Source organism: Mytilus trossulus, chromosome 11 (genome assembly GCF_036588685.1).
Source record: "Mytilus trossulus isolate FHL-02 chromosome 11, PNRI_Mtr1.1.1.hap1, whole genome shotgun sequence".
Taxonomy (NCBI): Eukaryota; Metazoa; Mollusca; class Bivalvia; order Mytilida; family Mytilidae; genus Mytilus; species Mytilus trossulus.
This window is the reverse complement of record NC_086383.1, coordinates 41,321,735-41,439,510: the sequence shown is the minus strand read 5'-3', so window position 1 is coordinate 41,439,510 and position 117,776 is coordinate 41,321,735. Positions and strand designations below refer to the sequence as shown.

The 117,776-nt window shown below is 31.2% G+C and overlaps 3 protein-coding genes across 4 annotated transcripts; 1 reads left to right on the top strand and 2 right to left on the bottom strand.

Moving 5' to 3' along the window:
* Positions 1-11,774: 11,774 nt before the first annotated feature.
* Positions 11,775-53,346, bottom strand: LOC134690365 (uncharacterized). The gene is made up of 15 exons (XM_063550335.1): positions 53,259-53,346; positions 52,325-52,402; positions 47,403-47,504; positions 40,834-40,935; positions 38,802-38,970; positions 35,634-35,764; positions 33,007-33,278; positions 28,664-28,785; positions 27,243-27,412; positions 26,720-26,891; positions 24,884-24,997; positions 21,631-21,871; positions 19,415-19,610; positions 15,245-15,384; positions 11,775-12,839 (listed from the first exon to the last, which is right to left on the bottom strand). The coding sequence occupies exons 2-15, from the start codon at positions 52,359-52,361 to the stop codon at positions 12,504-12,506; spliced, it is 2,304 nt and encodes a 767-aa protein (XP_063406405.1). The 5' UTR covers positions 52,362-52,402; positions 53,259-53,346; the 3' UTR covers positions 11,775-12,503.
* Positions 53,347-57,737: 4,391 nt separating this feature from the next.
* Positions 57,738-91,698, top strand: LOC134691118 (uncharacterized). Its single transcript, XM_063551383.1, has 9 exons — positions 57,738-57,874; positions 68,156-68,417; positions 68,969-69,132; positions 70,009-70,139; positions 71,042-71,144; positions 73,368-73,463; positions 75,573-75,704; positions 84,424-84,643; positions 87,592-91,698. The coding sequence occupies exons 2-9, from the start codon at positions 68,219-68,221 to the stop codon at positions 88,062-88,064; spliced, it is 1,518 nt and encodes a 505-aa protein (XP_063407453.1). The 5' UTR covers positions 57,738-57,874; positions 68,156-68,218; the 3' UTR covers positions 88,065-91,698.
* A 10,093-nt stretch (positions 91,699-101,791) lies between these two features.
* Positions 101,792-114,790, bottom strand: LOC134690364 (meiosis-specific nuclear structural protein 1-like). 2 transcript variants are annotated; one of them, XM_063550333.1, is made up of 6 exons: positions 114,710-114,790; positions 108,064-108,127; positions 107,479-107,553; positions 104,690-104,803; positions 104,199-104,267; positions 101,792-102,641 (listed from the first exon to the last, which is right to left on the bottom strand). In XM_063550333.1, the coding sequence occupies exons 2-6, from the start codon at positions 108,068-108,070 to the stop codon at positions 102,253-102,255; spliced, it is 654 nt and encodes a 217-aa protein (XP_063406403.1). In that variant the 5' UTR covers positions 108,071-108,127; positions 114,710-114,790; the 3' UTR covers positions 101,792-102,252. The 2 variants fall into 2 exon arrangements, with proteins under 2 accessions (XP_063406403.1, XP_063406404.1); XM_063550334.1 differs by having other exon boundaries at positions 104,223-104,267.
* Between the last annotated feature and the right edge of the window lie 2,986 nt (positions 114,791-117,776).

Below are 117,776 nucleotides of genomic sequence, written 5' to 3'. Positions count from 1 at the left end.
TAAGTTTTTGTGTTTTGGTCTGTTTTTCTCATACTTTATGCAATAGGTCTACTATATTTCTTGTATGGAATGATTGTAAGGTGTACATGTCTAGCGGGCAGATGTCATCTGACCTTGACCTCATTTTCATGGTTCAGTTGTCAAAGTTAAGTTTTTAAGTTTTGGTCTTTTTATCTAATATTGTATGCCAAAGGTCAACTATATTTGGTGCATGGAAATATATTATGATCTATATGTCAGTGCCGCAGGTTTTATTTGACCTTGACCTGGCATGGTTCATCTGACCTTGACCTCATTTTCATGGTTCATTGGTCTTTGTTCAGCTATCTTGGTTATTGTTAAGTTTATGTGACAGTTCTAATAAAGCTTAATACTCAGGACTAACAACATAATATCAATGATTAGTAAAGAAGGCGAGACTGTTCAGTGTTTGCACTCTTGTAATAAATAGGTATAGGAATAAGGGAATACCTGAGATGCAATTATACACAAATTAAGAATGGTTGTTGTATCAGAAAACTATATTATTTAACAAGAAAATAGATATGTTATAGGAAAAATTTATATGAAAAACCAAACTTTTGAAAATTTTGTAGTAGACAAATTGATCTTTCTGCTTTGAAATGAATCGTTCAGAACTAATTTGTTTTTAATATTGATGTAAGAAATCGTTTTAAAATCAGAATTTGATAGATTCTTTAATAAAAAGTCATGGAATTATCATTTTCATTTAATACATTCATTGCAAATGGTAGCTTGTTTGGATCAAACCAACCTTACACAATGCTAAAAACGAAAGCTTACTTTGGAAGTATATTCGTGGCTATATTAGCAGGGTTGATTTTTTTCTTTCTTCGGTACTTCAATTTACTCAATTTTCTTAGTAATATATACATGTATTAACCTGCTCATTAATAATGATGCAATGATTACAAAGAGTGATGCATTTAAATGTATGCAGCCTACTTCATTAACAGCTGCTTACTTTGAAACTTAAATAAAAATACGATTAAACAAATGTTTGCATTAAAACTTGTATCTACGTTGGCCATTCTTTTTTAAGAAACAAAGCAATCCCAAATCTTTCAATTTGTCTTTTTAGTGGCCTTCTTTTACTTCAAGGGTCCTCATGCTTAAGAGATAGAGTTCATTGATGGTTATGGTTAGGCTAGAAGATGTTTTAGGTTAAGGTTAGGTTTAATGGTTAGAGCTAATGTTAGGTTTAGGTATGGGTAAGGGTAAGGTTTGGGGTTAAGGATAGTTTAGTATAGCTCTATATGGGTTGGGACCCCTAAAGTAAAAGAAGGCCTTTTTGTTTTGAAATGTGAAATACTTGTAACAAGGTATTAAATAAAACTGGAAATCAACATCAAGTTTAGAAAACCTCCATTTCTTCTTACCCCTTAATTTCTTGGTGTTAGTTCAATAATTTTTCAATTTGATGAAATTACCTTTTTTTTCGGTTTAGTTGATTTTTTCATATTCAACCTAATAATTATAATTTAAAGACATATTGTGCATTAAAACTTACCTTAAGAAATAAATTGCAAAAATTTGATAGTATGACTAAATCTTTTCATGATCTGTAAACATGAAAACTTAGAAACTAAGCTTACTCCATGCATGCATGGACGAAGGTAACTAACGTTAACTTAGTCCATGCATGCATGGACTAACACAACAGACTTAGTCCATGCATGCATGCACTAAGGCAACTAACCCTAACTTAGTCCATGCTTGCATGGACTAACACAACAGACTTAGTCCATGCATGCATGGACGAAGGCAACTAAGGCTAACTTAGTCCATGCTTGCATGGACGAAGGCAATTTTAAAGTTAAAAAATTTATATATGCAAAATATTGCAAAGAAATCTAATTTTTCAAAAATAAAAATAAAAATTAAATATTTAAATTTTTTTTTCTCTTTAAAATTTAATAAAACCTAAAAAAAAATTAAAAAAATTAAAAATTTACAAAATCATTTTTTCCAAAATTCTGAAAAAAAGTTTAATTAATTTCCATGTTTTTTTCCAAAATTAAACAAAAAGAAGAAAAAAATGGTTAATTATCACTGTGTATCATCACCACCAGATATAGGTACCCTTGGATATAGGTATAAATGCCACATGAGAATATTCACGTCTGCCAAAAGATTAGAATGTGTTCACATTTCATTTCAATGGTATAAACTCTTCACTGAACAGATCAGTTGGAGGTGAAAATTTTCTAAACATAACCTGGACAGTAGCTGCAATTAGTTCCTGAAAGTTCCTAATCATTTAGTAGTGGTAAGTGTTATTTAAGTTTATTGTTATTATATCTGTAATAAACATGTTTTGTTGCACTAAGATTTTTGCCTTTGTCTCAATAGCAGTTAACTTTTTGTATATATTGTACATGTACATGCAAGTCCTCAAAACATCAACCCAAAAATGTAAGATCTGTAAATTTGCTTTCGCAATTTTTTTGTTCTTCCCATGCCGGGATTCTAACCCATGCTACTGAGATATTGTGACACCAAATCTGTACAATTTTTAAACACCAGAGAAGAGCAGATGATTTAAACACTTTTGTGTAATCCAGCATTATATAAGATGTTTTTGTGTCTAATGTTATAGTGCAGTTTGAGCACTCAAAAACATGTTCATTATGTCGACTGGTTGTGTTTGGTTGCTGTCTGCCATATTAAATGGATTTCCTTTTTTTTTGTTTTTTGCTTTAATTTGTCTATTAGCTTTCTCTTTTGAAATTAAAAGAAAACAGTTCACAAATTAGGTGTGCTGGGCTTATTTTAATTAACCTTCATCATAAGGCTAGTAACCTGTAACACCAAAAGTGTCAACTGTCAAGGGAGGGTTTGCATCAAGTAAATATGTTCTTCAAATACCATATGTACTCGACTCAGTCAGAAGCCTATATAAGTCTAATGTTTGTCCCTTTTTACTGTATTTTATACTTGATTTTTGTTCATTGTTTTGTTCAATAAACCTTTTTTTTTTTATTCCAGTCTGATTGTCAAAGGATGCACTGTGATATTTACTTAAGGCTCAATGTATACTTCTATCTTAAGTTATACAATAGCAGTACTCAATCAATATATTTTTGGTTCTATATCTTTTTTTTTACAAAAATAAAAATGTGTTTTTTCAACAATTCATGCAAACATAGGCATGTTTGCATGAATTATAGCTAAAAAATAGCACAATGACCAAATACTCATCATTTTATGTGTGACAAAAGCATAGTAAATCTTCATACTGTATCTGGTCCAAAAATCTTCATTTTGGCAAAGTATCTGAGGAAATATATCATGATGATTCATCTTATGTCTTGGATAGAGAGTTGTCTCCTTAGCAACCAAACCACATTTTCTTATGTTTATAACTATTGTACAAATCACATGTAAACAAGTATTTTGCATCATATCATCTTGTAAAATTCATGAATAATTTTCACCAACATACAACTTTGGTTATGAAGACTTATAAGTCAGATCTCAACTTTTCCCATGAAGATTTTGTATAAGTAAATTAAGGCATATATAAGAAACAACTTTTATTGAAAAATTACAATAATAACAAAGATGTCTCTAATAGTGGCTATGGGTAAAATATTTTTTACAATTTCTATGAATAACGAGATTGGTTTGATCAACAAAACTTGCAATGAACTTCAATCCTAAAAAGAATAATTTTAATGTGTCATTTTAAAATTCCATTCATATTCAAGATTGAAATTGTGAAAATATTTCAAACCTGTAAATTGATTTTAATTATTTATATCAGGTCCATAATTTAGCTGTACTGTTTCAAGTTTCGAAGAAAAGCTAACCAGATGCTCCGCAGGGCGTAGCTTTATACGACCGCAGAGGTTGAACCCAGAACAGTTGGGGCAAGTATGGACACAACATTCAAGCTGGATTCCGCTCTAAATTTGGATTGTGATTAAATAGTTGACACAGCATAGGTTTCTGACACAGAATGAATGTATTAAAATGAACTTAAAATTTTTGTTTTCTCTTAGAGCAATTCACTATGCTGTTGAATATTAATCCTCTCAAAAAAATGTTTGACGAAATTTTCTTTTTATTTATGAAATTTCAAATGAGAAAAATTGAACCCAATTTTTTAATCACATCCCCCTTTCCCTTATTTCAAAACTAATTTCAATTAAAATATTCTAATGGAGTTTGCAACAATTACTACTCATTTAAATACATCATAAAATATTAAGATGTAAAAAAACTGCTTGTTATCACTGAATGGTAAAGATAATTTAAATTTATCAGTTGGTAGTAAAAAGTGAATATACATTGTATATTGTATATAACAAAGATTTAAGTTGATTCTGGACAAAGAAAGATAACTCCAATTAAAAAAAATTCTTGCAGATATTTCTTGCTTACTTTACTGGACAAAGAAAGATAACTCTTAATTAAAAAATAAATTGCTATTTCACAATATTGTGAAATTAGATATTTCTTGCCATTGCACAATACTGTGCAATTGAAAAGACTTGCTATTGCACAATACTTAATATAATAATTTTAGATCCTGATTTGGACCAACTTGAAAACTGGGCCCATAATCAAAAATCTAAGTACATGTTTAGATTCAGCATATCAAAGAGGCCCAAGAATTTGATTTTTGTTAAAATCAAACTTAGTTTAATTTTGGACCCTTTGCACTTTAATTTAGACCAATTTTAAAACTGGACCAAAAATTAAGAATCTACATACACAGTTAGATTTGGCATATCAAAGAACCCCAATTATTCAATTTTTGATGAAATCAAACAATGTTTAATTTTGGACCTCGATTTGGGCCAACTTGAAAACAGGGCCAATAATCAAAAATCTAAGTACATTTTTAGATTCAGCTTATCAAAGAACCCCAAGGTTTCAATTTTTGTTAAAATCAAACTAAGTTTAATTTTGGACCCTTTGGACCTTAATGTAGACCAATTTGAAAACAGGACCAAAAATTAAGAATCTACATACACAGTTAGATTCGGCATATTAAAGAACCCCAATTATCTAATTTTGATGAAATCAAAACAAAGTTTAATTTTGGACCCTTTGGGCCCCTTTTTCCTTAACTGTTGGGACCAAAACTCCCAAAATCAATACCAACCTTCCTTTTATAGTCATAAACCTTGTGTTTAAATTTCATAGATTTCTATTTACTTATACTAACGCTATGGTGCGAAAACCAAGAAAAATGCTTATTTGGGTCCCTTTTTGGCCCCTAATTCCTAAACTGTTGGGACCGAAACTCCCAAAATCAATACCAACCTTCCTTTTGTGGTCATAAACATTGTGTTTAAATTTCATTGATTTCTATTTACTTTAACTAAAGTTATTGTGCGAAAACCAAGAATAATGCTTATTTGGACCCTTTTTTGGCCCCTAATTCCTAAACTGTTGAAACCAAAACTCCCAAAATCAATCCCAACCTTTCTTTTGTGGTCATAAACCTTGTGTCAAAATTTCATAGATTTCTATTAACTTAAACTAAAGTTATAGTGCGAAAACCAAGAAAATGCTTATTTGGGCCCTTTTTGGCCCCTAATTCCTAAAATATTGGGACCAAAACTCCCAAAATCAATACCAGCCTTCCTTTTATGGTCATAAACCTTGTGTTAAAATTTCATAGATTTCTATTCACTTTTACTAAAGTTAGAGTGCGAAAACTAAAAGTATTCGGACGACGACGACGACGACGACGACGCCAACGTGATAGCAATATACGACGAAAATTTTTTTCAAAATTTGCGGTCGTATAAAAAGGGCAGTTTAATGTAACTTGGAAAATCAGTTAATTCAAATCAAGATTTAATGAAATTGAAGAATTTGTCAACTACATGAATATTGAAAGACATTTTGTTGACATTTCTATGTTTGGTACTAATAAAAGATGACCTTTATATTTAAAACTGTTATATTTTTGTATCTGTTTGTGGAGAAAACATTGCAAATTTTTAGTACTCCTAATAACCCATGTAATGTGTAGTTTAAAAGTGCTCTCCATACTTTTGACATTTTTCAGAATAGATACAAAAAATACATCAGTCCTTCCTTATAGATTATGATTCAAATTTTAACTCCATTTGTAAATATTGATAATAAAAATACATGGTAGTGTCAAGACTCCCACCACAACATTATGTCCAAGTTGGTAAACATTAAAAATTAAACAATTATAAGACAAATCTACTTTTGTTTCTAATTGTTTTGGTTATAACAGTGTTCAACCATTTTAACTTTTGGTTTTAGTGATCTACTTAATATGATTGACAACTATATAACAAAAATGTCCACTGCATTTCACAATAAGGTAATTTTTTATGTAAACTTGATGGCTTATTATGTAGTACATTTATTATTTTTTTGTGCATTCAATTAACATACAACTGATACTTCAACATAACATACATGAACCCTGTGTTTTTTCAATATAAAAAAAAAACCAGGAAATTGATTATAATCATAGGAATGTGATATGCTTCTTGTTATATTGATGAAAAAAATAGAGAATGTGTCCGTGGAACTAAGATGATGCCTCCACTTGCAAATGATGTAATAAAGGGTCATAACTCAAAAAATAATGTCACCCAAATTTATTCTTGATCTGAGCTTTCTGGTAATAAGCATTGTGTAAACTTTTCATAACATTTAGTAGAGACATAGGTTCCAAAACTGAAACCATTTATAAAAGGCATTACCTCTAGAATGGTAAAAATTATAACAAAATTTTAACTTGATCTGTGTTGTATTATAATAAGCATTGTCAACATAACTTTTGGCTGAAGCAAACTAAAGTTAGAGAGAAAGGAAACAAAAAAATCAAGAATATTTCCATTTGTAAATAAATTTCGACCGCCAAACTTTACACTTGATCTGTGTTTAGTGAAAATAAACATTGTGTATTAGTTCCATAACATTTGTTTGTGACAAACTAAGGATAGAGAACTATTGATTTATACTAAAGTTTGTATCCAGAAGTCATTCATCTTTAGAAGATAATGTGATACCAATATTTGATCTAATTTTTTTTATTTTTTGCTGTTGTACAAAAACTACAAAAGTTACTTAATACAAGAAGTAATTGCAACAGGATGCTGTTACGATGTCTTCCAAACAAAGCTCCCATATCTCGCCATTTATATGGTCCCATATTTATTTCATTTGAATTTTTGTCCCATACAAGAATATATATGACTTAGGTGTGGGGATCTCCACCATTTACAAGTATTCAAACAGGAGGGGATGGTGGTGGCCCCAGGTACCTTATCTACATTTGATTTGTTTTATTGTCCAATACAAGAAAAAATATGGTTTAGGGGTGGTGATGTTGACTGTTTACAAGTTTTAAAACAAGAGGGGGTGGGATGACACCCTCGGGACTTTTCTTTTATTTCATTTCTTTTATTGTCCCCAACAAAAATATATATGGTTAAAGGGTGGGGATCTGGACCGTTTACAAAATAATAGCACATTCTCAAATTGAACGGGGTAGGGGTGACCCCCAGGAACTTCCCTTTAATTTCATTTGATTTGTTTTATTGTCCCCTACAAGAATATATATGGTTTATGGGTGGGGATGTTGAATGTTTACAACTTTTCAAACAAGAGGGGGTGGGGTGACCTCCTAGGAACTTCCCTTTAATTTCATCTGATTTTTTTTATTGTCCCATTTAAAAATGTATATGGTTTATGGGTTAGGATCTGGACCGTTTAAAAGATAAAAGCATATTCTGAAATTGAATTTCCTTTAATCATTCTGAAGACTGCATGTATCTATCACTTACAGTTTTCAAGTTAAATTCATTTAAAAATTTTCGAAAATAAAATTCCATAGGGTTCTATAGTAAACCCCTCCCTCCTTTCTACCCCCAAAAATACGCCTTAATAGACCTCAATGGATAAACAATGGTTAAACGAAAGATTGTTGGCACACCTAGACATATTAGTCTACCACTCTATGAAACCCTAAGTAAATCCGACAAGCAGTTTTGGAGAAACGCTGCAGAGAAGTTTATTTTAAAAGTGGCAGAAAAAGAAGAAGAGGAAGAACTAGATTTGTAATATCAGCAATAACGGATGGCACCCCTGTCCCCCTATTGCCAGGCGAGGGGCAGCCATTTTGAAATTTCCAAAGTCAAAGAGTGCATCTGCACATGCAAATAATCCTAAGGGTAAAGTTTTATTAAGTTTGGAGCATTTTGAAATGTTGGACATTTTTGCTGTTTCCATGGTAACGACAGCCATTTTGGAAATTTCAACTTCAAAATAATAATAATGATAAATAAATACAATATTTATAGAGGGCATTATATAATAACACAAATTACTCTAAGCGCTTCACATTAAAAAAATATATAAAAAATCTATACAACTCTGCACATATATCAGACACATTTTTTTTAGCTAGATACACTTGTAATGATTGTGGCTAAGTTTAATGAAAACTTAGTGCTGAGGAACTTTGTAATTATAAAGGGTGTCTGAAGTTACTAGAATATTATATTAAAAAAACTAGAGGCTCTCAAGAGCCTGTGTCGCTCACCTTGGTCTATTTGCATATTAAACAATGGACACAGATAAATTCTTAACAAAATAGTGTTTTGGTAATGGTGAGGAGTATGTAGATTTACTGATCATTGTTGTTGCTACAATTATCTCTACCTATAATGAACTTGGTCCAGTAATCACAGTGGAAAATATTTTCTAAAAATTTACAAAAATTTATGAAAAATGTTAAAAATTTACTATAAAGGGCAAAATTTCCTTAAGGGGTCAATTGACAATTTTGGTTAGTTGACTTATTTGTAGATCTTATTCTTCTGAACATTAATGCTTTTAACAGTTAATCTCTAATATTCAAAATAAAAAAAAAAAACCAGCAAAATTAACTTAAAATTAACAATTCAGGGGCAGTAACCCAACAATGGGATGTCTGATTAATCTGAAAATTTCAGGGCAGATAGATCTTGACCTGATAAATAATATTATTCCATCTCAGATTTGCTCTAAATGCTTTGGTTTTTGAGTTATAAGCCAAAAACTGCATTTTACCCCCTATGTTCTATTTTTAAACATGGTGGCAATCTTGGTTGGTTGCCTGGGTCACCGGACACATTTTATAAACTAGATACCCCAATGATGATTGTGGCCAAGTTTGGTTTAATTTGGCCCAGTAGTTTTTTAGAAGAGAAGATTTTGGTAAAAGTTAACGACGACAGACGCTGGACGCAAAGTGATGAGAAAAGCTCACTTTGCCTTTTAGGCCAGGTGAGCTAAAAACGATTTGTTTTGTTATATATAATTTGTAGTAAAAATAAAATCTTATATCAAAGCAAACTCATATTAATAGCCTGTATAATATCATACTACACTGTGTTTCTATCTTAAAACACTAACAGAAAAATTTAATGATTGTTTTGAAATTAACCCAAATATCACAGAACTTGTAATTGGTATATTACTTAAAATTGAATAGCAATATATCCTCAGGAAATCAAGCGTTTATTTTAATAGTAAGATACTACATCTTTATCCATAATGTTGTTCATGAATATAACAAAATCAATGCCTTCAATGCTTTTTTGTGTGTTTTTGGCTATTGTTGTCATTTTTGAGCAAACAGGAATAAAACACTTATAATTTGAAAATCTTCTTATTTTAACTTGGTTTTAACTCATTTCTTAAGTTTTACATAAATTTTCACTATTTGCAGTTAAGTAATTTTGACTGTGTTGACATGATGTATCATTTAACTACACCTGGGTACAAAAGAAAGAAAAAAAAACAGCAACACAGGAATTTGTCCATAGTATATGGACTCACAACTGAGATTATCAGTTTATGTGTTCAGTGAACCATGAAATTGGATCAAAATTCTAATTGGCATTAAAATTAATAAATAGATCAAACCATAGTCTAGGGATAATGTGAATTAGTTTCAAGTTGATTGGTCATTTCAACTTCATCCAAAAACTACTTTAACCACAAATTTTAACCTGAAGAGGGACAACTGACAAAAGAATGGTTGAACAAAAAACCAGACAAACAAACTGTAAAACATAATGTCCTCTACTATCAATGTGAGGGGGGATCCAATACTTAATCGATAGGGGTGACTCTAGAGTCTGGCTGTTACCCAAAGCTTAATAATTGATATTTTTAAAAATGTGTTCCTTTTCATAAATTGTTTTAGTCAAATGTTACCTTTTTTTCATAATTTTTGGGCTTCATTTGATGTGTAATGTAACAGTATAGAAAACTAAAATGTCAAAAGAGAGAAAAATGGTATATTGGTTGATTAAAAAACACAGATAATAACACCAAGAAAGATGAGACAAAGAGTTATTAATTTCTGATAGTTTACCTGACCTATTCACTTGTTTTTAAACTTGAAAAAATTGCTTTTTGCAGCTTTGTCTTATCACCTTGTATACAGGAAGTGCCCCCTCCCTGGAGACTATTGTAAGTGGTGCATAAAAGGAACCTTTGTGAGCATTCTGATAAACCAAAAGTAGTCAACAGAGAACTTCTGTTGAGTATTGTGTGATTTCAGAGAAGTTGCATTGACAAACAGTTGCACCCGTACGAAATTATAAGGCGTATTACGCCTGGAAATAAGGCGTAAACCAGGCGTAAGTGGTAGTTACGTGTCTAGATCCAAGCGTAAGGGAGCAGGAAACGTAAATTTGTAGTCCTTACGGGCGTAGAAAAAAGCAGTAAACCTGGCGTAAATTGAAATAAGTAAGGCGTAAGTTTTCTTACGGGCGTAAATTGAAATAAGCAAGGCGTAAATTTTCTTACGGGCGTAAATAAAAATACCCATAATGCTTTGTATAAAGGATCATGGGATTTTTTTTTCAAAATTTGGCTCATTGCTTTTAGTTTGCAAGAGTTGGACACATGGCAGCTTCATAAATTCAGGGATAATTTGCTTGTTTTGTTCTTTTTGGAAGAATCTGAAATTGGAAATACTGAATCAAATAGATTAATGAAAGTTGTGAAATAAAAGGAATGTAGTAATACATGGTAGATAATAATAATGTGAGTATAACTAAGTTATAAAGTATTATGTTCTATCAAAATTTTTGAAATCCCAAAGCCTTAAATATCCTTGGACAATTACATTAAAACCTTTTACTTTAAGTTAAATTGCAGTATTATCATTTATATTTTAGTTCTAAAGACAATTATTTTCAAAAACAACTTAGTTAAAATGCTACTTTTATTTCAAGAAAAAATAATTGTCATAATTCTTATTCAAACTTATTTGAGCCATTGTCTGCATAAAATGTATTTATTTCTATATTAGCTTCTTCAATGGTTAATATTTCAAGTTTTTTGTCAAACAATAAGAAATAAAAGCAACAGTACAGAAGTTTGTATCAAATACACAAAAGTACACAGCTAGGTTAATACACAGAACTAAAATAAGTGTAGTATTATGTAAGGATATTACGCCTGGTTTATTTATTGCCAGGCGTACTCATTTGCATATTACGCCTATTTTTTTTTGAACCAGGCGTACTCATTTAAATATTACGCCTAATTTTACGCTTGGTTTACGCCTGAGTTACGCCTAATTTACGCCAGGTTGACGCCTGGTTGACGCCTGGACATGCATTTTGTAAACACTGCAATGCCGCCAGGATAAAGTGTGATTTTTACGCCTGGTTTCCGTGTCATATACGGGCGTCACAGTTCGTACAGGCAGTAGTATATTACTTAAAACCAATTATCACCCTTGGATAACATGACAATGAAAAAATGCATTGAGTTTAAAAAACAAAAATACTAAATCTATAAGTATCTACCAACAAATAAAATGATGTTGTATTTTTTCAATATCAATCATAAATTTTCAAGCATTTAAATATAAAAACTTATTAAGTCATAAAAAGTTAATTTGTTACATTTTTTTTAGCATATTTCATAATACAATTTCCATTCTTATGGGTTTTTTTTCAGTTTTTGAATACATTTCATTTGTCAAATACAAAAATATCAATAAAACAATTTCCCTAATTTAACACTTTTGGAAAACCATCATTACATTCAAATAAATTCTAGGTCAAATTTTAAAATTGAGAATGGAAATGGGGAATGTGTCAAAGAGACAACAACCCGACCAAATAAAAAAACAACAGCAGAAGGTTACCAACAGGTCTTCAATGTAGCGAGAAATTCCCGCACCTGAAGGCGTCCTTCAGCTGGCCCCTAAACAAATATATACTGGTTCAGTGATAATGAACGCCATACTAATTTCCAAATTGTACACAAGAAACTAAAATTAAAATAATACAAGACTAACAAAGGCCAGAGGCTCCTGACATATTTGATATCAATATTTATGCTAAACCAATTTTTTTGGGGAAAAAATATTCATTGTTAATGGCCAAAAAGAGTCATTAGTATATCTCTTCCTTTCATTCAATTCTTAAAATAAAATATACATGATCTTTGACAACACAGAATTTCATTTAATTAAAATCATATCCATCAATAAAGTCTTTTACATGCTTTGGTAAAAAACAAGATGCAGTTAACTGGAAACCAGACAGCTTTACATCTGTTTTTGAAACTAGTTCAGTCCATGGTTGTCTTTCACCTTTCTGACCCTTGACTGGAATTGTACAAGGATTCCAAATTGTGGTTTTTGAACCTTTGTACCACTGCACCTTTAATTTGTCCCCAACAAATTCCACAACTTTACCAATTTGTGGCCACTTGCCAGCATATGTTGGTACATCAAAAACGCCAAAATCATCTACTTTCAGTGGGCTATTAGCTGTCTTTGTTTTCTTTCCAAGTATAATCTGCAAAAAGTTTTATTTTGATAAATTAAAGAACCTTTTGTAAACAAGAGGCCATATTATAATACATGTTCCTCCCATATATAGTGCAAATTAAACTGTCTGAGTGACCATGAGCAAGCCTTTATTAGCAAACATATGTTTTGTTTTCTCTTTTTTAAATGATATCAATATTTTCTTAAACAAATTTATGTTTTATTGTTAGATTTTTGAGCTTTTTATATTGTTGAATCTGATCATTATTGAAGGAGTGCAGTGAACAATAGTTGCTAGCATCTGTCAATTATTCTCTGGTGGGGAAATCTCATTGGCAATCATACCACATCAAGCTAGAAATTAGTTTTACTAAAAAATAAAAATAAAACAACAGAGTTGTGGTATGTCCCCCATGGTGCACATATTTTATCTATCCAAGGTTGAAGGACAATATTCTTGATAAAAACACTTTTTTGGTAGCCCTGTCATAGCACTTTTCATAAATCTAATTTTTCTAAGAGGCATAACTCTTGAAAAAAGGATGGGATTGTCCACTGGTCTAATATGACGTGCTTCTTTCACATACATAATATTGAATTCTTCAGAATAATGAATTTTATCAAATCAGCATGCACTTAATATATTTCCTAAACTTTCAAACTCTTAAATGGTGAATATGATAGTACTAATCACTAATCACAGTGCCAGCCATTTACTTCTTTACAAAAAAAAAAAGGGAGGTTCATGGAATTGCCTACACAAATGCTTTTACACTTATACTTACCTTAATTGTCCTATTCAGAATTGTAATAATTAATGCGAGCTATACTTTATTGTAGTTTTAAAATGGGTAGGCATTATATTTGTGTTATTTTAGCCCTCACTATGGCTCAGGCAATAATAATCATGAGTATAATGCCTAACCCTGTTAAAACTACAATAAAAGTATAGCTTGCATCAATCATTTCTTAATTATAGAACTTTTCCAACATATTCCTGATATCTACCTATAGTATAAGTTTTGTGAAAATCTGGGAAGATTTGTACAAGTTAGGGCACTACAGAGGCCAATATACTTAAATTCAATATTTCCAAGGGCATAACTCTTTAAAAGAAAGTTGGTCATCCACCCTCATAGAATTTGTCACAGATAGAACTGATGTTAAATTTTAGAATAAGTTTTTAAAAAATCTGACAAGAATGGTACCTTAAAGTATTTTGTCAACAGAAATTTATTGAGTAATAATTCTGAAAATGCATCAAACAGTATATCTAACTTATATATATATAAACCCTGAAACCAAATTTCAGAAATCCTTGTATAGTAGCTATTTCTATAGAAAAATGTGATGTAAGTTTTCAACATGGCTACCCTGTGTAAAACAAGAAGTAATTGTAACAGGATGCTGTTATGAAGTCTCACAAACAAAGCTCTGATAACTCCCCATTCATGTGGTCCCATGTTCATTTGATTTGATTTTTTGTCCCATACAAGAATATATATGGCTTACAAGTAGGGATCTCCACCATTTACAAGCAGGAGGGGGTGGTGGTGACCCCCAGGGACTTTACCTATATTTCATTTGATTTGTTTTATTGTCCCCTACAAGATAACATATGGTTTAGGAGTGGGGATCTGGACTGTTTACAAGATAATAGTACATTCTCAAATTGAACGGGGTGGGGGTGACCCCCAGGAACTTCCATCTAATTTCATGTGATTTGTTTTATTGTCCCATACAAGAATATATATGGTTTAGGGGTGGGGATCTGGACCATTTTCAAACGAGAAGGGTTGGGGTGACCCCCTAGGGACTTCCCTTTTATTGCAATTGATTTGTTTTATTGTCCCCTACAAGAATATATATGGTTTAGGGGTGGGGATCTGGACGGTTTACAAGTTTTCAACCTAGAGGGGGTGGGGTGACCCCCTAGGGACTTCCATTTTATTTCATTTAATTTGTTTTATTGTCCCCTACAAGAATATATTTGGTTTAGGGGTGGGGATCTGGACCGTTTACAAGTTGCCAACCTAGAGGGGGTGGGGTGACCCCCTAGGTCAATCTGACAAGCGGTTTTGGAGAAACGCTGCGGACAAGTTCTTTTTTTAAAGCGGCGGAAGAAGAAGAAGAAGAAGAATAATAATAAAAATAATAAGAACTGAGCAAAACCAATAAGTCTCCAAACTTTGTTTGGGAGACTTAATAATACCAGTGTTTGGAAAACAGGAAATTGTTAAGTGATAAATCTGAAAACACATCACACAGTATAGCTGACTTATATAAACCCTGAAACCAAATTTTGGAAATTCTTGTTAAGCAGTTCCTGAGAAAAAAACAAAGAAAATATACATGGGACTGACAGAGGTTAAACAGTTTACCACAACTTTTTAAAAGTTGGAGTATAATAATAATTACAAAACAAATACATACTGGTGCATATACTTCCTCTTCTTCCAGGAAATCAAAGACTTCCGTATTTGGTGTGTCAAGATTAACTGGTAATGTTGCATTGGTATTCTGCTTAGCTTCAATAATTTCATAAAGTCTGAATGGCAAATCTCCTGCTGTTTCTGAAATTATTTTTTAAATGTTATTAACTATTTGTCAGTATTAATTAATCTTTTTTTTTACCAAAAGGCAGTTTATGCTTCACAGAGCAGTGAATTGCTATGACATCATTTTGCTTAAACATGAAGCTAATGGCCATCATAAATTTCCAATGAATTGGAAAGTATTTACTCTTTATTTTAGATAAGTGGTAATGAAATCATATATTTCCTTTGCTTTATTAAAAAAGAAGATGTGGTACAATTGCCAATGAGACAAGAATTAACAAGTCTAGGTCACCATAAGGCTTTCCACAATGAGCAAAGCACATACCATATTATTCAGCTATAAATTATGCCTCAAATTGACAATGTAAAACAATTTAAAAAAAAAAAAAAAATGTGACGACAACCACTAAACTGACAGCTCCTGAATTGGGACAGGCATGACATACATAATGTGGCTGGGTTAAACATGTTAGCCAGACTTTTAGGTTTCCTGCGCATGCAATGATTTTTTTTTGTCAAGGGTCAAAATTCGAAGCTTTTGGACAAAGAATATATGAAGAACAGAAAATCACAACAATGTCACCAGTGTAGTAGATTCTACTTTTTTTAATATTTGTAAAACATAACCTATTATTTTAACACTATATAATTACATAAGATGTATGTTTCATTTTAATACTTTATTTTGATTGGTTAACTGCACATCACGTGTTATTCCGTAAGCAATTGCATCACTCAATAAAACTTTTCATTCATGATAGCACGTGGTCCCACAATAAAGTGCACAAGTGAATAAAATACAAAATTTATAAAATTCGTGTTTTCATGATCATAGCTAAAAAATGTAATTATAAGTATAAAGGTGGTATGGGTGTCTTTCGCCATCTTGGATTGTAAAAAACAGAGAATCTAAGGTCCATATTTTCTATTAAGTTAGCAAAATTTGATGCAGGAAGAATGCAGATATTTATGTGAATTTTCATTTAAAAGAACCAATTTATAAGAATGTAACTTAGAAATATTAATATTTTTACAAGTGTATATTATTTTTGGTTATTTTTGAATACTTTCAAGTTTACATTTTAAGGGGAGGTAACTCTAAAACAGTGCATTTTCTGAAGGACTCTACATGAAATTTTTCTATTTTGTCTTTAAGCCTGAAAAAACGCACGGTGACCCTATCTTTTCTTTTGATATTCTCAAAGCATTGTCTGATTATAGTTATCAAAAGTACCAGGATTATAATTTTATACGCCAGACGCGCGTTTCGTCTACATAAGACTCATCAGTGACGCTCAGATCGAAATAGTTAAAAAGCCAAATGAATACAAAGTTGAAGAGCATTGAGGATCCAAAATTCCAAAAAGTTGTGCCAAATACGGCTAAGGTAATCCACTCCTGGGGTAAGAAAATCCTTAGTTTTTCGAAAAATTCAAAGTTTTGTAAACAGAAAATTTATAAAAATGACCATATAATTGATGTTCATGTCAACACCGAAGTGCTGACTACTGGGCTGGTGATACCCTCGGGGACGAAACGTCCACCAGCAGTGGCATCGACCTAGTGGTGTAAATAGTTATCAAAAGTACCAGGATTATAATTTTATACGCCAGACGCGCGTTTCGTCTACATAAGACTCATCAGTGACGCTCAGATCGAAATAGTTAAAAAGCCAAATGAATACAAAGTTGAAGAGCATTGAGGATCCAAAATTCCAAAAAGTTGTGCCAAATACGGCTAAGGTAATCCACTCCTGGGGTAAGAAAATCCTTAGTTTTTCGAAAAATTCAAAGTTTTGTAAACAGAAAATTTATAAAAATGACCATATAATTGATGTTCATGTCAACACCGAAGTGCTGACTACTGGGCTGGTGATACCCTCGGGGACGAAACGTCCACCAGCAGTGGCATCGACCCAGTGGTGTAAATAGTTATCAAAAGTACCAGGATTATAATTTTATACGCCAGACGCGCGTTTCGTCTACATAAGACTCATCAGTGACGCTCAGATCGAAATAGTTAAAAAGCCAAATGAATACAAAGTTGAAGAGCATTGAGGATCCAAAATTCCAAAAAGTTGTGCCAAATACGGCTAAGGTAATCCACTCCTGGGGTAAGAAAATCCTTAGTTTTTCGAAAAATTCAAAGTTTTGTAAACAGAAAATTTATAAAAATGACCATATAATTGATGTTCATGTCAACACCGAAGTGCTGACTACTGGGCTGGTGATACCCTCGGGGACGAAACGTCCACCAGCAGTGGCATCGACCCAGTGGTGTAAATAGTTATCAAAAGTACCAGAATTATAATTTTATACGCCAGACGCGCGTTTCGTCTACATAAGACTCATCAGTGACGCTCAGATCGAAATAGTTAAAAAGCCAAATGAATACAAAGTTGAAGAGCATTGAGGATCCAAAATTCCAAAAAGTTGTGCCAAATACGGCTAAGGTAATCCACTCCTGGGGTAAGCTGAAAGCTATCTTTTCCTAATTTATTTTACAATTCTATCATTTCGTTTAGTTTCTAATCACAAAATATTGGTTTTTCCTGTATAATCCATACAAAATTTGTCATTTTGTCACAACCTGTAGCTTGAGAAAATGCGCGGTGACCTATCATTTTTATAATATTTTTGAACATGTATCAATAGATACTACATTCTGACAAAGTATGAACAAATTCTATCATTTTTATTTTAGGCTCCCATACCACCTTAAAAGCTTCTTTTTGTAACTTTATAGTATTTTTGAACATGTATCAAGAGATACTACTTTTTTACAAAGTATGAACAAATTATTTTAGACTCCCATACCACTATAACAAGGTAGATAAGCTGTTGCATAAAATGAATTCATTTGGTCACTGTGTCTATAAAATTGTGTATCACAAGGACTGTTACATGTTCAGTTATAATCTAATATAAGACATTATCATATACTTAGACTAAATAACATATAAATTTTACCATATGATAATAGCATTAAATTGGACGTAAATTTCATATTTTTCGAATTGGTGCTTAGCGGGCTGATATGAAAAGTTTATCACATGCTTCGATTGTTATCACATGCCTTTCCGTAACGTTATCACATGGCATTCCGGTGATACTCGGCCAATTTCGGAAAATACCAATGGTACATTTTCAGTTAAAAACATTACAAAGTAGTAAATAAAACAATTATAATGGAAATTATATCGTTTAAAATAATAAAAATAATTAAAAAAAAACAAACAAATTATTAAATAAATGTTTTCAATTTTTTGTGAAACATAATTTAGAACCCTAATTTTTGGTGGGGTTCGTGTTGTTTATTCTTTAGTTTTCTATGTTGTGTCATGTGTACTATTGTTTTTCTGTTTGTCTTTTTCATTTTTAGCCATGGCGTTGTCAGTTTGTTTTAGATTTACGAGTTTGACTGTCCCTTTGGTATCTTTCGTCCCTCTTTTAGAAAGTTTCTTTAAAGAAAATTAATTTTTCCAAACAATGTTCACAATTATGTATATTGTTGAATAATTTTTTGTCAATTCGTTTATATGTAACTGTTGTGGTTTTTTTCTCTCTCTGTTGAGGCATATGATAGAAAAATTTCATATTTAATGTATCAAATTTTGGGTCCAACGTCCGTGAACGTTTTTACCGTAACTTTAAACTTCAGGAACCACGTAAACATGGTAAAAGGATCAATACATTAATCTGTTATTTTTCTTTACTGTTGAAGCATATGATAAAAAGATCATAACATGTCATTTTTCATATCGCATGTATTATCAGCCCTTGGTCAATATCAGCCCTCGAGCCATGCGGCTCTTGGGCTGATATTAAACCTAGGGCTGATACTACATGCGATATGAAAAATGCCATGTAATAATCTGATAGTATTATATGGTCAACTACAGAATTTGTTAATAATAACTTAGTGAAAACAAAATTGATAAGTAAACAGACTACTCTTTTTAATAATCACTCATTAATCATGTCAAAAGATACAGATCTCATGAAAAGGTAAAAAGGATTATCATTAAAATCAAGATTACACATACCAGTACTGTTTGCAGATAGGAAAAGTTGCCTCCACCAAACTATGTCTTCACTTTTAAAATATTTAAAAGCCTTTTCAATGTCATTTTCTAGTTTAACTAGGTCAACTTTTTCAAAGTTAGGCTCTATAATATTTGGCTGTCCAGATGGTCTTGATTTTAGAAGGTATTTTTCTGTACCTTCACAATGGTCCCAATTCTGAAGATACAATGTTATAAAGCATTAAAGGCACTGTGATATAATGCTTTGATTATTTTCTGCTAGTATAAAACATATCTTTATCACAATTATTAGAAATAATAATACTGTCCAATACATATACATGTACCATGAATTCCCATTTAAATCGAAGGCAAATTCCCAGCAAAATCGATGTTTTGTTAAGGCAATCAACAAATTTATTCTGATAAAAATATAAAATGGAAGAGGCACAATGGAATTTAAATATGGTAAAAGATCATGACAAAGTTTCATTAACAGCAAAAAATAGGGTAGTTACAAGGATTAGTATAGATATCTGTTTGTTGTTTATATTGCATTGTGTTGTTCTGAAGCTTTCAGTTTTTGTACTAAATAATAAAATTCTAAGATTAGCCGTCGTAGCATTTAATTTTTTACCAATGTTAGTCTTCACGCTGAGTTGCAACCCAGGTAGGTAAAAATCATATCTACAGGCCAACAGAATCTAACTAAACATTTTCAAAAATTGAGCTCTGGGCCTGTAGATTTTGCACTTCATTGTGAAGACTGATGTTATGAGGAGGTTTATGCACCAGTAAAAGAAAGGGGGAGGGGGGGGGGGTTCAAACTGTAAACTCCTATTCAAATGCATTGCTCATTCACAAACTAGAGGCTCTAAAGTGTTGCTCACCTTGGTCAATGTGCATTTTGAACAATGGACACAGATAAATTCATGACATAATTGTGTTTCTTTGATGGTGATGTGTTTGTAGATCTTACTTTACTTAACATTCTTGCTGCTTACAATAATCTCTATCTATAATGATCTTGGCACAGTAGTTTGAGTGTTAAATGTGAGTGCAAATCTACAAATTTTATGAGAAAATTGTTAAAATTGACTATGAAGGGCAATTATTATTTCTTAGGGGTCAATTGACCATTTTGGTCATGTTGACTTATTTTTAGGTTTTACTTTGCTGTACATTATTGCTGTTTACAGTTTATCTCTATCTATAATAATATTCAAGATAATAACAAAAAACAGCAAAATTCAGGGGCAGCAACCTGAACATTCTTGCTGCTTACAATTATCTCTTTCTATAATAAACTTGGCCCAGTAGTTTTGGTGGAAAATGTTAGTAAAAATTTACAAATTTTATGAAAATTGTTAAAAATTGAGTATAAAGGACAATAACTCCTTTAGGGTCAATTGACCATTTTGGTCATGTTGACCAATTTTAAGGTCTTACTTTGCTGTACATTATTGCTGTTTACAGTTTATCTCTATATATAATAATATTCAAATTAATAAAAAAATAAACGGCAAGATTTCCTTAAAATTATCAATTCAGGGGCAGCAACCTAACAACGTGTTGTCTGAACAATCTGAAAATTTCAGGGCAGATAGATTTTGACCTGATAAACAATAAAATCACAGTCAGATTTGCTCTAAATGGTTTGGTTTTTAAGTTATAAGAGGAAAGCTGTGTTTTATCCCTATGTTCTATTTTTAGCTGTGATGGCCATCTTGGTTGGTTGGCGGGTCACGCCACACATTTTTTAAACTAAATACTCCAATGATGATTGTGACCAAGTTTGGTTTAATTTGGCCCAGTAATTTCAGAGGAGAAGATTTTTGTAAAAGCTACTGACGACAGATGACGCCGGACTCCAAGTGATGAGAAAAGCTGGTGAGCTAAAAAGGAAAGGGGTTTTTCAACCCCAGCCCCCTGGATTCGCCACTGTTCTCCATATGTGATAGGTACAAGGAGCAATGATATTGAGTTGATGCTAATGTTTTGTTAATACTATAATCAAATGCAAAGCTCTATATAAAAAAAAAACATCTTGCAAAGATTACCAATTGGTTATTTTATTTAGATTTTGCCTATGATGTTGTTGATGTTTTCTTTTGACAACAGGTGCACACTAAAACTCGAGCATCAACATAATTTCTCACTTTATTATGTTGAGAAAGGTAATTAGTACGACTAGAAAGTTTTCCTAGTTTTATATACAGGAACTTGATCATCTTTACCTTATCATTGGCATATGCCTTTGTAAACAGCATTGCTCTTCCATTTTCATCAGATTCAAATTTGAAGGCATGTGGTTTTGAATGTCCAGAAATAGACGAAATGTGAGGAGCAATCCACTCAGTAACATTAAATACATCTTCAGTGATTATACCAGTCGGTGATGGTGTGGTACACTTTTCAAAACCCTTGATGAGTGATGGCAATGTCAGTGCAGAGTGGTCTGTAAGCCAATGTGAAAACCTACAATTGAAGTAGTTAGATTTACATCAATTTTATAAATAATTTAAATTTATTAATTACTCTGTAAAAATATCAAATCTACTGTCTTTAAATCATTTTTACACAAGAGGCTGTCACAACGACAGCAAACCGGATTTATTAACACTTATTTGTGTCCTGGCAATATCACAAGAACCTGTACTGATGAATGGTGAAAGTGAAAATTGTCAATATCAAATTTGACCTTCATTTTGTCATCAGTATCAACATATTAAAGTTTGAAAAGCTTAGATTGAATGGTTCATGAGTAAATGCAACAACGTGAATGGAAACGCCATTTTACGATCATAAAAGAACCATAACTCCTGAACGGTAAAAGTCAAAATTGTCATTATTGAACTTGACCTCTATTTTATCATCAGTAACAACATGTAAAAATTTCAAAAGCTATGGTTGAATGGTTCATTAGAAAATGCACAGACACGACTGGAAACACCATTTTTCAATCTTTCACGAACCATAACTCCTGAACGGTAAAAGTCAAAATCATCATTATTGAACTTGACCTCTATTTTATCATCAGTAACAACATAATAAAATTTTGGAAGCTTTGGTAGAACAGATTATGCGTAAATGCACAGACACAACTGGAAACTCCATTTTTCAATCTTTCAAGAACCACAACTCCTGAACGGTAAAAGTCAAAATCGCCATTATTGAACTTGACCTTCGTTTAGTTGTCAGAAACAACATATTAAAATTTTAAAGGTTTGGTTGAATGATTCATGAGTTGTTGCACTGACAACATTTGATTGCCGCCCGCCCGCCATACATCCCCAAATCAATAAACGACATTTTTGTCATATAAATCCGGTTAAAAATCATTAATTTATCATTAGGCACTATCATAATAATATGCTTTGAAAAATATCTGTCATGGAATAATTTTATAAAGCATGTCTTCTACACAGTCTTCTTAAATATCCTCATGATCATGATAAACAGCTGTTAACCATAAAGTTCTACATTATCCGGGACAGACAGAAAGACAGTAATGCACAGACCCGAATACATAATGCCCCTATAATATAGGTAGGGCATGAAAACATTTTATATCAATTGAGCTAATTAATACATTGGCATGTTATATATAAGACTCTGGTAATACAAAAATTACTCATAATCACATTGACACCAGGGTGTTTACTAGTTTGTTTAATAACAAGTTAATAAGGCGACAAAGGATTAAATAAAGGTTCAATAATTCTGTTGTCAGACATGTGTTTTTCTTACTCTATCTTTGTAACATTAAATACTGTAAGTTCAGATATTATTGCGTGCATTTATTATTGCGATTTTGTCATTTTAGACTTAAATGCGATTTTAATTTTTACGATTTTGAGAAAAATCCTGTTTAATTCATATAAAATATTTCAAAATGCGAGTTTTAATTATTGCGGTTACAACTGTATCGCATTTATCGCAATAATAAAAACCTCGCAATAATTTCTGAATTTACAGTAGTGGTTTTTACCCTAATATCAGAAAAAAATATATATTAGGTTGATTATTTTTTACTTACCCTTATTCAGCTTAACATATTTTTGCCATATAAAATTGAGAATGGAAATGTGGAATTTGTTAAAGAGACAATGACATGACAAAAGAGCAGAAAACAGCTAAGGTCCATCTACTTAAGTCTTAAACACAGCAAGATATATCTGCACCCAAAGACTGACTACTAATAAAAAAATGTTTACCAGTTCAATTAGACGTAATTCTCAACTCGAAATATTTAAAAGAAACTAAAATTAAAATTCATATAAGACTAACATAGGCTAGAGACTCCTGACTTGTAAAAAGCGCAAAAAAAAACAGGGTTGAACATGTTTTTTTTTTTAGATTTCAACATTTTCCCTCAACCTCTAATCAATATAGAAAAAAAAAAAAATACACAGCAAAAAACCAAGTTTTTAAGAAGTCTGAGTCCAATGTCAAAATAGGTAACAAAAGAAACTTACACAAAATGACATTGATATATAAATTAATAAAGGACTATTAGCAGTAATGAACATGCCAACTCCAGACCTCAATTAAACTGATTGAAATATTATGTCTTCATCATACGAATATTGAGCACAATCCATGCCATGAGGGGTTTGGTATCATACCATCATAAAATAAATGAGAAGAGCATACCTGGTATAATTATTCACCCCTATCATATTAACTACTTGTTTAGAATAAATGTGTTTATTTCTGTTGCAAAAGTCCTATAAGTGAATCAGTACTAGAACCAAAATGTGTCTTAGGTGACCTTACAATATTATCATAGCTATATCCCTTCTTAAAAGGTATATTTAAAGGTTTTGTTAGATTTCTTAGGTGAATCTTGACATTTTTGTGCTTTGTTTAGAATATTACCATAATAGATTGGATGAGAAATATCTAAAAGTATAACTGTCTGCATAAATAAACATGATGTTTTTGACTAGTTTGTAATATCTTATACCCTGTTGTTATAATCTTTCCGTAAGTCACTGTCACCTAGACCTTTATTATATTTTGTGCATTTTTCCTTTGATCTTTATTTTATGATAATTTTTCATATCATGATACTTGCTCGAGATGGAAAATAATTGCTAGAAACTAAGGAAGGACGTGGAGTTGTTTATGAAATTGACAAAATTGTCTTAGGTAGAATAGGGATAAACAGATTATCCTTGGTCATCTCAACTTGATTGCTTTTCTTGCTTTCGGCGTCCCGTCTCAATCCAAAAAACAAATCTTGTTGAGATGATCAATGATAATCTAATAATAAACTGAGTTTCCACATTTTCTTGCCTTAAACAGAGAATAAACTTGTATATTTTTCCATAAGATTCATGATTAAAATTGATGACTGTGAGTCACAGTTTTAGGGTACCGAATGACTCAATGTAAAAGTTGCTTAACTATGCTGAAAAGAGATTTGATCCATGGTAAACATACAATATATACAAATGCTTCAGCAATCAACATGCTGGTTAATACCTTGAAAAAACTTGATCAATATCTTCATGTGTGTGGCCAACTGGTAAAAATGAAACCTTTATTTTTTTGAAGACTTTTAGCTCCACCAACAATCCCAGAAAGGCAAACAGATACCTGCAATTAAAATTTTGTGTTGTCAATATAGACAATAGATGCAAACTGAGGGCAAAGCCTCAATTTATTTATATACGTGAATGAAAATTTGAAGAGCAATCTATCTTTGCTAATAAGGTTCAAATTAACTCTTGAAAACAAGATTTAGTTACTAATCCTACAGTAAAAGTGAGAAAAAACAATTGTGTGAAAATGACCAATGATCATCTGGTTATTGTAATTTTCCAATGATGCTGTTGAGGTTTACATTATCAATATGGCATGGTGTTGTTTTTAACAATCATTTCCACCAACTCTTCTCAAGTGTTCAGATTAAAGCGCTATTTTATATTCTTTGAATGCAAATATGGTAAAAGAACAAAAAAGGCTTCTATTCCGTATTGACCTTCAAAGTGACAAATTTATTCTCACCAATTTAAATGATGTGAAATTTTAATGCTTTATTCTTGTCAATTCATAAAATAAAGGTTTCATGAGGATGTTCATATAAAAAACACAACTTTCTTGTGATCATTACAAAAAAATTATCAACTTTAATCTTGTTCTGACAAAATTCATAGATAAACAAGATCTAATAATCTATCTTGTGTCAAACAATACTTCCTTGCTTTTGACAGTTTAAAAATCATAAATATCGCACAAGATCAGCAAGTCTTAAATGGCCTACCATTTTAAGATTAGAAAGTTTTTAACCCTTTAAGTACAGAAATATTTGCAACATTTGATGCAATAGCAAATCTTCTTATCTTTCTAAAATTGTGGTATAGGAGAATAAACTTATCAGAGGCTTCAAAGAGCCTGTGTCACTCACATATATCTAATGTGGTTTGTTAATCTTGTAAAATACAGTTCAAATCAAAATACATAGTACTAGATAATGATTGAGACCAAGTTCAGTTAATTTCCAAACAGTAGCAAAATTTTAAGCAAGTCATTCCATATAAGTCTCAAAATAATAACCCCTTATCATTATTCAAAATTAGTTTTAAAGTTGTGAGACCAAAAGAAACCTGTATGAACAATTGATTATGCAAAATTTGTTACCTCCAATTTAATGAGAAATGACTAAGCTCCCAAGTCTGGAATACTGGTATGGTCAAAAGATCTTCAAATGATACCAAAATAGCAGGTACACAACTTCAATATATATACAAACTTCCTGTAATTATCTTTTTAAGGGTTTTAAGTTAAAAACTGTAGGAGCAGTTCATTACACAAACTATGTTCTCCTTTTCCTAACCTGACCACTCAACATCACCAGACTATTGACCAGATTTTGACTTCCTAAAACCCAGAACAAATAAAAATAATGATTCTTTCAGAGGTGCTTTCCCTTAAATGATACTTTAAACTCAAATTGAAATTGACAATAAAAGTAAAACTTAAGGTGGAACCTAACACTACAGGGAGATAACTCTGTAATATCAGCTAAATGTTTTAATTATGTTGTGTTTTTAGGGGGTTATTTAGTTTCTCAATGATCAAAATTAGTGTTTGTCAAACTGCTATGTAACCAGTGTAATTTTTCTGACAATTTGGTTGGTTCAAATTTTTTGAAATTTTGATATTTTTGTTAATAGGTCAAAGTAAATACTTTGTCAAAATTTTATGAAAATTTAAAGAGCCAAATTAATTTTAGTGAAAATGTTGGGTACCACCTTAAAAATCATATATTTAAATATATTGTGTTAGATGTACATGAACAAAACAAATAGATCTTACCGATTCTTATTCTCTCTACCACAATTATCCATTTGCATATACAGTGTGGCTGGTAACTTTTCTTTTAACATCCACAATATATTTATCAAAACGTGAATAGTAAGGGCACTTCCATGTTGGTACTGCATGTAATCAAAAAAACCATATATCCCAACACCATGCACAATTGCTCCTAAAATGTACATACATAACTATTTTAAACAAGATGATGCAAGAAAAGATACATAATTAATATTTTCCACCAACCAACATTACACATTTTTCCACATAAGAGCCAGGGGGTCTGTAAATCAAGGAAAAATAAGTTAAAATTCTGTTTTAAATTTTGATTGGCTATATAAAATAGTGATTTGACACATCATAAAAATAACTTTTCCAATATTTAGTCTTTCAATGATAAGTTTTTGGACATTGACCAACTGTCTTATGTTCATGATTTTTATTTACATTCTTTAAAAACATTTAATTCAATGTCAACTGTATGGTTTTACTTTAATTTTGACTTTATGAATGTATATCATACCTGCCAAATGAACACGCAATTTCCAAAGACAGCTAACCATTGAACTGACATACATGTAGTGCGGTATTTCTGTCTTGCTTTGGTCCATCCCATCAATGATGATGCTCAGGTATTTGTCTGGATGCTTCTTTGCCTTTTGGATATGTTTATAATATTTTTGTCGTTCCAAGCTTTAAAAAAATATTTGTTATAACATTTATACTCAATAAGTCATTCTAAAAACATTATACATGTATTATGGTATAGGAATAAAAGTTCAAATATTTTTTATAATTACTTGTAACTTCTATGTCTTATAGGAACCTATGTTTCAATACTGTATTTGATATTTTTTCATGATAGATCTAATTTATATTATAACAATATAGACCCTAAGCTTAAGAGTGGGTGTATAACAAATAGAAAATTGTGTTAATGTTGATCTATAATCATTATACAACATATGACTACTCTTCTCAATCTCGAAATGTTTTAGTGTTTCATTTAACCCAAATTAAGAATGTACACCTCTGAGAGGCAAAATTTTCTTCAAAAAAAGTAAAACTTTTTGTCTTAACCTGACTTTTGGGTTTATATGTCTAAAGAATAGATTGCGAGGAAAAAATCATTATGATGATGCATTTTTTTTTATTGCGTAAAGGCCCTTTAAAAGTACGCAATTTTAATGATTTTCACAATTTCCATCAATTTACCCATTTCTGGGCTATTATCGTGAAATTAAATTTTAAGTCAAACTACCAAAAGAAGACAAAGTGGACCGTTCTAAATAAATTAAGACAGTTTTATCCTATTTTGATGTTTTTTCAAGTCAAATTTTCCATGCCGCCAATTTTTGTAAATTTGTGATTTTTCTCTGAACAAAAGGCATATAACATTAACTTGTTTGTTAAAGGACTGATTGAAAATATACATATTAAAAAATTGGTAATCTTTTGACTATCATTAACAACCAGTTCCATATCAATTGTTTTTAATGTTATTTTGTATTAACCAAAAGTATTTTTGCCCAACCTTTAAAGGAAGTCAAGGGGTATTATTGATTAATGGTCTGAGGTTCTATAAGACAGCCTGTGATCAGGTTTTAGTTTTTTGTATGGTAGTTTAGTAACTTGAAACTGAGTTCACATGTTTGTTAAGGATAGATGTCTTTTTATATAAAAGTTAATGATATGTTGAATTAGGGTTTTGACCCAAATTTCATTGTTTACTGAACAGGAATTAAATAAACATAATGACCCATGCTATCACAAAAAAGTGCATAAATTTAAAAAAAAAAAAAAATGATAAAAATTGATTTTTCATTATCTTATTGAAGAGATGTAATTATAAGTATTGAAATATTCTTGTTAATAAATGTCATAGGGTTGTAATATATTATTTTCCAAAGCTGCATTATACCGTACAATAGATTAACAATATACCTTTGTTTCTTTAGATGTTCATTGCGCATACTAATTAATACAAGTCTGCTTTTTTTGTCTTTGACATCAGCCAAATGAAGCTTAATTCTTGTGCATATATTACATTTGGAAAGTCTGGAATTCTAAAAATATAAATAAATGAATATAATTTGAATCCAAATTTCATAATTGGTCTCTATAATTTTCAATATTCAAATTAGATATTTTCAATATCTCTAAAAAATTGTTTAGTATCTTGATTCTCATTTTATAGTCATTTATACTGTTTAATTGTGTTACAATAGAGTATTACATGTACCTGTTTAATTGTTTTTTTTCAATTTATGTTACATGGTACAGCTATTCAAAAATAGCCTCAAATGTTTGTCTCTTTTGTTTGCTGTAACACCATGCCATTTCTAAGTTTATTGGGTTTAGAACAAGTAAAAATGTTTATAATATCCAACTTTATTACACATAACAAAACTTACTACAAAGCAGATGAAAAGCTTGGTGGAGTATTGCTTTTCATCCTGTTTCTAAAGCCGGTACAAATAACTTGTATATTTTCCATCAACATACATACCGTATAGCGGGTTATTTTCGCGGGGTGTAAATTTTCGCTTATTTTTGTGGGCAGAAGAAAATCGCCAAAATAAATTCCACCAAATTAAAGGTGTACATGCAAAGGTATTAATAAAAGTTTTCATCAGCCAAAATAATAACCGCTAAAATATTTCGTATACCTTGTTCAATGAAAATCGCGAAATTTTACACCCGCGAAAATAACCCGCTATACGGTATATTGTACATTTACCTCACTGCATGAACTATGTGTACCAGTACCATGCCATATATTTTTTCTATTTTTTTATTTTGTGTCTATCTTGTTAAGTATAAATCTTATTTAATAGTTGGCACCTGACAAATAATCTTCGATTCAAAATAGATCTCTGGAAACAAAAACTATTTCTGAAGCTCTAAAGAGCCTGTGTCTCTGACCTTGGTCTATATGCATATTCAACAAAAGCAACTCTCCAACAATAAAATTAACGGTACCAATTTTCTTGCACTAGATGACATTTCGACAATACATGTCTCTTCAGTGATGCTCGTGGCCAAAATATTTGAAATCCAAAGCTTATATAAAAGATGAAGAGCTATAATCCAAAAGGTCCAAAAAGTATAGCCAAATCAGTGAAAGGAATCAGAGATTTGCATGAGGAAGATACATTCCTTAATTTATAATAATTTCTAACATTTTGTAACAGCAAATTTCAATAACACAAAAAATCTGTATCTTCATGCCAGTGCGGAAGTACTGGCTACTGAGGTGGTTAGAATAGAATTCATGACAAAAATCTCTGTTTTGTAGATCTGATATTGCTTATTAGGGCGTCTAGTTTCTCTCTATCTTCTTAAGTTGTTTATTTCAAAATCAAAAAGAGGGGAAAAGACACATTTTTTAAAATGGTAATCACTCCTTCAAAGAGTACTAGTGAATCTCCTAATTCTATTAAAAAAGTCTCACTTGTTGGTAGATCTTGTCTTGCTAATGGCTTTTGCTTATTTAAGTTTCTATCTTTCTATTTTAGTTTTCATCTTAAAGGGCACAACCCCAAAAAACATGGTAAATATTGTCATTAAAGCCAATAAAGGGCAATACCTTCAAAAAGAAGGCAGTGGACGATATCAAACATATAAATATTGTGAGAGTTATAATTGAAGATTTTGTCCTTCTGATATTTTTTTCCTATTTAAGATTCTATCTATCTTTTATAATGTTTCAGATATAAGGCGACAAATTCAAAATTCAAAATAAAAAGGGAAAAATGAAAAGAAGGTTAAATCTATCATTTAAGGGCAAGAACTCCTATTAGAAATTGTCTGACATATTTGATGTACCGGTAAATGGACAATAGGTAGAGCGTAACATTCTGATGTTTTGCTATGTCAGATTTTCTTTCTTTATAACACTTTTGTTTCAAAATAAGAGACAAAACTGACATTTTGCCCATTTGTTCCATTTTTAGCCACATGGGCCATCTTGGTTGGCGGGCATAATCATATTAGCTACATTTCTAAAACTACAAACCGAGATGATAATTGTGACCAAGTTTGGTGAAATTTGTCCCAGAATTTTGGTGAAGGCTTAAATGATGCCAAGTGATGATAAAGCTCACTTGAACTTTTAGGCCAGGTGAGATTAATAGAAAGAACCTTAATATTCAATAGTTGTTGCTTGTTGTTGTGTCAGTAATTTTGTTGCCTTTATTTTAAGCCTGGCCTGGCTTCCTTCCCGTTCAGAAAATACCCAATTTTTTTCCAAAATTGAACATGTAAAATTCCCAATTCAATCAAGTTGTAGCCGAAAGGCAATTGATAATTATATTGTTTGTATCAGTTGGTTCAAAACATAGATTATTGTACTGTTCCCGATGTAATCATATTGAATATACAGGCAACTTTATTTTCACTGTAAACCAGTTTTGACAATGGGTAAGCTTAGTTCAGCATTTAGATCAGTCCCACCACGAACACAAGGTGAGCAGTTTGAAATATAGTTGAAATGAATTTTAAAATTTTAAAGAATTGTTTCTACAACTGAGAAAACTCTCTTGAAGTCAACTCTGCTCCTGTACAAAGTAAAACTGACTGTCAATCCAACAATATACATGCTTGTGAGAGAAATCTAATTGACAAGAAAACAAGAAAAAGATTTTATATGTCAAAATTAGAACATGAAAGAAAACTGGAATTTTAAAATACTAGATTACATGCACAAATTGTGACTTTGATGGAGAGTTGTCTCATTGGCACTCATACCACATCTTCTAGTATCTATCTATACATACATAAAAATGTTAAACTCATTGATTTTTTTCCCCCAAGTCATACACTATACAACACTTTTTTTCCCAAATTGGCTAGGGCACAGGCCCAATTTGAAAAAAGGTAGGAAAACCACTGTGTGTGTTTTATTTATTTTTCCTTTAATGATTTTCATTGATATCTCAGGACATTGGTTTACTGTTCATCATTAGCAATATTTTAGCCTACTTTTGAGTGCAAGTTAAGGATCCACCTTGACAATATGAACACAAACTTTTATGTGGGGCATAAGTACTAGTACTACCTTGACTTTTGACCTTGACCTTATTGGTGTTTGATAGACCAAGTACCTCTAATCAGAAGACCCTCTTGGTCTCTTCTTTTTTTCACTTATGTTTAATACATATTAAGTAGAAATAACTGTTCAAATGTAAACTTTTACTTATTCATTGGACAGAAGAATGCTTCTGCTACATAAATATGGGCTGCTTTTGACAAAACAATGCACAATTATCAGGTACTAGCATCATTAACGCATGCTAAAATACTGAAATCTTCACAATTTTAGCATTTTAGTTAATTTTCAGACTGTTTCCATCTAAAATGAAAGTGGCCGCATTCATGTTCATTCATAATATTGAAATGTAAGTTGTATTGGATGATAATACATATCATATATAAAGGTTGAGATGAACATGGATGCGGCCACTTTCGCTTTTGACTGAAACCATGTGAAAAGTGCATTTTTTGGGCAAACTATTTGATTTAAGTTTTTTTTCCTACATCAATCTTTTGATGTCGTCCCTAAACTAATTGTATCAATTGAAATAGACACTTAAGTGTTTAAAAAGTGTCAAAAAGTTTTCGTCAGATAAACCTGAAATTTGAGGCCAAAATTGGCCCTTAATGGACGTACCCTTTTATACAATTTATGAAATTTGTTAAAAATTTACTATAAAGGGCAATAACTTCTTAAGGGGTCAATTGACCACTTTGGTCATGTTGACTTATTTGTAATCTTACTTTGCTGTACTTTATTGCTGTTTACAGTTTATCTCTATCTATAACAATATTCAAGATAATAACCAAAAGCTGCAAAATTTTCCAAAAAACTACCCTGATTGGTCGGAGTTTTAAAGCAGATAGATCTTGATCTGTTTAACAATATTACCCAATGTCAGATTTCCTATAAATGCTTTGATTTTAGAGATATAAGCCAAAATCTACATTTTAACCCTATGTTCTATTTTTAGCCTTGGTGGCCATCTTGGTTGCTTGGCCGGATCGCCAGACACATTTTTTAAACTAGATACCTTAATAATGATTTTGACCATGTTTGGTCAAATTAAGCACAGTGGTTTCAGAGGAGAAGATTTTTGTAAAGGTTTACAGATGCTGGACGCCAAGTGATAAGAAAAGGTCAATTGGTGCTTTGGGCCAGGTGCTAAAAAAGACACAATGCTAAGATGCTCCATGCTATTAATGAATATTTTATACTTGAAGATGTCCAGATATAACTAAACATGCATTACCTTAGGTATCTTTACATGTGGCAAATCTTTCTTCCACATCTTATAAAAATGTTTTTCTGAGATAAGAGGTGACTGCAATTGAGTTAATTCTTCTTTCATGTTCTCATATATGCCTTGTTTGGTGAGGCACGGTGGCAGATGTAACTCACACTTGTCTGGCTGCATTTGTGCATATTTTGTAATAAAGTCCCTCAACCAAACCATGGCATACTGAGTAGCCACACCTGTTCTACCTTCTTTATTGCCCTGTGAAGGAATAGTTTTTTCACAATCTGGAATCAGAAAGAACTTTAAACAGATCTACTCCAAAATGGAATACAAAACATCATGTTATACATCTAAATAGTTTACTTAGGGCTGTTCCATAAAATTAAAACATACAACAGGTCCAAGGAAGACACACATTAATCTATTGGTGTGTAAAAAATACATTGACAATTTAAGTGGTATTGCAAGTTTACTAGTCTTATGCTGATAAGTTAACCATTATTAACAAGGACCCAGAAGTTCATAGATTTCTAGTCAAGGAATTTTCATAACTTTTAAGTTCAAGAACAGCTAATGGAATGCAACAGATTGAAATGATTCAACCGGTAAATTTCTAAGACATTGTCATTACAATTGTTTCCATCAACTTTGAAAACAAAATTACTCTGGATTCATTATCATTTGTCGGATACCAATTTTCATGGATTTCGTTGGAACAAGTGAACCAGGAATTAAAATGTCCAACCAAAAACAAATTTTCATTTGAAATGTATTTAGAAATTGGCAAAACAACGAAATCAGATATCCACAAACAAGCAAAATTTGCTGAATCCACAAAAACTGGTACCCATGAAAAATAATTGAATCCACAGTAAATCTGGAAGTATTTTGAAACAATATTAATTTAGCTACTTATTCCAGATCAATTCTGTTCATCAAATTGATAGGAAATCGCAGGATTATTACTTTTATTTCCTTAAAAAGTGCATGAATACCAAACTTTGTCTAAATCATCCTACGATATCTTAGTTTAATAAATGGGTGTCATGATATCCCATCCATCAACAAAGATGTGCACCAACGGCTAAAAGTTGAACCTTGGGATAAAATGTAGTTTTTTGCTTTTATCTCTGAAACTAAAAGCATTTAAAGAAAATCTGACCAGTAATAAAAATGCTCATCAGGTCAATCCTATGTCCCCTTAAATCTTCCCCTCTGAAACTAATGATTATAGATAAATAAACACTCTTAAAGGGGCAATAGCTCAGCTGTCAAATTCATGGTCACCAATTTGACTCAAATTCTCATATTTGATTTATAACAAAGTAAAAAATTTATCCAAACTACCAAAAGTCTAAAATAAACAGTTTACAAAGCATGGGGTAGAGAATATGTAGGTTCGTTTCGTGTGGATTTTAGTCGATACATCATCTAATTAACTACATGTATTGATTTGACCTCAGATGACCATATACACGATGTAAACATAAATAAAGATATGAATAGATTAAACCAACACATGCAATTGGATTTTTATAGGTCTGTTTGGTTTTATTTTAATTATATTAAACATCTATGTTTCTCATTGTTTTTAACCATATAAGATGGATTTTTCATGGATCGAATCAGTTATCAAATGATTTACCGTAGTTTCACTTTCATTGCTGACATTTTTTTCTTAAAAAATAACCAGTACACGTACAATGCATGCATTGTCAATCTCTAGCAAGGGGTTAAATTGAAGTTCACATGAATACAGATTTAATGAGATAGACTTATTTCACTTGCAAGTGAATCAGTAATTATTAATGTTTCTTCGCTTAATTTGACAAAATTGAACCATTTTGGCTGCTAAAAGCGAATTTTAATTTTACTATTTCACTTGAAATCATCATTGATAGAACAAAAAAAAATCTTACTTTAGATTTTTTATATACAAAAAAAGATCAGCAAGACAAGATCTATTAATGAGTCAAAGAATCTAGACAGACTAAAACATCAGTAATACATGATCAACAAAAAAGAGATTTTTTTATGGTATGTTCTCAACTTCAATGTTGGATGATAAGCAACTCATGCTATCTGAAGAGCCTCTAGTTTTAGGTTCTTATTGGTTTAAATTAAGCTCTTCAAAATTTTTTGTCTTTATACATCCTTGGCCTTGAAATATTTGGCTTTGAGCAATATTCCTGATGAAGATAAATCTAGAAAGCTCTTCAGATGCATGAAATTTATAATTTTGTTGCTTTCATTTTTAATGAGAATGAAAAATTAAAGAAGTGAAAATGGCAAATTTTAAGAATCTGTCAGCTCTCAATGAAATGTGGGAATTCATCCTGTGAAAAAATATATTTGCCCTAAATCCCAATTTCACATTTAGGACAAACTTACCTATCAGTTGAGAATATGACCTTTCCAGACCCTTTGCACTGCATGCATGCATTTTCTTGACCTTTTTAAAGTCACTAAGTCTTTCCTTTGTACATGATGAGAGTTTCAATAGGACAACACTAATTCTAAGCATGGAAGCAATATTCTTTTTACTGGAGACACTTTGTGTAAGTTATCATCAGCCAATATGTGTTTACTTCGACTAAAAAACAGTGCCAATTAAATATTTTACTTAAATAAACACTTACTAAAGAATCTAGTTCTTATGGCATAGTAAGTTGATAATGGGACACCAATCACACTTAACCACGCGGTAAGGCAGACATTCCATTCACTTATGCTGTAAAAAAATGTGAAACTGCCATCTCCTTCATTCCACCTATAAAACACAAATAAAATTTAAAAAAAAATGGTTGGTTCGTACTTGCATGACAATCAAGCATAGGTTAAAATTTTACAAAAAGAAGACACTTTAAATTTTTGTACTGCCAATTGATGCTTCCTATTCAGTCATGCAATTATAGAGAGAAAATAACATGCAGCTTATTTCATTGTTCAGAAAGGACAAATCCATTAGACACAAGTTTTTCAACTTAGAATGCCTTCTCCTATATACATAATATACATATATATGACTATGAACGAACATTATAGGATTAAACATTTTTTCTAGAGGTTATTATTGTGTAAACCGGGGCAAATAACTCACAGACTTCAGACTTTTATATCAAGTTTGTGAGTAAGAGACCAAGTTTACAAATATCTGTTTCTTAAATCATAATAACTAATATCAGATACAAATTCTTGAAGCAAGTCATGTAGAAATTTGTAGCCTAATTGTTTATAATTTTATAAAACAGGGCCACTTTTTTACCTCCCGCACTTACATTTAATTTTCCCCATCACTTCTCACTGTAAATAGTGTTTGGCTAGCATAACTTGATAATCCAGTTGCTATACAAGCAGCCTCGATTTGAATATATTGTAGTTGGTAACATAACCCTGAAATCATTCGCAACCATCCTTTTGTTACTGGTATTGATATCTAAGGAAAATGTTACAGAGATCCATCAACCATCACTAAAGTTATTCACCAGTATGTAAATGTGTCGTTAGACTCAGACAGTGACCATATTATAGCACTATTCTAAAATATTTTTTGGGGGTCAATTAAAAACTTAAACCTAATGTCACAATGTTCTGTTCTTACACTTTAGACTTTTTATGTTTCTCCAACATTTGATAATTAGACTTAAACAACATTAGGGATTATGGGGTCCTCTTAAGGACTGGATCTTGATATCTACCTGTAATTCACCTGTTCATAACCAAAATATTGTTAAAAAGGTATATGTTTTTTTAAGACATATATATTTAGGAGATAACTGTATTGTATTTTACGCACTGACGGCATCAATTGGGGATTTGATGGTCGCAAATTAAGTTTACTGACGACGCGTTAGCGGAGACAGTAAACGGGTATTTGCAACTATTATCTACTAGTATTGATACTAGTAGTGCACAATATTCACCAAGCCAGTCCCCACAGTTAAACACTATATAGATCACGACGCGACGTGATGTACCCAATTTGTATCAGCTCTGTTTTCGTGGAAAAAGTGGACAGATTACAACTGACTCTTTCCTCTGCTAAGACATCATACCATGAAAACTGGCTTCGGCTCTTGTGATATACAGACAGAACGACTAAGTATATATATGGTTCTTCGCACTAGAAGACAATAGCTTTCGGTGACTTTTTACTTAAATAATATTTGTTTGCATTGGTTTAGATTTTAACATTAACATGCAACACAAATACAAAAATATATCAAGTAATAGAATAAATTACTAAAGTAAAAGACAGTGAACATTTCGATTTTTCATGTTACTTTTAATAAAAAAAAATTCTTGATATTTTTTTATGAAATTTTCAGTTTGATTAAGATTTCCCTTGTCTATATAAGGATTTTTTTTGTTGAATAACCTTTTAATTTTGTAAATAAAATACGGATGAAAATAATTACGTAGCAGTTTCGAGTTATACTCGACCAAAAAATATATGGTTTGTTAATGTTTTGATATATTTTTTTTTTAACTATATCCTTTTTACAATATTTTAGTCAAGACCTGATATAGGTTAATTACAGGTAATTATCACAATGCCAGTCCTTATGAGGACCCCCTTATCCCTAATGTTGTTTTAGTCTAATTATCAAATGTTGGAGAAACTGACTAAACCCACTATAACATTTCTAGGGTCAGTGAAGCATAAAATTTTGATTAAACTTAATTGAGCAAAGCATTTAAATTAAAAAAGATCATATATCATAATTAGGAACACAGTGTACGGAAGATTCTTGTTGATTGACTTCTACATCATAAACTACGTTTTTTAGTTAACCATAAACTTTAACCTGATCTGGGACATATTGATGAATAAAATAATGACAAACTGATATACAGACCAGAAACTATAAATTCATATTGCCCTTCTACTGAAGTAGGTGCAGCATAAAAGTGATAGCAAGAGAAACTTCACAGGGGTAAAATTCTAATTTGACTAATGTTTTGGGGTCACAAGCATCGTATTATATTAAGATTAAAGCATTTGGTGGAGGCACCCTATTAATTAAGAAAATGAAAAAGACCAATTTTGATTTATTTTTTCAAAAAATAAAGGTGCTATCACAAAAAACATTATACCAACCAAATCTCACCTTGAATTGTGTTTTGATGTTACAAGCATTTAACCCTGCCACATTATTTATGTTTATGTCTGTCCCAAGTCAGGAGCCTGTAATTCAGTGGTTGCCATTTGTTTATTTGTTACATATTTGTTTTTCGTTCATTTTTTTTACTTAAATAAGGCCGTTAGTTTTCTTGTTTGAATTGTCTTACATTGTCTTATCAGGCCCTTTTATTGCTGACTATGCATTATGGGTTTTGCTCATTGTTGAAGGCCGTTAAGGTGACCTATAGTTGTTAATGTTTGTGTCATTTTGGTTTTTTGTGGATAGTTGTCTCATTGGCAATCATACCACATATTCTTTTTTATATTGAATATCAGTTTCAAAACATTTGGTTGTGGCAAAATGAAATATTTTGAAATTTTTCAATTTGATTCATATAAGGGGCATTATACTGAAGAACAGAAAATTTACTAAACCAAAATTTGAACTTGATTTGTGTATTGTGAATATAAACATTGTGTATACAATATGTGACAATATAATAAAATTAATATCTATTCATTATTTCTAAGTATAATACCATTAATTTGAATCAAATTAAAGTTGGAGCACAGACACTTATTTTGGAAAGTACTTACAGAAAGACAAGACTTCAATGGTAGTTGCATATAAATTAAAATAAGTAAATAGAGGTGGGGTAGTTCTGTTTACTAAATATCTTACTTGTTGTGAGACCATAGCCAGTTTAGCACCCACTGGTTTCTTTCTGTTTTGCTGTAGGCAGCCATGTTTTCATATACCATCACAAGACAGTTCTCTGAGACCAGTGACAAGCACAACATTGCACAGCATCCTAAGGACATAAGCCCACACACATCTAACCTCTGTTTTTCTTCAAAAATATTTATTAATAGTTTAAGTAAGGATTAGCATTTTTTTAATTAGTGTTCTTAATTTTATGATCACACAGGTTGAAAATTAAGAACACCAATAAATAGAAATTACTGGTGTCTTAGAAGTTTCATTTTAAAGATAAATATTGATTTATACAAAGTTTTAGAACTGTAATTTTACTCACAAAAAAAATACAAATCCCATAAAAAAACTAATATAGTTCAATTTTCTCCCTTGAAACTTTTTCATACCAGGGCTCCAATGCCTTGCACATTCTTTTAGCACAACTTGACTATTGCTTTCATTTGTTAGATTTTATAAGAAAATATTTACAATAGATGCCCAATCTAACAAAAAATCTATCATAGTTCTACATGTATAAGTAATTAGACAAAACAATATTTCCTAGATCTGTAAATATTGAGAATTCAATGTGTGTTTGCTGTAAAATAAAATGTTAAAATGTGGAGGAATTTATACAGATACTCAAAGAGTGAAATTAAAAGGCAAGACAAATAAGACTAGATATCATTGAGATGGGAGCCATCTCTGTGGGCCCCGCTGTCAATAACTTGGGGTAAATAAGTTGTATGGATAATCTGATATGAAGCATTATTTGAAGTTATTACATAGTCTCATGTGTGATTTTAATCTAAGATTTTAAGTTAAAACTTGTAAATATTCTCAACTTACTTTCATAGTATAATAGTGATATGACTGCATGATGTGAACTCATTGTTGACTACTCTAAGGTGACTTCTGGATATATGGATTGATGTTCGAACAATATGTTTAAAGGTGCTGGCCAATTGATATTTGTCACATATTTTTAGAATTATGCCTTCAATATATTATGACCCACCAAGTATAAAGTATGAAATATTAACGGTTCTCGAGAGGTAGAGGGGACACAATTTATTAAGAACAATGAACGGATGGACAGACCGACGGACTGACCTTTGACCTAGGATGCATACATTATGACACATTCTCTGGTGTTGGTTAATATAAATGTTACTGGTAAGTTGAAAATGTTTGTCAGGTATAAAGTATGAAATAATTACAGCTGTCCTCTCAAAATATAGTGTGGATCAAATTTGTGATGGGTTGGACGGTGCGATGCGATGGACAGACCAAGAGACAGACAGACCTTTGACCTAGGAAGTGGTACATACATCATGTCACACCCTCTGGTGTTGGTTAAAATGGATGTCAAGTATAATATTTGAAATCATAACGGTTCCCAAGCGGACACAATCTTCACCACAGGACACAGGGTTGTCAACTGAAACCAAAGTTTTCGACCTTGACCTTTGACCTAGGATGTTGTACAAACATCATGACACACCCTCTGGTGTCGGTTAATAATCATTTAAGTATCAAATATAAAATCATAACGGTTATCTATATATGGAGCGGACACCATCTTCACCAAAAAACACAGGGTAGTCAACGTAAACCAAAGTTATTGACCTTGACCTTTGACCTAGGAAGTTCTACATACATCATGACACACCCTCTGCTGTTGGTTAAAATGGATGTCAAGTATAAACTTTGAAATCATAATGGTTCTCAAGATATAGAGCGGACACGATCTTCACCACAGGATACAGGGTTGTCAACTGAAACCAAAGTTTTTTTACCTTGACCTTTGACCTAGGAAGTTGTACATACATCATGACACGCCCTCTGGTGGTGGTTAATATACATGTTAAGTATAAAGTATGAAATCATAATGGTTCTATAGATGTGGAGCGGACACGAAAGTGTTACGGACGGACAGACTGATCACTATAGGGCGACCCGCCTTAAGGCAGGGCCCTAATTACTCCTTAGTGGATAATATGACTGGTATGCTTACTCTTAGCCTTCACTGTGCACTCATGTTCCTCTTCCTCTTCTTCTTCCGCAATAAGTGTTCCATGGATACCTGACTTGCTTCCCACAGGTCTACCCCTCTTTTCTAAAAGTATTGAAAAACTTTCGAATAAATTCCCTATTACAAATATTGCCAAACATACCAAAACACAATGATAGTGAAATGAACAAGCTTTTTAAAAGTACATACATTGCAGTCCCCTACTGCTTAAAAATGAATGGTATTTCAACAAATTCTATCAAACTTGATCTACTATTATCTAATTGTCATGGTGTAAACTATATATAACAAATATTAAGTCGATATCTTCAAGGATGGCAACAAAAATATGGAAAACTGATTATTATTGAAGTGAATTTTCCAGCAAGGACCACAACTCTACACAAAATCACCAGACTGGAACAAAGTCTGAACATGATCTGTAACTTGCCATGATTAAATAATGTACCAACTATTAAATCAGCATCTTTACACAGTCAATTTTGCATAGGTACTATTTTTGTACTTAAAATCTGTAGTACTGAAAATTTTACTTTTGATATTTAGTACTATTTCTTTACTTTAAAATTATTGTACTATTTACTTACCCGTATTTTACAGTACTTGACTTGTACTTAAAATTTTGGTACATAAATAATACCAGAGGCGGATTTAGGGGGGGGGGCTGCTTTTTTCCCCCTCTTTTTGGAAAAAAATTGGTTGCTTATATAGGGAATCACTGAAGCGTGACTGGAGCGGCCACCCTCTTAGGTCAGTCAGTGGGCCCCCACTTATGAAAATTCCTGGATCAGCCACTGAATACTAAAAGTAATCACAATATTCCATGTTTGAAAGTCTTAATTTTAAGATTTGAAATACACATACTATCAAAATGCTGAAAATGTAACCAAAAATATGTAGTACATGTACTTATATTTTCAAGTACAAATCAAGTACCGTAAAATACAGGTACCTAAATATTAAAATAATTTTAAAGTAACAAAATAGTACTGAATATTAGAAGTAGATTTCCAGTACTACTGATTTTTGGTACAGACATAGTACCTATGCAAAATTGGCTGTGTATGTTTGACCCCCAAAAATTAAAAAATTGTGAAAAACTGATTATTTCAGTGGATTTTCCAAGTTCAAGGACCATAACTCTACACACAGTTTCATATTGAAACAAAGTTAGAAACTTGATCCGTTACTTGTCAGGACAAAACAATACTGTAAATTAAGAAATTATTGCAATGTTTTTATTTTTTCGAAAAATGGTACAGAGTTGTAAACGCAATAATTTCATTTAGCCTTTTCAAATATTTAATATGCACTAAACATGATTTTTCTCAAAATCATAAAAATTAAAATTGCATTTAATTAACCCTTTACTCCATAGTGACACCTTTTGGCGCCACCCCCTTTACTCCATAATGACGCCTTTTGATGCCTGTGTAGTACCTAAGTTGTAATGCTTTGACTACAAAGTGGCTGTAGTAGACTTAGGCAGCAACCATTTGATTTTTTGGGGGTGGCTATGGAATTTTTTTTTTCAACAAACTTTTTTTTCGCCTTCAGCTAAAGACGATCTATTTTTTTGGCGACAAGTCAAAAACAATTTTTCTTTTTTAAACTTTAGCATTACATATATTGGCAGCTGAGGGTGATACAAACAATTTTTTTTTCTCAGGGTCAAAAACAATTTTTTTTTTCCACAAATCTTTATTTACAGTACACAATATTAATATGTTTAACCTCGTAGAAAAACTGGACCATGTTCTAGGGGAAGTGCCTCAAAATAATCATAAAACTTATATATATAGAGAATAATACATGGCAAAATCCGTATCATATGTCGTATCATCCCGAGACATCAATATCAGCCCAAGGGCCTTTAGGCCCGAGGGATGATATTGGTCGAGGGTGACATGGCATGTGATACGGATTTTGCCATGTATTATACGCTTTATCATATGTTTCAACAGAAGAGTATTATATGAACTGTTTTCTGATTCATAACACTGGGTTACCTTCAGATCTACTTTTGTCTTGTTTCAATGGCCTTAAAAAAGAACTGCTCAATTACTAATCCGAAGCACCTTGGTTACCTTACAATTTACGTGCTGTTGTTTTAAAAATATTTTGTTTATTTTTGTATTTTTTATAGTTGCATTTAGTGTGCAAAAAATAAGATTTTTTTTTTACGTTCTTGACGTCACATACAAAATGAAAACGACGTTCGTGACGTCACATACCAAACAATGACGTCATAAAAAAAAATTGAGGAAAATTTTTCATAAGCAAAAATAAACCAAAACCATGAAAACTGACTATGTAAAAAAAAAAAAAAAAAAAAAGTAGGGGTGTGATAAAGGGTAGGGGTGCGATAAAGGGTATGCGATAAAGGGTAGGGGTGTGATAAAGGGTATGCAGTAAAGGGTGCGCATCAAAGTTGCGCGATATGGATTAAACAGCAGGCTATTTATCACATATGCAAAACTACTGTATTTACTACTAAACATATGATAAATATATATAATAATAAAACTTCAAAGTTAATATCAATGACCTATAAAAATAGTTCATATCAAACTAGCTTTAAAGCAGAATAGTGTGTTGACAGAAGTGTAAAAAGTAATCTAGATTGCAAATTTAATCTCCCCAAATAACGCATGGCTAAAAATGGTCACAACTTTTAAAAAGACAAATATATATATGTCTTCTTTGTGATTCGCCCTGTTGTCAGATTTTCATATAGTCACATTTTTTCAAAAGTCCCTTTAATGACTAGTAGTATATTGGAGAGCTTCAACCCCATTTTTAAAATGAAAAATTGTGTAGTTTGCTTACATTTAATTGGAATAGTTTTTTTCTGAAGCTATTTTCATATGTTAAAACATTTCTATTCAATATTTACTTTTCTTCTTAATCTATAAAAATTGCTAAGTTTGGACTGTTTAAAAATGAGGTAACTTTAATTGCAAATGAAGACACAAACAAACTTTAGTTTCTGAATCATAGTAGTAAATTATCCAATAATATATTAAGTAAATAATATTTCATATAACCAGATAACTAGTTACTGATAAAAAATTTTGAACCTAAATATGAAAAAAACCTATGGTCAAGTCAGTTGAAACTTGCTCCTTATCTAAAGTAAATCGTTAAATTTTATGCAGGGCATATATGTATATATGCATAAAAAAACATGACTGAAATTTTGAGTCAATTTACGAGTACATGTATAGGGAAGTTGACTTTTGTATCTGCAATGAAATTGAAGAACTCTGACCATGCAGGCAGGCTAACATAATATCTAGTAACAAAATAACTACAGGAGATGCCATATCAGCTGCTAGTCAATTGAAAACTGTACTAAATATCTCAATGTCAACTGTAATTAGTCTCAGACACAAATAACAGACACATATTTCATTTCGCTGCAAGTATACTTAAAAAAGACATTGAAACTTTACAAATTTTCACAGAAGAATACCAAACTTGGAATGATTTGTCTCTTCTTTCTTCAATTCAGTCAATGCCTTCGTATTTATTGCAATTCATTTTATGGTTACTTGATGATACTGCATACAGCCAAGTTTATTCTTAGAGAAATTGGGTAAATGAATGCTTGGCAATTGTTGAGTAAATCTTTCATGTGGCCTATCTTTTTTCTCCCATTCATTTAGGATTGGCTTTACAAATATACCATGGCATGACTTTAATTCAAAAACCTTGTTGAAACATTGAACGCCAACTGATTTGTGCTTCAGTAAAGTGAGACGCTATCTAATAAGTATTGCCAACCATGAAATTGAGCAAATTCAAGAAAGTGTGTAAGTCCAATATAATGTTTCCCAACCATCTTTGCAGAATGCAGACAAGCATATGGATGTCATAGCACCTTCCTAAACCCCCTTTTAGATATCCTATTAGATCTCTGTTATATCTTGGATGAATTGATAGGGATAGTTTGAAGCTGGTATTTCTTTTGAAACATATGATTCCAGACTTCCTACAATATATGGATGCTTGAAAAGGAACCTTTAATGTGCAGCCCTGTGTCCATGAGTGAAATGTGTAGAAATATTTTAATATCTTGTGACTGCTTATTAAGTGCGAGTCTTCTTAAAAATCAGGCAATTTAGGTAAAAATTAAAACATGGTTAGAAAAAATCGACCGAGCTAACCATGTTATTTAATACTAACCATCATCCGGAGTTAAAAAGTATTATAAGTCTTTCGTTTGTGTGTGTCTGGTAATATCAAATAACTTAATATAATTTGGTTGAAATGATAGCAAATTACAGAGTTATCTCCCCTTATTCCTTAATTTCTAGTGCATTTCAACCAAATCGTATCTTCTATTTATATTACCAGAACAGAAAATAGAAATGAAAGTTATTTTTGTGCACAACTACATATTTTAAAAGAATTGAATGCTTCTTTTTGTAAATTTATTGGGTGGTAAAAGCGTTGACCGAAGTACATTTTGTATGAAGCGCGGAAGCGCTTCATTCTAAAAATGTACGCACAGTCAACGCTTTTACAACCCTATAAAGTTTCAAAAAGAAGTATTCAATACTTATAATTACATTTTTTAAGCTAAAATCATGAAAACACGATTTTTATCCAGTTTTATTTTATTCACCTGTGCACTTTTTTGTGGGACCTCGTGTCATCATGCATGATAAATGTTATTGTCTGATGCAATTGTTTACGGAATAACATGTTAGCCAATCAGAATAACGTATTATAATGAAACTTACATCTAATGTAATTATTATGAAATAAAATCAAGGTCAACTTTGGTGAGTTTTTTTTTTGGTCATGTTTACACCACTGCCTGATTCTTAGGCAGACTGGCACTTAAAATGAAGATGGAGATAATGCTTGATTTCATATATAGCTTGTTGCACTGGTACACAATGTCCTAAGTAAGGGGAAGGTTGGCACGTACTTCAAAAAGTTAAACCCTGCCACATTCTGTATGTGTCTGTCTCAAGTCAGGAACTGGAATGCAGCGGTTGTCATTTGTTTCTGTATAATATATTGGTTTCTTTCTTTTCTATTTGAACATTAATGAGGCCATTAGATTTTTGTTTGTTTTACATTTTCATCTCAGTAATTGGAGAATATGCAGTTATGACTTTTACTCATTGTTGAAGCTATACAGGACCTTTAATTGTTAACTTATGTCACAGTTGGTCTAATTTGGAGAGTGAATAATTTCGTTTGCAATCATGTCACATCTTCTTTTTTGATATGAAATACTTTTGATGTTTGTGGTACATTGCACAGGTGGAAAAGGGTGGGGGTGGTATAGGTACAAAACCTTTATTGTAATAGATATTAACCAGAGTAAAATACACAACAACAAATAATACTATGGAAGCAAAAGCAATGAGTAATCATTAAAGAAACTTGAAGTATCCCTGGCAAATTCAGTCATATTTGACCGTAGTGTTCTATATTGCTGTGGTTTGATACCTCACACAATTTAATAGTTTAAAAATAATTTCTAAGTATGGTTCTGCATGACACTTGATTTTTACCTGGATTTGAAATTTTTTATAAGGTTAAGGTGCTCTAAACATTTTATAGGTTGAAAATATTTTTGAAGTTTTGTTTATAAAACATTGTTTTAGGATTTTTCTTTTATAAAAAAAGTCTGAATGATTAAGGTTTATGTGTTATAAGCACCATTACTAAAGCCAAAACAGCATCGTTTTTAGGTAGAGTTTAGAAATAGAAAAAAAAGCCAATTGAAACTTCCCAAATTTTCACAGATTTTTCATATGATCTTTGACCTCAATTTGAAAAAAAATTTGACCATATCAAGTCCTGACTACTGGCACATTGTTATAGTACAAGGTTTCCTCTTTCCAATGATATATAATTTTAAATAGGTGTGTGTTTGTCAGTGATGAGATTGAATTTAAAAAAATCTCAGCCGTCACCGACACCACATTAGAAAACCTATTGTTTATGCTGGAGTAATCGCTGGTAAAGCAATCCCTATGTCATGTATGTCACACTGGCTGCTTTATGAAGTTTTGCAGCAAGTTGAGACAAAACAAGTGAAACTGCGAGCTACTGCTCACTGATGATACCCCCGCTGCAAGTGGATAATATTAATAGTGTAAAAATATGCAAGTGTTCGGTAAACAGGAAGTTGTCGAGTGATGAATCTGAAAACGCATCACTCGGTATAGCTGACTTATATAAATCCTGAAACCAAATTTCAGAAATCCTTGTATTGTAGTTCCTGAGAAAAATGTGACGAAACTTTTCAACTTGGCTATCATGTGTAAATTCATACAAGTGTTCGGTAAACAGGAAGTCGATGAATGATGAATCTGAAAACGCATCACACGGTATGGCTGACATATATAAATGTTGATACCAAATTACAGAAAGGGTGGATGTGTAGTTCCTGAGAAAAATATGACGAAAGTTTCATGGGACGGACTGACTGACGGACGGACGGACAGAGGTAAAACAGTATACCCCCCTTTTTTCAAAGCGGGTGTATAAAAACAATAATTCATACATTGTAAATTAATACATACTTGTTTTCAATACTTCTTCAGCTACACTTTTCATTACATCCCATTCATTATTGTCTTCACCATCATCATGATCATTACTATCACCAGATTCTAATTCACTATCTAAAATAGCAGATGTATATTTTGTCATTATCATAATCATCATCATCATCAGACTATGGGTACTTAAATAGTCTATGTAACATATAAAGTTTTGTTGTAGAGTGTGTTGTTATATATATATATATATATATATATATAGCTATCTGCTTATTAAAAGAGTAACAACATATGTCATTATGTTTTAACAGTATATAATTAAAATACAATTGTATGTTTCATTATCGGAATATAATATGGTTTTTTTATTGCATTTGTTATGGTTAGCTTATAGTAATGTAAAGAACAAAGTTAATCATAAGTGTTTGTAGTTTCTCTGTCATTTCTCATTTTTTTAGTCGAAGAAGCGAGACTGGGCGATCCTACATTCCGTCGTCGTCGGTGGCGTTCACAAATATTCATTCTGTGGTTAAAGTTTTTGAAATTTTAATAACTTTCTTAAACTATACTGGATTTCTACCAAACATGGACAGAAGCTTGTTTATGATTATAAGATAGTATTCAGACGTTAAATTTGTAAAAGTATAACTCCATTTGTTCTGTATTTTACTTTTAAATGGACTTAAAGTAACCACTTGTCAAATTTGCTTTAAATGCTTCAGTTTCAGAGAAATAAGCCAAAAAAACTGCATTTTATCCCAATGTATTGATTTGGGCTTTGTCAGCCATCTTTGCTAGCAGACAAGGATTTCAGACACATTTTAAAAACTAGATACCCTAATGATGATTGTGGCCAAGTTTGATTAAATTTTGCCTTGTAGTTTTCAAGCAGACGGTTTTTGTACAAGTAAAAAGGCGACTCTTTGGTGCCAGATGTCAAGTGACGAGAAAAGCTCGTGAACTTGGCCCTGTGTGCCAGGTGAGCTAAAAATTAACATTACAAAAAAATCTTAACTTTTTTTCAACTGGTTACTAAACCATGAAATTGAGGTATAGGACAATGGACATATGACAGATGGACACTTTGTAACGTAATTAAGGCATACATATATATATATACATGCATGAAGCATCCAGATCTCCAGCATACTAAAATATGAAGCTTTAAAGAAGTAAACTAATGCCAGATCACTATCCATAGCTATAAATATATAGGCTAGGTCGAGTTTTCTGCAACAAAAATTGCAGCCTTGACAAAAAATTGAGTCTCAATAACACATTTTATAAGAAAAGTGACTTGAAAAAGGACTCTTCCAGGAGTAATAGATTAAGATAGAGCAAGCCATACTCAGTCTTTTAGGAAGCTTTTTCTGACTTTTTCACCCAACTTCTTATATCTTGCTATCATAGAAATTTTTCATGAGTAATACTTCAAAAAAAGCAGTAAAAACAAATTATTAAAAAAAAGAAACTTTTTATGGCCCTTTGTGGAAAGTGGCGTAAATTTAAAGTTTTACGTAAGGACTGATTGAAGCCTCCTTGGCGTCAGTAAACTTTTATATGGATAAATCCTTCGCCTTGACTACTTCTTTTACTCATTCATAATAACATTTCTATACTTAAATTAGTTTAAGTTACCCCATTTTTGTCAAGCCTTCGACTTTAGTGGAAAAAGCGAGACTGAGCGATCCTACATTCCGTCGTCGTTAGTGGCGTTCACAAATATTCACTCTGTGGTTAAAGTTTTTGAAATTTTAATAACTTTCTTAAACTATACTGGATTTCTACCAAACTTTGACAGAAGCTTGTTTATGTTCATAAAATAGTATCCAGAAGTAAATTTTGTAAAAATAAAATCCATTTTTTCAGTATTTTACTATAAATGGACTTAGTTTTTCCTGAGGGGAAACAAAACATTCACTCTGTGGTTAAAGTTTTTAGAATTTTAATAACTTTCTCAAACTATCCTGGGTTTGTTCCAAACTTTGACCAAAGCTTGTTTATGATCATAAGGTAATTAATATCCAGAAGTAAATTTTGTAAAAATAAAAATCCATTTTTTCTCTATTTTACTTATAAATGGACTTAGTTTTTTTCTTCTGGGTAACATAACATTCACTCTGTGGTTAAAGTTTTTAGAATTTTAATAACTTTCTTAAACTATCCTGGGTTTGTACCAAACTTGGACAGAAGCTTATTTATGATCATAAGATTGTATCCAGAAGTAAAGTTTGTAAAAAGATTACTCGGTTTTTTTATGTTATTTACTTTTAAATGGACTTAGATTTTCTTACAATCATAAAACAGTAACAAGAGGAATATTTTAATGATTTTTTTCCTCATTGTTGTTGAGCCTGCGATTTACAGCAAAAATAGGCGAGACACTGGGTTCCGCGGAACCCTTACAAATTTTTTTTAATTTATTAGCCTATAATAAGAAATTTTGAGGAATTGAGATTATTATAAATGGATCAAAAGAGACCTTATCATAGTATCAAAGAGATCCATTAGTGATATTCATGTATATCATCCTAGAGTCGTCTTTTGTACTATATTCAGTTGTTTAGTAGGCAGATGAGACAAATACTAGTTAACTATCTATCTGTCCTGTCACTTTATTCTATAGTCATGATAATGATGCTGATTGATTTTACTTTTTCAAAGAAGTTTTGCTTGACCCAGATGGCTGTAGAAGTTATCTTACAATATACAAGATTTCTTGATGGTAATGCTATAAGTAACCAGTATAACAAAAGAAAAAAATCACATTAAGTGTATTCAACAAAAAAGTCTTCTTTAAATAGCTAGTAGAAAGATACATTCATCTTTTAAAATACAATTGCCATATAAAGATTGTAATTATGCTATGTGGATTTTTATCAATCTGCAAGAGCTAAAATAATGACTTCATCACATCATTCTTAAAAAAAAGGTTAGGTGGCGTAAAGGGGAGATAATCTGAAAGGAAGAAGAATGACTAACTTTTCTCATGAGTTGGTCTCATTAACATTAACCTATATTTTGTACTACTCAATGTTTGTTCATTACTTGAATATACCTGCAATCTTCAACATTAATTACATGATTTTAAGGCCTTTCTAAAAACTTTTTCATGCTTTGATCATTCAATCAATCAAAATGTAAGAATATTTGAATAAAATCATAACTAGAGACTCTGAAGAGGTTGTATCGCTCACCTGATTCTACTTGGGTTTTTGAAATCAAATAAAAAGATAAAATTTTGCTACAAAGTAACAACACTTGGCAAGCAACTCATTAAGAAAGGAACATTTATGCTAAGTTTGCTTTCATTCAATTCAGTGCTTCTCTAAAAGAAGTCATTTGTATGCATTTCCCATAGGGTCCTATGTTAAACTATTAGTCTAAGTCCCCCTCTGGCGGTCATCTTGGATGATGGATCAGCTACAAAGTAACAACACTTGGTCAGCACCTCATAGGGAACATTCATGCCATGTTTGGTTTTATTCAATTTATTGGTTCTCTAAAAGAAGTCATTTGTATGCATTTCACATAGGGTCCTTTGCTAAACTAAGTCCCCTGCTGGTGGCCATCTTAGATGATGGATCTGCTAAAAAGTAACAACCTTTGGTCAGCACCTCATAGGGAACATTCATGCCATGTTTAGTTTAATTCCATTCATTGGTTCTCTAAAAGAAGTCATTTGTATGCATTTCCGATTGGGTTCAATGTTAAACTAAGTCCCCTGTTGGCCGCCATCTTGAATGATGGATCAGCTACAAAGTAACAACACTTGGTAAGCACCTCATAAGGAACATGCATGCCATGTTTGGTTTTATTCCATTCAGTGGTTTTCTAAAAGAAGTCATGTGTATGCATTTCCCTTAGGGTCCTATGTTAAACTAAGCCCCCCCCCCCCCCCCTTGCTGGCAGCTATCTTGGATGATGGATCTGCTACAAAGTAACAACACTTGGTCAGCACCTCATAGACATAGGGAACATTCAAGGCATGTTTGGTTTTATCCATTCATTGGGTCTCTAAATGAAGTCATTTGTATGTATTTCCAATAGGGTCCTATGTTAAACTTAGTCCCCTACTGGCAGCCATCTTGTATGATGGATCGGCTAAAAAGTAACAACACTTGGACAGAACCTCATAAGGATCATTCATGCCATGTTTGGTTTTATTCCATTCAGTGGTTCTGTAGAAAAAGTTCAAAATGTAAAAAGTTAACGACGACGGACACCAAGTGGTGAGAAAAGCTCACTTGGCCCACTTGACTTCAACTTCTTCAAAAACTACCTTGACCAAAAACTTTAACCTGAAGCCAACGGACCCACAGACGGACGAAAGAACGAACGAACTGAGGCACAGATCAGAAAACATAATGCCCCTCTACTATCGTAGGTGGGGCATAAAAATGTAGATCACCAATGAGTTCAAAAAGAAACATTTCAGTTCAACCGACAAAAAATGTCATTTTTGCACTAAAGGGAGATAATTTGGAGCTTTTTCAATGATATAAACATTGTTAAAGTCATCTGTGGTTAAAGCAAATCGATTTGTCTGGGTGATTTTAGTGCCATACATGTATCATAAAGTGATTACTTATAGTTTAATAAATAAAATTTGTAATGAAAAAACAAAAGTTTAATTTTTGCTGATTTTTTTTGTACCCATAATTTTAAAACAAGAACATAGTTGAAAGATTGAGAATTTTTATATATAATTATTTAAGAAATCACAAATCTCTATTGCAATGGAGGAAATGTTCAATTTGAACTGTCAACCGAGATATTATGAATATCAAATGAAAATGCTGGAATGTCATGCAGTTCCAGAGGTCATGTTTGGCCAATCAAATCAACACATTTTTCATATCACAGTCTCTTCATATATACATATATATATATATCTTTTTTGCCTTTAATGTTTAATAAACTTTATGCACTGCAGTACTCACCATTTCCAATGTTGCTGTTGTTTGTTAATATATACATTTCCTCTGCACTTTCCCAATCTTCATTAAAATAAGAAATGTCTGAAAATCAAAATATACATATATATTTAAATGAAGAGGAACTCCTGATTATAAACAAGAGGCTCGCAAGATCCAGAATAGCTCACCTGTTTTTCAGAGAAGATTTTTAAATGTTAACAAACTTGATGAACAAATTTTGAAAAATGTCTTTAAAGGGCAATATTACCAATTACTCCTTAAGGGGTCAATTGACAATTTCGGTCATATTTACTTTTTTGTAGATCTAACTTTGCTGAACATCATTGTTGTTTACAATTTATATCCATCTATCATGATATTCAAGATAATAACAATAACAAAATTGCAAAATTTCCTTAAAACTAACAATTTAGTGCCAGCAACCCAATAATGGTTTGTTCGATTTGTCTGAAATATTGCAGGGCTGATAGATCTTGACCAATTGAACAAATTTACCCTATGTCAGATTGCTGTAAAAGCTTTCTTTTTTTTTTTTTTTTAGATGTAAGCGAAAAACTGTTATGCCCCCCCTATGTTTTATTTTTAGCCATGGTGGCCATGTTTGTCGAAATTTCAAATACAATTTATAAAATAAATACCCAAAGGAACATTTAAGTTAAAGTTTGAAGATGTTTGGCCCAGTAGTTTCAGAGGAGAAGATTTTGAAAATGGTTTACGACGACAGAGGATGGCATAAGCTCACATGGGGTCCTTTGACCTTGCACTCTAAAAAAGACCTGATGAATATCCAATGAAAATACTGCAATGTCAGTTCCTGTGCATTGCTGGCCAATCAAATCAACATATTTTTGGGATCACACTGTTTTCATATATATCTTTTTTGCCTTTAATGTTTTAATAAACTACATGTATATATGCATGATTATGCAGTACTCACCATTTTCAATGTTAATGTTGATTTCCTCTCCACTATCCGAAACTTCATTCAAATAAGTAATGTCTGAAAATAAGAATAAATAAATGAAGAGATACATTGTACTACTGAATAATTACATTAGATGTATGTTTCATTAAAATACATTATTCTGATTGGCTAATTGCACATCACATGTTATTTCTTAGCAATTGCATGAGACAATAACATTTCATTCACGAAGACACGAGGACCCACAATAAAATAGGTGAATTAAAAAAATTAAACTTCATGAAAATCGTGTTTTTATAAACCTAACTAAAAAATGTAATTATAAGTATTGAATGCTTCTTTTTGTAACATTATAGGGTTGTAAAAGCTTCCGCGCTTCATACAAAATGTACTTCAATCAACGCTTTTACACCCCAATAAATTTACAAAAAGAAGCATTCAGTTCTTAAATATAAAAAAGAAATATACTAACAATCATGACAATGAAAGTGTCAAGTGTGTACCAAAAAAGCTTAAATACAGGGCAATAACAAAATTTCATATTTTGAAAAAAGGATGCACAAAAAGGATAAATTATTTCAATCTAGTCTTACTTAGGGACGACATCAAAAGTTCAATGAAGGATAAAAAACTTAATTCACATAGTTTTTTTACTGACCCCCTTCCCTCCTATTAACTTAATTTGGGAAAAATTGATTGACCCATATGGATATATATGTAAAAATCAATGTCGGATAACCAAATCTTGCAACAGTTCACAAACCCCCACCCCCAAACTATTTGAATTAAGTTTGTTATCTTACATTGATCTTATGATGTCGTCCCTTAAAATGAAAGTATAAATGTACACAAAAGCATGATACATTTATATAACCAAGAGTTCATAAATATTTGAAGATTTTCCACTGCAAAACTTTCAAAAATGAGGCCTCTTTTTTTCTCATTGACCACATAATGTCAATTAATGGGACTCTTAGATTTGTCAATTTGTTTTGAATTTTGTGATTATTAAAGCTATATTATCATCATTTTAGAAATAAAAATTGTCAAATAAAGCACATGTACAATGCTGTACAATTGCTCTCAGATTACATATTAAATAATTATGTTTTATAAGATAGATCTCTGAGTTGAGTCAAACTTTTTTTAATTCTTGTGGACCATTTTCATAACTTAAAGCAATGAATATATTGAAGCCCACCAAGGTGGTAGTGTGGTCAAGCGGGACGGCTACAGTGCAGGCGATTTGGTGTCACTATATCGCAATAGCATGGGTTCGAGTCCCGGTGAGGGAAGAACAAAATATTTGCGAAAGCAAATTTACAGGTCTAACATTGTTGGGTTGATGTTTAGATGAATTGTATACACATTATGTACACAGCCATGTATCACCATCATTGATGATGATCTGATGGATAAGTCTGTTGTAGAGTTGTCACTGACTCAGAAGTACTTATATATATATATGCGAAAGCAAATTTACAGATCTAACATTGTTGGGTTGATGTTTAGACGAGTTATATATTTATATATCATAAAGACATTGAGATTGTCAAATAACATGACTTTTATTTTTTTTTGTTAAAAGTTTCAAAGTTTTAAAGACAAAAATTAACTGACGGAATGCAGAAACATCAATTAACATTGTCTTTTAATGTATATATACAGATTCTTACATTGATACCTGTGGTTTATCGGATTTATCCAATCGAGATAGTTAAATTATCAATTTTAAAGTTCGAGCCGCCTTGGCGAGGACTTTAAAATTTATAATTTAACTATTGAGATTGGATAGATCCGATAATCCACGAGTAACTATATAAGAATCTGTTTCTCTAATGATTAAAAAGACATTTTCTTTTTTTGTTAACTGCAAATCCCCTTCGAGTGCCTTTCACATTGCACGAAGTTGTCAATTTCATTAACACCTGTTGTCAAATGTTGATTCATCCAGTTAGCTAAAAAGGTCATGACCATTAAAATCATCCAATGATCTTTTGAGATCACCAGCAACCACACCTTGATTAAATTTTTCTATACAATGGGTTCGGAAAGGGATAAATTTCCATAGAATTAGAGAAATGTATATATATAATATATGAAAGAATATAAAGTTTTTGAGACACGCCAAACATAGTCCAAATAATAATTCGCTGTGGAATAGAAGTTCCTTCATAACATAAGTTCCAAAAGGGAAAAAATATTCTGGAATAGATATTCTGACAATGTTTGTTTATAACAAAGTTTCCATTGGAACTTCTGTTAGGCGGAACAAATATATGTTGACATTGTAAGGTTATTTTTTTTTTTCTTGTTTGCAAACTCACACAACTCATTCATTAAAAAAGGGTAAAATCCTATTGAAAATATGTTTTATAACTTGTCCAACTTATGAAAATGTTTTAACATCCTTTAAATTTGAAATAAGGTCTGCATACTAGCCCAAATCAAGTAGATAAACGGTGATGAATTTAATTAGAAATGCAAACTCGCCCCACTTATGAAAAAAGATACTTTCTGTTATATATCTATTTGAACCTTAGATTTACATGTTTTTCTAGTTCTTTCTTTTTTATGTTTTTGTTGAAATAAACATGAATAGGTGGGTTTCACTATTTCTGTGACATGAATGCCAACTAGCCCAACTTGTGTAAAATAGCAAAAATCAGGATGAATTGAGTCATACATGTTAGTGAACCTGCTTCATTTATGAAAAAAGGATTTGTTAAAACAATGCCAAGCTAATTTCCCACAGTCACATGGAAGTTAAATTGATGTCTGTCAACCCCACTGATAAATAAAAAAAAGTACTAGTTGTAATATGTCAGCATTATATAATATACAGTTTGATATATTTTAGGGTTTTCTTTTTTGCATTAAGTGGGACAAGTTGGCAGATCTGAAAATAATAATAATAATATATTCCCCTACTCCAGATTTTATCTCTTTTTATTGAAGGCAGGAGAAACATTAACTAAATTCATCCCTTTTTTTTAAGTGGGGCAAATTCGTACAAAAGTGGGACAATTTGCCAGTGGGCCGATTTGTCCTGCTTCCATTATGGCAGTTGTCATTGGCATATTTGTTTGTTTGTTTTTCATATAAATCTTTTGAAGTTATTTTATGATAATTTTATGAGGCCAAATAAAAAAGCATGTGTGTTTCCTGTTTCCCTACCTACCCTATATTTTAAGCTTAGAAATAGCCTACCCTAAAGTTTTTTTGGTCATTTTTCAATAAGCACTGTTAAAGTCAGGATTTCTCTCCCATAGACTCAATGTAAAAAAAATGGTAAAATAAAAAAAAATCCCTACCTAACTACCCTATTTTTTTCAAAGATGAAACAGGAAACACACATATTATTTTATTTGGCCTGAGTAAAATCATGGTTAAAAGATCTGAAAAAAGTTATAAGTTATACCCATGCATTGTAAATCTCTGTAATTGCAACTTCTATTTCTGTTTCAAAATTCAAGTATAAATTGAAGCTGAGAGTACCTTAATTGCTTTTAAAAACTAAACAAAACAAAAACCTGTGTGTTTTAATTGTTTATTTCAACGTATCATGTGACTTTTCTCATTTAAATATAAATAGGTAAAGTCACATGACCCCTCACACGGTACAAAGAAAAACACAGTAAATGCACATTGTCATTGTTTTGTTTTGCAAGGAAAGCTGTTATGAATTAGTTAATTACATAATAACTCAATCATTTTTTCTATAAATTAAAATACAGTAGATAGAGTCAAAATGGTTATTAAACTTTGATAAAAAAAAAAAAAAGGTACTGTAGTTATAATAAACATGAAAAATTATGAGTCAAGTGTGGATCAGTGAAACTTGAAATCGTCTATTTTACGCTGGTTTTTTTTAATATAGGTAGTGTAGTGATACGAATGATTAAAATCATACATAAATTTGACAGCTTACCCTTATCGTGTATCAATGTGACATTTCATGCTTTAGGTTTCAACTTATTTTAAGTTTTATACATATACGGGAAAATTCGCTGGAATGTCGAATCGGCATTGGTATTTTTTTTTCATAAATCAGAGGCAGTTTAGTGTTGTGAATTGAAAGTTCATCTTATCCTGTATCAATGTGACATTTCATGATACGTATGGGTTTTGAGTTTTTACGGGAAAATGTGCTGGAATGTCGAAACTTGAAAATTGTTTATTTTGCGCTGGTATTTTTTAATGAACATACTGGTAAAGTAGTGTCTACTAGTGAAAAGTGTTAGATATTATCAAATTATGCATAAATAGTAATACAGCTTACCCATTGGAATATTCTGAACGTCTGTTTGGTGCTCGCGACTTTTCTTTGATCTTCTGTCAAAACAAAATCAGCAGACGATTTCTTTGAAAATCGTTCGATAATCTCGGATGTTTTCTTTGAAATTCGAGGAACAATTCCGAGGAATTCACGTGACTTTCTTTGTACATTTCCACGTGACTTTTGTGATACAGCAGAAGACACAACGAAGATGCCATGGACAGTTGGAAAAGTCGGCGATTTTTTTTTCATTTTGATAAAAGGTGAAAAAATTATTAATCCAATTACAAAGGAAGCACATGGACATATAAGTCAAGTAGAACCTGGCAGAACATCAACTGAGCTATGGGTAAATATTTTGAATTACAAACATATACTTTATATCATGTAAAAAAAAAAAAATATAAAATCAGTTTCAGTGTGTAGGCATATTTATTTTTAATTCAGCTCAATTTAGCTCTGAATTTCTTGAGAAAATAATAATTTGCATTTATGACATAGGAATATCTTCTGAAATATTGTTTCACTTTCCTCCCCCTCCCCACCCCCCCCCCCCCCCCCCCGAAAAAAAAATAGGAAGGCATTGATTTCTTTTTTATAATTTGTCATTTTTTTATAATGAGTCTATGGGAGGGACATTCTGACAGAATTATGGGGGGGGGGAAATACTTTAGGGTAGAATGAAGGCTATTTAGAGCGTAATAAGACGAGGGAGAGGGTGTTAATAGGAAACGCACATCTTTTTTTATTTTGCCTCACATTTTAATTTTGGTTTCTCTAATAAATTTTGAGAAACAAAAAATGAAATGTGAAGGAAGGTGAAATATAAAAATTAGGGAGAAAAGTATGTGGTTTGAATAATGAGACCAGTTTAAAAATAAGAGACTTTTATTTTTTCAATAATTATATAAAACTGGTAATATATCAAATTCTGAAGAGAGGGCTTTTGAAAAATCATGTTTGTAACTTCATTTAATTTGCTATTTTGATTGCTAAATTTTTCTTAATGTCCCTACCTGCATAAACTATAAAGATCATGTGATGAATTTAAAATACTAAAGATCTTTTGCTTCATTTTTCAAGTATTTTTGTAGGCAGTCCAAATTAAATAGATTTTTTCAGTATTTCAGAATTTCACTTTTGAAAAAAACAAAATGCTGTTTTCTGGAGGTGACAACACTGTGTTAGTTAAAGTTCTATGATTAGGTGACTGAAGTAAAAAGTGATCCACTTTTGGTTATATGATCAATGAAACATTGTATTTCAGTATGAAGTTTTATGTAATAAGTAATGGATATTTCTGATTCCCATGGAGACTTTTTAGCCCCTCCCCCTTTTTATACAGTCTTGGTCCATTGACTTAATTGCAATTTTAGTTTGTAATTTGTTCAGTTTTAAAATGGGATGTAAAATTATCGGGAACCCTTTTTTCCTTTAGAATCTGCATGATTTATGTACAACTTTAAAGGTCAAAGGTCAATGTCCACAACTTTGGTCTAAGTTGATATTAAGGGAGCTAACATTTGATTTTTATGGAGGGGCTTGGATATAAAATTGGAAAAACGGCATAAAAGGAGTTTGAGTAAAAAAGAAACAAAAGGCAGGATGAAAATTTGGGTAAAAACAGCACTCTTTAACTTTAGAATGTATGATTAAGGAACAACAATTTTTAATTTACTTTTTGTTTCCAAGGTTTCCGTCTGTTGCGTCTTTTCGGCTTTCAGCTATATATTATATATATTACTCTCAACTACATTATGAACCTGATTAAGTCAAAGTAAACAGCTGCTGAGTTCTTTAACAGGTCATATTTGGCAATCACATTTCTTACATGATATTGCAATTCTTAAAAAGTTAATTAGCATTCACATAATTTCAAAAAAGAAGAAGCAGTTGGATTGCTGATGAGACACCTCTCCACAAGAGACCAAATAATATAGAAATTAACAACTAAACGTCCTTGTATGGTCATCAACAATGTGCAAAGCCCATAACATAAGTGAGCTATAAAAGGCCCCAAAATGACTATGTAAAACAATTCTCACTTGGTTAATTTGCACATAAATGCATTACAATAACCATGATAGCGTTCCTTGGCATTTTAAAATTAGTCCTAGAACACAGTTTTATGCATTTGGTAGTGCATTTCTTTTAGACAATAAATGAAAATTAAAAAAATACCACCTGTACCTCAGTAGGAATCAATAATGGTGCCTATGAAAATATATGTCCTCACTGTTATGGACATGGATATTATTTAATATTATAGTTCTGCAAGGTGGACATTTTATCATATGATTATCAATGTATTAAATTATATCCATTGCCTTGTTATAACTGGACGTATTGTAACTTCTTATTGCGATCTTTGATACATTTTAACTTTGACAGAGAGTTATCTTATTTTTACTCATGAATATGGTACCAGGAATACACATGTATAATGATTTTAATTCAAATAAGTATATATAACAGATATTGTTCATCATTAATTTCCTTGCAGGATATAATTTATAAACTACTGATATTTCTACAAAAATGGTCCTGTATAGATGGACCATATTTAATAACTTCCTGTAAAATGCTGTCCTCTTAGGGGAAAATATTGCATAGCAATAAAAAAAGCCAATAGACAAAATTCTATATTTTCTGTTGCATTATTCTAACAATAAATACAGTAAAGTTCTTCAGTTTTGATTTTATTCTTCTTCTTATTGTTCTTCTTCATTAACATTAGCAGGTCATTTTTTAGCACTTGGCTGGTCTAAATTAACTTTTTTTCTAATATAGGATTTTGCTATTTTTATATGACCCCAAAAATTTTTGGAATCATATAATGGTATGATGTCCTCATGTGCATTGTCGTCGATCCAAAGACACATTGGTTTCCAGCTAATAACTTTAGTTAAAGTGAATAGATCTTCATGAAATTTTTTCAGAAGGTTAAATACCACAAAAGGAAGGTTGGTATTGATTTTAGGAACGAAGGTCCCAACAGATTAGGAATAAGGGGCCCCCCAAAACAAGCATTTTTCTATTTTCAGGATAATAACTTGAGTAGAAGTATTTCAATTGCTCTGAAATTATACCGCAATGTTTAAAACCACAACGAAGTAAAAGGTTTCGATTCATTTAAAGGGTTATAAGGCCAAAGTTTAGGAATTAAGGGCCAAAAAGGGTAAAAAAAAAGCATAGTTTCACGACAATAACTTATGTGTAATTGTATAAATCTCTCTGAAATTGTACCACAATGTACCAATACACAGAGGAGGCTGGGATTAGGTTTTGGGTTAATTGCCCAAAATATGTAGGAGTTAGGGGCCAAAAAGAAGCATGTTCTATTTTCCAAAAAATCATAACAATAACATTGTGTTTAAGTGTATGGATCTCTCTGAAATTGAACTACAAGTTTAAATAATACAAAGGAAAGCATGGGATTGAGTGTAAGGGTTATTGTGTAAAGCAAAATTATATCCGGGTGATCCGCAGGTAAAAATGTCACAGTAGTTGTTGTTATTTTTTTATACATAGGAAATATTTCCCTGGGATATTTTTTCCTCTGACGTGAAATTCTATCTGGGTAGTTAACTTATTGAATAGTTATTAGAAAAAACTTAATCTTTAAAAAACTATGAAATAATAATATTTAGTGTATTTTAATTAATGCGAAATAGTTAAAAAAAAATGTATAATGGGAAATGATAATTTCACAAATTATCATTGAAAAAAATTCCTTAAATATTAAATATTCAAGTCAATATCATCCTTTTAAAAAGAAAATGATCATGAAACATAGGGAAGAAAACCAGAAGTTATTTCAAAGATCGTAATTGTGAAAATAATATCATGATTAAATAAAGTTAGTGAAATATATGATCATGTATGTAAAAGTGAGTTGTTTTCAGATCTCTGAGTACAAATATAAACAATTTATAAGTAAGGTAGAAATATAGTTGCATTTCTACTGTTAAAAGTAATAGAAAAATTTGAGTATGATGATATTTTAACTATATAAATAGTTTTGTCTGGGGACAAAGATGTAGTTGTTAATTATATGGAAATCAGATATATCATGGCACTATGATAACGGTATATTGGAACAATAGCATGTTTTACAGCTGGATAGTATTTACCTGTGAAATGTTATCTGTCTTATTAAATCAAGTTGTAAGTCATCTTTTCATATAAATGAACATATAAAATATAAGATTCAAGGAAAAATTTCACTATGAAATAGATTCAGAAATATATTATATTAATATCTTTAAAATATAAATTCCTCATAACTACCTCCCTTTGATAAATTATGCAAATTTGTTCTACCTTTGTGAAACATTTTATAATTATAAACAGGTATATATTGATTGTGAGTAAATTACATAGAAGATAATGGGACTTTATTTCACACGGTTCTGTGAAATATAGTATGGTCAATATATACTGGTACATACTATCCGCATAACACAGATGGATTTTCACTCCTCTGCAAAAAATCAACCTGTGAACTACAATGCCTGGAAAAATATTACCGGGACAAATTATCCTCAGGATAAAATATCACAGAGCAAGAAATAAACCGTTACAATTGCTCCAAAGGGGTTTCAAAAAGTTGGGTGGGGGATTTTTGTGTACCATTTTTTGATGGGCTTCCTTTTTTTTTTCAAAATTTAGTTTCAAGAAATCTCAAATTGCACAGTATTGCATGTATTGTGCAATAGATTTCTCAGATCTTTGACCATATTAATTTTGTAACAAAAACCTATATTAGATCAAAAATTTAATCACAATCTAAATTCACACAGAATCAAGCTTGTATATTGTGACCAAATTTGCCCAAACTATTCAGGGTTCAACCAATGGGGTTGCATAAAGCTGTGCCCTGCAAGCTCACAATCTACCTCAGAAAGAAGCATACATTTTTGTTAATGTCCTTTTTTTCCTGTTGAACTAATAGGAGAAATATTGGTAATATCAAAATAAAAAAGAACTAAATTACAGAAATTGCTTAAATTTTACACCAGGGAAAAACTTAAAGGGAGCCCAGTCGCCCTTGGCTCCTAGATTTTGAGCTGGGCCCCTAAACTTTCAGATAAAGTTAAGTTGAACATATAGAAAATAATTATGAAAAATCTGGTCTGGGCTCCCAGTTTGAATTTCCCAAGTTCAGTCCCTGTAATAAATGTAACAACTATTTAGTTTATGTACAAACAATAAAAAATATAGGCCATCGATAAAATATTCAATTTAATTGTCAAAAATTAAATTTTTGCACCAAAGGGAGATAATTTAGAGCTTTTTCAATGACATAAACATTTTTAAAGTCATCTGTCGCCAAACCAAATCGATTTGTCTTGGTAATTTTTGTACCATATCATAATTAAGAAATAGTGTAATAAATATGTAATAAAAAACAAATGTGTAATTTTTTGCAGATTTTTTTTGTACCCACAAGCCCCCTTTAGTGCCTGGATCTATATTTACTTCCAATCAATATTTGTTTGTTTACATTTAAATCAATTTCTAATCAATTGTTCAGATTTGATTAGAATTCAAATATAATAAAACTTTTTAATGACCATTGTGTTACTTCCATTGGAGGACACTATTTGAAAGCAAGCTGCAACTAATATGAATCCAAGACTTGTCCTCTGGGTGGACATTATTTCATACACAAATTCTATGAAAAAACTGTCCAGGATACTTTTACGCTTTCTCAACAATAATTTTAGAGTGTGTAATACTAACTTTTGACAGCTTTTGAAGTGCTTTTCTTTAATTGTTTTCACCTGGACCAAATCACCACTTTACTTTAAAATTCATGACCCAAATTTGTTAACAGTTGACCTTTGCAACCGCCCCTTCCCTAACCCAACTTGGTATTTAGGGCATAAAATAGGAGAGAGAAAACTGAGAACTGACCACTGTCGACACTATATTTAAGGACAATGAAAATCAAATTATGATAACTGCATACTCACACTTTATAGAACAGAGAAAGTTGACCAATCTGAATACAACTTCAGTATGTCCAAAGCTTAATAGATTATAAGACTGCTTACAAAGTTTCATGGCAAAAGAACTTTGCATGTTAAATTTAGACATTAAAATTCAAAAATTCAACTATCAACATTTGGGGATTAAGAAATTAAATTATTGCAAAAAACTTAAATTTTTAAAAGCCTTAAATTATTATTTATTATGTTTAACAAAGCAATAGAATTTAGAGTTCTCATTTAGTTTATCACACTTAGCAAATTTTTTCAAAAGTTGCATTAAATTATTTTATATATATATGAGCCTGTGTGTAGAAATAGTCCAAATATCATAAATTTGACCCTTGAACCTGTAAGTATTTGCAACAGAAGATTTTTAAGTTTTAATATTCTTTAGAATTATTCCCCAAATATAAACAAAAAGTATTCTCATAAAATCTAACTTGAGGAAAACTAAAAAATCATGGTTTGAAAATTCCTATGGCAATTTGCATTGACATGGGAGATAACTCTGCCAAAAAATGCAGAAATATTAATAAAAATTACCAACTAAAACTTTACTGCTTCTATTCAATGGAATGTTTTAATTCTTGATATTTTAGCCATCTTTATAGAGTATAAAAAAAAACAAGAGGTGTTGTTTTCATATCTGTTATCAAGCTACAACCTAGATTTAATAATTCATTAGTTGATCATTTATTAGAGTTTTCAAAATGTCAAGGTCAAGAATCTAAAATTAATAAAATTAATGAAGGATTTTTTCTTCTTTTTGTGGGTTACAGTTTCTTTAAGGTAGATGCTGAACAATTATAATTTACAGATATAAACAATACCAACTATTCACATATTGTTTTTCAAAATGGTCACATAAAGCCATAATTTTGCAATTTCTTTCATTAATGAAAAATGTGCAAAATTAAAAACAAAATTACCCATAACACTTATGTTTTTATTACATGTTAATAGCAAAAGATTATATTATTCAAATATGAACTAATAATATAAAAAAAAGATGTGGTATTATTTCCAATGAGACAACTATCCGCAAAAGACCAAAAATGACACAAATATTAACAACTATAGGTAACCGTACGGCCTTCAACAATGAGCATAATAACTCCATCAAAGTATCATATTTTGCATGAATTTTAAGAAAATCAACACTGACAAAACCAAAACATAATTATTGAAGAGTTATCCTCTTTCTAATGTTAATTTCCATATAAGAAATTAAAAATGCTGAATTTGAGTTTTCCTCAAGTTTCATTTCATGGGCCTTTATTTTTAGATTAGATTTTCTGTTGCAATTAGCTTTAGGTTCAAACTAAGTTTGACTCACTGGACATCCTTTCATATGTATTTATGTACTTTAAATTAAAAAAAAATTTGAAATACTTCATCATACTAATATAAAAGGATTTAAGGTCGTAGCACATGTTTACATTTAAAAATGCATATTGAAACTGAATAGTGGGGGGGGGGGGGAATTGTGTCTGTTCTATCATTTCTAATAAAAAGGTGACATAATACAATAAATCTAAGCACAGAAAGACTTGCATTCAATTTTTGCAGACAGTATGGTCTGAAACAAATATTTTTCACTTTTTAGTGAAAAACTTCTTTAGTCTCAACAGGCTTATATTTGAACACTTGTTATCCTAAAGAAGAAAAGAAGGATATATGTGATATGAAACAGGTACAAAAGACATTGTTAAGTGCTTTTATACAAATTAAGTGAGGTTTTTACTATAGACTTCAACTTTTATGCATAGGCGGATCCAGGGGGGTTTGGGATAGAAATATTTGGTTGATTACATAGGGAATCACTGAAGTATGACTGGAGAGGGCCCTCCTTTGGTGACAGATCAGCGGACCTAACCTTATGAAAAGTTCTGGATTCACCACTGTTTTATGTACCAAGCTCCTCACATTTAATTTGATTCAATCAGGGCATTAGACAAGACCTGTCATTTATACAACACACATATTAGATAATATTGACTTCAAATCACTACCTTACTTTAAAAATCATGATCCAAATTGTTTACAGTGCCATTTCATCCCCCTGCTTGAACTTGAGTACTTGTATTTGGGGCATAAAACATGGGAAGAAATTAATTTGGAAGGGCTATTTTAGTATTTAAACTTAAGAGGCTCTAAAGTGTCGCTCACCTTCAGGTCTATGTGTATATTAAACTAGAGGGTCTTAAGAGCCTGTGTTGCTAACCTTGGTCTATTGGCCAGGTGAGATAAAAAAAAAGACACAGATGGATTTATGACAAAATTGTGTTTTGGTGATGGTGATGTATTTGTAGATCTTACATTACTGAACATTCTTGCTGCCTTCAATTTTCTTTATTTATTATAAACTTGCAATTGGTCCTTAATTTACAGAGAAGTTTTGGAAAAATTTACAAAAATTTACCAAATTAATGGAAATTGTTATAAATTGACTATAAAGGGCAACTCCTTAAGGGGGTCAATTGACCATTTTGATCATGTTGATTTATTTGTAGGTCTTACTTATGTTGTACATTAACGCTGTTTACTGTTAATCTCCATCTATAATAATATGTCAAGATGATAACCATGCAAAAACTGCAAATTTTCTAAAAATTACCAATTCAGATGCAGCTGTCAATGTGTATTTGTTCCACCTAACAAAAGTTCCAGTGGAAACTTTATTATAAACAATGTCATAATACCTGTACCTGTCGGAACACATATTCTATACTATTTATTCCATTAGGAACATCTACTGTAATATTTATTATCGCTATTTTGTGCGTTTTTCCTTTGATATTTTTTGCGATAATTTTCATATCATACTTCTAGCTTGAGATGGAAAAATTATTGCTAGAAACTAAGGAGGCCACGTGGCATTGCTAACGAAATTGACATTGAAATTTACAACGTCGTCATAGGTAAAATAGCAATAAACAGATTATCATTGGTCATCTCAACTCGATTGCTTTTCTTACTTTCGCTGTACCAGCTCAAGCGAGAAAATCAATCTTGTTGAGATAATCAATGATAATCTATAATTCCTGTGGAAATAATATTCCAGAATAGTTTTTCCATTTGGAACTTATATTATGAGAGAACTTCTATTCCTTGACACAGCAACCCAACAACTGGTTGCCTGCATAGTCTGATAATTTCAGGGCAGATAGATCTTGACCTAATGAGCCATCTTATTTTAAAAGATTTGCTTGAATTGCTTTGGGTTTAGAAATTACATATTAGCCAAAAACTGCATTGTACCCAATAATGCTATATATACTATTATTAGCTATGTTGGCCATCTTGGTTACGGGCTGGGTCATCTGACACAATGTATAAACTAGATACCCTATAAATGATGATTTTGTACAACTTTGGTAAAATTCATTATAGTTGTTTTAGAGGAGAAGATGTTTGTAAAAGATAACAAAAATTTACCAAAAATCGTTAAAAATTGACTATAAAGGGTAATTACTTTTAAGGAGTCAACTGACCATTGGGCCATTCCAGTTAATATCTGATAATGGGGGATGGATGGTCCTTTCTGAGGGGTGTAAAATTTATACATCTTAGGGGTGAAATTTTGGGTTTTTTCATCTCACAGGTACACTTTTACGCAACAATTTCTGAGGGTCTTGCAACAGTAAATAATTAAAAATAATTACATCTTAGGGGTTGCAAAAAATACCTATTTCATATCTTAGGGGTGCTTTGGAATGTAGACACTTTCGTATAATGCATTACCTGGTATTGGATTTAAAATTCTGATGGGTACAATCCTTGCAGTAAAAATTCTGATAGGTCAATTTTTCCCATGAAAGCCCATCCACCCAATATGAACAGAAACTGTACATCTGATAGGTCTTAATTTATAGATCTGATAGGTAGTTTTTCATGATGTTTTTAGGTCTTAATTTATAGATCTGATAGGTAGTTTTTCATGATGTTGTAGTTTTTCATGATGTTTTTTTCTGATAGGTATGAACAAAAATTTCCCCATCCATCCCGTCAGAAATTAACTGGAATGGCCCATTTTGGTCATGTTGACTTATTTGTAGATCTTACTTTGCTGAACATTATTGCTGTTTACAGTTGATCTCTATTTATAATAAGCTAATAACCAAACAGGGCAAATTGTTCTTCAAATTACCAATTCAGGGGCAGAAACCTAACAACAGGTTGTCTGGTTTATCTGAAAATTTCAGGACAGATAGATAATGACCTAATGAACACTTTTATCCATGTCAGATTTGCTCTAAATGCTTTGGTTTCAGAGATAAAAGCCAAAATCTACATTTTGCACCTATGTTCTCTTTTTAGCCATGGTGGCAAACTTTGTTAGTTGGCCAGGTCACAAGACACTTTTTTTATACTATGATGATTGTGGCCAAGTTCAGTTAATTTTTGACCAGTAGTTTCAGAGGAGAAGATTTTAGTAAAAGTTAGCAACGACGGACAATGAATGCCAACTGATGAGTAAGCTGACTTGGTTCTTTGAGCCAGGTGAGCTAAAAACTGGAAAGTAACACACTGTTCACACTAGCGACTTATCTTAAATCAAAGGACGATAACTGAATATTCTGAACAATTGAGCCTACTCACTTTTGTTTAATAACATTTCTTCTATTTTATAGTTTCATTTTGATGGAGAAAAAGCGGGGAAGAGGTTAACAAGAGACCAATTTGAGACTGGAATAATGAAAGTGGACAATACCACCAACTCAAGATTTTGTGCTTCACTTACATCTTTGTGCAACTTGAATTTAAAGAGACGCACCACAGCAAAAAAAAGAAAGTCCACAACCATGATCACCCCTGATGTGAACCTTGGTAATGTCACAGAACTTGAAGAAGTGGATACCAACAGCATGAAAGAACTCAGCAACAAGTTCTTAGGTAAAAATATTTATAGTTGGAGAATTTCACTTGAATCAAATGTTTATTTTCATTTTTTAGGAGTGGGGGAGCTGTTAAAATCTATGTCATTTGGTCTCTTATGGAGAGTTAATTAATTTTTCATTGGCAATCATACCATATCTCCTTTTTTATTTATATAATATATCTGACATTGTACAAAGACTACAAACTGCATACTTAGTTAAACAATTCAATTAGGTGTTTGTGTAGAATTTGAATGCAGTAGAATTGACCATACTTCAATGTTAATTAATTAGCCAAAACATTGTTGATTATTTTAATTTTTTAAAGGCTTGATGTTACAACCAAGGTTTATAAAACAAAAAAATACAAAAGTATGATCCATGCAGAAGACAATAAACAATTGCAAAACAGATCATTATAACTTGTATCCCTTGGAATTAAGAATTAATTGACATTTTTCTTAGTACATTATTTTATCATTGTTCATGTTATTTTTTCTTCTTCTAAAGATGTAATTCCAAAATATAATCTTTTAAACTTTTGTATCACAATCTTTAATTCTGTAGGTAAATACACCGTCAAAGCCAGTCTGCTAGAGGAACCCCCAACCAAATATCTAGTGAGACCTACTAGTGAAAAGTGGGTTGGTGCAATCAAAGAAAGTATAAGAAAGACATCAACACCTTTAGGAGCCACTACAATATTTCCTGTTTTGATAGATCCAAAACAGGTGAATATAAAATCACTTTTTTTATTTCTTAAAATGTGATGTCTGTTTTTTTAGTCAATTTTGCCTTATTGAAAGATAATGTTGAAGAAAATATTAACTATTTTTGTAATTTCACCATGGTATTTTGACACTTGAATAACAATTAAATATAACATTTTCAAACTAGGGGCCAACTTGCCACAACGAATGTTAAATAAATATAACTGAATTGCATTATTTTCATCATTTGATAGTTCATAAATTATGCCTTTAGTTAATTTCCTTTGAATTGTTTTACATTTGGCATTTCAAATAATTTTATAGCTTACTATTCAGTATAGGATTTGATTTTTGTTGAAGGCAATACTATGACCTATAGTTGTTAGTTTCTGTGTCATATGGTGGCTTGAGGTGAGTTGTCTCATTGGCAATCATACCACGTCTTCATTTTTAATATAAGCACAATACAAGGGCATTGTCATGGACATTTTGGATCCCAACTTTAGTTTTGGTATAGTGATTTGACTACCATTTCTATGCTAGTCTTGTTCCGAGCTGTGTGATTCTACTTTGATATCTTTGCGAATTGGTCTCTTCAGATCATGTCGGGAGTCTGATAAAAATATCTTAAGAGCTATAAACATTTTCTTTTTAATGAAGTTTTATAAATTTATTAATTTAAATATGATAAAAGATCTATCTATTATGAATGAAAAAACCAGGGCAAAGAAAGCAATATATTCAAACAATGATCCAAAATGGCCAAAAAGTGAAGTATATACTTTGGGTACCCTGATTTCTTTTTTCAACACAGATCACATAAACTTATATATATATATATCAAGTTTAAATTCTATTTATATTGCCCAATTCAGTTTATGACTTTTTATATTTCAGTTAAAGAACATTGATGACTTTAGGGCAGAAAAGATGGTAGAATATAAGTTGCTAAGTATTGGTGGAAATCATTTGAGATGTGCTATAAAGGACTTGTTTTCTGAAAATCCTAGTAGATTTTCAAGCTTTGAGTAAGTAATCACATTCATTCTTTATATCTTTAAACAATTAGAAATTGCTACATAATGACATGTTTTATTTTAACAGTGTTAACTGTATCTTTAAGTATGTGTTATGAATACAAAACAATGGGTACTTTTGACTGTACTGTAGAGGTCAATGAAGATGAATATGATGAATCTAAACTTAATACATTAAAAATAAGATTTGGTAATTAATTGTGGTGAGTCATTTAAAAGTTTGTAGAGACAAAATTTAATGAATGTTAGAAACTATATTTCAAGGTCATCATTCAATTTTTAACAATTCAGAATAAAAAAAAAACTAAAAAAAGATGTGGTATAATTGTCGATGAGACAACTCTCCATCCAATACCAAATTAAAGGTCACAGTACTGCCACCAACAATAATATGTGGCCAATACATGTCCAAAAATTACTACGTTTTAGTGTAAAAACATTAAAGGAGACAAACCAGCTGCCAGATTTCAATAATAGAAATTATATAACAAAAAAACAGTCAGCAACAACAACTAACAGGCTCCTCAGACTTGGGACAGGCACATATATAGTATATATGCAGCAATGTTAGATGTGTTTGATGGATCCAAAGCCTTTTCATATTATTTATAATATATATATATATATATGATTATTAACACAGACACTATATATGAGGGGGGATAGGACCTTTATCAGGACTACATGATTTGGTGTTTTTAAGCTCAAGATTTTTGGATTGATCCTTTTAGGATCCAGGTATTTTTTTATTCAAAATTTTGAGATTTCAGGATTTTATTTGTTGTAAATTAGAGACCTCTTGATTTGGGAAATAGAGACCAGGACCTCTCCTACTCCCCACTCATTTATTTCTATAATCATACATTAACTTATTAAAATATCTTTACTACCAGGACAGTTACTGTTAAAGTCTTTTGCTGTCTAACTGTGGATGAGACCAAATTAATTGCAAACCAACACAACGCAAGTCTAGATACATTGCAGATGACTTTTCAGGTATTATAAAATTGAGAATGGAAATGGGGAATGTGTCAAAGAGACAATCACCCGTCCATAGAAAAAAATAATAGCAGAAGGTCACCAACAGGTCTTCAATGTAGCGAGAAATACCCGCACCTGGAGGCGTCCTTCAGCTGGCCACTTAAAAACTATACACTAGTTCAGTGATAATGAATGCCATAATAACTTCCAAATTGTACACAAGAAACTATAATTAAAATAATACAAGACTAACAAAGGCCAGATCGCTCCTGACTTAGGACAGGCGCAAATGCAACAGGGTTATAACAATTTACACTTAGTTTTATCATTTATTCCTAATTATATTTGTGTTATTTTAGCCCTCACTATTGCTCGTGCAAGAATAATCATGATAATATTCTGCCTACCCTGTTTAAACTACAATAAAGTATAGCTTGCATCATTTATTTCTTAAATGTGCTTGTTTGTGAGATAGTAACCATTGAAATTTTGGCGTAAAAAATATTCTCTTTTGACTTTTCATAGCTTTATCATGGACAAGTTTAAGTTGTAAGAAACTATTAAAAAAATGATTATAAAAATTTTATAAGACTTTTACAGATGGCTTATCATTCAAATGGTTAAAACCAAAGGTTTCTGACAGAAATCTCAAAACATGACTCACTAACTTCATTTAATCAGTTTTATGAATTTATTTCGTACATTCCAAAAAATAGTTCATATCAATTTTCTCTGTCTTGAAAACTCCCATATTTCTTTTTTTGTTTTTTGTTTTAAAAGGGGCTCTCGGATCTAAATCGTTTTTTTTTATTCAATATGAGATTTCGTTAATTTTTTCTATAAATGACTTTCATTTCATAGGAAAATAAAATAAAAAAAATGGGGTCACTGATCATTTATGCTCAAAATCTGTCTTCGAAAGAAGCATACATTTTTGTAAAGGTACTTTTTTCTGTTGAATTAATAGGAGAAGAAGAGGTAATATCGAAATAAAAAAGGAATCTAACAACAGAAATTGCTTAAACTTTACAATAATTGCTTATTTGAAAACAATAATAAAAAAATATAAGTCACCAATGAGTTAAGATATTTCAATTTCAATGCCAAAAAATAGCATATTTGCACCAAAGGGAGATAATTTAGAGGTTTTTCAATGATATATAAACATTTTAAAAGTCATCTGGAGCCAAACCGAATCGATTATTTAGTTAATTTTTTGTATCATGTCATAAAGTAATTACTTATAATGTTTTATTCTTTGCTGAAATTTTTGTACCCGTGAGCCTCAAAGCAGAGAAGTAAAGTTCTGCTTGTTGCCAACAATAATATCTTGTTAGCTTTAATTATATTTTATGAATTTATTTCATCCTTTCATCAACAAATTTTTCATCTGTTGAGTCCTTTAATTTAGATTTTCCGTCAACACCGTGTTGTTTTTACAAGGGTTGTGCTGTCTTTTTGTTTTGAAGGGGAAGTAATACTAACCCTATATCAAATTTACATAGTCACCATGTGTAGGTAGTAAGATGAATATAACTATTGTAACCACCTAGATTTATCTGCTTGTAAGTGTGGACCTATGGCTTAGATTCCCTTTCAAGTCATACATGAGTTTTTAAAAGTGTCCTTTTCTGATTTTCTGTAACTGTCCTTTTTTTCTAGGTGCCATTTAAAATCACAACAGCACATACATGTGTGTTGATACACTTAGGTTTTTTGAAATCAGTGACAAATATTTATATATTTTAATGCAAAACGAACTTTTTAAAACATTAATTTTGATCTCATAAGATCCCAGTTCTCATGGGATTTTGGAGACAACTATTCATCAATTATATGTCAATGTACAACATTTGAGAGAAACTTTTATGATCTTAACTATGAGCATTCTAACCTGAAACACACAGATGGAAAATATAATTATTATCCCTTAATTATTGTAGGGTGAACAAAATATAAGAATTGCAATTATCTGGGTGATGGTTAAAGAAAAACTTAGTGCCTTCAACATGCTTACATCTTTTTCTAATTCTATGCCCAAATATATTGATGGAAGAAACTGATTCTTAAAAAAAACATCTGCTTGATGGTTAAAGGAAAACTTGGTGCCTTCAACATGCTTACATCTTTTTTTAATTCTATGCCCAAATATATTGATGGAAGAAACTGATTTAAAAAAAAAAATATTCTGTCTTCAGCTTTCAGTATTAAATTTTATTTATTTGGTTTATTTTTCAGGACAAAGTGCTACAAGCCAGAGAATTATTCACTAGAAACCCTGGAAATGGTTTCAGAGACAGAGTGGCAGCAAACCTCACTGATATGACCCTTAAAGTGAGTAAAGAATGTTTTAATAAAACTTTTTACAGATAAGGATCCAGCTGTTAAAACAACTAGGCAGATACAAATGTTATGACCAATACAATTGTTGCAGGAAAAAAAGGACACCAATATATCGCCGACCGGGGTAAAGATTAATTCACCAGAAGCCTTAAGTGTGGGCCATTTTCTGCATTAAATGAGTTGTCCAATTTCGATACTTTATCATGTTTATCTACACATATACAAATTATAAACCAAGTTTAGAAAGTGTTCCAATAAATATGAATAATATGTATAACTGAAATTTTACATTTACTAAATAACCAAAATACGTCCTTCAAACCAAACTGAATTCTATATATTTGTAATACTAGCATAAATTAATTGAAACATTTTAAACATGGCTAAAGGATAATATCAGATTATAACGGCATTTTTCATATCGCATGTATTATCAGCCCTAGGTTCAATATCAGCCCAAGAGCCACAAGGCTAGAGGGCTGATAATACATGTGATATGAAAAATGTCACGTTATGATCTTTTTATCATATGCTTCAACAATGGAGTAAAATACAGATTCCTATGTTGATCCTTTTACGTGGTTCCCAAATAGAAGTTCAAAGAGTGAAAAGTTCACGGACGTCGGACCCCAAATTTAGTACATTCGATATGAAATATTTCTATCATAAGCTTCATCAGAGAAGAAAATCATTTTGATATGGACGAATCGACCAAAAAAAATGAACACTAAACATAATGATCATGGTTTGGAAAAGTTAACTTTCTAAATTATGTTTGAAACTGTTCCTGTCCTTCAACTGGCCCCTAAACAAATATATACTAGCTCAATGATAATGAACGCCATAATAAACTCCAAATTGTACACAAGAAACAAAAAGTTGAAATGATACAAGACTAACAAAGACCAATTGCATGAGTAAATTTTTATCCTGTCCAGAACTATGAAAAAAGTTTCAAATGACATTTTGCCCTCTCCCTGGATCCGCCAATAAAGTCCTATCAATGAAATTTTCACCCCGTTTTTTCACAGTCAAGCCCCAGCTTAAGGTGATACCTTACACTACAGGGAGACAACTGAAAATTTCAATCGCATTGTATTGTTGAGGGAATATAAAGCTTCTAGAAGATCACAATTCATGTTTGTCAAACTGCTATATTTTTCAAAGGAAGTGTGTGGTTCAATTTTTTACCAGTCTATGCCAAACTACCATAAAATCCTAAAAGTTCAGTCGGACCAAATGATTATTTTGTCAGTCAGGCATAGTTTGGGATACACTGTTTATATGACTGCTAAATTTTTGTATAATGCTATGTTGTTGTCCGAAGTCACATTTGGTTTCAGTACAATAGCTTTAGTTTATGTAATCTTTTTAGAAGGTTTAATACCACAAAAGGAAGAAGGAGATTTGTTTTTGGGGTGATGGTCCTAACCATTTAGAAGATAGAGTCCAAAAAGCAAGCATTTTTCTAGTTACAGGATAATTACTTAATTGTGTATAAGTTTTTAGATTGCTATGAAATTGTACCACAATCTTTAAAGCCACATAAGAGGTTGGAATTCTTTTGAATGTTATGGTGCCATAATTGTTTAGGATTTAAGAGGCCAAAAACAAGCATTTTTGTAGTTTCTGGACAGTAACTTGTTTGTAAGTGTATCGATCTCTCTAACATTGTACCACAAGGTTCTATATAAAAAAAGAAAGGTTGAGAGAGAGTTAAGTGTAAATTGCCCCCTCCACCCTCTGGATCCGCCTATGAACCATTATAATCAATAAAACAATCGTTTATAACATATTCCATCATCCATTCCACTTTGCAGCTTTTGTTTTTGTTTTGTAGTCAGAACTTTTTTTGAGGTTTATAAAAGGAAATTGTAGAGTCTACATCTTAAATATAGGGCAAAGCCTTACATCAGATAATTCTACTTATTTTGTGTTTGGATGGTTCGCAATGAACATCTTCAAAAAGTTATTCGAAGTTGAGATTATAATTATTTAACGTTTTTTAAAGTAACATATGTTAGTTTCATTTCTCTTGAATATAAACAGAAACTGTAATAAATAACTTTTTTTTCTTATTGAGAGTATTTTCTATTATAGGATGTTAGTGCAGACAGCATTACAACAGTTACATCTGTTGCAAGTTATGAAGAGTTAACATTTGAGGAGGTTAACAAGATGTTCACAGAATACGAGGCTAAGCATGGCCCTACAAAGAGCTTCCCTCAAAAAGTAAGTTTAAAATTAAATGATAAGAATTTGATAGACATACATCTGATGTAAATATTACAGAATTTGAACAGGATCAAAATCAAGTGGTGTTAGAATTTATATGGAATAAAACAACAGATTGTTTCCTTTACAACACCAAATTGGAAAAAATAAAACTAGCAGTAGTTGATTGATTATGAAAATAATTAAAAAAAAAAGGTTTTGTCTGAATCGAACGTATCATCCAGTTTGAAAAAAATTGTATAAGAAGATACCGTGAAAAAGATCTAACAAGCATTGGTATGTCTTATTGTTTTGAGTTTCTATTTTTAGACACAAATTCAGACTCTCTCAGGACCTTACATTTAAAATTAAATAATATCAGATGACTATGATATAATTTGACTAATCAGAGAAACTGAGATATATAAAGAGACTAGGAAGATACCTTTTACTGCCAGATGTATTTTTCTAATTTGCTTAAAATTAAAATTGTTAAAAGCAGACAATTTAATTAAGATTGCTTGGGAAAAATTTCCTACAACAAAAGTAGGTGTGTTATCCACAATTGTTTAGAAAAAATCAATTTAGATTTACATCATAACATATTTAAATGGGGTCGATAGCCAAGCAGTTTATGAATTGAGGACACGAGCAAAGTAAAATAAACCTGGTTGAAAATATTCCAAAGGGAGATAACTGAATTCACTAATATTCAGTTAAACTAAGATTTAACCCAAACTAATTGCAACAGAAAATGTTTTAGTTCGAATCTATAGCATTAAGCCCTTAATATACACAGAAAAAGTCCCATTAAATCTTAGCTTGAGGAAAACTCAAAATCAGTATTTTTATAACATTGGAAAGGGAGATAACTCCGCCAAAATTAGTCCTTATTTTTTAGGTCAGTCTTTGGTTGATTTTCTTAAAATTTATGTAAAGTATGATACATTATTGCTATTTTGTGCATTTTTCCTTTGATCTTTTTTTGTGATAATTTTCATATCATGCTTCTCGCTTGAGATGGAAAAATTATCGCTAGAAACTAAGGAGACCACGTGGCGTTTCTAACGAAATTGACATTGAAATTTACAACGTGGTCATAGGTAAAATAGCGATAAACAGATTATCATTGGTCATCTCAACTCGATTAATTTTCTCACTTTCGCTGTTCCAGCTCAAGCGAGAAAATCAATCTCGTTGAGATGATCAATGATAATCTATAATTATTGGGGTTATAAGTTTGTATTTGACTAAATTATGTAATCTTCTGCTATAAATGAAATGTACAAAACAGAATTGTTATCATATGTGTAGTTTTGTTTTTTTGTGCATTTAAGAAACTACAAATTTGTGTCTTTGTGATCATTTTGAAAAAAAAAGAATGTGAAAATTTGCTTTTGTTTACATCTGTATATTATATTATATAGGATCTTACTTGTTTTAAGAAACTTTAAACTAAAAAAAAAGAAGAAAACATGCTTAATTATTTTGATCAAATTTGAGATTCTTTTAATACCTTGATATGTTGAAAAATTCAATAAATGGTCAACTATAATAAATTACAAAATCTAGATAATAGCATGATAAAAGATATGAAAACACCTTTAGATTTGTTTGTTATACTCAAAGAGGCTTTTTTGCAGAGTTATCTCCCTATTCAATGCAAATCTCAGTAGGAATTTTGAATGGTGATTTCTTTTAGTCTTCCTTAAGTAAGATTGTCAGGGACATTTTTCTTTTATGTTTGGGGTATAATGCTAAAGATTAAAACTTTAAAATCTGTGTTGCAATTACTTTATGATTAGAGTCAATTTTATGCTAGATTGACTGGACTATTAGTTTGATATTGCAATATGTGCCTTAGGTTTGAAGTAAGCACATCTTTTCCTTAATTTGACTTTGTTGTTGAAACTTTACACAGTTATGGTACACAATATTGGAATGAGCATGAAGGAAAAACAATGCTGGTCCAAAATTTCTCAAGGGAGATAATTGAATATAGCTAGTTTAATGTTGCATATGATGTTGTAACATTTCTCGTAAGCACCACTCCTCTTTAGTTGCTAAAGTAATATTAATTGAAAAAAATGTAGTTACAGTATTTAGCTTAAGGATCTTGATGAATATATTCAAGTTATTGTATTAAATTTTAAAAGGGAGATAATTATAAATTATTTCTCATTTTTACAGAGAAATATCTTCTTATTCTCATCTCATAGTTTAAGAAATATAAACAATCTTTATTGCTGTTACATGTACATGATGTATGTTAAATTTTCAATATTATTCAATTGTAACTATACCACATCTGCGAAATCACAACCCTTACAGAAAAATAAGGCTTCTTGCAAATATTTGCGGCAATGTTGCTGCAAATAGTTGCGGCAATATTGCTGCAAATATTCATTTTTCGTATGCAAATTAGTTTTCTTGCAAACAGTTGCTGCAACATTGCCGCAACAATTTCAGTAGCTGTGATTGTTGCAGCAATATTGCGGCAAGTTTATTAGCTGCAATGTTGCAGCAATATTGCAGGAAAATTAATTTCTTGCAATATTGCGGCAACATTGCAGCAAATCTTTCAACAATTCAGGTGTAAAATTTGGAATTAAAAACTAAACATTTAAAAATTTATGATTTAATAATACCAAAAATAAATGTCTCTGTCCTCTATAGGTTGAAAATGGTCTCTGTCCTCTATAGGTTATCTTGTTACATCTGTGTAGCTTTTAGTTCTGTTTCTCTGTAAGTCTCACTGTCCTTAAATTTGAATTTTCTGATTTCAAAAATTCTGCAAAATAAAAGTTGAAGAATTTTAATTAGTAGACATAAAAAAAATAACTAAAATTATAAAGATATACAGATATAAGTTACTACTATATAATTAAATTTTGGATGTAACGTGTCTTCTGATTGGCTGACGTTATTTTGTTATCAGCCCATATACATAATTAAGTCATGTGAACGTGATGTCATCAACATTTTTTCATAGTTTTTTACGGTTTAAAATGGAATTTAGAATTAAATTATAAGAAATGACTGTAATATTTTTTCTGTCTATTCAAAATAACATAAAAAATTTGGTGCTCACTGTTACATGACTTGCTATGCATGAATTTGTTTCACTTAAAGGGTCAATGTCTAAAAGTGATTAAGTCCTTCTAGAAATTGCATATAACTATAGAATACATTTAACTTCATGCCAGTACTAGGTTGTTATTGTTTTTTTGAATATTTGTTTTTCATTGAACTATAACATAATTGGTCTTGTCTATTTTTAATTTTTGTGATAGTTGTGTATCTATATATATGAAAGCTATATATATCGTTGCCATTTGTTGACAAACCTCTTATACTGGCAGTTAAATCACAGATCTCTAATCTAATACCAAACTGCTTTTATTAGATGATTTCTTGTTTCACTTTAAGTAATGTTATTTCTAAAACATACAGTAATTAAAAGATTTAAAAATATATCTCCTGTCTTACACAATTTTGATAATATTCATGTGCATAAATCTATTGTCTAACACTTTTGCCAACTCTATTAAATTAAGAAGACTCTTTATTTATCACTATTTGAACTGTTAAAGAGCATGCACTTATTCAAAATGGTGGACATTCAAATCCATTGTACTTACCAAAAGATGTTGTCCAAATTGTGTGTAAACACCAATCGTCCTGAATCCAAGAGTCATGTCAACTGAAGGCTATCATCTGCACTACCCAGTGTCAATAGAATCAATTGGAACTTTTGGATCTAACATATCTAAATCCATTGTGAAATTCATATTACTTTGTTCCTGATAGAAGACATCTTTGTTTGTTGTATGCATGCTCATGTCCAGTTCAAATTTTGAATATATGTTGATCAAGGTTGCTTAGGGTATTGTTTCAATGTGATCCCTTTGAAATTTGCCCACAATTATAAATATCAACTGCCTAAATCTTGAATATTTGTTATTTATTATACATGTAATAAAAAAATAATTATAAATACATTTTTTCTATCTTTGGTTTTATAAGTTATAATGGAAATATAAATTACAAAGAAGAAATGATCTGCCCTTAATTTGGCCTCAAACTCTGTGTACATTAATTTATGGTACTTCCTGTCTTTACAACTACACAGAGATAAATGAAAACCAGATGTGCATGGCACATTACATTTCTATCACATGACCAGCTCATATTACTAATTGAGACGAGAAAGATAATTTGTGTATAAATAATTTTAAAATAATGATACTAGAAATTAAACTGCAGGTGAGGCTAAATTCATTTGATGGAAAATATTAGAATTAAAAATATTGTTTATAGAAAAATGTCACAAAAAAGTGACAAAAAGGCATAATAATACATATAGAACAAAAATTATTATGACTCAATTATCATGATTATTTAGATTAAATTTGTTGAAATAAATACCAAAGTATTCTTTCCTTTCAAATTATCATACAATTGTGATAAACATTCAGTTTAGGAATTCTTTATATTAGTATTAATTGTTATTTGAAGATTATTTCAAATACAATATTCAAATATCCAGATATATCTGAGTAAAATAAAGTATGACCTTAACAAATTTAGATAATTTGAAGTAATTCCATAACCGAATGTTCAAAGAAACCATTATTTGAACCTAAAATCTTAAAAAAAAGTCATATGTAATATTTTAAAATGCTTGAAATATTGGTGCATTACTACATGTCTGACATTATTAAAGAAACTTTTCTTGCAAAGTTGTTGCAAATAGTCATTCCTTAAATAATAAAAGTAAAGGTTCCTGCAACTTTCTGGCAAACAAATTCTTTCTTGCAACATTGCAGCAAACTTGCTGCAATTTTCTTGCAAACAAATGTTGTTGCAGTAACATTGCGGGAATATTGCAGGTAGCTGCAATAACCTGCAACTTTCTTGCAAACACTTCTTGCAAACAAATTTGTTTGCTGCAATATTGCCGCTATATTGTTGCTATATTGCAGCAAACTTTTCATTTCTGTAAGGGAAGCATTTAGAACTTGGTTGACAGTATGTAAAATGTTGTATGGAGAGTTTTTATAAAAGATTTTATATCTGGAGAATTTCAGAAAAGGTATCAAAATTTATACAAGGTGCATGGAGACAGGACGATTTTTTTAAGCCCTCTCCCTTTTTTCACAATTGAGTCCGATATTTTTTTTGTTTTCTGTTAGATTCAAATATTTTCAAGTCTCTATACTATTAAGTTGAAAGTATTAACATACATATATTATAAATAAAGTGTATTTGCTATTAACTATCAATAAGTTTTTCTCAACGGCAATCACTGCTATATTATATAGATAGTCTCTATCAACGCTAAAATTATTATCCCCAATGTCCCCAAGGTCTCTTATGCAAATTATGTGCAGTTAAGAACTGGAAGTCTTGTATGATTTAAAAGTTCGTCTGATGACTGAAACAATATCCAGACAGCTTATTTTTCGGTTTTCTCCCAAAATAACCCAAACTGAATAATCATAGAAAAGATAACAAATGCAACTATTCTTTGCAATATGTGCCAAAGGTATCCCATGAGTGCATTTTATTATTTTTTACTTCTCCTTATGGTTTACTTAGATGAAACAAAAATTTATACTTGAAGTTGGAAGAGCATTTGTTTTTCAGGAACAGAATAAGCTAAACATTTTGATAGGCTACAGAGCTCCTTGTCCCAATATCTAGATTTAAAAAAATGTCTGGAAATAGAATCTGCCGAGAGATTCCCGAACTTGAAGGCGTCCTTCAGCTGGCTCCTAAACAAATATATATACTAGTTCAGTGATAATGAACGCCATACTAATTTCCAAATTGTACACAAGAAACTAAAATTAAAATAACACCTGACTTACAAAGGCCAAAGGGTCCTGACTTGGGACAGACGCAAAAATGTGGCGGGGTTAAACGTGTTTGTGAGATCTCAACCTTCCCCCTTTACCTGTAGCCAATGTAGAAAAGTAAACACATAACAATACGCACATTAAAATTCTGTTCAAGTGAGTGATGTCATTAGATGTAACCAAAGAAAATAAACAAAATGACAACAGACTAATATCTGTTAACTGACATGCCAGCTCCAGACTTCAATTAAACTGACTGAAAGATTATAATTTCATCATATAATTAAATTAGATGTATGTCTCATTATAATACGTAATTCGGATTGGCTAACTGCACATCACATGTTATTCCGTAAGCAATTACATAAAAACACAATAAAACGTTTCATTCATGATGACACACGGTCCCAGAATAAAGTGCACAGGTGAATTAAATTAAAACTTGATAAAAATCGTGTTTACATGATCCTAGCTAAAAAAAAATCTTCTCGTTAGGGGTTTAGTATCATACCATCATAACATATATGAGAAGAACATAACCCGTGTCATGTCAACCACTGGTTTTTGAAGAAATGTGCTAAGTTTCGATACAAAGACCCTAAAAGTGAATCAATATTAACGCCAAAATATGCAATCTTTTATGACCTGACAACAGTTTTGTAACTATATCCCTTCTTAATAAGTCTATTCAAAGGTTTTGTTAGTTTCTGAGGTGTCTACTGACATGTTTGTGCTTTATAAAGAATATTTCCATAAAAAATTGGATATCTTGAAAGAATGTCAAATTTAGAGCTGATCCGTTATTAAAAAAAAAGTTATGCCTCTTTGGAACATATTATTGCCTCTATGTGTACAATTCTTGCCAGTTTTTTTTTTATTAAATTTATATTATAAGATTATGTTAGCAATGTCTTGACTCTTGTACATGTTAAAAAGAGAAGTGCAGTGTATCTAAAATTCTGTCTTAACGACAGAAATTGCAGATTTTTTAATTGAACATATAGTACTACTACATGTAGTAATAGTACAAAAATGTCAAATCTAATTTCAGTCAGACAAACCCTTAAACAGTTTGGCAAAGACTGCCAGTGCTGATCAATTGTTCTTAACAAAGATATGCCATTTAGAAACATTATTAACATGAAAATTTGTATCATTTAAGTGCTCTTCTGTTTATAATTCTTAACATATTTTTATGAAACTTATATCATAGTTTTATATTCCCAATGCTTTAAATTAGACAAGCTGAAAAATCAGTGCCAATTAATTTATTTTGAAAGAGTTATGCCTAAGAAATTATTTTTGATATAAAAAAATGAATAGTATAATTACTCTATAATGTGTACAATTCTCATTAAACTTGTGTCATAAAGGTTAACCTCTGGATTATATCAGCCATGTCTTTGTCCAGTTTGAAAGTCAGCACAGACTTGTTATAACCCTTGGAAATTGATCATATGAAGAATTGCATTATTAGTATTGGTACTCATTTGTACTTTTCTTGTCAGATTTTTATGAAATTAATATTATTACATGTGCACACCCTCCATGTCTCAGACAAATTTTCAAGCCAATTATTTATTCCTTAAAGATTTGTGTCCTTAGGATATATAGATGATATGGAAAATTGTGCTGTTAGTGAGTGCACTCATGTGTATGATTCTTGCCAGAATTTTATGAAACATCATAGGTTTACCTTAGCAATGTCTTCAATAAGATACTTTAAGAAATCAGAACTGATTCAATATTTTAAACAGGTTATACCCCTTTGAAAATTTTAATACGAAGGAAATCTCATTACACTTGTTCTCAAGCCTTAAATCTTTTAAGATATCTATAAATTGTTTTGAAAACAAGAAAAATGTCTTTCATTTATAGTATATATAATATATCCTTTTACCTTGGATAGATAAATCATGAGTAATGTGGGGCAGTTTGAACTCCATTAATTATTGCATATTGATGACACTTTTCACATTTGCAGTTCACAAACTTATAATATGCATGAACATTGAACATCATTTGAGTAATTTAAGGATGTTGGCTGCATTATTTCAAAATAACAAGCTTTTTGAAAGGCTGTTTTAAATTGATAGTATATAAATAAAGAAACTAAAATCGCAGAAAAAAACAAGGGTCTGTATACTTGTTTTTGAGATATAGGCCAATGAAAAAAAAAAATCAGAAAGAGGATCAAACATCATTTAGGATTTTTTTCATTTTTCTTGACTCATATATCTAAAGCATGAAGGTGGTAAACATTTTGTGTTATAAACAAATCCCTCAGATTTCATTTAGCGCCCAGAAATTTACAACTTTCTGGAAACCTGTACCCATGTCAAAGTAAATTTTCTAAGTTGTGCACATGCTATTATGGAATAGAACTTTGAAAGAACTTATCTCTGGTTATCCAGACTCAGAAACTTAGTTTGAAAGAATTTCTGGTTATCAAAACTCAGAATAGTGTTTAATTAAGATCCCTAAAACAACCTGCCAATTAGGAGATAACTGAATTGTATTTTAAGCTCCGATGGTATCAATTGGGGATTTGATGGTTGCAAATTACGTTTACTGGCAACACGTTAGCGGAGACAGTAAACGAGTATTTGCGACCATCAAATCCAAAATTGATGCCGTCAGAGCTTAAAATACAATATTGTTATCTCCATTCTAATGAAAGTGACAGAAAACAAAGTTAAAACATGTAATTAAAATCTGTCATATGCTGTCTGCGCTTACGTCCCATAGCATTAATTGATGCCATGTAAGAAAGTGACGTTATCCAATCAAAATGAACGTTACAAACGTTGTTGCATTAGAATTTGAAACTTTGACCCTTTTTAATACATAGAATAAATGGGTTTCATGTTTTTCAGATATTTAGAGCATTGCAGGGCACAGCTGAAGGGTGTAAATTAAAAACCCTGAAGACAATTAATCAAGGCGTCCACACCATTGGCAAAGCAGTTCTAACCCTAGAAAAGAAAAAGAAAATCATGCTTTTGAACGAAATATTTTTTAAAATAACAAATAGCAGTGCAGACAATGCCAGAGTGTTATATCCAAACCATTTTGATAGAATAGAAGAATTTTGCAGTAAGTTATAAACTATTATTATACATATGATAAAAACAAGCTGTCGGGCAAATATGGAAATAGAAAATGTGGTATGATTGCAAATGAGACAACTCCAAAAGAGAACAAAATGACACAGAAATTAAAGAATATAAGTCACCATACGGCCTTCAATAATGAGCAAATACCATACAGCTTTTAAAGGTTCCAAAATGACAATGTAAATTGATTCATACAAGAAAACTTAGTCTAATATTCAAACACTTTTTTTTAAACGCAGCAGATATTAGTAAGACAAGTCTAAATGTATGTAGACAATAATAGTGCATTGACTTGACATATCAACGATATAAGGATAAGGCTTAGAAACGGGGAAATGCGAGGCTGTGCACTATTATTGTCTTTATACTGCAACCTAAAATAAAATATTTTTTAATTGTTGTTTAATGCGTAAAGGTTATTTATTTTATTTAAATATGGCGGAAGTCCCCTTTAAAAAAGTCTCATATCATGCTTGCTGAGAAATTTACAACACAATGAAATGTACATTCACCTGTGGAAACCCATACTCAATGGTGAACGAAATTGTTTGAGTATGGACTTAAATATCAACCATTAGCATTAAACATAATGATTTATAGGTTGCAAACACAAAAATATTAATACATGAAATATGTTTTTCCAATAATTGTAAAATAAATGAGGCGTTCCACGCATCGTTGTATGCATTTGAAACAAGAACAGGTTGAAGAGGTCATGAATAATTAAATATTATTTCGGCAACTTCTATTTATACATTCATGAGGAAAAGTGATATCGGGTCAGTGACTGTATATGACATAGAAATATACAGTCAACACATTTTGACTGCTCAAATAGACCGAGCACAGTATAAATATATATATAAGTCTAAGAATTGGCACAACAGTGCTGATGATTATAAGATGGTATTAAACAAAAATGATATAAAAGGATTCAAAATATATTCAAAAGAGAAAGACAACAACCTACGTAACTTATGTACAAAAAGTCAACAAAAACAGCTATGTAACACATCAACAAACGACAACCACTGAATTATAGGATTCTGACTTTGGACAGGCAAACAACAAATGACAACCACTGAATTATAGGATTCTGACTTTGGACAGGCAAACAACAAACGACAACCACCGAATTATAGGATTCTGACTTTGGACAGGCAAACAACAAACGACAACCACCGAATTATAGGATTCTGACTTTGGACAGGCAGACAACAAACGAAAACCACCGAATTATAGGATTCTGACTTTGGACAGGCAAACAACAAACGACAACCACTGAATTATAGGATTCTGACTTTGGACAGGCAAACAACAAACGACAACCACTGAATTATAGGATTCTGACTTTGGACAGGCAAACAACAAACGACAACCACTGAATTATAGGATTCTAACTTTGGACAGGCAAACAACAAACGACAACCACCGAATTATAGGATTCTGACTTTGGACAGGCAGACAACAAACGACAACCACCGAATTATAGGATTCTGACTTTGGACAGGCAAACAACAAACGACAACCACCGAATTACAGGATTCTGACTTTGGACAGGCAAACAACAAACGACAACCACTGAATTATAGGATTCTGACTTTGGACAGGCAAACAACAAACGACAACCACTGAATTACAGGATTCTGACTTTGGACAGGCAAACAACAAATGACAACCACTGAATTATAGGATTCTGACTTTGGACAGGCAAACAACAAACGACAACCACCGAATTATAGGATTCTAACTTTGGACAGGCAAACAACAAACGACAACCACCGAATTATAGGATTCTGACTTTGGACAGGCAAACAACAAATGACAACCACTGAATTATAGGATTCTGACTTTGGACAGGCAAACAACAAACGACAACCACCGAATTATAGGATTCTGACTTTGGACAGGTAAACAACAAACGTCAACCACTGAATTATAGGATTCTGACTTTGGACAGGCAAACAACAAATGACAACCACTGAATTACAGGATTCTGACTTTGGACAGGCAAACAACAAACGACAACCACTGAATTATAGGATTCTGACTTTGGACAGGCAAACAACAAACGACAACCACTGAATTACAGGATTCTGACTTTGGACAGGCAAACAACAAACGACAACCACCAAACTACAGGATTCTGACTTGGGACAGGCAAATGCATACAAAATGTGGAGCCAGGGTTAAACATGTTAGGGGATCCTAACCATCCCCCAAACCTGGGATAGGATAAAAAAAATTACATTGGTATTTGCTTTTATTTTATGAAACTAAAGTAGAAAATGTTAGGAACTTTTATCTTTTTTTTGCATTAACAATTTGTTGTGATCCAATGTTGTCAAGGTCTTGACACGGCCTATTGATTTATGCTATCAGAAGAGTGATTTCACATGTAAAATTAACAATTTTTATCTCACTGGGAAAAGGAAACGATGTAATTCATTGCAACCAATGTAATAAAACATTTTGATGACCTGTGTATAACCTCCCTTTGAGGACACAGTTTAAAAATAGATAGGACTTAATCATGTCCCCAATGAAAAATATCTATTATTTCTTAACACTTTGCTGTCAAATGGACGCTTTTTGATAACTTTGGCTTTAAAGTTCTGTCAACTGAATTGAACAATATTTCATGGCAATTGAACATGTCACATTGAATTCACCTCACTAGTTTCCATAGGTTACCAGAGCAGGGGTGGTTACGGCTGTTTTAAAAAGTAGAGGTTCCAACCATAGGGTTCCATTCAAATACAAAGATAGTCCTCAGAAAAGGGAGGACTCATCCCCTTGTTCCCCTTTCACTGTGTCTGCCACTGAAAAGTTAATTTTGCAAAGGTCTTTCTATTATGCTACGAACATTAAGGAATTATATTCAAATGAAGCTGTGCAATTATAATATCATTCCACTTTTATTTTCAGCACTTGCAATTGGTAAAACAGTCCCAAAGTTGTTTCTGGATTTTTGTGAGGGGGCAAAAAATGAAGCAGTAATACCATATGATGTTGCGTCATCAACTATAGATATAACCATTCAGATACCAGGATGTAGTGGTGACATTCACAATAATTTTCATGTTCAAAAATTGATAAACAAACACAAATTGACATTAAAAAAAGAACTATGTAAAATTAAGCACAAATTAAATGTATATATTGTTGATAGAATGGATGTTTGTGATGACACAATTGATGATTGTTCAGATTTAGTTGCTACATTAGATGAATCAGGTATTATTGATGATTATTCTGCAATAGATTCAAATGATGGTAAAGATTGTTCTTTGGTTTCCAGTGAAACACCATCATTTGAATCTATTTCAGCATCATGTGCTGAAACTCAGTGCCCATTAAGCTGCTTGATAATTCCAGAAACTCCCATGTCTCAATTATAGTTCAAATCCAATTAACCATTTGTGTTTACAAATTTGTATATTCAATGCATTTAAAAATATGTCTATCTTTGGCATATAAACAATGGTGTGAGTACATGTATTACCAACCCAATGCAACTTTTCCACAGATTCACTTATTTAAAGAATTGAATACTTCCTTTTGTAACTCCATTGAGGTGTAAAAGCGTTGACTAAAGTACTTTTTGTATGAAGCGCAAAATCGCTTCATTCTTAAAATGTGCGCACAGTCAACACTTTTACAACCCTATGAAGTTATAAAAAGAAGCATTCAATACTTATAATTACATTTTTTAGCTAGGATAATAAAACACAAAGGAGTAGGTCCGGTAAGGACTCATTTTGGCCTCAAATTTCAGTTTCATCTGACGAAAGATTTTGACCACTTTTTAAACACTTAAGTGTCTATTTCACTTGATTCAATTAATTTATGTGAAGAATTTTAATTGATTTAGTCATTAAAAACTGTCCAATTCAAGCTCAAATATGAAAAATCTCTCAAATCTGCCAAAAAACGACACTTTTCAGATGGTTTTTGTCAAAAAAGAAAGTGGCCGCATCCTTGTTCATCCACAACCTTTATATATGTTATGTATTATCATGAAATACAACTTACATTTCCATATTAAGGATGAACACGAATGCGGCCACTTTCGTTTTACACGGAAACCATCTAAAATTTAACTTAAATGATAGAATTTTGAAGTTTTCCGTAATTTAGCATGACTTAATAGTGCTACAACCCGATATATGTTCATTGTATTGTCAAAAACTGCCCATATTTATGTAGCAGAACCATTTAACTGTCCAATAAATAACTAAAAGTTTACATTTTAACAATTTTGTAAAACTGTTATTTTTTGGGGCCAAAAAGGGGTCTTACTGGACCTACTCCTTTTATCAGTTTTGATTTAATTCATCTGTGCACTTTATTTCCGGAATGATAAATTTTATTGCATAATAATTACATTAGATGTATGTTTCATTATAATACTTTATTTTGATTGGCTAACGACACATCACTTGTTATTCCGTAAGCAATTGCATCACTCAATAAAACTTTTCATTCATGATAGCACGTGGTCCCACAATAAAGTGCACAGGTGAATCATATACAAAATTTATAAAATTCGTATTTTCATGATCATAGCTAAAAAATGTAATTATAAGTATTGAATGCTTCTTTTTGTAACTTTATAGGGGTGTAAAAGCGTTGACTGTGTGCACATTTTTAGTATGAAGCGCTTCTGCGTTTCATACAAAATGTACTTCGGTCAATGCTTTTACACCCAAATAAATTTACAAAAAGAAGCATTCAATTCTTAAATGCAATTCTTAAGGAATAATGGGAGATTTGCAATAATAGCCCTTCAAATAACGTATTACATGTATAATGAAACATACACTCTAATGTACCAATTATTTGATAGTTGATTTAAACTTTTGGCACTTCTTTTGTTCCATTGAACAAGTACAATTAAAGCTATTGTATCCTGCGTAGTTTTTTCAATTGGACCTTTTGAGTTTCTTCTTGTGGTGGTTACCCAACACCTTGGCTAATTTTAATTTGGGTCGTTTAATTTTCATAAAATTTTGACAAAATGTTACCTTTTACCCTTTGACAAAAATATAAAAACTTAAAAAAATTTGAACCAACCACTTTATCAGAAAAAATTTATTGGTTATATAGCAGTTTGACAAACACTTATTTTAATCATCGAGAAGCATAACATTTCCTTAACAAACAATGTGATTAAAAAGTTTAGCTGATTTTTACAGAGTTATCTCCCTGTAGTGTTAGGTACCACCTTAAGATATCACTCTTCTATTCATTTACTTGATTAAAAAAAATAACTGCTAAATAGATAGTAATATCATTTTTTAAATTAAATAAATTGCATTCGATTTTGTGTTTTTATTCAATATTGATAATATTTTTTTTCAATCTTTTATATTTTGAGACATAAAAGTTTTAACAGATAACTATCAAGTGAAACTGTGGAAAAATTTAATTGGGTTTGCAATAATACTTCAACAAAAGACTCAACAGTGACACTTTTAATCATGAATAAGGCTTCTAGTATTTATTTATCTGGTTTATTCTCTCTTAACTGCAATTTTTTTAAAAGTATTTTACATAATATTTTATATCAATTTTTTTTGAAATTCTGTATAAATAAAAAATAAACAAACAGTGGTAAACATCGAATGATATTTTGAAAACGCAGACTCATTTTATTGTTTTATATCCATCCACCAATTGTTTGATTATTGTTAAGATTTAATAAGTATGAGTAAAAGTTATCTTTAATGAACTACATGTATGTTAAATAATTGGTACTAACAAAGTTCTTAATTTTCAAAATTGATGTTGTTTTCTTCACTGTCATTTGTTTGTAAGACTCAATTTGTATTAAGGAAAGAATTACTCAGAACTATGAATAGATAAACAATTTTTATCACATTTCAAAATTACTAAAAGGTAAATATCAAATACCATTATTATAACCTTGTATGCCATTAATATTCATTGCAATCAAAATGAAAATAGTTATAACCTTTTTTTTAATGATATCATCATGATCATATTTAGCAGCTCAGTATATTTTTTTTTGTACATGTGTACACTTTATACATTTTAAGATTTTAGATATTTTATTATAAATGTACACTTTTTTGTTTGAAACAATATCATGAAATTCATTAGAAAACAATGTATGTCAGTTTTAGATATTTTGAATATAACTGTGCATTATCCCATTTCTATATACAGCTTTTCTATCCACCAAAATCATGCATTTTTAAAAAGTTAAAGTTGAACATGTCACTGTTCACAAATGAACAAAATAATTAGAAAAAAGTCTTCTTTTTCCTGAAATAACTAAGCTATCTAAATGTGCCTATATTTTATAAGCCAAAAATTTAAACCTCACAAAATTAACCAACAAAACTATATGACCGACTATGCAGTATGGGCTTTGCTCATTGTTGAAGGCCGTACAGTGACCTATAGTTGATAATGTTTGTGTCATTTTGGTCTTTTGTGGATAGTTGTCTCATTGGCAATCATACCACCTCTTCTTTTTTATATATATCAGTCGATGTGTGTTCTGCGCCAATATGTATAATGGGAATTGTTTGTCTTTTGGCTCAATAGAAAAGAAATTAAATTGCTTATTAATCTAGACTAGTGCCTTCTAGGACCACTTATTTTTAAAAAGATTTTTTTATTGCGATTGATTAAGGAGGCTTGCAGGTATAAAATTTTTAGAAAAAAATCAAACGTTTATTTTTCATTACAAATTTTATTAATTACCTTAAGAAGTTGTTACATTATCATATGGTACAAAACTTATTCCAACAAATCAATATGTGTTGGCCCCAGGTGACTTTTAGAATGTAGATATCATTGAAAAGGCTCCAAATTATCTCCCTTGGGTGCAAAAATGCCATATTTTGGCATTAAAATTTTAGATATCTTTTTTAACTCATCGATGACCTATATTTATCTTCATTGATATATTTCCATCTGTGATATTTTAAATATTGTACATGTACGGTAGTTAGTATTTTTGTAGGAGTTTTGTTGATCAAACCACTTTTTTGTTACTGTTAAAGATTGATATAAAGTTTATATAATTTATATGCATTTGTTATTTTTGAAACTTTCTGTAATAAATGATTTCATAATTTTTTATTTTTGTCTTTGATGAACTGACTGACATACACACTGCAAGGTAGGGGTACGCTTTGCATTACTACATGTACCTTTTATACTTAAGAATTTATGCTAGTAAAGATTAGTATGTTCCTGTTATTTGCACAATAGTTTTCTTCTAAGTGTCATGACTTGAGTTCTTGATCTTGTATGTTAAGTTGTTACCATCTAGCTTGTCATGTGATTTAAGTACGAATCAAAACTCGCAATCATATTACATTAAAATGTTCTCTTGAATGAACTTTGTGCTAGTCATGAAACAGCCATCCTTATCTTTATCTTGTGAGTATAAAATATACTCCTAAGACAAATGTCTTTCTTCAAAAGAATATGCTTGGTATACCTTCCACAGTTTTTGAAGACTCTTAAAACAAAGAGTATACACGTTCCTGTCATTGATGTCATTGTCCCTTAAATATCACAAAGAACCCGTTGAGCTGTAATTTAATTTTGACCTGAGATTTGGTTAAATTTTAAGAAAGGCGTGACAAGAGTTTCGAGTAAAAGAAATGTAAAATGAGCAACCAGCAAAAAAGTCCGGATGAACAATATGCAGGATTGAATAAAATGAAGAAGAAAAGCAGTTCAGAGATTTAGCCACCAAAGAAAAAAGATGTGACAAAACATTCATCCTAAACTCTCATTAAATCAAATGATAGTTCTATTATTTGACACTGAACAAAATATCAGCCTGTAACTGCTGACTAGGGAAATCAAGAAGACTTACACTGGCTGAAAATAAAGAAGGGAGGTTGAGTGCTCACAAAATATGTTTCATTGTTGTGTCTGGTCGAAGTAAGGAATAATTGGTCTTTATTCGTCATGATGTTGTTTCCTTTTTAGGTTGAAGCATACTTTTTTGAGTGTAGAATGGTGTTAACTTTCTTGATCTAGGGCACATTAATAAATAAGGGATTCTCGTATCAAATACCTATTTGTAGCCTTGGGTTTACTTTCATATTTTTGTCGGGTTGTTGTCTATGTCACATTTACAGTTTTCCTTCTTTATCCTAGGATTTCATAAATGTATGGACTACGTTAATAAGTTGGGTTAGTTCATGTATGCATGGACTAATGCTGTTAAAACAATGACGCTTATTTATACATCTAAATGAAAAATTTGGTCTTAGTCTATTCATGATTACAAATTTCGTTGGGTAAGTTCATATATGCATGGTATAACCAAACTATGTATACATTACAAGTTGGGTTAGCCAATGCGTGCATGGACTAAGTCTGCTTTAAAAATGAAATAATTTCAAATGTCTATATAAAGTTAGTTTCACTCATGCATACATATACCAAATATGCTATGTTAGTCCATGCATGCATATATAAATTTTTTTACTTTAAAAAGGTTAACTTTAGTTGCCTTCGTCCATGCATGCATGGACTAAGTCTGTTGTGTTAGTCCATGCAAGCATGGACTAAGTTAGGGTTAGTTGCCTTCGTCCATGCATGCATGGACTAAGTCTGTTGTGTTAGTCCATGCATGCATGGACTAAGTTAACGTTAGTTACCTTCGTCCATGCATGCATGGAGTAAGCTTAGTTTCTAAGTTTTCATGTTTACAGATCATGAAAAGATTTAGTCATACTATCAAATTTTTGCAATTTATTTCTTAAGGTAAGTTTTAATGCACAATATGTCTTTAAATTATAATTATTAGGTTGAATATGAAAAAATCAACTAAACCGAAAAAAATGGTAATTTCATCAAATTGAAAAATTATTGAACTAACACCATGAAATTAAGGGGTAAGAAGAAATGGAGGTTTTCTAAACTTGATGTTGATTTCCAGTTTTATTTAATACCTTGTTTTGTGTAGAGTGTAGAAAGGTGAATTGTTTAATACCATTGCAAGATGAAAGAGTCTTAGATTGTATTTACTATAAAAAGTCATAGAATTTTTCAGTATCCACATCGAATTCACGCCATCTCTTAGATACGAAGTTTCACACTGATAAAATTGATGTTTATAATTTAGAAAAAGGTAAAATTACAAAAAAAATGAACTACAAGGAAAATTTAAATGGAAAAAATCAAAAGCTCAAACACTTCAAACGAACGGATATAAACAACTGTCATATTGCTGACTTGGTACCGGTATTTTCTTATGAAAACAATGGTGGATAAAACCTGGTTTTATAGCTAGCTAAACATCTCACGTGTATGATTGTTGCATAAAATTTTATTATATACACAACGATGTGTGAACAAAACAAATAGAATTAATAGGTACAAATGTCAAAAATTGGGGCACATCAAGCAACATTGAGTTATCATCTCAATCACTATAAAAAAAAACATAAATAAACATTTATTGTGGCACAATAACACATTGACGGAATGTATAAGTACAGAGCCACTTCAAATGGATACCACAAAAACAGACTAAATAGTCAAATGTATATCCAGAAAGACAATTAAAAAGAATACTGGTCATATTTATAAATTAACTGTTTACAAAAATTTTGAATTTCTGAAATACTTTAGGCTTTTCTACCTCAGGAATAGATTACCTTCGCTTCGCTGGCAAAACTTTTAGGAATTTTGGTCATTAAAGCTCTCCAACTTCGTACTTTATTTTGCCTTTTTAACTTTTTTGGTTTCGAGCGTCACTGATGAGTCTTTTGTAGACGAAAGGCGCGTCTGGTGTAAATACAAAATTTAATCCTTGTATCTATGATGAGTTATCTGTAAAATGTTATTAAGATGATAAACAACGTCAGTACCAAGAATCTATACTGCAAGACCATCGATCGTGTATTATTTGTAAAGTTGATACGGAATATTTATCAACAAGGTCTTGGTACCTTCCAATGAACTTTTTTAGAAAAAGGACGAGACGTTCTTTGACATAAACTTGGTTCGTCAACTTTCTGCGCAGACACTAGTGACGTTTTACAAAGTCTGAGTAGTTGCTGCATGCTCTTGAATACCGAATAAGCTAAGAAATGTATATTCCATATGCAGTTGAATTAGTATATTGCAACTAAGGTGTGGGGGATTAATAATTTCAAAATTCAAATCGTCTCGTTTGTCATAGATACTGGTACTGAGATTACCGTGTAGTGTATGTCAAATTCGAGGTAGTAGTCCAAACATTAGGCAGAGATTCAGAAAGTCGTGTCTATTGGGTTTTTTTATTGCTAGTTCTTGTTTATATATTTATGGAACCCAATCAGAAAAGTTTGGATTGTAAATGGAAAGAACATCATCAATATACCTGAATGTGAAATTAAATTACTTGGCTTCTTTGATCTTCATGTTTTAACAAGTATCTGAAAGAACTCCGATTAATATGAAAATAACGGAGTTTGGCAAGGAGAGGCAAACGGTTCGTTCCCGTAGGAATGCCCACAATTTGTTGAAAACGTCTACCTCAAAATTCAACATATATGTTGTCAATAAGAAACTCCAGCATACTGATCAATTGTTCCTCTGTGTAGCATGTTTTACCTTTTGTTCACTATATACAAAATACTAGGTTGCAGTATGGTATCCCAAAGTAATAAATCTATAGCGTATGCAACTATTTTTATGTTGAAAATCATTGTAGATTATTGCTTTTAGACGATTTTTCAATTTGGCTGACTATGCGGTATGGGCTTTGATCATTGTTGAAAGTCGTACGGTGACCTATAGTTGTTAATTTCTGTGTCATTTTGGTCTCCTGTTGAGAGTTGTCTCATTGGCAATCATACCCCATCTTCTTTTTATATATATATACTAGCATTCTTTTTTATATATATATACTAGCAGGCAGGGCCGAGAAATAGCCATAAAACTGGCATGTATGTACTGATATTAATGCAACTTTAAATGAAATATCAATAGTCGAGCATAAGTACTTCTTATCAAACTAACTTAATCAGAAAACTTGACAATTTTCAATGCCACACCGCCGATGCCACAAACATCGGGATTATCAGAAGTTATCATAACCAGTGAAACCGCGAGCTACAGCTCACTGATGATACCGGGGCCCTCCCAATACTTGACAGTAAATAGGAGGTTGATAATTGATGAATCTATAAACGCCACACGATAAAGCTGACTTATGTAAACCCTGAAACCAAATTTCAAGAACCCTTGTAATGTAGTTCCTGAGAAAAATGTAACGAAAATTTCAAATTGAACGTCATGTGTAAAATGATGCAAGTATTCGGGTAACAGGAAGTTGTAGAGTGATGAACCTGAAAACGCATCACACGGTATAGACGAATTGTACAAAGCCTGAAACCAAATTTCAGAAATCCTTGTATTGTAGTTCCTGGGAAAACATTCAAATATACCTTATATTAATATAAATTTAAATCTAAAACTGAACTTAAATTTTAGCTGTAAAAACATAACAGTAGCATAGGTAGATTTTTATCAGCTATCTATTTCAACACAATGGGCTTCCAATGATGGTTAAATCCTTTCAAAACAATAGAATTGCTTGTCAATGTGAACATTTAATATATCTCAGAGCAATAACTCAAATATGTTTTCATGATTTCTTAAGTCGTATTTATCCTTCAAGAAATGTATGCATGATATTGCTTCTGTTACCACTTTTATTTACAAAGAGCATTACTCCTTTAAAAAGTTGATCTGTTCTGATTATAAAGTTTTTCTAAAGTTTGCTGGTTTAAACATTAGTTATAATTTTCAGAGCTAAAGAATGTTGCTGAGTGGTCCCTCTTAAACTAACCTAGTAATCGTAAACTATGCAAACGTTTTACATAGACCATGACTGAGTGGGGAGTCTCCATAGACATAATAATACAAATCAATTCCAAACATCAGTCAATTACCATTTATAGTGATTCCCCTTTATAGAAATTAATATTCAAAACTAAGAAAAGAGGCTGATAATACCAAAAGAACTTTTAAACTAACAAATCGAAAATAAACTGACATCCAACTGCAAAATAAAAAAATGTTGAAAAATTCAATAAAACTTGTTCAAGAAGGTAAGGCTGTTCCTGTTCGACATGTGGTACCCACCATGCTGATCTACAAATGTGGTGATATTAACGTTTCAACTTAACAAAGTTTCACAATCAATAGACCATGACTGATGAGGTTGGACCAACATATCTCCATTGAAATGAGATGATAGATGTACATAAATCAGACTTACTATTAAAGGGAATAAAAAGTAAAATCAAATCAAAAAAATTACTGAACTCTGGGGAAAATTCAAAATCGAAAGTCCCTAATCAAATAGCAAAATCAAATGATAAAACACATCAAACGAATTGACAACAATTGTCATATTCATGACTTGGTACAGACATTTTCAAATAAAATTGAGAAAGGCAATGAGAAATTCCCGCACCCGGAGATGTCCTTCAGCTGGCCCCTAAACAAATATATACTAGTTGAAATGTAGAAAATTGAACCTGATTTTTTACCACTTAACCTATCACTTGTGTGAAAGTCATATCAAATTATGCTGTTTATACAAAGGATCGATATGTCACCTTCTGCTACTCATGTCACCCAGGGACAAAACATCATCCAAACAATATGCACATTTCTGTAAATAGTTTTAATTTACAGGTACAGTATAAAGTAATTTAAAAACAAAACCATATTATAATTTATTTTATTTTAATTCAACATACATACATTATGATAGATGATGTATAAAACAAATGATTTATCAATGCAAATATCACAGCCGTCTACTTGTATACACATATATCACCAATATCAATAAAGGACAGTAAAAGAAGAGAAGAAATGTAGGAAAATACAAATTGTATATAATCAATGTATCAAAAAGGAAGACTTTTCAAATGTCTTTGTCTTGGGGTATTAACAACAAAATTTGCCCCTTGACACTTCTTTGCACCAATAAGTAATACCCAATACACTATAGGATCTAAATAAAATCAATATTACTGTCTGTTAACTAATAGATAAATAAATAATGCATTGATGTTTGGGGCTGATTTTGACAAAACTGACCTAAAGTGATATTCTTATAATAAAATAAAAACTTTTTAAAATGTGTACTGGCAAAATTGTAGCAAATGATCCTTATAATACTAATTATAAGTTCTAAAACAGTTGTAAAAAAAACTGTTTTTGTAATTCATTTCGTTTAAAAAGATAAAAAATTAAAAGCTTTAAAAATTGTATCATATATTTACTGATAAAAAAAGAGATACTATGTAACATTTAAAAATGCAGTTGAAATTCTCCTATGTTTATAAAAATTTTCCTTAAAATTCCAAGAATTTAAAAAAAAAATGGAAATAAACACAGCATTGGTTTTTAAAACAAAACATAGCACTATGGCCCCTATACATTCTATTATAAAATTATTCAAGATAGCAACATGGTAGAAAATATAGCACCAGTTTAAGGCCCCAGGGAGAAGACTGCATAGATAGAATATTTTGAAAAAATGTCATTAGAAAAACAAAGAGTTAGAAGTAAATAAAGCAAAAATTAACAAGAGTAAAAATAATAATAACAAACTTTAGATCCTGGATTCATTTAATTTGTGGGTATTTTTTGTGGATGGAGGAGAACCTGTATTTTCATGAATATTTGATTTCATGGTTTTGGCAAAGTCTGCATGACTAAGCCACACTTTAAATATTTTTGTTTGCCGAAACCCTACCCTAAGGCAAGGACAGTGGTTAGGTAGGTTGGCATTTTTTTTCAATAAAAAGAAATCAAAGTGTCAGATGTTTTTTACTCTACATGCATTGCTGATTAACAAAACAAAAATGTACATAAGACAACAAAATATGTTGAGTAGGCAGCTATTTCCTGGAAAGGTATGGTTAGAGCAAACACACACGTTCCTTTTATGGCCTTATCCTATTGATCTTTTGTACATTGTTGTAAATTTGAATTGTTCGTCACATTCAACAACGAAATTGTTAAAAAAATTGTCATCCTAACAAAATAATGAATCCAACATATAAAAAGCATCAAAACTTAACTAATTAGCACTCAATACTTTGGTAAACTTTGGACCTTGTACAACAAGAAATGTACAACTTGAACAAGAGAAATAATACTTGTTCACTTAACACACGTTTATACAACCATTCATTTCACCATAAATATATTCACACACAAAAAACATGTATCCAAAAACAGATTCACTACAAGAGTTTACTTTCTGCCTTGTATTCTTAAAAATGTCATTTAAAAGAATGAGTATATCAAAAATTGCACACTGCATTTATATGAATAGCCCATAGCTGAGGGGTTGATAGAGTAGAATATTACCCTGAGAAAATATTATCCATGTAGGCACAGCAAAGGTTGACGATGATTCTTCAAATTTCAATCTGCTCTATAACCCACTCAGCTCTGTGATATTTTATTTATTATTCTGTCATTTTTGTCTTTAAAATTATTCATTGAAATGTACATAATGTAATTAGCAAAACAGCATAAGTGAAGCAAATGTATTTTTTTTTACTGTCTATAAAAAAGTTTAGAGGCCGTTTCATAAATCAGTAGCACTTTCTTTCAAGATATTAATATAAATTGTCCATTAGTTTATAAAACTTTGATTGGTCTGCAGGAGAGGGTGACATTAAAAAAAAGTCTCCAGCTGAGCCATGGAATAGATGTTAATTATGTCCCTCATATTAACCAATCAAAATCTGGCTGTTTAGTGTGAAGTATAATAATTAATATTAGCTTATATCAAGTCAGGTTCATACATCTATTGTAAAAGATAGTCAACTGAAAAAGTCTTCTTTTTTTCACCAACATTTATTAAAGTTTGATATAAAATTTGTGTCACTTTACCCATTTAAGTTAAAACAATAATTTACCCCTATAACATTAACTTTATTGCAAATGCCCCATTATGATTGTTGAATATCCAACATGTTTTACAAAGTACTGTACATGTATTTACAATTAAACTTCATCCAGAAAAATATACACAATAAACACAATGAAAAAACCTTTCACTCTAAAACATTTTCTCATGAAATATTATTGTGATTATTTCATTTGCTGCCATTTTATTATACAAAACTGATAACTGTATATTTCTTATTATGCTATAATTTGAGCTGCTTCGGATAGAAATCGACCTCATGCAAGTGTGCATTCACATGTTCATGAAATGTCTTTAATAAATTTTTCATTTTTAACATTCAAATACGAAATAAAAAATATATTTTGGCCTGATTTGTAGAATATATGTATTAAATCAGTTATGAAACAATTACCAACTTTCCATAGAGTTTAGTCAACCTCAAATAAGTTAACTGAGGTATTGACATATATTTGCATAATGTCAATTTCTATCCAACACAGCTCATTTAAACAATATTTTATCAACTAAAAAAATATATTACAAAAGAAACTGATAATGTAGTGTCATACCACATTAAATACAGAATGGTCTAATTTAACATTTGCTGCCTTATTTTTATTGAATCATTGTCATGGAATCATGAATTGATAATATGAGATAATTTTGTGAAATGTTAAAAGACCTGAGATTCATTTATGTTTAAAGCAAATTTGGACTTTATGTAAAAAAAAAAATTAAGAATTTTTGTCAATTGAAAAGAAGAAAACACTTAACAAGATTACTAGTAATCAAGACAAATAAATCACATTGGTGTTTAACACTGAAATAAATATAAAAAATTTCTTAAATAAATCGTTACAATAACTGGACATCTATAGAAACAGTAAAGACTGTTCTAATTATATGAATAGTGTTTTTAAATGATTCATCTAAAATCTAAGGTATTGCTCTGTTTAAAAATAAACGGGAAAATAAACCCAATATGATAACCTATAAAGACTGTGGCATATAAACAGCTCTTAAATAATGATTTAAAATTGCCACACATTTCAAAGAATGACTGAACAAATATTTCTTTACCTTTTCAAATAAAAAGTATCCTTTAACAAATTATTATAAAGTATTTAGAATATTATGACCGAAACTAATCCTAAATTCAAGGGCAATTATTTTGAAAAGTAGATCAAAATGTGACCCTTATCAAATTGATGATTATTATACCTCATTTATATTCAATGTGAGTGTGAGTAAAGCTTGATTTCATTTTAGAATGTAAATTTAAAATAAAACATTGTATCTTTTTAAGCCAAATAATATATTTTAAATTTTAGTTCTCTCCCCTTGTTTATAATTTTACATTTTTAGATTAGTACACACAACTTATTATTATTATGATAATACTGGCTTTATAAAAAGATGGGGCTCTATAAGCGTTTACTTATCTATCATTAGGATTTCACAAAAAAACTATACAGAACAAAATATTACAGATATTACAATTTTTTTAACAAAAAATATCTGTTTCACACTAACTGATTGTCTGCAGAACAAGAAAAACAAAATGGTACATTATACACAATCATTTGTACAGTCACAGGTAAAACAATTATACTATGCATTTTTTACTCCATAAATTACTCTTATTGTTAAGAGAAATCACATTGTATGTGATGTGACATACTTTAACATATGGTGTTATGCATGTCAATATTTACATAATCTTTTATTTCTTTATCACTCTACTTGCACAAAGTAAGATTGGGAATTGGTTGAAATTTGATTGTTTTCCATTTTTGATTTATATGCAAATTATGTAAGAATTTAGCTTACACTATTTGCCTTACTAATTCATTTTCAAGTCATATAAAGAAGCATTACACAAACATATAGATACATCTGTACAGAGCAATATGCCATAAAAAGTGTGTGCATAATATGTACATTAACAATTTATCTTTTTTGGGTGTTTTGAGTCATTCGTTACATTAACAGGAAAATATCAAAAGGTTTTTTAAAAAATATAATGTTAAATACATTATTTAACTTGTATAGATTACATAAAATGAAATATTAAAAATGATCAATAATTGGTTTTTTTAAATTTTATTTTAAAACTAGTACAAAAATACATCATCATTAACAAAGATTCTCACTAACAAATATAAAAAATATATGTAACAATCACAATGCATAGGTTTTTAAAAGAAATGGCACATTTGGTAGAATTTGATTTTTTCTTAACATTTGATAGATATGTTGTTATGGATGCACCATATCTCTTTTGAATCAAAGTGTAGTTGATTATATTAGGTTAAAGAAAATCAAACTAATCATGGCATTTAATTACAGGTTTAGGAGATGTCATCTTTACATAGAAATTTAAGCAATACTCTGAAATATTATTTACAAAGTTTATAATACAAAAATCTCATTACCACTATAGTTGTCCAGTAGATTCTAAGAGCAGTGTCTTGTTTTATTTCACATAACCTAATCACTTTGAAAACTTTTCTTATGACCAAGTTTTAAAAAGTCTTTAGAACTATTCTTAATTTCATACATCTGACACTTCAACTCAGATTTTTAAATAAATATTGGTCTCCTTACTCCCTTAACATGCTTAATGACAATGAGTTATCTCAATGTCTATAGGGCTAATCTTCAAACCTCCTGATAGTTTCTTTCTTTCTGTTGTTTTCTTCTATCAACCTCCTGATAATTTCTTTACTCCTGATGTTTTCTTTTTTATTCCAGTTGTTTTGTTCTTTATTCCTGTTGTTTTCTTCTTCCAATCTCCTGATGATTTCTTCCTTCCTGTTATTTTCTTCTTTATTCCTGTTATTTTCTCCTTGCAACCTCTTGATAATTTCATCCTTTCTTGCACTCTCCTCGTCTTTTTCTTGTAAATATCTAATCATATCTTCATTTTTAGACTGAATTACTCTGAATAATACTTCATTTCCATGCTGTTTCTCACTTTCAAAACATTGATGAAGATTTTTCTGCCTGTCTTCCAGCCTAATAATCTCATCCTCAAGCTCACCTGGTTAAAAAAATATATTTTCATAAAATTTTAGTTTTAAAATTTGAAAGTATTGAGCTTTAAAAAAGAAGTATAGAGAATTAATTAAAAAAAAATATTTGTTTTTGTGTTTTTTTCTTTTTCTTGATCATCTTTGCATGCATATAATTTTATAAGGGGCATAACTCAAGAAAAGTAAAAGTCACGTCACCAAAATCAAACTTGATCTGTGTCTTATGGTAATAAGCATTGAACATAAACTAAATTCGAAACATACGTACTGATGTTTGACATGTGGACAGACACCACATCGGAAGCATAAAATACTTTTACATTTACTATTTCCCCTTATATGACCAAACACTTCTTATTTTGACTAATTATCATGTTTAATGATACAATGGGTGCCACATGACATGATGTGAAGAAGAATCTTCTTACCCTTTTGGAATACACCAGATCACCCCCAGTTTTTGTTGGGGTTCATGTTGCTTAGTTTTTAGTTTTATATATTGTGTCATGTCACATTGTGTACTAGTATTTGTCTGTTTGTTTTTTTGTATTTTTAGCCATGTCATTGTCAGTTTATTTTTTATCTATAAGTTTGACTGTCCCTCTGGTATCTTTTTCCTCTCTTTTGAAGTCTGCAAGTTAATATTGAAAACTTGTCTTTTAACAAGCAGGTGAATGCACCCTGACATAAAGTATTCATTCAAAAGAGCAGGTAAAACAGATAAAAAGTTATAGATTTCATTATCTTTATTTTGCATAATAAACTATATAAAATCTGTAAAAGAGCTTGTATCAGAGCACATTAATGTTTTCATTCTATGACCAAATAATATATGTGTGCTAAACAAATATTTCTTTATTTCAATCAATATTCTGGTTTTTTTTTAAATTTGCAATGAATTGCATCAAGATACTTTCAAAAGTATAAACAATACAAATAATAACATACTCTAGGTCTTTTTGAAATATTGAACTTTAGCTGGTTAACAAATTACAAACATTAGGTTATTTTTTTAACAAAAGAAAACAACAGTAAATATTATTACCCACTTAGGTTGCAGTCACAGTTGTTCCCAGTGTAATGAAAAAAATGTTTTCTTCAATTCATACAACATGAATTGATTTTAAAAATTAGTGTTCTTTCTTTCTTATATTTAGAGATTTATTTGAAGGCACTTTCAGGTTTGTTTGACCTGTCAAGTTCTATTCCTATTTTCCAGTCTATAAAGCAACATAAATCCTGAATGGCAAAGTGAAAATTGTCAATATTTAACTTCACTTCTGTATTGTATTATTTGACAGCATATCAGAATTTGAAACACATTCAATTCAGTTGACCAGTTCATTTATAATTGCGCTGAAACTGTTGGCAACCGCCCCTGTATGCTTGCCATATTTCATCATTACATTAACCAGATTTGAAAACCTTATTGGAAAGAGACCTAGAGTAATTTTACTGTTATCAAAGTTTTCTAATTGCCTCAGGATAATCTAAATCAGTTCATAAATACCAACTATTTTAAAGTGAAAAAGACAAAAATAACCCACATATAATTTTGGTCATACCAAATTTTTTTTTTCTTGGTGTACCTTGTGTTTCATCAAGGCTGTTCTCAAGGTCTGTAACAGTTGGATCTGAAAGATTGAAAGAACATTTTCAAGCAAACTAGATAATAACTTGGGTAATTGTAGTTTGAATGACCCTATAAATAGCTATGTATACAAAGAATATTACAAATCATTGATACTGGATAGGGGGTTCTTGAAATGGAACAAACAAGTGTAGAATGATTTTGACAAGGGAAAATACAAACCAAATTAATCAAATCAAATATGTTTAGTTCCTAATCAAAGAGCACTTATACATTTTTTGTACTACATGATTTGGGCCAAAATTGACCTATTAAATCAACTGTATTTCAGAATTTGAGAATTAAATGTTGAATATATGTACTTTAATAAAAAAAATATTAACACTCTTTATAAGGTAAAATTTTAAAATAAATTAAAAGTTATTAATTGAATTGTACACTGCATTAAGTTAAATGTATACATACTATTTGATAATCTTCGCACTTTGTGGTAGCACTCTTCAATATCCTCATTGTGGTATTTTACAGATATTTTTCGTCTTTTCCTGGAAGCTGTTACCAAGTTGAGATTCCCATCTCCTATAATGATACATTTAACTGTAAATATATGTATTTCTTGCTCACTACAACAAGTTAAAACCAGATGCTCCGCAGGGCGTAGCTTTATACGACCGCAGAGGTTGAACCCTGAACGGTTGGGGCAAGTATGGACACAACATTCAAGCTGGATTCCACTCTAAATTTGGATTGTGATTAAATAGTTGACACAGCATAGGTTTCTGACACAGAATGAATGTATTCAAATGAACTTAATTTTTTTGTTTTCTCTTAGAGCAATTCACTATGCTGTTGAATATTAATCCTCTCAAAAAAATGTTTGAAGAAATTTTCTTTTTATTTATGAAATTTCAAATGAGAAAAATTGAACCCAATTTTTTAATCACATCCCCCTTTCCCTTATTCCAAAACTAATTTCAATTAAAATATTCTAATGGAGTTTGCAACAATTACTACTCATTTAAATACATCATAAAATATTAAGATGTAAAAAAACTGCTTGTTATCACTGAATGGTAAAGATTATTTAAATTTATCAGTTGGTAGTAAAAAGTGAATATACATTGTATATTGTATATAACAAAGATTTAAGTTGATTCTGGACAAAGAAAGATAACTCCAATTAAAAAAAATTCTTGCAGATATTTCTTGCTTTCTATACTGGACAAAGAAAGATAACTCTTAATTAAAAAAAAATTTGCTATTTCACAATATTGTGAAATTAGATGTTTCTTGCCATTGCACAATATTGTGCAATTGAAAAGACTTGCTATTGCACAATACTTAATATAATAATTTTAGATCCTGATTTGGACCAACTTGAAAACTAGGCCCATAATCAAAAATCTAAGTACATGTTTAGATTCAGCATATCAAAGAGGCCCAAGAATTTACTTTTTGTTAAAATCAAACTTAGTTTAATTTTGGACCCTTTGGACCTTAATGTAGACCAATTTGAAAACGGGACCAAAAATTAAGAATCTACTTACACAGTTAGATTCGGCATATTAAAGAACCCCAATTATTCAATTTTGATGAAATCAAACAAAGTTTAATTTTGGACCCTTTGGGCCCCTTTTTCCTTAACTGTTAGGACCAAAACTCCCAAAATCAATACCAACCTTCCTTTCATAGTCATAAACCTTGTGTTTAAATTTCATAGATTTCTATTTACTTATACTAACGCTATGGTGCGAAAACCAAGAAAAATGCTTATTTGGGTCCCTTTTTGGCCCCTAATTCCTAAACTGTTTGGACCGAAACTCCCAAAATCAATACCAACCTTCCTTTTGTGGTCATAAACATTGTGTTTAAATTTCATTGATTTCTATTTACTTTAACTAAAGTTATTGTGCGAAAACTAAGAATAATGCTTATTTGGGCCCTTTTTTGGCCCCTCATTCCTAAACTGTTGAAACCAAAACTCCCAAAATCAATCCCAACCTTTCTTTTGTGGTCATAAACTTTGTGTCAAAATTTCATAGATTTCTATTAACTTAAACTAAAGTTATAGTGCGAAAACCAAGAAAATGCTTATTTGGGACCTTTTTGGCCCCTTATTCCTAAAATGTTGGGACCAAAACTCCCAAAATCAATACCAGCCTTCCTTTTATGGTCATAAACCTTGTGTTAAAATTTCATAGATTTCTATTCACTTTTACTAAAGTTAGAGTGCGAAAACTAAAAGTATTCGGACGACGACGACGACAACGACGGCGACGACGCAGACGAAGACGCCAACGTGATAGCAATATACGACGAAATTTTTTTCAAAATTTGCGGTCGTATAAAAATCATTAGGGGACTAGATTAGTAATTTCACCATGCATAGTCCAGCATAGTCCAGCAGAGTTTAAAGTTTCTTAAAGGAACCCAGCTCTGATATGGAAGAAGATGATAAAACTATAAGAAATTGATCATATAGCAACATATAGCAACATTTTGTAGTGGATAGCCCTTAAAATGTAATTCACTGAAATATCATGTGAGTATGTTGATCCTTCAAGTGTTTATTTGACCCATTTAATTCACTTCATTTCACATGGACCAATAAGGAATATTTATGATATTTTACAGTTTATGGTATAATTGCCTTAACTACAAACTATTTATAATGATAAAACAATACCCAGTGGTTGTTGTTGGTTATGTCTGTTACAAGCTGTAGTTTATAAGATATTCTTTTGCTGATAAGAATTTGTATACAAATGAACAACTCATTAAGAGATTTGTGATGTACACAATTAAAAAATTAAAAATTGATTAAAGAGTGAGATTATTATGCTTAAAGGAATTATTTGAATACATATTTGAAAAGAATGATAATAAATTGTAGTTACTTCCCTTTGCCCACATGCTATTAAATATACTAAACATTTTCACCATTAGACAATTGTTTGTAGTATTTTGATGCAGAGAAAATACTTTTACTATAACCACAGTACCTGCTCAACATGGTGCTTGTTGTACACGTAGCAGGGTCTGATTGCCATAAGGGAACACCTGATATCAACATCCCCCCCCCCGGTTTTTGGTAAAATTGCCTGTTTTTCATGTAGTATTTTTTAGACTGTTGTTTGACTTTTCATTGTTATTATTTTTAGTGTGCTGTTGGTTTCACATTAACTTTAAATGTCCTGTTGGTATCTTCTTTCACTTTTTAACAACATGAACCATTGGACATAAATCTACCTTACGTAATTTTTCCAAAATATTTCTTCCTTCAATAACTTCAAATTTCTCAGCAGTAGTGCTACTCCTTGGGAAATTATCTGAAATATAAATATCAATTTATCTGGTACATCTTTTTATAATAACAATGTATATCAAACAAAAGTTAACTAACGGTTAATTACTTTTGTAAGATCTACATTGTTAGCCTAACCCATATTTCTATACTACATGTAATTAAAATTTAATCTTTAAATGTTTGCTTTTCTAATTATATGTACAATGAAGCCCATCATATCAGAGATATTGATATAAACTTTTCATTATAACAAGATCACCATATTTATACGTTTTACTAAAATAAAATTTGATGTCAGAGGAGGTTAACTTTTAAGATCACTTTTTTACTCTACATTTTCTAAGCAACAATGTTGCATCAGTTTTCAAGATAATCAATGATTAAAGTTGTTTAATTACAACAACAAATCTTATTTTTTTTCTGCCTATTTCTGCCTCTATAATTATTTGCATAAATATATCATTTTGAACTATTTATTTGATCTCTTTTTTAAATTAATTAAGTATATAAAGTCAAATATTGAAACACAAACCTGCCATTATCCCAGTTTATCTCTCTCTCTTGTTTAAACTTTTTCTGGTTATGTTAATTTCGGTCTGAAAAAATAATAATACACAACATGGTTATAGTGCCTAACAAGATTTTGTGAGGTAGACGGAATTGACTTTAAAACATTCGTATTGACTTTTTTTGTCCCAAATTAGGTAGATCGGACATATTTTTACTTTATTTGATGACTTCTTTAATTTTAGATTGATTGTAATTAATATCATGTTCTTTTGAGACTGAAAATTGTTGTTTCTTGTAAAATAAATAATAATTTTACCTGGCGTAGCCGTGCGTAAATTTATTTCGGCATGATTGGAATAAAATGTCTTATTTGTAAACTTTGTTTTCTCTGCAATTGGCTATCATGAGATGATCTATCTACTGTGTATTGGGGAAATTTTGTGAAAATAGAAGAATTAGCAGCTCTAACCTTTCATACCTATACTTTCATTGATAAAACATAACATGGACTCATCCAGTGTCCAGTTTGAACATTGTTGAAGGTCATTTTTAGTTATTGTCACATTCATGCACATTCTAATTTAATCAATAGTCGAGAATGAAAAGCATTTAACAGTTTGGAGGTAAACTAATAACTTAATCCAATCAAATTGCGTTATGCTCAATAACAATGACCAGTCCACATTATCATAAGTATAAGGGGTAAACTGGGTAGGGAGAAAATGTAAGATATTAAAAGTTCAATTTTTTGCAATAACGAGTAAAAATTTGTCAACCAAAAGTTTTCCCATCATTTCATAAACATGTCGTATTGTATTGATACAGTTTTTGGATCTTTCATTTATGTATGTAAGGCATTACAAAGTTTGGGGTTCAAAAGTTCACTTATTTATTGACTTTATACAGAAAATTCGTCCTTTTAAAACATAAACTGTTTCACAAAAAATATGTGTCTACAAAGTAAAATCATTTCTCAAAACACTGCAACAATTTTCATTTCGATTTGTATAGTAGTATTGTCAAAAAGTGCGTTGAAATGAACAGTGGTATAGCAAACATCGAATTCCCTCACAGAATCACTGACATCACTATAGTATATGATTACACCTGTTTCTTTGCGATGTAATCAATTACATTACGATTATTTGTAATCAGAAATGACACGATTACAGACTACATATGATTACACTGCAAAATGTAATCGATATAGAATATAGGGGTAAAATGCAGTTTTTGGCTTATAACTCAAAAACCAAAGCATTAAGAGCAAATCTGACATGGAGTTCAAATGTTTATCAGGTCAAGATCTATCTGCCCAGTCATTTTCAGATGAATTGGACACCCGTTGTTGGGTTGCTGCCCCTGAATTCGTAATTTTAAGGAAATTTGGCCGTTTTTGGTGATTATCTTGAATATTATTATAGATAGAGATTAACATTAAACAGCTTTAATGTTCAGCAAAGTAAGATTTACAAATAAGTCAACTCGACCAAAATGGTCAGTTGACCGCTTTAGGAGTAATTGCCCTTTATAGTCAATTTTCAACCATTTTTCGTAAATCTTAGTAATCTTTTACAAAAATCTTCTCCTCTGAAACTACTGGGCCAAATTCAACCATACTTAGCCACAATCATCATTGGGGTATCTTGTTTAAAAATTGTGTCCGGTGACTTGGTCAACTATTCAAGATGGCCGCCTCAGCTTAAAATAAAAAATAGGGGTAAAATGCAGATTTTGGCTTATAACTCAAAAACCAAAGCATTTAGAGCAAATCTGACATGGGTTAAATTGTTTATCATGTCAAGATCTATCTACACTGGAAATTTCAGATGAATCAAACAACCAGTTGTTGGGTTGCTGCCACTAAATTGGTAATTTTAAGGAAATTTTGCTGTTTTTGGTTATTATCTTGATTAATATTATAGATAGAGATAAACTGTAAACAGCAATAATGTTCAGCAAAGTAATATCTACAAATAAGTCAACAAAACCAAAATAGTCTGTTGACCCCTTAAGGAGTTATTGCCCTTTATAGTCAATTTTTAACCATTTTTTCGTAAATCTTAGTTATCTTTTACAAAAATCTTCTCCTCTGATACTTCTGGGCCAAATCAAACCAAACTTGGCCTCAATCCTTACTGGGGTAGTAAGTTAAAAAATTGTGTCCAGTGACCCGGTCAACCAACTAAAATGGCCGCCACGGCTAAAAATAGAACATTGGGGTAAAATGCAGTTTTTGGCTTATAACTCAAAAACCAAAGCATTAAGAGCAAATCTGACATGGAGTTCAAATGTTTATCAGGTCAAGATCTATCTGCCCAGTCATTTTCAGATGAATTGGACACCTGTTGTTGGGTTGCTGCCCCTGAATTCGTAATTTTAAGGAAATTTGGCTGTTTTTGGTGATTATCTTGAATATTATTATAGATAGAGATTAACAATAAACAGATTTAATGTTCAGCAAAGTAAGATTTACAAATAAGTCAACTCGACCAAAATGGTCAGTTGACCCCTTTAGGAGTAATTGCTCTTTATAGTCAATTTTTAACCATTTTTCGGAAATCTTAGTAATCTTTTACAAAAATCTTCTCCTCTGAAACTACTGGGCCAAATTTAACCATACTTAGCCACAATCATCATTGGGGTATCTTGTTTAAAAATTGTGTCCGGTGACTTGGTCAACTATTCAAGATGGCCGCCACAGCTTAAAATAAAACATAGGGGTAAAATGCAGATTTTGGCTTATAAATCAAAAACCAAAGCATTTAGAGCAAATCTGACATGGATTAAATTGTTTATCATGTCAAGATCTATCTACCCTGAAAATTTTAGATGAATCGAACAACCGGTTGTTGGGTTGCTGCCACTAAATTGGTAATTTTAAGGAAATTTTGTTGTTTTTGGTTATTATCTTGAATATTATTATAGATAGAGATTAACAATAAACAGCTTTAATGTTCAGCAAAGTAAGATTTACAAATAAGTCAACTCGACCAAAATGGGCAGTTGACCCCTTTAGGAGTAATTGCCCTTTATAGTCAATTTTTTAACCATTTTTCGTAAATCTTAGTAATCTTTTACAAAAATATTCTCCTCTGAAACTACTGGGCCAAATTTAACCATACTTAGCCACAATCATCATTGGGGTATTTTGTTTAAAAATTGTGTCCGGTGACTTGGTCAACTATTCAAGATGGCCGCCACAGCTTAAAATAGAAAATAGGGGTAAAATGCAGTTTTTGGCTTATAAATCAAAAACCAAAGCATCAAGAGCAAATCTGAAAGGGGTAAAATTATTTATCAGGTCAAAATCTATTTGTCCTGAAAATTTCAGATGAATCTAAACAAACCGTTTTTGGGTTGCTGCCCCTGAATTGGTAATTTTAAAGAAATTTTGCTGTTTTTGGTTATTATCTTGAATAATATTATAGATAGAGATAAACAGTAAACAGCAATAATGTTTAGCAAAGTAAGATTTACAAATAAGTCAACACGACCAATTTGGTCAGTTGACCCCTTTAGGAGTTACTGCCCTTTATAGTCAATTTTCAACATTTTTCATAAATTTTTGTAGATTTTTCGAAAATATTTTCCACCGAAATTACTTGGCCAAGTTCATTATATATAGAGATAATTGTAGCATGAAGAATTTTCTGTTAAGCTGGGGTCACACATTCACGATTTTTACTACCGTTCTTGATAGGACCATTCCCGATTAAAATTTATTAAAAGTCTGATCAAGATCCTGTGAATCGTGGATGGAAATTCAAACTTAAATTAAAATTTGTAAAAAAAATTATTTGATCACGACAACAATCAGATAGTATTCAGGAAGCACCGATATTCAACCGTTTCTAAGCGAATTAGTCCCGATAATACCGTTCTGAATCCGCTTCTAATCCGATTTGTATTTTTCGCCAGGTAAAATTCGACCGAGTCTGTCACGACTGCGTCCCGACTCTACCGAATGTTATCCGACTGAGATCAGACAGTGACTGGACAGTGAACCGACGCTGACGGAAGTTATCCGTTCGAAAACTGTCGGCATATTCGGGATGATCAAGTACTGTCGGAACGTAATCCTATCATAGTCCGCTCTATCGCATTGCAAACGGCTTTGTCTGGTCTCAGTCGTATTGTATTCTGTAATTGTCGGGACTCTGACGTGGGTATCATTGGCGAATTTCGTATTAATAACGGGACTGTTTCGGAACGGTTTCGGCAAAAAACAGTTCGCAATCGACAAGATCTGGATGCAATCTGGACTCAATCGGCAGAAAAACAACTATGAAAAATTACTCCGGATCATTCCCGTTCCACAGGACACCGTCCAGAATACACAAGACATTGTTCGGAATTCGATCCGATACAGCAGAATCTGTCACGACATAGCCACGATTGTAATCCGACTAGACAAAATCGGCTGAGTTGCCCCGAATGTTACGGGACGCACCTAACTGTCGGGATGCTTTGCCGAACTATTCGGACCCTTCCCGATCCGTAGGAATCTGTTACGAACTAAAACGAATGCGTTCAGACAATGATAGGACATTCCAGATAATTGAGGATACTAATCCGACTTTTTCACTTTTCGTGTCGTATTGCTGTCTGATCTCAATCGGGAGCAATAATCGGCAATGTGTGAACCCCGCATTAAGTAAGATCTACAAACACATCACCATCATCAAAAGACAATTTTGTTATGAATTTATCTGTGTTTATTATGCACATAGACCAAGGTGAGCGACACAGGCTCTTGAGAGCCTCTAGTTAGCCTTGGCGGTCATCTTGGTTAGATGGCCAAGTCACCGGACACATTTTTTAAACAAGATACCTCAAAGATGATTGTAAAAAAGTTTGGATTAATTTGACCTAGTTGTTTCGGAGGAGAAGATTTTGTAAAAGATAACTAAGATTTACGAAAAATGGTTTAAAATTTACTATAAAGAGCAATTACTCCTAAAGGGGTTAAATGACCATTTCGGTCCTGTGACTTATTTGTAAATCTTACTTTGCTGAACATTATTGATGTTTACAGTTTATCTCTATCTATAACAATTTTTAGATAATAACCAAAAACCGCAAAATTTCCTTAAAACTACAAATTCAGGGGCAGCAACCCAACAACCAGTTGTCCAATTCATCTGAAAATTTCAGGGCAGATAGATCTTGACCTTATACACAATTTTACCACTATCAGATTTGCTCTAAATGCTTTGGTTTTTGAGTTAATAGCCAAAAACTGCATTTTACCCATATGTTCTATTTTTAACCATGGCGGCCATCTTGGTTGGTTGGCCGGGTCACCGGACACAATTTTTAAACTCGATACCCGAATGAGGATTGTGGCCATGTTTGATTTCATTTGGCCCAGTAGTTTCAGAGGAGAAGATTTTTGTAAAATTTAACAGACGACGCCAGACACAAAGTGAGCCAGGTGAACTAAAAAGGGGTAAATATTTAAAAATGTTTGCAGAATAACAGATCCCCCCATCCAGACCATCAGATATAATCAGAAATGCAAATGTGAAACACCGTTCCAAGTCATAATATTATCCTCTTAATTTAGTTGTATTTTCTATGACTATTTCCTTCCGAAATCAAAGGAATTAATTAATACATGTAGATCTATGTATAAAATCAAATAATTGATATAAGAACAAGCATATACATGATACAAAATGATTATTTGCCAATGTTATTATTATTTGTGTAAAACACAACACTGTCATGATAATTAGTCCTATAACTTATGACCTCGGGGGCATAATTTACTATTTCTATTTACTGTTCTGATAAAAAAAAAATTACTATCAAGGTGCCACCCGAGCATTAAAAAAAAAATGAAAACATTAGTATAAAAACGTTAAAAATTAAATAAGAATGCGAAGTCATATGTTATAGGACTATCATCATCATGATCATATAACGTTTCCAGATCGTGTAAAGAAAGATGAAAAAACTTAGATACATTTCAGTGTTAAACTGTTAAATTTTTAAATCCCGAATAATTTTCAAAACTTGAAATCTATTCTTTAATAGACATGCTGGTAGCTATGTTTGTATACAATCCAGGTGCGTGTATTGACACAGAAATGTTTGTATGTAATGATATGAAATTTTTAATTTTATCTAAGTTTAAAATAGTGAAATGATAAAGGCATAAGCCAATTATATGGGGACGGAGTCCCCAATTACGGTAGAAAAATAAATTAAAAAAAATCGGGAAAATTTCCCGAATTTTTCATTGTACTAATGAACTCAAAATCGTTAACTTTTTTTTATGTCATGTTTTGAAATCCCGGACCGGCGCAGAAATCTACAATATACTTCCTTTTTCCGGTCTCGTTATGAATCTTTGAGTAAAATATATATTTATCAGTCTAGTATAAAAAGGAGGGAACGCAATACCAATTATCATTTTTTTAAATAATTCTTTGATATGAAAAAACGTTACCTGATGAAAGCGTTTCTTTGTTTACATTGCATATGACGTCATAATTTAAATAACGTCACAACTAAAATCCCTAACAACAGAACCAAAATCGGAAACGTTACGGTATTTCCGTTTTATTTTTTTAACAAATATTAAAGTTACAAAAAATAATGCATACAGACTTCGTCCCCATTTACAGGTTATGCCTGCCTCATATTATTATTGTACTCACTTTTGTCATGATTTCTAAGCGTGATCACTCAATTTCTTTTCTGTTATGCTTACTAGTAAGTGTGTATACACTGGTATATGAATGAAGGTCAAATGAAGAAAATTCTCTAAATTGGAGTACGTCAACAATAAACAACCAATCGAAATGCTGAACTAACACACACCCACTTATCATTTGTAACAAAAGACCACGTTTTTCAATAGTAATAATAGAGTGGACTGATAGATGATCATAGATTTTAAAACTTCTTTTTTTTCAAACACGGATAACCACAGGCGCTTGGGTCTATGATACAGATTTTTTTTTTTTTTTTTTTGTTGATTAAAATATTCAATTTTCTATATTTATAATGCATATCTATCAATACCAAATTTTACTATCCATACTAAGAAACAAAAAGGCAACTAACTCGACGCCATTTTTCTGCTATCTATAAATAACGAAATTGACCTACCGCCAATTTTTTTCCCGAACTTTTTCGGAACATCTCTAAGAGTTCGCATGAAACAAATAAAGTGAGCCGACGGTTTCCGAACTATTATTAAAAAGGCGCAACTTTTCAATTGCTGAAAAAAAACTATTAAATGATGGCAAGTCAACCAAAGGAAGTAACTAAGGAAAATATAGTTTCATGGTAATTTAAAGTTATTCAAATACTCACACAAAAATTACTAATCGAAAGAATTAAAAACAAATAAGTTAAGGACCATTTGTCTTTTTTGATCTGATATTTTTTTTTATTCATTTAATTCTATTTTTGAGAAAAGGTGGGGTGGGGTAAGGAAATATATACTTATATTCACTTGCGACAAAAATGTGACAGATTTGTTTTAAAGTTATTAAAAACAATGGTTCATGTTTAGATAAGTAAAAAAAAAATATAAAGGTCAATATATTGCCAAAATGTGCAATTCCCTTTTCTAAAATTAAAGGCAAATGGTCTTTGACTATACCATGTATGTTTTGGTTTGAAAATTGAATGAAATCAATTATTTATTCAAACTTCCCATAAAACATATCATAAACAGGAAAAAAAAGCAATTTCCCAAATTCAAACAATCACGGTTCAAGAAAAAAATGACATAATGTATAACATAATGTCCTCAGTCTGTTGTTTCAATGACTGTTTCATAAAAAAAAAACTGCTGTTGTTCACTAAATATGAGAAAAGGGATTTACTACTACATTTGACATATATGGAAATATTTGTGCAAGTATACAAAAAAAAAGATGTATTCTGATTGCCAATGAGACAACTGTCCACAAGTGAACAAATGACACAGAAAGTTTATACTATAGGTCACTGTACCACCTTCAACAATGAGCAAAGCCTAAACTGCAAAGTCAGCTATAAAAGGTACAGAAATAATAATGCCAAACAATTCATGGGCAAACTTATGTACAAAACATGGGGAAAAAAAAACCAGTTTGGTCCCCCTTTAGAAAACAAGAAAAGGTAGCAGGTCCTCAAAAAGAGTCAAAAATGTAACCAGCCCCCTTTTGAAACATTTAGTACCAGCCTCTGAATTATAAGATACATTCTACAGAAATTATAAGCAAATCACAATCTTCGTAAATAAAGTGATAAGATACACAAAATAATTATGACTATATCTAAAATTAACCAACCTTTTCAAGCCATGTTTCTTTCACTCTTTTTATTAAGCATTATGAATAAACATTCTCTTGTGCCATTGGTTTATAATCAACAGAAATTCCCAGGTGTGTGTCAGAGCGAGTGTAGTGATACTAATACTTGCCTTATACAAGTTTATTCATCAGTGAGAGAGCTAGTTTTCATTCACCAAAAGTTCTCTTGTCCAAGTGGTTAAGCATCAACAGACAGTAATTGCCAGTTGCGTGAGCAAGCATAGTGAGACTTGTCTTATAAGAGTTTATTCATCAGTGAGCGAGCCAATTCTCATTCACCGAATGTTCTCTTGTGTAAGTGGTTAAGCATCAACAGAAAGTAATCGCAAAGTGCATGGGCGAGCATAGTGAGACTTGTCTTATACGAGTTTATTCATCAGTGAGCGAGCCAATTCTCATTCACCGAAAGTTCTCTTGTCCTAGTCGAGTTGTTAGGCATCTACAGAAAGTAATTGCCAGTTGTGTGAGCCAGCATAGTGAGACTTCTCTTATACGAGTTTATCCATCAGTGAGCGAGCCAATTCTTATTCACCAAAAGTTCTCTTGTCCAAGTTGTCAAGCATCAGCAAAAAGTAATTCAAGGTTGTGTGAGCAAGCTGTGCATCTACAAATTAAAATAATTTCAAAGAATAATTCAAAGAAAAAATGTTGCTAAACTGAATGAATAAGGATATTTAATTTTATATAACATTTGTGGTAGAATCATGTTTTTTAACACTTTTGAAGAAAAATAAATTATGATCAAGTGAAACATTTCAATATCTGCACTCGTATAAAACCAATATAAAAAAAGAAGATGTGGTATGATTGCCAATGAGACAACTACCCACAAAAAGACCAAAATAACACAAACATTAACAACTATAGATCACTATACGGCCTTCAACAATGAGCAAAGCCCATAACTCGTATAAGAGAAGTCTCACTATGCTGGCTCACACAACTGGCAATTACTTTCTGTAGATGCCTAACAACTCGACTAGGACAAGAGAACTTTCGGTGAATGAGAATTGGCTCGCTCACTGATGAATAAACTCGTATAAGACAAGTCTCACTATGCTCGCCCATGGACTTTGCGATTACTTTCTGTTGATGCTTAACCACTTACACAAGAGAACATTCGGTGAATGAGAATTGGCTCGCTCACTGATGAATAAACTCTTATAAGACAAGTCTCACTATGCTTGCTCACGCAACTGGCAATTACTGTCTGTTGATGCTTAACCACTTGGACAAGAGAACTTTTGGTGAATGAAAACTAGCTCTCTCACTGATGAATAAACTTGTATAAGGCAAGTATTAGTATCACTACACTCGCTCTGACACACACCTGGGAATTTCTGTTGATTATAAACCAATGGCACAAGAGAATGTTTATTCATAATGCTTAATAAAAAGAGTGAAAGAAACATCGCTT

Bases quoted from the DNA above. Each gene is read 5' to 3' on its own strand.
- LOC134690365 (XM_063550335.1), bottom strand. From the start codon at position 52,361: ATGTATATATTAACAAACAACAGCAACATTGGAAATG. The intron at 47,505-52,324 runs GTGAGTACTGCA...CTGCTATTTTAG, and splicing joins CAACAGCAACATTGGAAATG to ATAGTGAATTAGAATCTGGT. The intron at 19,611-21,630 runs GTAAAGATGATC...TTGTATCTTCAG, and splicing joins AGGCATATGCCAATGATAAG to AATTGGGACCATTGTGAAGG.
- LOC134691118 (XM_063551383.1), top strand. From the start codon at position 68,219: ATGAAAGTGGACAATACCACCAACTCAAGATTTTGTGCTTCACTTACA. The intron at 73,464-75,572 runs GTGAGTAAAGAA...TTTCTATTATAG, and splicing joins TCACTGATATGACCCTTAAA to GATGTTAGTGCAGACAGCAT. The intron at 75,705-84,423 runs GTAAGTTTAAAA...CATGTTTTTCAG, and splicing joins CAAAGAGCTTCCCTCAAAAA to ATATTTAGAGCATTGCAGGG.
- LOC134690364 (XM_063550333.1), bottom strand. The intron at 104,804-107,478 runs GTAAGGTAGATT...GTATCATTATAG, and splicing joins AAATATTTTGGAAAAATTAC to GAGATGGGAATCTCAACTTG. The intron at 104,268-104,689 runs GTATGTATACAT...TCAATCTTTCAG, and splicing joins AGTGCGAAGATTATCAAATA to ATCCAACTGTTACAGACCTT.